The sequence below is a fragment of the Xiphias gladius genome, chromosome 1 (genome assembly GCF_016859285.1).
Source record: "Xiphias gladius isolate SHS-SW01 ecotype Sanya breed wild chromosome 1, ASM1685928v1, whole genome shotgun sequence".
In the NCBI taxonomy this organism is placed as follows: domain Eukaryota; kingdom Metazoa; phylum Chordata; class Actinopteri; order Istiophoriformes; family Xiphiidae; genus Xiphias; species Xiphias gladius.
In genome coordinates this window covers 32444453-32586000 of record NC_053400.1, presented here as the reverse complement: position 1 = coordinate 32586000, position 141548 = coordinate 32444453, and the positions used below count along the sequence as shown (strand labels likewise).

At 44.3% G+C, this 141548-nt stretch overlaps 6 protein-coding genes across 10 annotated transcripts in view; 2 read left to right on the top strand and 4 right to left on the bottom strand.

The window, feature by feature from the left end:
* Positions 1-11722, bottom strand: part of jph3a (junctophilin 3a) — a 16401-nt gene extending 4679 nt beyond the window's left edge. For all 4 annotated transcript variants that reach the window (XM_040131997.1, XM_040131988.1, XM_040132007.1 and 1 more), the window contains exons 1-2: positions 11341-11722; positions 850-1630 (exon numbers count right to left, since the gene is read on the bottom strand). In XM_040131997.1, the coding sequence (XP_039987931.1) occupies positions 850-1630; positions 11341-11722 (1163 nt within the window). The remainder of the gene's footprint in view (positions 1-849; positions 1631-11340) is intronic.
* An 8246-nt stretch (positions 11723-19968) lies between these two features.
* On the bottom strand, positions 19969-28485 carry psmd13 (proteasome 26S subunit, non-ATPase 13). The gene is made up of 13 exons (XM_040128092.1): positions 28275-28485; positions 26862-26940; positions 25740-25774; positions 25591-25646; positions 25433-25476; positions 25250-25336; positions 22952-23123; positions 22766-22845; positions 22535-22660; positions 21975-22037; positions 20972-21052; positions 20676-20792; positions 19969-20307 (listed from the first exon to the last, which is right to left on the bottom strand). The coding sequence occupies exons 1-13, from the start codon at positions 28373-28375 to the stop codon at positions 20212-20214; spliced, it is 1137 nt and encodes a 378-aa protein (XP_039984026.1). The 5' UTR covers positions 28376-28485; the 3' UTR covers positions 19969-20211.
* Positions 28486-28574: 89 nt separating this feature from the next.
* Positions 28575-34702, top strand: sirt3 (sirtuin 3). 2 transcript variants are annotated; one of them, XM_040128080.1, is made up of 8 exons: positions 28575-29449; positions 29552-29603; positions 30928-31104; positions 31190-31422; positions 31519-31619; positions 32577-32738; positions 33546-33755; positions 34419-34702. In XM_040128080.1, exons 1-8 carry the CDS (start codon positions 29350-29352, stop codon positions 34440-34442), a joined length of 1059 nt encoding a protein of 352 aa, XP_039984014.1. In that variant the 5' UTR covers positions 28575-29349; the 3' UTR covers positions 34443-34702. The 2 variants fall into 2 exon arrangements, with proteins under 2 accessions (XP_039984014.1, XP_039984005.1); XM_040128071.1 differs by having other exon boundaries at positions 29552-29702.
* Positions 34703-42949: 8247 nt separating this feature from the next.
* drd4b (dopamine receptor D4b) lies at positions 42950-56596 on the bottom strand. The gene is made up of 4 exons (XM_040131646.1): positions 56354-56596; positions 55053-55165; positions 51960-52555; positions 42950-43873 (listed from the first exon to the last, which is right to left on the bottom strand). Exons 1-4 carry the CDS (start codon positions 56594-56596, stop codon positions 43671-43673), a joined length of 1155 nt encoding a protein of 384 aa, XP_039987580.1. The 3' UTR covers positions 42950-43670.
* Positions 56597-68907: 12311 nt separating this feature from the next.
* On the top strand, positions 68908-82527 carry cdhr5a (cadherin-related family member 5a). The gene is made up of 14 exons (XM_040127539.1): positions 68908-68998; positions 71813-71985; positions 73921-73980; positions 74157-74246; positions 74320-74406; positions 76098-76202; positions 76286-76471; positions 77355-77445; positions 78544-78641; positions 78808-79014; positions 79871-79984; positions 80091-80157; positions 81177-81337; positions 81928-82527. Exons 1-14 carry the CDS (start codon positions 68908-68910, stop codon positions 82525-82527), a joined length of 2130 nt encoding a protein of 709 aa, XP_039983473.1.
* A 3403-nt stretch (positions 82528-85930) lies between these two features.
* Positions 85931-97501, bottom strand: ctsd (cathepsin D). The gene is made up of 9 exons (XM_040129463.1): positions 97289-97501; positions 94933-95089; positions 92870-92993; positions 92614-92732; positions 92313-92512; positions 89064-89186; positions 88368-88512; positions 86805-86903; positions 85931-86492 (listed from the first exon to the last, which is right to left on the bottom strand). Exons 1-9 carry the CDS (start codon positions 97348-97350, stop codon positions 86331-86333), a joined length of 1191 nt encoding a protein of 396 aa, XP_039985397.1. The 5' UTR covers positions 97351-97501; the 3' UTR covers positions 85931-86330.
* Positions 97502-141548: the final 44047 nt, after the last annotated feature.

Here is a 141548-nt window from a genome sequence, read left to right as displayed (position 1 = left end):
AAATTGAGATTTTTGCATCGCAAACATTTAAAGCGCTCATAAAATACAAGGTTGTGTTGAAAACTAAACTACAGTACCTGACAATATACAAAAGTACATCTGAAATGATTAATGGATTAGCTAATTGACAGAAAATTCATCTGCAACTATTTTGACAAGTGTTGAAGTTATTTTTCATGTAAAAGTATCCAACATTCCACGGTTCCAGTTTATCAGATGTGAGGATTTGGTGTTTTTCCTTTACAATGTTTTAATTATTTGGATCTATTTTTAACAATTATGAGGTTTGGACGACTGGTTGGACGAAACAAGCATTGTGAAGGCGTCCCTCTTTTTAAAATTTTACAAACCAATTAATCAAGAAAATGATCAGGAGACTAATCGATAAGGAAAATAATTAGTTGCAGTTTTACATGAAATAGCGTGACTGCGACTTTGTCATTTTAGCATCACACGTGTAAGACTTGTAAAGTACACAAATACTAGTACATGGAAGCAGCCACTTACCACAAGGTTTACACTCAAAACTGGGTTGGTGGGTTTGATCAGATCTGATTGAGAGTACCAGTGACATAACTAACAACACCGCAAGGGTTGTTACATTTTGTTTTAGCTGTTGCTAAATTCTGATTGGTGCACAGAAGTTTGTGACGTCACCTTTTCCTGCCCCCGGCACTGCCCACTCCAAACCGGTGAGAAAAAACAGAAATTCGGTAATCTGTCACGTGAAACAACCAAAACCTACCGTAAAGGTGGCAGAAAACGGTGAGTACATGAAGGACCTCGATGGTTGTGGCAACAAGCTGATGGAGAAACATGTTTTCAGAGCCTTTAAAGGTGATATCTCACCTTGACATGGCAATCTCTGCTTTCTGCTTGGCGATGTCTGCAGCCTTCTCAGCAGCTTCAACAGCTCGGTCCACCTTCTCTCTGATTTTACTGGCCCTCAGTGGAATCAGGTTCTTGCGTTTTCCGCTCACCAGCACATTCTGCTTGTACTTTCCTTCCTCCTTGGTGCCATCGGGGAAGGTGGTGCAGCCATATCCGTGCCTCTTGTTCCCTGCCCATTCACCTGCGTAGTGAAGGCCGTCTGAGCGCCGACTAACGCCCCAGCCGGCCCTCTGGTCGCTCCGCCACTCGCCAGCATACATTTCTGTGACAGTGGCGTCCACGGGGGCGCCCTGCTCGCTCTCACTGGCGTTGGAGTGGATGTCAGATGCAGCAGAGCTGACGGTGCTCATGCCGGCCTCGCTGCAGAAGGAGCTCTGCTTGCTGAGCTGACTGGCCAGAGAGCTTTTGGACTCGGAGCGTCGCAGCTTGAGGCCGCTCAGGATGGACTGGCGGAAACGGCCTTTTCTTTTCCTCTGACGTTCGGCTTCACTCGGAGCCGTCAGAGCGAACCCGCCTCGGCCCACCGGGCTCCCGGCCAGCCCGGCCACCACCCCGTCTGTGGGCGTGGTGATGGTGCCGTCGTCCAGCACAGCCGGAGGGCCGTGGCTGTGCTCGGAGCGGAGGGAGTTTATGGATGTTCGCAGAGGGAAGAGGATGACGGCCGCCATGCCGTACGGTACACTCTGCCGCACGCCATAGCCATGACGCATCCCACCCAGCCACTGGCCTTGGTAGGTTCCTTAAAGACAAAGAAATGTGACAGATGCTTATGGGAGTTTAATCCTTGCTTTTAACCATGCTACCTTGGTCCAGACTGAAATATCTAAAACAACTTTGGATGGATTGCCATGAAATTTTGTACAAACATTCATGGTCCCCGGAGGATGAAGCCTAAGGTCTTTGGTGATGCTCTGACCTCTCCCCTAGCGCCACCTTGAGGTTGACATTTGCATCTTTGAGTGAAATACCTCAACAGCTATTGACTTGTTAAAAGAAGGTTAAAAGGTTAAAAGAAACTTTGGTTTATGACCACATAACTTCAAAACTAATGACATTCCCATTAGCCTCAGCTGTACTTTCTGTTCAGTGCTAATTTGCGAATGTTAGCATGCTAACATGCTAAGCCAAAATGGTAAAGATGGTAAACATGCTAGCCCCCAGCCTTTTGGCATTGTCATTGATTGCACGTTAGCAGTGATGTTGGCAGTTATCTAAAACCAGACCTGTGGCCAACTCTAGCCTCAGAGAGTCACTAGCATGGCTGTAGACTAAAATGTTTCAGTTATGTTGCTAGCACCTGTTTCTACTGTTCCACTGCAGCTTGAAAGTTAAATATGTTAGAAAATAGCCCTAAGCTGCACCGCGCATAAGTAGCTCTGTTGGTCTCTCTGTCCCTAGAATTTCAAAGACGTGGTTGGACATGTGGCACGGCTGTGAAGGCTCTTTGAGCCTGGTTATTACACTGTTCTGACTGAAGCAATCAGTAAACTCCAGTTGGCACAGGGCCTAGTTTTGCCTCGCCACACCTCACGGCTTCAGATCCAGCGTGTGTCATTTTTCATCATTATTCTTATTTTTGCCTTATTTTTTTCATTAAAGCTACAAGTTACAGCCTCAAAATTGCCATAAACTTTAACACAAGTTCACCATTAAAAGCTTCACAAGGGTACGGAATGAATGCAGGGACTCTTGTATTGTACTGCATAGCTGTGTCGATGTTATATTATCACTGGCGTTTTATGTCTTAGCTCTTTAAAAATTATACTTGTGCTAATTTGTTTCCTTCTCTCGGCCTAAAAAAATTCAAACAACTGTGTGCCAAGCAACAGATGTATTTATAATTCCTGTGTGTAAAGGTTTGTGTGGTAGCTACACAGGAATAAAATCTTATTGGCGCAATGTTAAAGCTGTGAAAATAAACCAGAGAGACACTCGAAACAAACTCAGAATAACAACAGATATTTGGCATTTCCTGGATTACTGAAAAGTACCTATGTTCCTTCTAAAAACTGGCCAAGCAGTAGTGTTTATCGAGTGGATCTTTATGCCTGAGCTGTGTAAGATTTTGAAGATTAGACCGAGGGGGGGTATGTGGAAGGCAAACCAATTTACTACAGCACGGGAAGAAAGGACTCTCTGTGTGTGAGCCAATAGTTTGACAGTTTCAACATGTGTAAAACATAAAAGCAGGCTTGCAACTCTAAAATCCTCCTCGTGAATCTTCTTCAAAACTTCTGAAAATGATCAGGAATAAAACCTCGTTCTATAGACACAAATTTAAATCCGTCAACCACAGAGGTTCCCACCCTCCTCTCCATCGACACCGACGAAAAAATAAACTGCAGTCAACACCCAGACCAGGGCTCCCTGGAGAAACTTTGAAACAAAGCAGGTCTGCTGTAGGGAGATGTCGACATCTCAAGCCCTCCACCCTCTCTTCAGATCCCTTAGGTGGTCAGAACAAGGAGTAAATCAGATCTAGAGGTTCATCTTTCTGGGCAGGAAACCCGACAGCCTCCCGTTCAACCTGCGGCTTGTCAGTTTCATTTAAGGGAGAGCTCGGAGCAGACGTTCCTGCTGACGAAACCGGAGAGTTTTATTCTAACAGCTGTCTACGCTTCCTCCGTACAATCCGGTCCCGACACGACCGACTCACTCATCGAAATGCAAGGTGACTGAATGGAGGGCTCTCAGTGAATCGATTGGTTTCAAAATCGTCAGAAAACAGTGAAAAATGTCCATGAGAGTCCATTAGAGTTTAATTGCATAGTATGTCATGTTCAGACTTATAACATGCTTTTTTTCTGTGCTCAGCCCAAATTGACAGATCATCACTTTGAACTTTAATCCCTGCATGCCTTGAGTCATCATTACAACTAGGTGCCATATGTTGAAAGCCCTTCATGCTTTTGGCCTATTGGCCTATTTCCTATGGCTCCCGACAGTGTCATGGAGAGAAAAAAAACAACTCATGAGTAATTTGTGGTCTTGGATTTATAATCTGCTGTTAATGTTAACAGAACATAACATTAACAACGCTGTTAACATTAAAAGCCAAAATCCAAAGTATATTGACATAGTCAAAACAAAACTGCATTAAACTCAAGCAGCTCATTTAGGTTCGATCGTCATGCCTGACGACCCGTCTTCACTTCATGAAAGCAGCTCAAACCAATGTCTTTGGCTACGTCAGGGCAACAGAAAAATATAAATGCAGCATTTACCTTGTAAAATTATGGCGAACCTGTCAGCAAGCAATTGCTTATTTACACTTCTAGCAGTTACAGAGCAACATGCTGATTCATCTGGAGTAGTGTTTGTGATGAATCCAAGTCCAGTGCTCCCTCTCTTTTAGCTCGGGTTCTGGTCGCCACCAGGGAGGGAAACATCTGGCTCTTTAGCTGCCAAATGCTCCACTATGTTCACCCTGTGTCCTGGAAATAACATTTCTAACTAAACTGCAACGGCAAATATGCTTTGTAGAAAACGTGATTACAACCTGATTACATTTTCCACAAACGTAATGTGGATTTCTTGTTGATCTACATGTGCTGCCGTTAATAAATGTAGCTCCGGTGCAGTTGGTGCAAACTGGGGTTTTAGATCTTTTTCTGTGAAAACAGCTGCCTGGTGCTAATGTAAACTAGGCCATGAGAGCAGTGAGAGTGAACCACAACAGTAATATATTGGGCTGTGAGACCAAAACAATGAGCTAAAAGAAGCTAAAGTGCTCGGTCGAGCTGAGGGGAGCTGCAGTTGGGTGATAAGTTTGTCACTGTGACCGTTATAATTCATCGTCAGGCAAAACTCGACTTGACATATAACAACAGCAGCAGTCGACAGAATATTCTCGTCACGTTCATAAGTTCATTTAATGTCAGACCAAGCAAATATCACATGTTAAAGAGGAACGGCACTTGGCTTCTTGGTGAATGGCTCTGACAAAGCAAGAATGCTACTGTACGATAATTGATTAGCTCTAAATTAGCGCTGAACACAAATAAATCAGTTTCACAGTCGTAGATGTTTCACGTTGCCTCACCCTGCCGGGCTTTTCCTGCTGGTTTGCATTTATGCTTCACATGTGGCTAAATGCCAGTGGCATTAGTGATGTCTACAGCAGCTCTGCTCCGCTGGAGGGTCGGGAACACACGGGGCCGTAACAGTATAACTGCAGCTTTTAAAGGAATGTGGTGATTACTTTCTTGGAAGTGACGTAACGGCGGGTGTTGCCCCCGTCCAACACATTCGTGGATCGCCGACAGGCTCTGCAGTGCCGTCGGTGCATGGTTTGGCTCAGAAATGAGACGAACTTCACGCAGGTTGCAGATCAGTTTCAGGGTGAAGCAGTTTAGGACTGAGGAATGCGGTGGATACCCCTTCAGTTCAAACACTTATTCTCGGAGCGAAGCAGCTTTAGTGACACTGAGACTCGCTGCTCGGCGAGTTGCAGCTGTGAGGAGAAAACCATCTCGTTACTGGGTCAGTACAGGGGTTTGTGCCATTCGCTGCCGCAGTGAACTGACGTTCACATTGATCTTTACTTTAAGAAAGAAAGTCTCAAAATGTTGAACATTTTCAAGGCTATTCTCTGTAGTTTTTTCTATACTTGTCTTTCTGCTGGTGTAGTCGGGAAAACCAGTGGTGGAATCATTACTCAGATCTTTCACTTAAGTAAAATTAGAAAAATACCACAATGTAAAAATACTCTGTTACAAGTAAAAGTCCTGCGTTCAAAAGTAAAGGTACATAGGTATCAGCATCAAAATATACTTAAAGTGCCAAAGTACTTTAAGTACTTCTTATGCAGAATGGACCATTTCAGAATATTGTATTCTATTACGTTATTGTATGATAATTATTAATGTATCAATGTGTACGTCATGCGGAAGGATAGTTTTAATTACTTAATATCCTGCTGGGTAGCCTGTGAATTTCCCCCTGGAGGAAATAATATATAGTCTTATATTATCTTATGATAACCTATAATAATACATCATAAATTATTTGTTTATTATAGTTCATATCCTATCCGCATATCTGCAAAATAACTAGTAACTAAAGTAATTAAGTAACCGGGTGAAGTAAAAAGTACAATGTTAGCATAGAACAGAAATACACAAAAAGTACCTCAGAATTTGAGTAAATGTACTTAGTTACTTGCCACCACTGAGAATAACGGTTCCCTTAAATTCATGACAAGGGCCAAAACGACATTTCGTATTTCTGAGGTTTTGTTTTCCCGCCGCGAGCACAAGGTGAACCAAAGGCACATTTCATATATTTATTCATTTACACAGTAAACGCTGGAACTCCGACGACGGCGGTTTCTCTCGACCTCTTGCTCCTGTGTCTCTACACACGAGGGAGGCCCGTTTTCGGGCCTGTTTCCGAGTCTCGCACAGAAAATCTGCTCTCTATAATGAAGACACAAATTTAGGAAAATCGCAGATTCAAAATGCAGACGGCGCGAACCCTGGCGGGAGGCGTCGACACAGACGGATACGTCTCATTTTGTTTGTCGGCGGCTGTAAAAGAGGATCATGCTGAGCTGCACCGAGGCTAAAGGTCACGCACATCGCAGTGCGCCAAAAAAGCAGATGGCTAGAAACATTGAGAGCGATAATTGTAGGGTTTTTCATCAGTTCAAAAAAAAGGTGCATAAATGGTTTATTTGCTTAATTTCTACATTTATACGTTCACGTCACTAACTGTTTTTAGATGTACTGTTGTTTTAAGTTGAAGTGGCCTGACCCACGGAGCACCGAACCCGGATTCTAAACCCTAAACCCGCGATGTCCAGGACTTCTCTGGCTTTTTGTACAGTCCAAGTCAACACCAAGCAGTAAATCCATCATGACAGGTTAAAGCAATGCTTGGATACGTGGCTAGGTTTTTAAAGACACGCGCTAAAGTCACAGCACCGGCTCTGGCGGTTTTTGAAACCTATCGTAAAATTGATTCTGAATAAAACAGATTGTGGACAGAATCCAAAGACGATCACAAGCCCATCTATGACGTTCAGAGGGCAAGGGGGTGGTATCTTCTCTGTTACTCAAAGTATAGACCTTGGGGATTTTAAACTCCAGAAACCTTATTTTTGACTTCTCTCTGGGTTGAAGTGTTGACGGACATTAGAGTCCCACAATGTGACAACACACACGGAGGATGACATCGAACGTTTTTTTTTGCTTCCTTCCATGTTAGTTAAAAATGTAAAAGCTGATTTACTTTTTTCGCTCCAAACAACAGTTCAACCCTGAACACCAGGAGTATGTGTAGTCAATGCTGTGTATTATCAGTACGTCGAGGAGAACCGAGACACAGTCACTGTGTGCGGTCGCCCCTGGAGCCGTCCCCGGTGCTGGAACCGATCCCTATTGGTCAGGCTCAGTCTCAAAGGTGTAACCCTTTGAAAAACACACCGTCCCGCCCGTGGGATGCCTCGGCCTTGTCAGCGCTACTTCAGGTGTGTTTCGGTCTGTACCGGACCCGGTCTTCACACGACCTCGACCAATCACACGCTCCTTGGACGCTCCAAGTCGCCCGATTCTCTCCGTGCAAAGCATTTTAGGATCCTCACATCGCTGTTGACACAGGACTGGTCCAGACTCGCGGCTGTGGCTCCAAAGTGTTTTGCACACAAAAGGTTCTACAGCCTTTATTTATTCTGTAAAATAAATAAATCAATAATAGATGAGGCTAAAAGCTTTTATTTTTTAAATTTTTTTTTACCACACCATGTCTGTGCCTCTGTAGCTGCTGCTCACTATCTCTTATCCTCACTCTGACTTTTTGCTTGTAAAATTTGAAGAGTTTCCTTTCAAAGGAGACCAGGGTTATGACTATAATCAAACGCGTCGGGGAAGAGAAGCCTTTTGATTTTCGGTACATTATTTGCAGGCTTGGGCACAAACATGGCGGTGTCTATTAAGCGGTTAACACCTTTTTCCAGGATACTATCTGAACTTTTGCTAAATCTTTTTTTCTAGATGTCAGGGTGTAGGTCACCGTGTATCATCTCGCTTAGTATCTTGGCTGTTGTGTGTATTTATTGTACTTTTTTTCTGCATTTACAACCTGTCAGGAACCTTTTCAAGGCTCCGAACACCTTAAACCAGAATCCACTTGCTGTATCCCAGTTTCTTAGTCTAATTCCGTAGGCTACTGTTTTGCAGTTAGTAGACAAGAAATCATTTTATTTTTCTGGTACTAACGGGAAATGATAAAAGACTTGAAATCGATCAAAGTGACTTGAAATCAATCAGTGCCGCATCCATCAAAGTACTGATTCAATTTCACAAACAGGAAGCAATTGTTTTTTTTCAAAATACGTGTTGACTGAGATGTTCCTGGAGCTGTTTCACCACCCTCAAACCTTCTGCTTTATTTTTTATTTTTCCCAGCTGCTCCTCCATTTCCTTAGTACACAGCATTCTGGGAGACTAGTGTGACCCAACACCACACTACAAAAAAAATCAAGCGGATTTTTAAAAAAATAAAAATAAAAAGTACTAAATTTTGTCATGTTTCCAGTGTGCAGGGCTGGGCACCGACTTCACCGACATATTACCACCTTATGGAGTTGCGATGGAGGTGGCAGCTGCATTATTACCTGATCTTGTAGCCCACCTTGTGTCACATCTAGCCCTCAGTCTTTAGTCCAGATTAGACTGTGCGCCCCCAGCCCCGGTGGAGGAACTGGGTCCCGGGCGGCAGCCGTGTCCGAACTCCCCGCCACCATACCAACGCTTTCACGCGGAAAACGGGATCACGTGAAGTGACTCAGACCAGTCAGTAGGGGTTAAGCTTCATTGGCACTGGCCGTTGATTGATGTCCGTCGTTGCGCGTGTTACATCATTTCCTGTTAGACAGAAACTGGTACGGATCATTTGGTCTTCTTGTTTACTGACGGGGGAAAAACATGGAGCTGTCCGCGGTGCTGAAACCGAACCCAGTGACCAACCACACTCAAGTCTCAAATGCTTCATTTTTTCCAGGTTATTCTCTGTATTATTATAGTTATTATTTAATAAACCCACCTCTCTATGTCCTAGCCCATCGTTGTTTATTTTAATTACGGACAATTATTTTCCTCTGGGTTTCTAAGGCTCCAGAAACTCTAAGAACGGGATTTACCACAGTGGTGGAAAGTAACATAGCACATTTACTCGGGTACTGCACATAAGTACAGGTGTTGGAGTACTAGTACTTAACAAGAGCATTTCCATCTTCTGTGACTTTCTGCTTCCACTCCATTACATTTCAGAAGGAAATGCAATATTTACTTCACCCCTTTTATATGACAGCTGAGATTTGACCTAAAATAGAATACGATCGGTTTTATAAAACACAGCGCAGTGTTACAGATTAACGGTGGGTCCCAACTGTGGACGAAAAAATTATGAAGAAACAGGAACAGTCAACTTTCTCAGACGGTTTCATTTAAATAACAGCTTGAGCCCCAAAGAGGTTAAATGATCCAATGTCTCGCAAAAACAAAGATTTGAGAAACCTTTTTTTTTAAAGAAAAGAAAAAAAGAATAGAAATGTGTGCAGGAGAAAGTCGTTTTTTCTTCTCTCATTAATCATTTTATGACCCCTCAGATTTATCTTGTGACCCCGTGCAGGGGCCCGACCCTTAGGTTGGGATGCCTCTGGCCCCCGGATGCTGAGAGTCTCTCCCTGTCTCTGTGCTGCTGATCCGGTTTTCACTGTATAATGTTTGAATTGTTGGCCATTTTAATAATGACAATAACAATGATCATAAATCGGCCACAGGAGCCTTTTCTGCTCCAGAACATTTGCTTTGCTTTAGATTTTTTATTTGAATAATTCGACGATGATACTTTTGTACTTTTACTTAAGTAAGATTTTGAATACTTTTACCAGTAGTCGAGTATTGTTACGCCGTTGTACTGGTACTTGTACCTCTGGTTCACTGTTTGTGGGTCAGGAGCTGTCCGCGGTGCTGAAACAAAAACCGGGACCGTCTCGCGCTCGGCGGACCCGGCTGTAGGCGCGCGAGGCTTTACGTGGCCTATCATATGTTTTTATTAACCGTCTGTTGTCATTTTTAATGAGCACGTGCTGTGTCGACAGGCCTGTCTCGCGCGCGTGTGTGCGTGTGTTTGAGAAAACGCAGCCTCCTGCACATTTATTGGTTCGTGGAAAATGTGTCAGCTCGTGCGTGCTATATTCATCTGTCTTCCACGTGAGCGGAAGAGGGAAGCAGAGCTGTCGCGTGACGCAGTCTTTTTTTTTTTAATGTTTTCCTCTCCATCTTTTTTTTTTCTTTTTTTCTTTAAAGTCGCGTGATAGAGCAGCAGGTGTAAGGATGTAGCGTTACCGCTCGCGCCGGGAGGTAAACCACCTCAAACCTGCAGCGCAGCACCGACGCACACACCGCGCGCTCGCTCCACCCGCATCACTAGCTGACCTCGCTCTCCATCTCCATCATCCGGGTCCTGCGCGGTGCTCGGAGGCGGGCGGGCGGTGCGGCGCGTCCGTTATCAAACGGCCTAGATTACGAGGCCCCCGAAGTCATAAAAAAAAAAAACCCCGAGACTGACGGAAGCAGAGAGCCAATCAGGGAGCGGAAGAGCCGGCGAACTGGTCCCTAGTGACACGCTGACCTGCTGTCTCCCGTTACCATGGAGACCTCACAGCACAGAGGGGGAGATGCGGGGGCGGGGGATGTTTTTATAAACCCGTGTGTCTCCAAACAGGAGCGATGAGAATTCAACATGGTTTAATTTCTAATATTAGACACGCACGTCCTCCTTTCAACCCCCGCCGCCCGGGTCCGTTGTTTTCTGATAATCTAGTGGTAGTAACGGCTGGTCCGTGGGCCAGCGTGGAGGGGGCCCCTGTCCCTGTGGCAGCCCTCCCACCGCGGGCACGCGGGTCCCCCGCCGCCATCATTGGCTCCTGCTTTTCGTCCTTTTCCGTCCCCCTGCCGTCGTCTTGTGTGTCTCTCCGCGCCGCTCTGCAGGAGCCGAACGCTGGAGATGAGCAGAGGCTTTCGGACTCCTGCCACAGCGGACCCACACTCACACTCCTCTGCACACACATTACACCAAGTATTACAGCACACTGTGCAAAGAATGCCCCCCCCCCCAGGGGACCCTCTGACCCCTCAGGCCCCTGGGCCCGTGGCCCCGTAATGCAATCCATGACTGTGGATGTGACCTACATGTTATTTATGTAGCCCGCATTTATGCTGTGCTACAGTGGAAGTCAGCAGCAGGCTCAGTCAGCAAGCCGCTCCGCTGTCTGCCCGAAATTCACTTAGTGGAAAACCAGTAACGACTAAATCTGATCTCTACACTGGCGTCGGCGGGGAAGACGAAAGCACTGGGAGGATGCCGGGAGGGCACGGTGGCTCCGACAGGTGGGCTGTCCTTTTGTGAGGGGGGGGGGCAGAAAATCAGTTTTAGCAGCCTTACCTCCATCGGAGTAGGTTTCAGTGCCGTATCCATCCTGCAGACCGTTGCTCCACGTCCCCTCGTACCGGGCCCCGCTGGCCGTGCTCTCCAGCTGCCCGTAGCGGCCTTTGAACCCCTGCGTCCACTCCCCTCTGTACTCCCAGCGGCCCTTGCTCTCCACTCCGATGCCGTGCCGCTTGCCCTGCGCCCAGGTGCCCTGGTAGCTGTTCCCGCTGGGCCACGTGTACACGCCCAGGACCTCGAAGCCGTGGCTCCAGGCCCCCGCGTACTCGCCCTGACCCTGGGGACCCGTGCAGACCCCTCGGCCATGGGCCTTACCCTGCTCCCACCCCCCGCAGTACGACCCCCCGTCATCAAAGTCAAACCTGCCTCCAGTGGACATGCATGAAACAGGTTTAGGCAAATCCTTAGAACGTCAAGAAAAAGAAAAAACAAAGGCCTGGTTCACTCAGAAGGAGCAAGGAGGGAGGAGGCCTCGTTTGAATCAGGTAGCATGGAGGTGCGGGGCCTCGACTCTCCCTCTCCTGTTAGTTCAGGGGGTAAAACACTGGCTCCTCGCTTTGAAAAGCGGCAGAACGCGGCCCGAAGAGCATCACCTTACGATGGAGAAGCAATCTAAGCCTCAGCGATGGGTCTGAAGCGACGAACGCAGCCGCCGTGCACGCTGCTTCCCATGGGCAGGCAGGCTCAGAGTGCTTCTCATCCTCCTCCTCCCCTTCCTCCTCCACCTTCCTGCTCCACGCAGCCTCGCAGCCGGGGGGGAGCTCGCCGGCCCGGCGCGGCGCTCCGGACGAGCGAGGCCTAGGCTTTTCCGGCAGTCCCAGAGGCCCACAGAGCGGCGGCGGCGGCGGCGGCGGCAGCAGCAGCAGCGACCGAGCTCGGCTCAATCAGATATTACAGCATCCCCTCGTCCCTGCCGCGCCAGCAGACGGAGAGCGATGCAGGACGGGGACGCTGCTGCAATCGAACGCCATTAAAATAAAATAAAAAGAAAGAAAGGAAAAAAAAAAATCAGAGGAGCAGAGAAGTTGAAGATATTTCTCTATAGCATGGCCTGGAAACAAGCAATCCGGGCTAACGCTCAGAGACCCACACACACACACACACACACACACACACACACACACCACACACACACACACACACAACACACACCGCCTCAGCCTCGCGCACACACCTCGGCAGACATAACAGAGTGTGAATATCTCCTCGGCTCTCCTCCTTTCTTCCCTCTCTCTCTCCGCTCTGCTGTGATGTAAAGATGAGGCTCTCTCCCGGAGACGAGGGTGTGAGGAGAAAAAGGCAGAGGCGGAATTTATTCCTCTCCGTTTTCCTTTGTCCTCTCCATTTCAGCACTCGCCGGAATCCGGATTGTTGTTGTAGCCCAATTCCACCAAGTCATCTGGCCTCTCTTGTTTTTCGGCCTCTCTCTCTCTCTCTCTCTCTCTAAAATCTGCTCATTACAGGACTGTTCCACCCCATCCAATACCCCTCCCCCACACACACACACGCAGACTGAACACACACGCTCCTTCTCTGGGCTCTTAAAGAGATAGAGACGGAGGGATGGTGCGAATGGCTGCTCTCTCCCTTTGGGGATACAGCCTGCTTTTCCTAATTATCCAGCCTCGTTTCGCTCACCCCCCCCCTCCCAGACTGAAATCTGGTCTGTCAGCAGTCTCTTTTCCTGACAACTGGAGGGTTGTGAGCTCATTGGACCCCCCCCCCCACCGATGACTGTCTTTTTCACTGTTGTCTCGTAGGCAAACCCGATGGACCTCAGCTGTCATTTGAGTGAGCTCCACTGACGGCCGCGGAGACCCAGAACGACCTCTTTCAACGGCAAAGCGCCCACAAACCCACAGCTAATGACGGGACAACGCGGAGCTGCTGGATGCCTTTGCTTTCACAGTGGCCCTATGGCTCATATTTTTCCAATCAATAACGGAAGCGTGGCGGTATTGGAAATCTTTCCGTCACTGAACGCACCATCCGTTGGACCTAATGGTGTCCAGAGAGCTGACGAACACTGACCCGAGGAGATCAATCCGCGTTACTTCTCCATCAGATGGGCCGTAAACTGGAGGTTAACTGGTTTGAAAAAAAACTGTCTTTCGAAATTCCCATTTGCTGTTTCTCTAAGCAGAAAGTAATGAAACTCAAACATTCCGGAGGAGGCCTTTTCCTCGGTGACTCTAAAGGTCCAGCCTCCGTTAAACAGGTGAGAAGGGTCAGGTGAACAAATCAAGAGCAGTCGCGGAGATGAAACACACAGAAAGCAGATTACGAGGAAAAGGTGTGGCATTACAAACACACACACACACACACACAAAGGAGAAAGAAAAGTAGAAGCAGATAAATAAAAACAATTGAAAATACATATGTAGATAGATGAATAAAAAAATAATGTTGACTTTTTAAAAAATAACAATAAAATAAATCAGCATTTAAAATATTAAAAAGACAGAAGTCGTCAGTATGTTTTATATTTCAGTGACAATAATTTTCTTCTGAATTTATATATTTGAAATATTTTTAACTTTTAAAAATGTGTTTGTTTATTTATTTCGTTTAAAATTTTAAAATCATGTTTTTATTTTTTCCTGCCACACACAGTGCCAGACCTTTTCCCTCCTTGATCTTGATCCTTGCACTGGATCTGTTCACCCAACTCCTCTCACCCGTGGCTTCAGCCGAAGCCTTTGCGCCTGCGACTCTCCTGCATTGCAAAGAACGAACTTGCAGGTACGGATGATAAAATGAACGTTGGCCCGGCTTGACCTCCCGGGTCCTGGTTCGAAACGGCTCGGCTAAACCAGAACGAGCTCCGTCATCCTTCGCTGCTCTTCTCTGGCCGACATCCACCCAAGGATGAAACCACACGAGCTGACAGGTGCAGAGGAGACCACAGGTCCACGAGAGCCCAGCCCAGACCGGCACACGCCTCGGTACAGCATCTGTGTTCGGAGGAGAGGTTCAATACTGAGACCTTCAGCAGCCTTCCTACACACACACAGGGGAGGGAACCATCTTTTGTATGAGGACGTCACCAACACACTCACGGACACCAGCAGCTTAGCGGAAAGACGACGCTGCGCTTGGTTCGGGGCGGGAAGGCCGACTGACTGCACGGTCGGAAAAGGATGCGACTCAGGTGCCGTGGCCTCTCTGGGTCACCAGATCCCAACCCGACTGCAGCGTCCCCAGCACCAGATGAGGGGGCATCCCTTCGTCCGGGTCCAGAGACTGCAGGTTCTGCAGGTTCCTGGTGGATCGGCACCTCACAAAGACTTTTTATCTCGGTTTTTACTTTGGAGCAACAGTTCAGCACTTTGGGAAACTTGCTCCTTGGTACCAGTCTCACGAACCAGCAGACGGCTGACTTGGCTCAGCGCAAAGACGGTCCAAGTCTAACCCGACCTACCAATCAGCACCTCCGAAGCTCACTGATTATACCGTCAATGTTACACGGTATCTCGCCTTGTTTGATCGCCGCAAACGACCGGCCAGATGTCTTCGTTACACTCAGGCGTATTGATGAGGACGTGTGTGATTTGCTCTAGTTTGCGCTCTAATATTTCATTGACTGAATGTTTTGTGTTATTTAACGTCTTTGGACCACGTGAGAGGTAAATGTTCGCACTGTCATCTCTCTGCACGAGCACAGATTGAGTTTTCATCGTGCACCGTTTCAACTGTGATCGGCTGATCATGGTTTAACCACACGTTTACCACACAGCCGGTCGTCAGTTTACTGGGCGGGAGAATGTTAAAATAAATGAATGCATACGTAAATAAAATAAACGAAGGTTCTCTGCGTAGATAAAGGCGGGGTTTGGAGTCAGTACACCCGCAGTGAAAAACCCCATAAAACGCTGAAAAGCTACTCAGAGGTGTCATGTTCAAAAACCGCTGTCAACACGTGACATAAAACAAACAAACGTTCTCCTTTGAATGTTCTGAGACTCGATGGACGATGACACACGGTGCAACATTCATTCGTTTTCATAATAATATGTAGAAGCTACATTTGAACCAGATGTTCGCTGCTTCTTCTTCTTCTCTCTCCTGTAGTTCTGTTCTTCCTCGTCTCTCTCCTCCCTCGCTTTCTGCAGGTTCTCTGCCCCTGGAGCTGCAGAGTCTGGATCTGTGACTGCAAACCACCTACTGGACCCGTGATCCTGCTCAACACCCACTGCTTCAATTATTACGATCATCATTTCTATTATTATAGTTTTATTAGTATTATTATTCACTCTATTATCATGATCATTAGTTTCATTATTGTTACACATCTTTACGTTATACATCTACTGCGCTATGCCCCCCCCTCTCTCAACCCAGCTGGTCGGGGCAGACAGTGCCCCCCCACCATGAGGCAGGTTCAGTTTAAGGTTTCTACCTGTTAAAGGGGGAGTTTTTCCTCGCCGCTGTCGCCAGGTGCTCGCTCATGTGGGAATGTTGGGTCTCTGTAAATATAACCATAGAGAGTCCTGGTCTAGACCTGCTCTCCGTGTAGAGTGCCCCGAGATAACCTCGGTTATGATCTGAGTTCTATTTAAATAAAACTGAATTGAACTGAATTCAGTGAAGCATAATAATATAGAGAAGACACAGAAAGGTCGTCTCTAAAGTTCTTTTCTATCATCAAGCATGAGAACGAATGAGGAACCTGAAAACTACTTACCGTCAAAAAAAGGAAATGAAATGAGGCAGAAAGAAATCTCTTCAGGACATTTGATGGACCCTGCTCTGCACCACAATGTGGAGAAAAAGAAAAAAAAAAAAGACGCTGAAGAGCAGATGTTTAAATTTGTCCGATGCTGATGATGCTGTTGTCTCCACCGTCTGATCAGGGTCCAGGAAAACTAAACTACTGTTGAAACGCGTCATTTTTTCAATCCCACCCTTGTTTCCCCAACTGAATTCTTCTTAAACAATCCTTTTATCCTACGCTATACAACCTACATTGGTCCTAAATTCAGAAACATAAAAAGGAAAACTCAAGTCTCTGACACTGACAGACTCAGCGGAGGCACCGAAAGCCTCCTTCCAAATGATTTACAGACACGCCAGTTGTTTTTGAGGAGCATTTTGCGGATTTGTTTAGATTTTAAGAAAGAAAGCTGACATCGGATGTCACTCCGAGGATGGGAATATGGTGCTCGGATGTCAAACGGAGCGGAGGTGAATCAACGCCTCTGTCTGACATCTCCATCTCTGTCGAGGCGGCCAGAGCCTTCAAAAAGCGTCGCGATCCTTCAGACGGTGCGTTTCAAAACTTCACAGTCATGGAATGTCAGAGGACACGTCGAGGCGTCAGCACGCAGGGGATTGTGGCTCCGGGGCGAGCCAGACTCGGACATGGCTGTGATAACAGTGAAGGCCGCGGAGGAGATTAACGGGCCGCCGTCTGCGCGGCGCCCGTCACCGTCCCTGTTCCCGCTCACTGCTTTTCCTTTCACTGGAGGGAGTCCGAAGACTAAATGGGGACAGGTTTACCCTGAAGGACTCCCACACCACGTGGGGACAGGCGTGAATGCGCGTGACAGACAGACACACCCGGTGTTCGGATACGACCAGGGCTCCCGTTCATCGGACCAAAGTTTGAGCAGTAAGACACATTCATGAAGCCGCTTCCTCCTACCCGCGGCTCAAGTGATCACTTGATCGATCACACGTATGACCAGAGAAGGGACAGACAATCAGTGAGAGAGACTGACCCTCCATCTTCTGTATTGTCCATTCTTTAAAAAAAGAAAGACAAAAAAGAGAGTTATTCTGCAAGACCATGTATTTATGATGGATAGATACATAAATAGGGATGAAATGGTGAAATTGTCTGAAATGGAAACAAATTTCTGCTTCGCCAAGTTCTGCTGTTGGTTCGTCAGAGAAATCCCCTGATTAGGAAACTGATGATGTTGATGAGCAGACCTCTGCAGAGCGTTTAAGTCAAAAGAAGCTAAAGAGTTATAGTTCAAACATTTACATAGTTTGTGAGCAAAAGTGAAGGATTTTTACTTTTGTCTTTCACTCAAGAAGAATTTTTACTTTTTGCAGTTTGATAAATGCGGGTCCAGAGTTCCAACATCTGTGCCGTCACTTATACAAACCGTGTTTAAAAGAGACACCGTCAGTCGTTGCTCGGCTCATCTCACTCTGAGCAGCAAAGCGAGCTGGACATTTCCTTTCATCAGGGCTGCCACCTTCCGACAACCGGGGGGAGAGAGAGTTTATCATTTTTCCAGTTTTTTAAAAATGTATAACATCGGGCGAAAAGTCTTTGAGATTTCTGCCGGAACCAACGTACTTGTACTAATTTGGGTGAACTGAGCCTGAGAGGAGAGAAGCCGTGGTCCCACAACACAATAATACCCCAAATATACTACAATATGTTTTTATCATTTGAACTTATCTACTAAAGACTGAAATTCCTGTCCATGCATAATGATAGTGGATCCATCCTGATAATGGATTCAGTAGTTGTATTTATTAGTTATTTTTCAATAACTAGATTCTCCGATTCTCTGGTTCCTGCTTTTGAAATGCTGGGTTTCTTTTCCTTCTGTGACTGAACGTTGAATAAAACGAGCGCTGTGAATAAGAAATCCTTGGTTCTGGGAAATTACAGCGGGCATTCGTCACTCTTCTCAGACACCTTATAGACCAAGTGATTTATCGATTAGAAGTGAGAAAACAATCTGCCGATGAATTGATAATGAAAATAATTGTCAATTGCAGCCTTAATATAAATTGTGTGGGCTATTTTCTTAAAAACTCCATGTTGACAGCGCAATATTCTTTAGTTGTTATACATATATAATATAAATAAAACTTTGCAATAACAAAAGATATCCTGTAGTTTATTAATTTGCACTTACTGATATATATATGCCAACTTATGAAACAGTGAGTGATGAGGTCTTTAGTTGTAACTGACATCTTGACCTTTTCATGCATGTGACAGAAGAGTTAAGTAACATACGGACCTGTAGTTACTTACCATTAAAGAAAAGTGAACACAAATTTGTCTTTCTGCCACAGTCATGCGTTGTTTAAACTCCCAGAACACATTAAGACTTAATGTGGAGCCAGAGAAAACGGTCTTGGTAATTTCTTTTTCTCTGATCCATGTCACAAGCTGTTGCCCATGCACTGTGCTTTTCTACCCTGTAAGCCGATTGTAGTAAGAATCCTCCAGTGGTCTCCATGTATCACTGAGTGATTTCATATTTTATAAGCTTAACATAATGTTTCACATGTAAAATCTTATTATGCAAAGTAACCACTGACTCCAGGATCTACAGGATCGGATTATGTTCGAGGACTATAAAGAAACGTGCCCTGTGAGATGTGGTGGAGCGTAGAGTCTCACAAAGTGGAAATTTCTTAAAGGTACAAACCATGATCCAACCAGGATCTGACAGCACCCCACTAAAAGCCACATAATGTCCGAGTAGCTTTTAGATTTGCGGTTGCAGAAGTTTACTTGAAAATAAACAGACAAAAAAACATTAATGCTAACATAGTAGTCACACCAGATAAAAGGCCTAAATTAGCTTATTTTGTTGTGTTTTGCATTTGTTTCAGTTTGTCACCAGGTGAAACCAGATACAATATCTTCATTTATCAGAAATATCCCGATAAAAGTCGGCGGCTGCTCATAATTACGGCTCAAACGATACGACATAAACGCAGCATTTCTTTCCTCGGATGGACACAAACGTGACTCCAAACGAATGTCTACTCGTGCCTTTTATGTATAAACTGCTAACTTGTTAGCCTTGACTAGGCAATAATACAGTAACGTCAGGGCTGTTGGTTTGTCGGCTTGTTGTGGAGTTTTCCTGCCCCCTAGTGGCTTAAAAAAAAAAATCACTTAAATGCAGACTTTTTAACGCCTTGGTCAGGAGCTCCTATTAATATTTTAGAATTGTAGATTAACGCAGTGTAACGTCTAAAGTTAGCATCTACTACCAATTTTTTTTTGGTACATGCGCCAACATCATTCGGTCCAAGTTTGAATTCGTCCCACACTTTGGTTTAGGAGCAAACAAACGCAAAACTAATGACATTTCCATCAGCCTCAGATGTCACCGTCATTCATGCTAATTAGCACATGTTGACGTGCTAACGCAACAAACTAAAACAGTGAAGGCGGCAAACGACACACCTGCTAAACATCAGCACGTTAACATTTGGTACAAAGCACTGCCGTGCCTCGCCGCGTGACCGTAGACTGTGTCGTTAAATGTCAGTGTAGGCTTTGTGGCTCTCTTTCTTACCTTTTAAATTGTACCGGGGGTTTTCTTTTTTTTTTAATAATCGGGATGGGGATGAGAACTCAAAACATGCGGCACACGTAACCAAAACTGTCTGCGTGACCAGAGGCTAGTTGAGATGTGAGAAAGGGCGAACAGAGCCTAAAACGGAAATCTCTCCCAGATTTTAAAGTTCATCGGAGCACTTAATGCTTGCTCATGTCCCCTGAGGATCAATATTCACCTACAAAAATATATTTACCACCCCACCCTGGACATACTCCAACCTAGCAGCACATTATTAAAAATAAAATAAAAAAAAAAAAAGTATTAAGATAATAATTGGCATTGATGACTATAATTATTGTACTTTTGTGGAGATTTTATTAATGATTTAGACAATTTCTTCAGTCCATATTCTGAGGACAATGTTACAACCGAGCGTTTATTTTTAAAATACCACAGTGTAATTTAAAGGTTGGTAAGGAACAGCGACAGTAACAAAAGAATGAACAACCGGTAGAAAGAAAAAAAACAAAAACAATTCAAAACAGAAAAGTGAGGGAAGAGTTGAGGTTTCCTTCTGTGGACTGAATCGGAAACCTGTTTAGGTGAGGATGTCGTGGGCCTGCTGCTCCACCAGCATGGCCATGTTCTTCACATCGCCACACCAGAAGTCCAACCGCTCCTTCATACCTTTGATCTGAAACAGTGAACCACAGGTGAGAGTTAGACCAGCGGGTAGAAGCCGGCCTTCGTGCCTCCTCTGTGATGTTTGACTGCGACTGTTGAGCGTCGCTGTAAAACGATCTGGCAGCTCTGGCCTGTTGTTTCAGATCACAGATACATTTCAGTCTGGGATCAGTCTCCACTGTAGCTGATGGAAATATATCGATATGGTGTTTGCCTGTTGTATGTACGAGCTACATCTGGCCTGTTACCACGAGTTAAAAAAAAAAAAACAGGATGAGGATGATTCAGGCTGAGCTTAAAGAAAAATTTTAAAAAAGAAAAAGAAATACTGGTGTTAATCTGTACCCGAACAAATACAAAAACTAGACGGGTACTGACCTGCTGCAGGTCCAGCACTCTGGGCTGCACCCAGGTCATCTGCACCTTCTGGTCCACCTCATCGATGTTGCCTTTGATCAGGCCCACAGACAGAGCCTTCATCACCAGGAGCTCCACCTGCAGGAGACAGCTATGCTGAGGTTTTCCTCCAGAGCAGCTACAGCTTCACTCTGACAAAACAACTTGACTAATAAAATGTAAAAACTGCCTCGGGATCCGATCATGCTAATCACTGTCAAAAGGGTTTATTGACATTTGCTGCCGGGCCGATTCAATACACTTGGCATCCAACTGACCTCATTAACAGGGATTTTGGCACTCTGGGCGATCTCGGTGAAGGTCAGCTGTCTGTGGTTTGCAGGACGAGTGAAAGTCATCTGGAAGGGGAAGGAGACGTTTTAGGCGACTTAATATTCTTGTTCTTAAACCTTCAAAGCGTGTCTGTACCGTACCAACTGTAAAACAACTAAGCAGAAACTACAGTCTTGGTTTGTTGGTGCCGATCAACTCTGTTTGAGAAAGCTGCTGTGCCCCCGTCGGACCAGACAGTGACGCTGTGAGATTCATACAAGGGTCCTCGAAGTCTTGGCGGCGTAGAGACCGTGTGCGGGGATAGCTTGCTCGGTCGCTGACAAGCCAGCTACTAACACGGCTCATTCAAGGGACACATTTGTATAGATTCCTCTCTCACCACGTGGGTGGCTGTGATCCATGCCGCACCTCTGCCGTGGAGCAGTTTGTACTGCAGAACAGTCCTGTTGAACAGGCCTCAATAAAAAGTAGGAGATGCGACGTAGCTAATATAGTAGCTTCCTCCATTTTGGACTCAACCTTTCTGTTCTCTCGAAAAGTTCCACACTGTCGGGACGATTTGCAATTGGTCGACAGCAAAATTATCACTTAATTCCTAAAGTACAAAAAACAGCCGCACTGTTCATTCACAAGGTGGCAGTGTGGACCAACGCTAACTTACTGCCGTGTTACGCGTTTAGAAGGGTAAATAAATATTGGGTTTGGCTGATATTTTGAGGTGGATTTTTTTTTTTTTTTTACATATACACAGCAGACTGCGCTATGAGGCTCAACGTTCGTATCTGCGTCACCATCATCTGCCAAACTCGTCATACACTTACTGCAACTCTGCTGGTGAATACATGACTGTGGCGATCCCCCTGAAACGAACTTGTTTCCCGCTGAAATTTTTAAGTTCTGGCGTTATCGGGGCTTCGGCCTTACAGCTTCAGTTACCGATAAACTACAAATTGGTGCGTGGGCAGATCGGAGTTGATCGTTGCTCACCTCCATGACACACAGCAGCTGGATCTTCTGCATCAGTTTAGCTTCATGTGTTGCGAGGTCAGGCTAGGACCGAGAGAGAAAAAGAGATCAGTAACTGATTGGAGTTGATTCCACTGTTGGAGTTCATATCACGGAGCAGATTACTGATATAACTTCGCTTCTTCGTTAACATGTGGACTGGGGTTTCACTTAGTTTAGTCAGTCGTGGTTCGAGAGGTTTAAAGTTGTGCTGCGAAACCTTTCGATTAGAGCTGCTACACAGTAAACAACCAGCAACTGAGCTAAAGTAGGTTAATCTGACTGTGTGAGATACTTTCAAACTGAAAAGAAGTCAACTCAAAACCAAACTCTCTCTTTAGTTCTTTTCCCAGAGAAACAGATATTACCACCAAATTTTCTTATTTTAGACACTCATCTGCCAAACACTCCCGTATCATACAAATAGCCAATAAACTTATGACAGGGTTTGGTAAACAGTATCTTTTCAGTCCTAACTCACTGATCAGAGGTGACTCTGGCAGATCAGATCAATCTCTAATGTCCTAGTATGTGTTATTTACCTGTTGGCCCCAGGCAGACTTGAAGCCCTGGAATTTCTCCACATTGCCTCCATTGAAGGCGTAAAGTGTATCAATGAGCCACTGTTTGTCCGTGTTCCTCAGAGACTCCAGCACAGGATGCATCAGCTGCAAAGACAAACAGCAGACGTGGTCGTTAGAGCTTCAGCCGGAGGGCCGACCAGCGCCGAAAACACAACACGTGGAGGGAAATGCGTTTAGCGAGAACCCCACCAGCTCCCCGAAGTTGTAAACTCCTTCTCCCAAGAGTCCGGCCAGTCCGAGCGTGAAAGCCCTCTCCTGCTTCTCCGTTTCTGCGGAGGCAACAACAATCGGTCGCTCAGCCACTCGTATGACTGACAAAACTGCGTTTCACCAAGAAATCAAGCCCGGTGCGTCTCCCGTCACGCCTTTGCTCACCTGGAAGGTCTTTAATGTCCACACATCCGAGGTAGCGCAGGGCGTCCTTGTAGTAGGAGGCGTGGTTCCCAATGATGCGATAGTATTTGCTGGAGAGGTCGTAAAACCGTCCGTGGACTGACGTCACCCCGGGCAAGTTATTCAACATTTCCTCAACCTCCTCAATGATTTTCTGGAGGACAAAGAGGAAATAAGTGGTGAGCTGCAGCGTTTTCACACAGAGCTCCAGTGTTACGTCAGGGCGTCAAGCTGCGGATCACGCTTGTTCTATTTTAAAATGTCATTTCACATTACTCACATCTTTCAAACCCTTTCACCCTAGGGCTCGGTCTTCGCTCCCTTTTATTTATAGACTTAGGGCTGAGACATGCCGTTTGTTTTTTTTCCCCAGGATAAGTCAGGCCGCTTAAATATTTGCCCCCTGATCCTGCAGGTCAGTAGTACTATGCATGTTCTAGTACAGTTTTTATTATTAGGATGTACGGATCCTAGTTTATCTCCACCGATGCCATTTCAGATACCTAAACTCAGAGGTACCCCAAATTTAAAACGTGGCCTGTCATGAATGAACGAATGAATGAATGAATGTAACTGATGGCTCAAACATTGACACAGAAACTTTATTTAATGTGGATCAATCATATTTGGCCTGATCCAGTTAATAGTATCACCGTATTGTACGACTAGTTTGTATGACAATAAAAAATGCTCCGTGCAATTTGATTTTTTTGCCGGTATGTCCAAAGGTTTCCAACACAGGGCAAGACACTCTCCTCTACGCGAATGGATAGAGTAGAGTGTCAGTGTTCCAGATATACAAGAACCCTGTTAATGGGACATTTTGAGCCTTAGTTCTGTCAAAAACATGTATTCATAGTCACTGGTATCATTTTCTTGCCCATTTGGGGTGAATGTTTTGAGTTTTTACCACCAAGGTCCTCGTCTTGCTTTAGGAAATGGAAACTGGAAATGCAGTGTTGCCATGAAGTCGGTCACTTACCTGTGGGTTAAGTTTTTCTTCTCCACCCAACATTGTTTTGGCGAATCTGTGCGTTCACGTATTTTTATACTTTGCTACCGTTTGCACTGGTTAGATGCTAAATTTGCATTTCCTTGTTACTTATTTATTCTTTATTAAACAGGGACCGTACACAACCCGTTTATCGTGCCAGATACGGCTAAAAGCTCATTTTCATCTAAGTTGTGGTGAATTAAAACCTTACACTAAGAAAAACGGACACCATGAAACGTTGATAGGAAAATCTGAAAACAACCTAACAAAGAAAAATCCCACAACAAACAACAGAAAGACAATACTAGGTCCCGACTTGGGAGTATATCATCATTGAAAACACATATTTTATCAGTACAACTAATTTCCAATTAGGTTAAATCAGTTGTGCTGCATTTTGGGCGCCAACTAACGGCTGATTTCAATACTGATTAATTTGCCCATTGTTTTCTCAATTAATTGATTGTTCCTTAAAATGTAAGTCGGTAAGTAGATAAAAAGAAGTGAAAAATACCCATTACAATTTATGGTGGTGCTTTCACACTGCTTGTTTTATTCAACCATCAGTTCAAATCCCTAAAATATTTAGTTCACTTTTAAACAGTACAAAGAAAAGGAGCAAATCTTTGCATTTGAGAAGGCAGAACCAGATGGAATATTTGGCATTATTTAAAAAAATCAAACAAAAAAACAAAACCAATTGATTATCAGATTAATTGCTGATTGAATTTCTGTCAATTGATTCATCGACTTATTGTTTCATCTGTAGCTGCACTAGCTACAGGCAGGTCGTGTGTGCATCGTTCCCTTGGATGTACAGAAAACGACGCACTGGTTTACTTTTGACCCTGAAGGAAATATGTAAATTTGATGATTATCTGAAGGCAAATCTGAAACTAGGAGAAGTGGAGTTGCTGCACTGAAGGTCAGGAAACATGCAGCCTTTGCTCCGAGTAAATAAAAGATATGCTGAAATAAACTATTGCTTTTTGCTGCTCTGACGATTGTGGCAGAGAGAAAACGACGGCTCCGACCTTTCACACGTTATTTCACTAAGAAAAGGAACTTAACGCCAGGTGCGGGATAAAATGCACAACTGCTGTTCTGTTTAACAGCTGTTGGTTTTTGTCGCTCTGCCTCAACGACACGTAGCGCGTGACAATCGCAAGCACCTTGAAGTTTGAAACGTGCCGTCACATGCTCACACATCTGAACGAGGTGTAAAGGCGGGTTTTGCGTCAGCAGCTTGTAAAAAGCGAGAGAGCTGAGATTTCAGGAGCTCTCACCTTTGTGGCGGGAAGATCGTTGATCTCCAGTTTGAGACTGCCGATAGACGTCTTGCAGAGAATGACGGCTTCTTCGCTGCTTTTCACCTGCATCAGACACAGAGACGTGTTAAAGTTTAATCATGTAACACTTGGTAAAATTTATAATTCAGAACCTGTGATATTTGCTATCTGACAGCTTACCTTTTCCTTGGTCTTCTCGAGAAAAGTGATGGCATCTTTAGGATCTGGAAACAAACAAACAAACAAAAAAAACCAAAAACCAAAACATTTTCTTAACCACTCGGAAAAAAGGTAAATTCTGCAGAGAAGTATTCGCTACTCCATCGTGTTGTCATTACCTGGCATCTGTCTGGCAACATACAGTATAATCTCCACCAGGGACAAAGGATTGATTCTGTTAAGGGAGCGAAGATAATACAGTAGCATCAAAACCAATCTTAAATACCGAACTGGGATTTGTTACGTGGGTCAAGCGATTTTACTTCACCTGTGTTCGAAGTCGCTGAGGAAATTTTCATAGAGCTGTAAGAAAAGAAAATGAAGACAGAAATCACAAAAAACGCACAAATGTTCAATGCTCATCTTATTGTAAAAAAATCCCCTATGGCGGTCACTAACAGTATTTGGACTATGACATTATTTACTGTTCAAGCTTCACATTTGTTGTGACTATTTGCACAAAGTTCCTTGATCTTTTTAAGTGTCTGTATTGGTAGATATTTGACTGATTTCTCTGAACAGGAAAGGGATTCAAAGCAGCCTTTCTAACCAGCATGAGGCTTCATTTCGTCCCTTTACTGGATTTATCTTTTTCAGCCCCACACAAACACAACTAATGTCTTTTTTTGTAAACGTTTAGAAGTGTGAACACAAAACAACCAGTATAACGACACGAGATACAGAGATGCAGGGCAGGGGGACGATGATCTTATGTTGGCACGCTACACAATCCTGTTGCACAAATAAATGATTTTGAGAAAGCTATCACTGCACATTTAACTTAGTTATTACAGTTTGTTTGACACACAAAACAGCTTGGTCGAATGTCATTTTAACACAGTTTTTCGCTTTGAACATTTGCCACATTATGATGTGTATCAGTATCTGAAAATAGACGTATTAATAACATGTTACTAATTACTACTAATTATACTAATTCATTTGTTAAAAGTTCCTGTTTGTGGTATATTATCCAGATTCCTAACATGTAATGAAAACGTAATAATCTGGAATTAGAAACTTATGAAGACCACCTCCAGACATATTATTGCCTGTATCAGTGGAATATTTGTACAATTTACGGCACGTCGGAGAGTTTAACTGTGGATGAGTGTCTGCTTGATGCTGGTACAATGTGAACTACACAACAGGTCCTGTTTTGACTGGTGTTAGCAGAAATACAATGATGTTTTAAATTCCGCCTCAGAGTTAAATAAAGATAAGCAAGCAACCGCTTTGTGTGCGTTCATACATTACGGACATGTTACTACATGCTACGAGCCTTTGGCAACACGCATTCAAATCTGTGCATTCCTATTAAAGCTGGTCGCATCCTCGATCATCCAAAGGGGAAGAAGTAGAGAATGAAGTGTGACGGTGGTGGAGTTACCTGTATGAGGCCATCTCCTGTTTTGAAGCAGGGATCTTTGACAAAGTCTGTCAGCTTCAGAGTCAACTGATGCCACAATCTGTCGACAGAAACACAGTGTCAGCGACGGTCACCACTTCATCTGAATTACAGTGTGTCACTACAGCTGTCTGCCAGGAAAACCTACACCACGGAGACAGACAAGTGTTGCAAAGAAACGCTGTCGTTTCTGCCAGGAAATAAACTAACGTGTACTCGGAGCTTTCAGATACAAGTGAAACCGATTTAAAATCACTCGGCATTTCTTGTTTACACTTGTGTAATCGACATTGTAGCTTAAACTTATAAAAGCAGACGGTGAGTGGTGTTGACTGACAGTGAGTTGGTGAGTAAACGAGATGATTCAGATGTATGTGAACAGATCGGGATTTCTGGACCAGATTCAATTCAGAACTTTTTAAGACCTTTTCAATACCACACAGAATAGAATTCAGTTCAGTACAATTTAATTGAGTAATTATCATTGTACAAGTTACAGGTACAACGAAAATAAGGGCGCACTCTCTGCCAAAAATACATTATAAAAACAAATACGAAAGAATATCTAATAAAAAATAAAGGCTCTTCAAGTAAAGGGATTAGAAAAGTTGAACATAATAAATTAACACAATAAGACAAACGAGGAAGAACGTGTGTAAGTATATAATTGTATATACAACATACAGATGCAAATACAGATATAAGTTGCATAGATAGAACAAAAAAGTACAATTAAATATATTTAAAAAATAAATATATAACACCACCAGGTAGTGCCTGGTCTCTGTAATAAGATTAGTGCAATAATACCTTATTGTCTGTACTGAATAAGATACTGGTTTCCTATCTATCTATGGGTAAAATCTTATTTTAGGCAGTGTATATTGTGAAAGGTGTGGGTGTTAATGGGTCCAACCTGTGTGTATAGAAAACTCGGGGTCTCTGGGTTGTTTATTTAAACTTAACACAGGTATTTAGTGCCGGACATTTGTATTTCAGGGTGGAAACTTTCACGCTTGACTCTTTGTAGCGCTATGTTTTCCAGTTAACTTCAATCTCAAGAGAACATCATTTCATTAAACTGACGATGTGCGGTGACTATGAACTCGTGAACGAAGCGCTAGAAAAACTTGTCACAGGCTGATAAACTGACTTGAATATCTGGAGACTGGTTCAAAGCTTCGACACATTACACGATATAAATATATAATATTAGTAGGCAAAGCTCCAGCTCGGGTTTTAGCTTAAGCTTTAGCGTTAGCTCCATGCATGACTCAGCGGGCATTTCCAATGAATGAGCGAGCTAACGCTAGCTAGCCTAGCGGTAGCAGAGCATTTGAGCATTAGCTATCTGACTCGTACGTTTCTCTCTCTTTTTTATTTTTATTTTTTTACCTTTTGTTGTACAAATCTTCCAGATTGTGCCACTCCGCCGCCATCTCCGGCGTGGAGCTGTTACTCTGCTGCTGTTTGAGGTACCCGCTAACATCTTTCATGGTAGCGAAGTTAAATTTTATTCGGGACTGAAAAGTGTTGTTGAATTCTCAGCTAACGTCAAATAGCCAGCGGGTCTGCGCTGCTGCTAGCCGCGAAGGATGGTGGGAAATGGAGGCGGAGTTGCTGCGTTCTCGCACTGCCGGTACAATGGGAAGAACAAGAACGACACCCGTTAGTCCGACTTGTTCATCCAACTACCTTGTAGTCACACCAGATCAACGGCCTAAATTCGCTTCTTTTGTTGTGTCATATATCTGTAGCACCTTGCTACCAACTGAAATCAGATACAAGCACTGAATGGCTTGTATTAGTCTAAATATTGCATAATATTTGAATGTAAATGCCAGTAGTGGTGCATGTGTAGCTTTTCTGCCAACATTTTTTTTTGGCATGTCTGTAATTGTTGTCACCAGGTGGAAAATATCGTTGCTGTCAGAAAGATTCCCGATATCTTCGACCCGAATTACGAACAGCAGGGTTTGTTTTTCACACTCCACCGGTCGTAATTGCTGTTTAAACGTTAAGAACGTGAATGCGGCACAAGTCTTTCCGCTGTGTTGAGTCTGATGGGAAATGTAGGATGGGAAATGTAGGAAAAGCTAGCTAAGTTTTTTTTCCTCCAAGTTAAGTTGATTTCTTGGCCGCTATTGAATTCTTTTTTTTATCGCCCCGTGGATAATTTATAATCAATAAACGAGGAATAATTAAAAAAAAAAAGGCGATATTGCTAGGTAGCTAACGACCGAGAGTCGTATAGAGTATATCGTACATTACGGTACTGTCTGGTGCATGAGAAGGAGGTCAAAGGACGACAACAACACACGTTTCAGCAGACAGGCGCCCATTAGTTGCTCGTTTTATTCGATTTTAAACGGGGAAAACGTGTTGACAGCCCGTGTCCGTGTTTTGGGAACGTTGTAAAAACGGTGCCGTGCAGCGAAGGAGGCCGGCGGCTAGTTGTGTTTGCTGTGTTATGGCTCTTGCGGTGGGCTCCTCGTCGATGTCCCCTGTCCGACTTGGCTGTTTGTGTCGCAGTGTGTGCCCAGGGACAGGCAGGACGCTCCCCGCGCACGGTCAGTAGACAGACGAGTGTGTGTGTGTAACAGAGGGAGCGTGTATGGTCGTCAGGTGTGTGACGCACGCCTCGTGTTTGTCATTTCTTTTTTATTTCATAGGCTCCGGCCAGAGGCGTCTGTGTCCAGCCGAGGGCGCGGCAGCTCTGTCCAGGTACTTTGCACCGAGCCGGTCTCTGGGTTCAGGTCCACGATCGGCATCACCAGACTCGGGATGGAAAACGAGACTTTCACCACACACATCAGAGGCAGCGTAGGTTCGGGGGTCAGCTGTAACGTGGGTACAAACAAGTTGTTGGCTCTACATCTTTGCGAGAGCAGCAGTGTATTTTACAGGCAGGAGCACTGGAGGGTGGTGGGTCTCCGGGGGAACGCGGCACGTGCTTTGTGAAGTGTGCTGTCCGGTGAAAGTTTACACATACTTAGGGCTGCAACATTTGGTCGATTAGTCGATCGTCACGAAGTTAATTGGCAACTGTGTTGATAATCGATTAATCGTTAAAGTAATTTTTTTTTTTTTTTTGAAAAACAGAACTGCCGAAGTACCTGAGTAACGCTATGTCCTCAGGTAGGGCTGGACAGTGTGTTCACGTTTATCATTTGTCATGCATCACTAATGATAACGGGGACTTTTTATGTTTCATAACCCGACGCAGCAAAGTGATTACCGAGCCCGACTCCTCCCCGAAGGTTTTCTGAGAAGCCCGAGGATGTCGGTTTCAGTTCGTCTTCCCATTGTTGCTCTCTCCCGTGATAAGCATCAATAAGAACAAGAACATTTATCAAGTAGGGCTGCAACTACTGACTGTTTTCATGATAGCTTAATGTGTCGCCTATTTTCTCAGAGTGATCGATTCGTCTTTTGGTCCATGAAATGACACAAAATTTTGAAAACTTCAACATCCACCTCGTCCTCGAGGGCAAGGTGACGTCCTCAGATGTCTCGTCTCGTCCGAGCAACAGTCCAAAATCCAAAGATTCTCATGTAACAATTGTAGAGAACTAAGGAAACCATTAAACATTCACATTTGAGAATCCGGAACCAGAGAATTTTTCTTGTTGCCAGTTAATTTTTGTTTTTGTTTTTTCCAGTTGATTAATTGACTGATGGTTGCAGCTGTAACTGCAAGTGCATTAAGCATTTGTAAGTGAGTAAGTAAAGCATTAGACGTAATATAGCTTTAGTGGAGCACTGAAACGATGAGATACAGGATATACATTTGATCTCGCTTCCAAATTAGACGAGAAAAGTTTTACCAAACTTGGAAGCAACCAAAAGTGGAGTACTGCTAATGTTTGGGTGTACGTGATTAGAGTGAGGCTGTCGATCCCCTGTGTGGTCCAGGGTTGCTGCAAACTTCCAATCACGGCCCGCGATCCCACTCGAATCTCGTATTTATGTACAGCTCGGGGGAGTTAGTGCACACAGACGACCTCTTGATCGAAACCCCTTTCATCCCTGCTGTGCTTCTTCACAGACAAAGCTCTCCCCGGTGGGATGGAAAGCGAGGACTTTTCTCCCGTGGTGGCGGTGCGGCGGTCAAGCCCCAGACCCTGGAGGACATCGCCAGAAACATTAGAGAGCGGCAGCACAAGAGGGTGGTGGTGATGGCCGGAGCTGGGATCAGTACGCCCAGTGGCATCCCAGATTTCAGGTGAGAAGGTCAGACGTGCTGCGGTCATTCTACAAATGGGTGTCGGGTGAGTTCTGGGATCTGTCAGCGGATGATTCTCTCACAGGTCTCCAGGCAGCGGCCTCTACGACAACCTGCAGCAGTATGACCTGCCCTATGCCGAGGCCATATTCGAGATCGGCTTCTTCCATCGAAACCCTAAGCCCTTCTTCGCGCTGGCCAAAGAGCTGTACCCAGGAAACTACCAGCCCAATCTGACCCACTACTTTGTCCGTCTGCTTCACGAGAAGGGTCAGCTTCTCAGGATGTACACGCAGAACATCGACGGGCTGGAAAGACGTACGTATTTATACCTCTGAAATGGCTGCTCGTCACTGACACGGTCCGGTCGTTCTAAGCAAACCATTGCGTTCTTGTGCCCGCGTCTGTGTCAAGTGGCAGGGATTCCTCCCGGGATGCTGGTCGAGGCCCACGGCACGTTTGCCACCGCCACCTGCACTGCCTGCCTGAGGAAGTATGAGGGCGAGGACCTACGAGTGAGTCATAACCCACACCCTGCACATTTGGTCGTCCCCCAAACTGTGTTGTAACCTTTTTGTGTTTTTTTTTTTGTGTGTGTTTTATCGTTTCGTAACATTTTTATACCTGATTTCAGTGAGAGCGCTGCGCTGCACATCTGAACCATGGAATAAATACAGCTTTAACTTTATACACAGCACCGAGGCGTGACACGGTTTTCCCTCCATCTGAGAGTTCATTAAACCACACACACACACACACACACACACACACACACACACACACACACACACACACACACACCCTAAGTACTAAAAGTTTTTAATGTTTAATTTTATTTACATTTTTTTTTATTTTCACTTCACAGGCAAGCCTCTCTTACCCTGTGGGGGTAGTGACTGCACTCTGATTGCCTTTAGAAAAAAAAAGTCATCTGTATTTAGATTAAAACTATTTTTCATTCGTATAATTTATAATATTTGAAGCTTTGTGAGAATTTTGTACCTCACACGACCCCCTCCATGTTTCCCATTTCAGATGTGGTAGTTTGAAGGAAAGATGGAGGTGAATGGCCTCTGTGTTTGGAAAAAAGTTGCACTGAAGTGTTTTAGAAAGCAGCCAGTTTAATGCTGTAAAAAGGGAGACTGTAGTTAGCATCAGACGGTCAGTCAGTCGACAGAAAATTGTTTTTTAGTCTGACAATTAAACTCTTTGACCGTGAAGTATACTTGAAAAACATTTTTTGTTTAAAAGTTGTAAAATTTAAGTATTCTCTCACATTTTGTAACTTAATACCAATGTAAGTTGAATCCTTTTTGGATTTGTGATTAAAAGCCGGATAAAACTGGCGATATTAAGATATCAATTGACACTGGTAAGTTTAGCTGGGAGTATTTTTAGTATTTTACAAAAAGATTCATCCAAAAAATAATCAGTAGATGGAGATCTTACATCTTGTTTCCATGTCTCATCAGCCAGATGTGATGAGTGGGACGGTCCCTAAGTGTCCCACCTGTAAAGGCGTGGTAAAGCCCGACATTGTGTTTTTCGGGGAGGAGCTTCCGCGGAATTTCTTCAAGTACCTCACAGACTTCCCACTGGCAGATCTCCTGATCGTCATGGGCACTTCGCTGGAGGTGAGCACCGCCTGCCAAAAAAGCCACGTCGTGTCCCCGCGATTTGACACATTTTCAACTGAATCATGCCGTCGGGGTGAGAGTTGACACGAGGGACAGTTCAAAGCTGACTGGAGCAGAACAGACGTGACCCTGACACAAATTTTGAATTTTTTTTTTTAAACATTAAGTTTGTGGCATTTTTGCCTTTTTATTAAATAGTTTACAGTGAAGATCCTGTAAGGAAACATGATGTCACGTCCAACGCGTCTTAACCGCCAGGCCACCTCTCAAATTTTGGGTTCTTTAAAATCAGTAAATTCTAGCAGCCACCGGGACACAACAACCCTCTCTTGAGGAAGAAAAAAAAAAAAAAATTTCACGTCAATTTAAAAGTTTCAGGTGTTAAAAAAACCTGTGTTTGGGTTGTGGAATAAAATGTTCTGGCGCCACCAGGTTCAGCGTCAACTAGCCGCAACAAATATAAACCTTTTTTTCCTGCAAGAAAATGAGTGGGATTTTTCATATGAAAAGACGAGAAAATGCTAATTTACATTCACTCTCAAATGACGTGACGTGATAGTTACCTGACTGAGTGAAAATACACTCTTTTTATTGTGATATTAATAGTTTCAAGCAGCTTGATCAGGGACCGTCACCTCACACTTCAAGGTTTTTGGTTGTTGAAATGTTTGGTTGCTTCTTGGTCATTTCTGACCTAAAAACACAGTGGGTGCAACAACTGACGGACCCATGTCAGGTACAGTGCATAGAAAACAGTGCATCGATGGGATTTTAAGCTGCTGCTGTTCACTCGTTGCTCTGCAGGTGGAGCCCTTTGCCAGTCTGGCGGGAGCTGTCCGCAGCTCGGTCCCCCGTCTGCTCATCAACAGGGACTCGGTGGGGCCATTCGCCTGGAGCCGCCGGCCTCATGACGTGGTGCAGCTGGGCGACGTGGTCGGCGGTGCGCGGGCCCTGGTCGACGCCCTCGGCTGGAATCGGGAGTTGGACGCTCTGATGGCTGCCGCCGCTGAGAAAGTGAGTGTGTGTCTTGGTTTTTGTTGGCAAACTCACACGTACATTATAAATCTTCTACATCAGAAAAATGCAGTTCACAATTCCCAGTTCCAAATACGTTGGAAGCTCCACAGATGATGAATTAATACAGAAAGCCTTCAAGAAAATCAAATAACAATAGAAATAATATTTGAATAAAACCAGAAATGCACGGTTTTTATTATTTTGATTTCCTGATTGCTTTCTGCGTGATTGGATTGAACTGGTGGAACTGAATGTGCTGGTAGGGGTTGGACACAGCCAGGCTAGCTGTTTCCCCCTGTTTCAAGTCTTTATGCCAAGCTGAGCTAACTGTCTGCTGACTGTAGTGGTGTCAATTTTCTCAGCCAAGTCTTTGCAAGAAATGAAAAACTCTTCCTTTGAATCCCTGCGTGGGCAGGTTGGTGCAGAGCCTTCGTGAGGTTAGGTGTTTTCTGGTCCTCTTGCACCTCAGCGATGTACCGTGAGTGCACGGATCCCTTCAAAAGAAAAAGCCGAATTGGTGCCGCTGCAGGCGAAGTACGAAGCTGAGTGGGTTGTGGTTATAAACTCCTGATAGACTCAGTGAGCGGGAGCCGCACCGAAAACTTAACCCGCGCCACTGTGTGTGTGTGTGTGTGTGTGTGTGTGTGTGTTCACCTGCAGGCTGCAACAAGGACAGAAGAGTGACACCGCCGCACCACATCAAGCTGGAGGTTTGACTTTACTCACGTGCTCAGGACCAGACCCGGATGACTTTTTTGCACTTTGTTGTTTTACTGAGGACCGTGTACTAACTGAAGCACTGGGGTCGTTGGTTATGTCAGTGGAAACTCACCGACTTGCAAATACGGAACCGCTTGAATGGATATACAGTATAACAAATATTTCCCAGTCAGTTGTCACTATCATGCAGGTAGGTGACGTACAGTGATAATGTGATGGGGGGGGGGTCCAAACGGGTTTTGTCTCAATGAAAAGAAAGTGTCACAGATAGTTGGAGAGTTTTCATCTGGTAAGTTTTACCTACAATAGACAATCATAGACAATGTGGATCTAATAATGAAGATGTACAATAATATATTTTATTTATTTGGCTGTATTTTCTTTAAATGTTGTGTCAAAAGAGAAGAGAAACAGAGATAATGTTATTTTGGCTTTCTAGGTTTTTCAGCACAGACTCGCACGCAAAAATATCAGAGGAAGACAGGAGTTGATCAATGTTGTGTCATCAGTTTCAGCCGGGGAACACGTTCATGATCATCCAAACAAGCTCAGACTTCATGCTGAACGTCAGTGGGATTGCATTAAAAAAATGGTTGAGAAAAGTGACGTGAAAATGCCTCACAAATATGTAGTTTCAATAAAAGAAGGGTTCAGCAATTTCCTAAAACAGCTGCTCAATGTAGTTTTTTATCCAACAAACAGGAGGAAATGGTGCATTTGTTGGGGACTATTGTCAGCGGCGGATTAATCCACATTTGGTGCTTTAGTGAGTATCTGTGGCAGCAGGACGGTGTGTGTGTGTGTGTGTGTGTGTGTGTGTCTGTGTGTGTCTGTGTGTTTGTGTGTGGGACTAAGCCTAAATGAACCACAGTGTGTGTGTTCATGGTGCTGAAGGAAGACGTCATCCGGTGCAACAGTCTGACTCCCTGATGAGTTTTTAACTGATTTCACTGATTAGTTTTTGGACAACGGATGAGACACATCAGGCTTTGATGCACAGACTCAATACTTGTTAGTAGAGACATTTATTGTTGGGTTTGTTTTTGTTGTTTTTTGTTTTTTTTGTGAGATTTTTTGACCGTAAGCAAAAACACAGAATATCACCAGACCCATCTTCAAGGAAGAGTCACCAAATGGTTTCCTGGCCTCAAACTTGAAGGGGGTTGCAACCAGCAGAGGGAGCCAGAGCACAGCCGTAGGGGCTACGGTGATGATCTACACGCTGATACAAAAGTCAAAGTCTGAGTCCGCTAATGCGGAGGACACGGGCTGCCACGCCGGTCTCTTCCACTGCTGAGGAGTAAAATGGAGTAGATACAGTGGAGGCCGAGCAGCCGGGAATGTCAGTGGGCCAGATCCACCTCAGTGTCAACCGCTGAGGTGACACAGCCGACACAGGAGAGTGACAGGTTTGCTGGATGTGGAGGGTTCACGGACAAACCTGGGCCGACGCAGGTGCTCAGGAACCCGGATAGTGTTAGACTCATGTACACGGGGATGATGATGGCCAGGTTTCTCATGTTTCACATCAGCTTAATATCCCCAATATGACAGGAAAACCCGGCTAATAAGGTGCATGGAAGCACATTTAATGCCGTCAGTTCCTGTTTTTGTGAACCAACCTCCATCATACCTTCATTTCCCAGGATGTCTTCTACCTACACCGACCGAACGAGTGTGAACTTCATTCACTCGTGACTCTTTCCATTTGAGGGAAGAAAAAAAGAAAAAGTCAGCTCTCTCTCTGAGCTCAAACCGCTTTGGGTTGTTTGGGGCTTTGTGTTTTTGCAGATCCATTACAGATTTGTTCAAATTCAGTCCTCGCTTCAGCTGTTTCAACCCAGCTCTCACACCTCGCTCCAATTTTCACCTCCCCTTTCCCCCCGGTCAGGAAAAAAAAACTGTCTTTATTAGGCTGCTGCTGACGTCTCTGTAACAAGAAAAGCTCTACTTAATCATATACTGTATGAAATCATCTGCTGCGAGGGAACTGTATAGTTTTTCTTTTCATGCTCGTATCCCTTCGCTTCTTAAAGGGACTTTGAGTACCTCGGGGAAATCCTTCCCACTGGCTCACTGAGTGGGATTTTCTTTTTTAACCACATCTCACAGGATTACTACTGATGTTGGCGAGTAGACTGCAGAGCTTGTTGCTTTTGCATCTTCTGTTCTCATCGTGCTTTCAGAGGGTGTATCCTCTTTGAATTGGGTTTGACCATGAGATCCACTGGTCAAAGCAGCGTTTGTTCAAAGTTGTATTTTTAAACTCTTTTTTTTTTTTCTCTCTCTCTCTCTCTCACTGCAGCGGCGTGTGTCGATCATTGGCTTGTTTGGCCGATCTGTTGATCTGTGTGTCGTTGGGCCAGAGCGCCCAGCTGTGCCCGGCGATCAGCTGGTTAGTTATGTCAGAGTAGAACTCACTCACTGGTAGCAGCACTGCAAAGGTAAAGAGGGATAATGTGGCTGGAAAAAGCAGAATTTTGTTTTGAAAATGAAGTTAGCACATGTTGAGTAGGAGGCGAAGAGTCTTTGTGCAGACCGTAACGTCCAATTTGCACGTCTCAGTCGGGTGCCTGTTCAGGCTGTATTTTTGTTCCCGTGCTGGCGGAAAATTTCCCAGCTCCGGTTAATCCAATTTCAGTTCAAAAGCAATTTATGCTGGTTACTTACAAATGTATCTCAAAGTCTTATACTTTCCAGTTTTCTCTAATGGAGGCAGAAATCCTGCACTACATGGCTTGACGGTTACTGAACGGGCCTATGAGACACGGGTCCGGGGGCCCGTGGGTCAAAGGGCCCCTGGGGGAGGGGGCCATATTTTGTATATTGTGCATTAGTATTTGGTATAATGTCTGTGCAGAGTGGGAGTGTGTATCTACTGTGGCAGGAGGTCCTAGGCAGGAGTCAGACAGCCTCTCTTCATCCCCAGTCTGAAGGAACGTCGCTGAATCTCACAACTACACGGAAACACTAAATGACCGCAAGGAGACGAAAAACAAACCCGAAGAGACGCAGAAGAAATTCGAAGAGACGCAAAACAAACGCAAAGAGACGCAGAAGAATTCGAAGAGATGCAAAACAAACTTGAAGAGACGCAAAACAAAAAATGACGGAAAACAAACGACGCAAAAAAGACACAAAGAGACGCAACTCGCACAACAGTAGACACAAAACAGCCGCTAACACTATAGCCGTGTTGTTTGTGTCTCTTTCAGTCTAGATGTCTTTCTCCTATGTAAGTGGGGTGGGGGGGCTTTTACATGGCTCGTGCCCAGGGGCCCATTGTCTCATAATCCGTCCATGCATGAATGGGATTTTAAAATTGGCACCAAACTGTGGCTCAGTTTTTTTTTTTTTTTTTTCCCCCCCCTCAACGATTGTAATCCAAACACATCTGGGATCCAGTCCTTTTGCCCGACACGATGAGGTCTGCCACATGATGTCATCTCAGCCTACAAGATGAGATAGTTGGACCGCGCCGGCCCCAGACTGAGCCGATGAGGTTTCAGCTGAAGGCCACTGGACCGTTTGGAAAGATGACAATAATTTATTAAAAAAAAAGGTTTCCACTTCAAAACGTGGACATGGCGTACAGTAGGCACAGTCAGTAACCGAGCATACACACTGCGGGGACAGGCAGGGACGGCTTAAAGGGCAATTCCACTCAAATTTAAGCCATCCTGCAGTCAAGGATACTTTCAGTACATAAAACAAACCTTTCCACAACAGCTGACACGAGGATAATGAGTCTAATGTCACAATCTGGAAATGTTTCACGTAAATAGACTTTTCTATTTTAACAACTTAATAACATCAACATCATGCACACACTTTTGATAACAAATGGTATCTGACATTCAAAATGAATAAATGCGATGAGGTTTAGTCTGATGTTGTAGGTATCGTAGCGAGTATTTCACATAGCAGCTCGGGAATGAAATTCTCCGTGAGTTCAAACGTTGAGCAGCCCCCTTCCCGTTACAACGACACGTCTCCGCGTCATTACTAAGCACCAAACTACTCCACTTTCACAAGAATCTTTTCTCGCCTCACTACAGAATCTCTCTCCTTGCTGCATAAAATCAACAAATCTCATTAAAAGAAAAAACTTTTTCTTCTCTCGTGTTTATGGCACTGTTTTACTGCCTCCACGGACAAAAAGTATTTGCCCACTTCCTTGTTTTAACATGAGGACTTTCTCATTGTATCATGTTATAACAAAAATATTGTTCACGTTATAATGACGTCTTTTTCTCCTATTGCTACATACCACATTACTCAATCGTAACAAGAAACCTCTCTCCTTTTATTTCTCCCGACCTTTTATTACACAAAATCAATATATTTCATTAAAACAAGCAGTTGTTCTCATGACACGGTACGGTGGGGACACGTGGTGCTCGGCATTGCATGCGTGGAAACGTACTGTAACGGGTCTGCTTGGCTTCGAGGAGTGAGCCAAGTTTCTTGCTGTTAAAACCTACCAACTTACCGAGTTACAATGAGAGGAGATATTATTGAGGTCTTGTGTAACAGTGTGAAAAGGGCTGTGACATAACAGGTGTGTTGTTACATCGAGAAAAAAGCTTCTTGTTAAAACAGAGCAATTTGTCAAAGTGATCCGTAGAAAAATGTGGCATCGTGACACGGAAAACATTGTGTTGTCATGTGAAAAGGACCTTATTAAAGAGAGAATTTTCCTGGTGTAATATAAGTTGGCATCTTGTTGCAACAAGACATTTCTTGTCACGGCACCTACATTAAAAAAAAAAAAAAAAACAAACCATGCACATACACAAAACACAAATGCAGCCTAACAAACGGCACTGAAAATCTAGAAAACACAATCAAATCCTGAAAACACGAGCAAATACAGAAATGATGTGAGTTGCACAGAACGAAACTGACTGAAGTTACCAAAAGGCAGTTTTCCAGGGGACGCCGGAAGCTGATGAGCACGCCCAGCACGTTAGTTGTTGTGGTTTATGGATTTACTCATACGCCATCGTCCGGTGTGATCGGGGCTGTGCGAACTATTTGTCTTTATTCTCAGTGAGTTTCACAGCGGCGACATCCTCAAATGTCTCATTTTGTCTGACCAACAGTCCATAACCCCCAAATTACAAAGTTTTACCGTAACGTAAGAGCAGGAAGAGCGACAGGTGCTCACACCTGAGAGCCTTCAACCAGCGACTGTTCGGCATTTTGTCCTGAAAACGGCTAAAATGATCAATCGGTTGTCAAAAAGGTTGCGGATTCATTTTCCGTCGATCGAGGTGCAGGTGTTCATACAGGCTACGTCAGCCTCTACATTACATAAACTGTACATATTTGCCGTACACTCTCCGCAGCAATATCTAAATCATGCGATCGGAATGTTAAAGCTGCAAAAAACCTTTAAACTAATTGTTTAATTGCTCATTTCCCAAGAGCGCTGACCGGGAGTAAACTTCTGCTTTCTGCATCTGCAGCGTGTTTCGTTGTGCGGCTTGCCTGGTGTCCCTTTGGCGATTGCGTTGCTCAAATGTTTGTTTGCGTGCTCTCTAAAGTGCGTTGGGCCCTTGACAGCCACTGCATTGTAGACTGTTTATGTTTCAATGTACAGTATGTGGTGAGAGTTCAAAGTGAAGCGCTCAGTGCCGAGTACCACTCACGCTTTTTCTCATTTTTGACAACATATGGAAGTTTCAAATTACCAACTTATGTTACAATGAGAAACTTTTTCCTGTTTTAATGAGACACGTTTATTTTGGGCGAAAAAGAAAAGTTCTTGACATGACAAGGTAAAGGGATTTGTTGTTATGACAAGAGAAGCACAGAGTAGTTTGGTATTTAGTAATAAAAAGAAATGTTTTGATAACTGAAAAGAAACCCAGTAAAATAAATTGTTTTTTGTTATAACTCGAAACCGAGCAAATAGATATTGTGGCAGGAAAACTCTGCCGCAGTAACATAATTAGTGGGAAGCTTAAGTTCCTTCTTTCCAGAGTAGCAGAGGAGAATAATCAATACAGAAGTTCAACCGTCATGCAAAAGGTATTAAAAGGTATTTTAGTTCAACTTCAACAAACCTTTATGATCCTCTCAGCAGTAGAGTGAATCATATTCCTCAGGGGAAAAAAAAAACGAGAGAAAGCAACAAATCGGTTGTGATTTGCATAAAGTCTGGACGTCTCCACCACCTGGTCGGTGCTGACATTATGTGTGAATTACAAAGACAACATACTGAGGTTTTGAATATGTAACAGGAGAGGAAATATCTCCTTGACAAGGTAAACATGACTCTTCTGTAGATTTCCTCTGCACTTTAAAGGGTTTAAGTGCTACAGATTACACCACGATAGACGGTACGTCCTTTGACTTCGAGGCATATCGCTGCTCCGGACTGTTTGAACGTTTGTATCAACACACACGTTGAAGTGACCTCAAACGGCCACGGGGACCTGGTCTCAAGCTTTTAACTGATTGACGCACAGTTCGTAGAAGAAGCCAGTGATCCGTGATCCGCTCAAACTTCCTGATGTCGTGCTTCGGACATTTTTCTTCGATGAAACTTTTTGACACTTTCTGCCGTTTGCGCTCTCCTTCGACCGGCCTCTTCGCCTTCAACTCACGCGGAAGGACTTTCAAGTCTCGTGACTTTCGGCGTCGCCACGAGGACTCACGCGAACGTTGTGTTGCACTAAAGGAGCAGTATGGAAGTTTGAGGAAATATTTTTTGCTCTCTTTTTTAAGAGTTAGATGAAAATGTTAATACCGCTCTCGCATCTGCTCCGTTCAACACAAAGCTGCAGTTGGCGAGCTGGAATGGAGACGCCGCTTCTCTCCCGGCCGCCTGGCGAACTCAGGAAGTTGCTGTGCAGAAACAGTCACTGCCTGTGAAACTGCAAATTGTTGTTTTTACACCTTGGTCTACGTATGGATTAAACAAACAGGATATAACGTGCGCGTGAGCGAGCTTTGGAAGTGCTGGTAGGTGGATTTTGTTACCTTTGCTACCGTTTAGCGCTACCCGCTAAACGGAGATGACTCAAATCATCAGCCGAGAAGGCCCCGCGTCGAAACTCATTTTTGTGTGAACACGATAACTCTAGAACAGCACATGGTGGAAACCTCAGGGTCACAACGCGGGTAGCTCATATGGAGAAGACGACGATCTGATTAGATTTGGGTGTGCCTTGCTGCATAAATCTGTATCCTAACGAGGGAAAGCAGATTTTCGCCGGCGCTCTTGATGCCAGACTCCTAGTTCTGCGAGCAGGTGGTCTTTTGTCATGGAGATCCAATCCAAGTGCCTCTGTAACACACGATAACGGAATGGCAGGCTGTTGACTTTTACAAACTGGCTTCTGTCTCAAAGTGACGAAACTACAAAACCGTCGACTGTGACGGGAACAGATTGGCTGAACATCCTCCTCCTACACCGGTGCGACTGGCTCTTCAGATGACGGCGCTGGCGGCAGCCAGACACGAGAGACGTCCCGCGATGTGCTCGGATCCGGCAAAACCAGAAGCGCGTGACAAATTGAAACAGAGTCGTCTCTTAGTGGTCAGATTGGCCGACCACTAGCGTAACGGGAGCATAAGTGCACGTTCGCAGCTCCTTCAGATGTGACAGCAGCAGACGCTTTGTGGCTGTGCTTGAATATGACGTTTTGTTGCCTCTAACTTTCACCACGCGTCTGAAATGACAACATAGCACAGCTGTCGTCGGTAACCTGTGTTTTTGTTTACGTTGTCTGACGGCGTCGTGATCATAAAATAAGCATTGTGTCTGCAGCTCAGCAGACTTGTCATGACTGCTGGTCCCAGCATGGCATTTTTGATTCCACACTCGCCGCCTGAGAACAGAGGGAGAAAAATATGTAAAAAAGAGCAACTATGTAGTGAATTTGGCCGCATTGAAACGCAGAGAGGCTGCTCACAGAGAGCAGGAGGGGAATGAATAAGAGTTTAACGGGCTGTCGCCCTCCCGCCCCAGCTTTTCTCCCTCTCTGGCCCCCTCGCTAACTACAAACACAAGTTTTCCTGTGTGCGCGCGAAGACAAAGTCAGAAGAAAACAAATGAAAAGCGTCATTAAAATGGATGTTCAGTCAATTGCCAGTAAACCCGGGCCTTTACATGCACGGCTTCAGAGACGTGAGGCTGCTCCGGCAAAAAAATAAACCCGGCGCGCAACGATGACGGCGCTGGGGAAAAGGGCGGGCGTGCGGTGCCCCGGACTGCCGTGATGGAGCGACGCAACATGGCCAGAAGCTGCGTACACTGGCTGAGATTCCGGCACAGCCCTGCTTCAAACAGAGCCAGGTTTGCTGTTTCCCTCTTTTTCCAGTCTTTATGCTAAGCTAAGCTAACCGGCTGCTGGCTGTAGCTTCAAAAATCACCATACGGGCATAAGAGTGGTATTGATCTTCTAATCTAACTCAGGGCGAGAGAGCGTATAAGTCTTATTTCCCAAAATGTTGAACTTTTCCTTCAAGCTTATATGTGTATGTATTTATCAGTGGCTGATTTAGGGGATTATTTTAGTCATGAGGCTTTCAGTTGCTTGTCATTCTGGTCTGTTGAAGCTTATTCAGTCTTTCTGTATCCTTGGGGACGTCTTTGCCCTGAGTTGATCCTCTCAGGCAGACTTCCCTCTCATGCTCTGCGCAAATCCCACATCCTTCACTGGAACTGGCAGACCATAACCCAAACCAAGGCTGATATACAGTATGCTCTGGAAAAAGAAAGGAAAGAAAGAAAGAAGTGCTGTACGGACAAACTGAAAGCCACAATATCCTCCTTTCGGACAGCGGAGTCTGTGTCAGCCGACAGTGTGCAGCTGCTTCCTGCAGCTTTCTGCCAAAACATCATCCTTTTGTTTGGGCTGCGATCCCCAGGAATCAAAGAAGTTCACCACCAAACAAGGAAATGGACCCAGAAATGCAACGGATACCACCAGTAACTGCTTTTTCAAACATTGTTAAAGACTGACACTATCAGCCGTCTTCCACCCACTGATCGGCGTGTCCGTCTGCACCTGGCAGTCCAGGTACGAGAGACTATCCAGTCGAGAGCTGTTGGTTGCTGCTAGTCCGACCAAAGCACGCTCCTGTGTGACAGCGTGTTTTCGCAGGTCTGAGCTTCATCATCTCCCAGTTCCTTCCTTCAGTTCGCTGGGTCAGTGTCTCTGGAGGAGGAACCTGCCGTCAGCAGCAGCTGCGGAAACACTTCTTGAAGAACTTCTTGAACTCGGTGTTGAAGATGGTGTAGATGATGGGGTTGAGGGCGCTGTTGACGTAGCCCAGCCAGGTGACGGTGCTCGTCAGAGCGGGAGGGATGTCGCAGGTTAAGCACACGGCTCGTGTCGTGTGCACCACGAAGAATGGCGTCCAGCAGAACAAGAAGCAACCTGCGTGAAAACACATGGAGGGAAAACAGTCGTCATGTTTCATCTGTGCACATCTTTAAATCATTACCTCACCATGACGCCATTTCTGAACCAGACCTTGTTTTTAAAACAAAGTGACATGACAAAGTGATATTTATATACCACTTATCAAAATCAAGAATTATGAAGGGCAGGTAATAAAGTAAGAGCAGCGGAAAATTCCTACACATATTTAAAAAAAAAACCCCAAAAAACTTTTTTTGGCTTCGTGGCTTTTGTGTTTGGAAAATGTTCAGCCACCAAGTTCATGTTAATTATTCATTCGCTTATTTTTTATTTTAGTTGCATGTAGACAAGGACCAGATGTGAGCATTCAAAACCAAAAACTGTGAGGAAAAACTAAAAATCGTGGAAATGGTTAAACTTATTTGAGCGTTTATATCAAATGGAAAATCCAGCGAGGAATTTACTGCTGTCAAAGTTTGTTTGAACCCAAACTTTCTGTGTGTGTTGAGCTGTGAGCCCCGTGCCATCTATCACCACCAAACTGTGTATGATTACACTCCTAATTAACACTCCATAAATAAACTTAAAAGGCACCTGTGTTTTTTTTTCTTTTCTTTTTTCTTTTTTTCTGTCAACGTGACGATCACTCCAAGTGCGAAAAACTTTTCCTTTCAGAAGTTGTAAATAAAAATGTGTCTAAAGTTTTCATCACAAGGCGTGCAGGTGCTCAAATCTCAAATGTACAAGTCTCCAAAAGAAAAAAAAAGGATTAGGCACAAAACTCTGCTCCGCAAAATAAGTGTCATGCTGGACATGGGAATACAACTCGGCTGTTGACTTCGTGCTGCGAGTGTCGGCGGAAAAGTAAAATCTCCGACCCGTAAAACCGTCACATCGGCTATATTTGAACAGCCCCCTCCCTCCCCCTAACCGATCTGGCATTCATTTCTACTTTTCTGTGATCTGCCCGTGTGTTTTTTCTCGCCTCAGCAGCCGGCTTCGTCGGGAAATATGTCAAATTAAGGAACCAAGAGGATGTGTTTCAGTGTGACTTGACGGTGTGACTCTAAATGATTCGTGACCAGACTGAGTTCATTAGAGACAAAGCAGAAATGTATGACCGTGCTGTCTCACAATTTTAACTCGAGACGTTGCCGCTCTGTGGTGTTAAATTTTGGATTTCTTTACCCCCCCCCCCCCAAAAGAAAATCATTCATTTCAGTGCCAGAGTTAGCAAAGAGGAATAAATACACCGAAGCGGAAAAACGACCTCTGTGAACTTTACATATCAACTGACAACACACGGACAGAGAGTGGAAGTGGAATCTGCCTCTCTCTTGCCGGTTTAGAGACCTCAGTGTGAAAACATAATTCACCTTCGAGAACAAACACTGGTGAGCTTTCTGAGCTGGAAAATTACTCACCTTAATAAGTTTAGTTTACCTGATCGACGAGGACTGTGAATAACTGTCACTGAATCCGGCTGAGGCCATTTGTCTCAGGTGACGTCTCGCGTTGGTGAAAAAGCAGATCCGAGTGTTTCATTAGCTTTGTGTTGAGAGGTTGATGGATGGGATTTATGTCCTTCTTTCCAGGAGATTAAAAGACTTTGCATAATACGCCACATATCTACTGTCAGCAGGACACATGCACGCTTCTCATTCATAAGATGCATTCAGGCCAGCTCTGATAATACTGTATTAAATGTAGGGATCCACGTCAGGGATCTGTTCTGTAAATGTAGTTCTGAACAAGTATTTTTGGGCATAAAGGAATTATTTTTTATTCATTTAATTCTGCGAGGAGGTACATTAACGGTACACTTGATTCTCTCCGGAAAGTTTTTTCACTCATTATTATTGTTATCTGTGTGAAGATCCTTATCCTTAAATATGTTGGTTATTATGTTGAAACAGTTGTTGTTTTTTGGGGGGTCAGCTGAAACAAGCTGTAAATACAACATTCACATAATCACTTTAGCAGGTTGTTAAAGCGAATGTCCAGTCCGGTACCCCCCCCCCCCTTTTAGCTCTGGTTTTGGTCTCCACCAGCTCCTGAGGGAAGCATCTGGATCTATAGCTGCTAAATGCTCCACTGTGTCCACCAGCTGGTCTCTGACTGTCTCCGTCTGCTGTTTACTGCTCAGCAGGTAGTGATTATTTACAGCTGTTCCTCTGAAAACAGCTGCCGGCTGCGGTCGAAAACGACGCTATGAGATGCGGTGAGGCTGAACCAGAACAGAGAAGTCGCGGACTGTAAAAACCAAAATAATGAGCCTCGAGCATTTTTTTGAACTCAAAAGTGGATATAGCTGGTGGCCTCAAAAGCCTAAAATTGTTATTCGATTTCTCCTAGATGTAAATTACTACTGTTACTTCTGTCTACCAGCTTGCTTCCAACGCAAACATATACACACAGTATCATACTTGAGCTGTTATATAGCAGTTATACAGTAAGTTATTTCATTTTAAGTGTTGCCTGAAGATTCAACTTTTTTTTTTTTTAATGTCGTGTCAAATGACAGCTCTTACATCAGATTATGTAAAATCTATAGCCATTAATAAGTCTGAATGGTTTTACGGTCTTATACGACTACGTAACGTCATAAGTCACTAACTAAAATCTGCTGAGCACTGCACTTTGCAGGAAGATGTGGACGTAAAGCGTAGCGTTTGTGTAAATTCTGCTTTTATGTATTGGACATAAATTACAGAGTAAAACTGAGTCGTCTCTGCTGGACCGTTTGCCGAAGCAGTAAACAAATGAGAGCAGATCTCAGTCTGTGCTCCGGCCTGTGTACAGGAGAGACGGTGTGACTGTAAGATCATGTGTTGCATAATAATTGGATTGAAGGCTTTAAGCTATAATGGCGCTGCTTGTTGAGAGACGGCCAGTGACGCTTTTATCCCCGGCACTGACAGTGAAGTGCCTGAATGTCAGCAGCCTCACGACTCCCAGAGCTGCAACACCAACAGTAATTTTAAACTGTAAACACACGTGCAAAAAGCTAAATATCGCCACGCGCGGTTTCAGGCTGCACAAAGCCGAGCAAAGTAAGTTGAGCCATTTTAATTTGGTTTAAAGAAGGAGTGGCACCAATCACACACTTGTTTAACCATCACAAAGCCTGCAGCATTTTCAATAACTGCGCACATAAAGGTCCGCAGTTTGTCCCCCCTTCGTTGGATTTGAACAAAACTCGGTGTGTATGTCCAGGAGATAGTGCAGGGTTTTGAGGTACGCATCTTTGATATTAGTGGGTCGGGCTCAAAATGCTTTGGCAGACCTCTTCCCAAACACGGCCTGATGATATGTGACCAGATTTATGAGGATTGGACAGATTGTTCATGATTTTCGTCCATTTTCCTTCTAAGCCCCGCCCCTTGTCAAGTTCATTGATCAACATCTTGAAAACGAAATAATAAGATATCAACAAGCTTTATGCGACTTTTGATAAGCTTGGTCCAATGATGATCTACAGACAGCTTGGTATCAGTTGGACCTACGGTTCAGGATATGTCAAAAATGTGGTTTTCAAAAAATTCAAAATGGTGGAAAATCCATCATGGCGGACTTTTGGTCGAAGAGGCTTTCTTGTAGAGCGCATTGATTGGGACTTATGTTTCCAATTTCAAGCCAATCAGACTTACAACTTTCCAAAATTGCTTTTTTGGACCTTAATTACAGCGCCACCCTCTGGCTGATCATATTTCTTGGAAAAGCAATTTCTTATCATTTCCAGTTATTGGGCCGAGTTTCACGTTTCTGGCTCGTTCCAGCTCACGGCAAGTTGAGCTAATTCGGCAGAAAAATAATAATAATAATAATAGTAAACTGCAACAAAAACAATAGGGAGAAGAAAATTCCATTTTAACTTCCAAAATGTGCAAAACTTCTGAGAATAAGATGAAGTGCAGAGATGCTGTTGGGACTGAAAATGTGAGTAGGGGAAGTGTGTTTATAATTTACTGTCCGATCCTGTTTGATTAATGGGAACCACACACAGGCGCCTTTGGTGCAATTGCTTACAGTTGCTACAGTGTCGATTCTTAACGGGGTAGTAATTACCACATGGAACTGTTCGGCACCAAAACACCTCACCTCCTGTCAGGAGCAATTTTACCACCATTTCCTGCTTCAGCGAATAAACAGATAACTGAAATACAAAAGTGGCCAAATTAAAACGTGCCTCAGCTTTGGACTCTTTGGCACCGGGCTCCTCGACAGCAGAGGGACAACATTTTCACTTGAAAAAACTTCTATGAAGAGGGGGCAACGTCTTCTACAAGTAAACAAACGCCAAAATCCTTAAATGCGTCAATTGTTGCTCTCTGAATGGCAACTGTGCTGTTTTCTTATGGATATTTAAAGGGCAACCAACAGAGAGAATCACTTCACTAGTTTGTCTGCGTCTTTGAAATCAATTTATAGAACTAACGAAGCTCTAGAGAACAAGAGCCACTCAACCTGCCTGACGTCCCACCGCAACCACTTTCAGATAGTGAAATGAAACATTTTGGACTGATGAAGTAACCGTTCAGACCGACCTTAATCTCCGGTGAAAGATCGCAGCCCCCTCTTTCATTTCAATGACGACGTAGCGGGGTTGCCAATGCAGAGGGCGTACACCCTTCTGTTTCGACCATAAATCTCAAACTTGGATTCATCAGTAAATCTGACTTTTTTTCCGGGCATCCACTGGGAAATGCTGGTGTTTCTTAGCCAACTCCGAGCGTTTGGCCTTGTTTCTCCTCCTAAAAAGTGGTTTAGAAGCTGCTACTCGTCCCCTGGGACCACTACAAGACGGCCTTCTTTTGACAGTACTTTTGCTGATTAGAGTCTTGTGTTCTTTATTTAGCAAATTCTGTATCTGTGATGAAGTTGCTTTTCTATCTCTCGGGGGAACTAAGCGTGGTGTATTGATCTTCTGATGGTGGCGTGCCTGATCGTGCTTTGGACACGACTGATCCAGTTTCTGCAAAGCGCTTCAGAGTTCCAAGCACGGGCCCCTTCAGAAACCTGCAGTCTAGCCATGATTTGATGCTGAGAAGGCCCCTCTTTGCTTGGAGTTTGAATTCTAACACTTTCACTTAGTTCTGATGCCGTTTTATTTCCACTATCGCAATGCTGCTTATTAAGCCACGATCTGCCGGAAACTTGAGGCACAGCCTTATTTATAACAGGTGATCACTGGCTGCAAGTTGAGTCACATGAACGAGCCTCTGATGAGTAGATCAAATCCACCTGAGCGTCGTCTGAACGCATGCTTCGATGGAAGGGATACGAATAAAGGGAATCTGACCTTTCGTACAAAGGTGTGAAGTTTGTCAATGCTCCAAATTTGCTTAAATTTTATTCCTGACCTAGAAATAGTGCAGAATCTCAAAAACGTCTTTTTCAGTTTACGTGACACAACCTATCGTGTTTTCAAATGTTTCTGAATCCTGAAACTTTCTGATTTCCAGGTTTACGTGAAAATGTTGGAGATTTTCAATGTAGTCTCAGACTTTTGGACCCCACTATAAATATATAATATATATGTATATGTGTGTGTGTGTGTGTGTGTGTGTGTGTGTGTGTGTGTATATATGTGTGTGTGTGTGCGCGTGTATGTATATGTGTGTGTGTGTGTGTGTGTGTGTATATATATACACACACACATGTACGGTGTACCTGATCGGTGTATGCTACAAATATGTCATTTTTTGGTTTTTTTTATAGCAAAGTCTCTTTTCTCTTCCTTGGAAATATTTTATATTGAATATTGTAATATTTTGTGATATTTTATATATATTTATATGACTCAGCTTGAACTCGTGGTTTCCCAAATTTATACAAGTCAAATGTGATTTGGGGCGACTAGCTAGTCTCACCCGTCATATAGGGCCGCACTGGAGAGCTAGCTGATCAGCGTCGCAGCAGGAGCTGTTTGTTTGGAATTCAGTTGGCAAAAACTTTATTTACGTTTCCAAAAGAGCGTGATTATGTCTTAATTTATTCATCTCTCCCCCATCTTCCTGATCTAACAACCCAAGTGAGGGAGACGTGGGCAATGGGGAACAGTTGTCAACGACTCCATAACTCCCTCCAGCTCCACATCGCTGTGTATTTGATAAGCCATGTTTACTTTTGAGCAATCCAATGAATTCTCAATATTTGATTACAATCTGTCTCATGACAAAACGTGCCCGCGTGTTCCGTTTCATTCGGAAATAAGTCACATTACTGGAGATAAGGACTCTCTCATTCCTGTCTGACTGTAACTTTGAGGCTCATCAGTTTATAGTAGGGAGTGGTTTTAGCATCTCTGGAAAGCTATCACAGCCACACCCGTTTTATCGTTTGTCGCAGCAAGCTTGGGGTCAGTAGCGGAAATACAGCGCTATTGCCGCAAAATAATCGCCCAGGCGCTTGCACATATTTGATTGGCCAACACACCACCTCGCTGCAGGACGCCGCATTGCTGCACTGGTTCAACTCTTTTGCCGATGGCCCTGCGTTGATGTCCTCTGCTTTTGGCATCCATCGCTCCGAGTGGCCTCCCTGGATCGTATTTCCTGTCTCGCCCGTTCCTGGAAAACACGTCCCCGCCAACACAGCCCATTGCGTTTTTTTAACACCTGGCTTGTTTTTGGTCTGAACACCCCAGGTAATCATTAAAATGCGAATAAATAAATGCAGTAAGAAGCTTCAAATGACAGTCAGATCATCTCTTGTTAAAGTATGAAGCTCCCATCACATGTTGGTCTTCGGTTATTTTGTCCTTTGTGGCGATGGGACATATTGATAACTTTCCGGGCTTCTTGCCAAAAAAATCTTGGAATATTAGAGAGCTCATACTTCTGCCAAGGCTGCACAATCCTCTAAATGTCTTACGATAAAAATGTTTCAAAAATCTCCGTTTTGATCCAGGAATGCGTCCAGTTGCTCATATCATGATCATAGTAAAACACAGTCAGGGCATGCCTTCGCCCGAACTTTCTCTTTCAAGTAAGTGCACGAGGTCCTGAGGAAACGGTAGGAAAATGAACAACCGTGCCCTAACTTACAGTGTTAGGTCCTTTCAAAGAAAAAAGAAAAAACGAAAAGAATCACTGGTTCCTTGATCCACAGCGTGACTTTCCACTTCCCAGCAAATTTGGTTTAAATCCGCGAACAGACGTGAGAGTTATCCTGCTAATAACCACACAGTCAACCAGTATCAGGGTGCAGTCTCATGACGCACAAAATGTAGAAATGAGGCTACTGCGAAGAATGGGACAATCAGGAAAAATACAAAATGTCATTAATGAGACTTTGACATAGAGGATAACAATTATTTAATGTTACAAGGTAATTTCGAAGGTTGTCAGAGCTGATTTTCATGAAATAAAACAAACGGCGACCTGTGGCGGGTGCAGGGTCACAGCAGCACTTTGACTGGTCAGTTTTTGTATTTTATTTAATTTTGTTATTTTATTTCGAGATGAGCTGTGTTTTATAGTTAATTCACATTTACATGTATTCATTTGTCCTGTTATACTTCAACGCTTTCTCACGTGGGTTGTCCATTTGCTTGCCATGAGGAGACCTACTCAGCCTGTCAGATCAGTCGTACGAAGTCGTTTGTGGCGCTGGAGGAGATTTGTTGGGTTTGGGATATTTAATTAATTTCAAATGCGACTGAGTTGCATTGTTTTGTGTTTTTGGAGCTTGGAGACTAAGAGTCAGGACACCTCAGGCTCTGCTCCTTTACATTTGATTTTTTAAATCTGTGTCGTACAAGTCCCGGAATCTATGGAAGTGTAATAATAACCCCCTTCATTAATGGATCCAGACCGGATCCGGCTGAGGTGACACTCATAACTGGAAACTGTGCAAACAGACTGCGGAACCATTTTGCGGACGGGAGGTCATTTTCACCAAATTCGTCTTCTCCTCGCTCCTTTTCTGACGTTTCCTCATCAAAACAAACACCACGAGTGCAGACCCACACGCGAGCATGTGTGTGTGTCCCTGTACGACTCACAAATTGTGAGCAACAGTCACATGTGAAATGTGACACTGCCACCGAGCGACGTGACAGTTGTGGTCCTTTTAACTATGGTTATGGTCCACTCACCTACTACGACAGGCAGCACCCTCATAGCTTTCCTCTCCCTGCTGTTGATCTTGGCTCTGTTCTTCTTCTGCTGCTTTTGGTTGAACGTCACCGTGGGCACCGAGTTCTCTCTGTACTGCCGAGGATAAGGAATCTCCTGCTGAATGTATTCGTCTGTATCGTCCAGCCGAGACTGGGCCAAGTCCCTCTCGATGATCCTGGGCAGGGGCATGGGCAGGGGGCCGGGGATGGTGCCCGTCAGCGTAGGGAGGGCGGTGGCGACGGCGGCGTGCTGCAGCTTCCTGCAGGCCTCGATGCTGCTGCGCAGTTTGGCTTTGCGAGTCTCCTCCCAGCGCCGCAGCCCGCGGAAAACACCGAAGTAGAGCAGGACCATGATGGGGCAGGGGATGAAGAAGGAGCAGACGGAGGAATATACCACGTAGTTGTTGTCCTCCAGTTTGCACTCGCTGGGGTCGCGGTTAGGCACGTTGTTGATGCCAAAGATGACGGGCGAGGCCACGGCCAGGGCCAGCAGCCAGGTGGCCGACAGCAGGATGAGCTGACGATGGTCCACTTGCTTACGGTTATAATTCAGGGGTATAGACACTGCGATGAACCTGCAAAACAAAAGACGGGTAAAGGCTTTGAAGGACATGTCTACCGGAGTGCAGCAAAACATACAGTATTATTTACTTCTTAGTATCTGATGATAGCGACTACTCCTTTCTTATTTTTTCACCTACTTGGTATTTACCAGTGTTTTTAATTAATCTATTTTGTCACTAAATCTATGTTACGGCTGTGAATCATCTCTGTAATTGTAAGAGTTACTGTTAAAAGTGTGTCTAATGAGCTCCACTGGATGCTAAAGAAGTCCAAACGAGAGGACGGCTCTCTCCGAACGATGTTTTGGCTCCGCTCCATCCGTGCCAGGTCGTTCCTGTTTCGCTGAGCAGTTGAAGGAAATACGGAAATGAAGATGAAAAACAAATTACGCGAGGGCGTCGCGCTGCCACTCCAGACAGAAAGAGGGTTCCAGTCGTTGTTCATTTTTACTTTGTACAGGTTCTTCATGTTTGAAATGTAAATCGTCTGTTTTTCATGCAGAGGTGTTCTGTTACGAGCCCATTATTTTCCATTAACACTGAGTTTTTGTTGCTCTTGCAGCATCAGATGTAGAAATAATGTGGAATAATTTATTTAAATTTTTTTTTAGTTTTATGTCTATAACCAACCAACTAGCTTAGCGTACCTACTGTATTTTCCATGGGTTTTACTTTTAATGACAGAAGAATCAACAAAATGCATGATTTTAAATTTTCCTTGATTGTTCTGGTATGGGATTATTTTAAAACTACGGTTGGGTATCAAGCCTCGGTACATTTGAAATGCGTCAGTGGCACAGAGCATCGAGCGTCCTGCCTGAAAGGATGAAAGAATGCAAGAATGTCTTTTTTTATTACTGTGTCACTGCCCTATGCAACTGTGCCCGGCCCACGCCCGCTTACGGACGGCACAAATTCGTACAAGCCAGGACCAGAGGGCTGCATCTACATTTACAAACAGGAGAGGAAGTCCAAATACAGAGAAGCACTGTCAAATCTTCAGACCACCACTGTCTACGACGGAATTCGTGAATTGCTGACAAAAGCATATATAACGTAGTAGTGCAGATAAATCAGTATACCACTAGCTGAACGACCCGCCTCGCCTTAACGAAGCTGGCAAACCTAAACACATCACAATGAAACTTCCTTTCCAGTTTTTGATCATCAGCTCCATAGTCAATGGTCAATGTTCAATCAGACATTTCCTGATTTAATTCAGATTTTTAAAAATATCTAAACTGTTTATGCAAAATTCTTGTACAGCTGCTTGTGTTTAGACAAAATTTTAACCTTTTATTTTATTTCCTTCATTTTATTTTTTTTGGTCACTTCAGAATTCGGAACAAGCTGTAAACACAACACTGACAAACTGTCACTTTGGAAAAGTTTATATGGCGAACATGTTTGCAAGTGGCTCATTCAAAGTCACATTTCTGTCGACCTGAGGAATTATATTCCAGCGTTCACCCTTTCAAATCTGGCTTTTGGTCTCGCGCAGCTCCCGAGGGAAGCATCGGGCTCTTTGGCCGCTGAACGCTCCCCCATGTTCACCGGCTGCTCTCTGACTGTTTGCTTGCTGGAAGCGGACGAGGCTGACGAGAGCGAAGAAAGGGAATCAAAGCGGTGAGAACCGTGAGAGCATGTGAGAACGTTGACCTCTGTCGTTCAATGAAAAAGGTGTATTCTGTGTTATGTGTGATATGATTATGTTTATATTCCTCAAAGTAAGTAAAAGTACTGTTTAGTGACCAAAACTCAGATATTCAGATATTTTATCGGCGCTAGCATCAAAAAATTTCAAACAATTATGGGATTTTGAGTCTAAGTCTATCAAAAAAAACAAAACAAAATAGTGGAGTGGTGTGAGAAATTTTAAAAGTCGAACCAAAGATGTTGAGTTTGCATGAATCTTCCCCCCGCTGCTCCGTCTGAGACACAGTTAAAGGGCTGCTCTGCTCTGCATGTCTCCTCATCTGTTACTCAGCTTGTATAAACACCAGCTTGGAGCATTGTTTTATTTTTTATTTTTCTCTTGCTAAGAGATGGTGCAACAATGTGTTTGCGTCACACAAATGAATGAAAAGGATGGAAATCAAGTGGTTTAAAAAAAAGCTTTGGTGTGTTTAGTGCCGCCTTTGCCCTGAGTTAGTTTTGGGTTAACAAACACCTGTTCAGGGCAGGAGAAGAGGAGAAGTAAACCTGTTTGCTCTAACGTAGTAAATGCCGTGAACAGGTCACCATGTCCGTCCTACATGGGGTTTTAGATTTAAAGGTTGGGTTCACAGTAGAACGATTTACCTCAGCATCAACTGTCTGGTTCATTTTAGGATCAGGTTTGAGTCTTTTTCTTAAACTTCCTCCCTTCCCACCTCCCGTCTTCCTTGTCCCTCTCCTCCACCGGTAAGAGCAACCTGAAATTCCCCCTCGTGTGGGAGCAGAGGGATGATTTATATTTTCATGCAAACCTTGATCAGACAAACACGCACGCACACACACACACACATACCTGTCTACGCTGATGGCGCAGAGGTTGAATATGGATGCGGTGCACAGCATCACATCCATGGTCATCAGGCCATCGCACATCAGCATGTTCAAGGACCAAACTCCACCCTGAAACTGCGCACACACACACACACACACACGCACACACACACACACACACACACAGAGAAAAGAAACACACAAACACCACCTCATTAGCTGCCCCAAAGTGGAGTGTAAATATCTGTAATCCTCTGGAGCTTGCACCACCGCGGCTCCCCGTTGAGACAAACATTCCTCCTTTAAAACCCAGCTCTGTCTTTTCTTCGGGAGAACGCGGAGAGGTTTGAACTCTCGGACTGACTTTTCTAATCCAGCGAGTGAAATGCGGACAAACCGCCAGTGTGACACTCAGCAGATTAACTGGCTGCAACCACTGGCACAGGTAACAAGATCACAAGGGCAGCTAATTAAGGAGGACTTGAGGCGAAGCCTCAGCAGGGCCTCTCTGAGCCTCGGAGATATTCAGGCAGGCAGGCAGGCAGGAGGCTTTCATTTGATTTGATAAGGGCTAGATTACACCCCTTGGACCATTTTATTGCCTGGAAATATTGTGGTTTGTGGATCATACCTCTCCTAACAACCAGTATCACCCCCCCCCCCATTCATTAATCCTGACCACAGAGGTGAGAGAGACTGCAGGCCTCAGTACTGCATGGTCCTTCTTCTGTTTTGGGACTGTTTCTGCTGGGTTCAAGTGGCCCCCGGCCTCTGAGCAGATTAGTCCAAACGTTGATCCTGCTCCTCATTTTACCCAAGATGCCTTAAACATGTGCACTTAGCTGGGTCTCGTGAGAATGGACCAGCAACCCCCCCCCCCATGAACTGCTCTATCTGCACTGTGGCGTATCAGCAGGTGTCAGGTCTAATAAAGGCTACTGTCATGGATGGATTGTAAGACAACGGGCCCCGGGGCACGGACATGAATGGGGCCCCCCGCCGCTCCTACATGGGAGCAGGACGCACAGACTGGAGGAGACGGCGCAGTCGTTCTCTACTCATGTTGCATCTCTTTGCATTCGTTTTGTCATTTTGCACGTCTTTAGTTCTGTGCATCTTTGAAAACGCTGCAGCCGGACATGAGTTTTCCTTCCCTCCGGAGACGAGGGGAGGCCGCCCAGACCCCCGCTCACACTCCGTTTACGCCACAGACCACGGCGCACTCTAAAGCCACGAACCCACCGGGGCCCTCTGGCCCCCGGGTTTGTACCCCGTCTGCCCGTCTCAGTAATCCATCCAAAGCTACTTTAGGTCGGCTCTTACCTCTGCGTAAACGAAGAGCGGCAGAACCAGCACCGCCAGCAGCAGGTCTGCAAACGCCAAACTGACTATGAAGTAGTTCGTTGTGGTTTTCAAAGCCTTCTCCAGGTACACGCTCAGGCACACGAGCACGTTCCCCCCGGTGATGATCACAATCAGCAAAATCCCGAAAACGAGCGCCGGGAAATTATGATGCGTGACGGCGGCGGCCGGCAGCGTGTCGTTGAGATCTGCGGCGTCCGACATGGTCGCCGGTGTTGCGCCGCGCGCCGGAGACTGACGGGCTCCCTGTCTCCGCGGGGGAGTTTGGCATCTACGAGCCGTACCCGGCGGCCCTGAGGTGAGCAGGGGCGTTACAGGTGAAGCACGCGAGAGTCTTCCAGGTGAGGACGCTTCGCCGAGGCGCTGAGCCCCGCGCGCTCCGCTCTCCAAACGCAAAGCCGCGCAGCTCTCGCGGTGACCGGGTCCCGCTCGATCCGTCTCCAGCCCCGCGACGCGCTTTTTCTCTTTCGCATCCGCCGCCAAACCGCTGCCGCATTACGCGGATCGGTTTCGCCGCCGTCTTCCCAGCCTGCTCCTCAAGGGACAAGTTGGCAGAGTGGACGAGTCAGAAGGCAACGGCTTAAATCCATCCGCGCAAATCTGCTTAGCCCGCCGAGGCTCTGCTGCCGCTGCGGTCCCGGCAGGAGAGGGGACAGTATGGAAATCAATTAGCCGTCAAACCCGTGGACGTGTTTTAATCTGCAGCCGCGTCACGCCTCCCGCCTCGGCGCGGCTCCGTCGAGTGGCAGGTCGAGACAGAAACTGGACGGTCTCTGGGATCCAGCTGATAGTCTTTTAACCCAGCCCTCGAGCAGGCATCGATTGGTGCTACTGCCTTTTCTACCATCGATCGATCCATTTGATTTTTCTTTTTTTTTTTAACTTATGGATTATCAGACACAAACAGAAATCTAAAGGACGACGCGTTAAAAGCTGAAAAACAGCTTTTTTCGACACGGTCCCAAGATGCTAAAAGACGAAGAGACAAAAAAAAAAAAGACATTCGACAGAACAGCTAAAATCCTAAAACCCCAGAAACACGCCACCGCACGTTAAGAATAAAAAAAGAGAGCAAACTCCCACATCTGGCACTTTACGCGCCGGTTCTGTAGTTCCGCTGAGTGTGGACCGCTGTTGTCCGAGAACACAGGTACTGGCAGCAGTCCTGCCCCTTCTGAGTCCATCCCGACCCAACGCGGGTCAGGGGGGGGGACCCGATCAGTGAACACCGAATAATATCACGCTGAATCAGCTGGACTTTGCTCCCGAGTCCCGCCGTCAAAACCGGGGACAAACGCGCATGAGGGGAAACGACACCGCATCGACGAGGGCACGAGAGGTTTTCTCGGCAGAACAGCTGGACAGCCTCGTCCCGCGGAACCGGAGCTCGAGTTTGCTCAGTAGATCCACGGGAGAGGGACTGGTCCAGGCTCGTTCCTAAACACGAGACGCTTGGCGGAGCTGGGTGCAGTTCCGGCTCCGGTACAAAAGACTTTCAACTCGTTCCTTCGGCTTCCTCCTGGTTCCAAACAGGATGGACTCGGTTTTACCCAAAAGTACCGGAGGGTCGTTGACTCTGAGCCACTCTCGTAGGTTCTGTAGGTAGCTGCACGATCTCTACAGCTGTCTTGAACTGAGCTTTTTCAAACATAACCTGCCAACCCTGCAAAACAATTTGATTATCTGATGACAATCAACTCTCCGGCTTTGGAAGTAACGTGGGTTTTACTGCTGTGTAGGTACTGGTATAGTTAGCCGGACACGAAGCTCGCACTATGGCGGTCGAACGCGATTCCGGTCCTTTCTCTCTTGCTCTCGCTTCTGGTTTTCGGAAAGACCTGAATGAAAACCCGCGGACCCCCAAAACTCTTGGGAAACCGAGTATTGCTCTTTGCAAGTCCTCCGCGCACACCGCCCCGGCAGGCGGAGAAATTACGGAGGTATGAGCAACGTTGATCGGGTGCCGCCATTTTCAGTCTCAGTCTTTCCCGCCACCTTCTCCCTGGGGCCACTCAAGGGGGCCTTAACCAAAAGATATCGTCCGTCGCCGTCCCCATAGACCACTGAAAGAGGCTTTCGTAAAACTGTCGACAGGACGCCACAAAACGCAATCACGGTGAGTTATTACTTCCTGTTTGATGAATTCTGAAACCATGAAGGTTTCACACGTGTGAAAACTTACCCGGGGCCCGGAAGACCGACCGACATCATCCCAATGTAAAATCCACGGTGCGCAACGGGAACGAGCCGGCAGAAGTGGAAGCAAACCTGAAAGCTTGAGAAACCTTTTCTGGCTGATCAGCGCTCAGCAAGTCATTTTCTTTTTAAACGAACGGGCACCATCTTGGAGTCTGGTATCCAGTTGACAGGCCTGCTTGCGCCCACGGTTGCTAAGCTCCGATTGACTGATCCCTGCTTGGGGGAACGTGTTTGTGTTTCCTTCGCCGAACGTGCAACTTGATGATTTTGTATGTGATGTCGTCCGTTTCGTGTACGAACTGTTGGAAAACCACATTTAGCAAAGACGATGACACTGGATAATCTTGGGTGAAAAATCATCCCATCAACACAGTTTTTTGTTGTTGTTGTTGTTGTTGTTTATTCTTTCAACCTCATGGAGCCAAACTTCAGGGAGCAAATATTTTTATGCTTCTGAAAAACTAATCTTAGCTCTTGAATTTGCCAGCAACCGAGGGCAGAGAGCCTTTTAATCTCCCAGTTTCCACCACACACAGTTATATTCAGACATCACATATAGAAAATAGCTTACAAGTTTCCCCGCGACTGTTCCTTTTAAATCTCGGTGTAAAGGTGTTTGTGCCCTGGCAGCTCCTGTGGCATGAATATCATTAGAAGAAAAAAAAGTCAGCAGCAATTAGCTTTTCACACATCGTCACAAAGCCTCGGGAGGAGAAGGGGAACTTGAAGAATAGCAAACATGCTTTAAAAAAAACACAACGCAGATGTTCAACTCGCCCTAAATCCTTTGGGCAGAAAAGACATAAAGGGAGGGAAGATCACTGTGAAGTGTCATCCCACCGATGGAAAGAAAGGAAACCATGTGAGCTAATCTGCTTTTCCTCCACTTGGACTCGGTGATTTAAATGAGAGCAGGAGTCGGCTCCTTCGACGTACAGACTTTCCTCTTACGTGCACATTAATCGTACCGAGACAAAGCTGCAGGCTCAGTTAACAGAAGTGTGATGTTAAAGATTTCCTCGCAGGAAGCACGGTGCTATCAAAGCGATCTGTATCTGCTTGTGAGCGTGTGATGGAACCACAAGAGTCAGAAGTGAGATAAAGGTTGTAGGTTCAGATGTGTGGCCTCTGATATTGGATGCTGACGTCGTAAAGATGTGCAACACCATCACTGAAAAATTTATTTAAAGATAAAAATAAAATAAAAAAGACCCTTGAGGTTTTGATCTGTATCGCATGCAATGACAAGAGGATCGCAAGCGGTACGTAAGCGTCTCAACGTGGACGTGTTCGGAGACCAAAGGCCGGGGTACGCCTGCGAAGACGCCGGGCAGATCCATGCCTAAAGTACTGATACCACCGACACTACTTCTTGTTTTGAGCACTGATACTAGTGCCAATAGGGTCAGTGACCCAAAAAACAAAAAAAGAAGCCCCAACCGCTCGTGTGGGTTCGTAGGCTCTCTGCTGTGTTTTAACACAGACGTGATAAAGCGATTAGCAGAGAATTGTGAAATAAAAAGCCCAACGACTCAGTGGTGAATCAAAATGCAGGCAGAAGCCTGACGGTGACCATTAAACTCATGGAACACGACGGCACGTCAGCCGCTTTAAGCGGAAAGCAGCCAATGTACTCGTTTTCCCGTCAGAACCGAGTTTTGTGTTTGGCGCAAACGCGGTGTCGTCGTAAAACAAAACGTCGAGCGAGTGATGACGCGTTCACCGTTAACGAATCAACGCGCTCTGGTGTGTCTCGGGGTATTTAAGACTCAGCTAAGTTGAATTAATCAAACAATTTGTGATGTCGAATGCTACAGTGTATTGGTATTCATCATTTGTGTGTATGTATATATATGTGGGGGGGTGGTAACCTTTGTCTCTGCCATACAGCTGTCACTTGTAATATTATGTGGCACTGCAGTCTTCTTCTTCTTCTTCTTCTTCTTCTTCTTCTTCCTCTTCTTCTTCTCCTTCTTCCTCTTCTTCTTCTCTCTCTCTCTCGTGTTTAGGGCGTCAGCCTTTACATGAACACATGCTGTATCTTCTTATCACTTTTTCAGGAACAGAGTTAAAACAGACCATTTGTGGGGTTTTTTTCTTTTTTCTTTTTTACAGGGTTGAGGAATCTTTGGCAATTCTCACGATTTGAACCGATTCTCGATTCAAAAAGATTCACGATTCAATAAAAAGGAAAAGGCAGCGCTACACTGTGGCTCTCACTGCAGTGCACTGTGTGTCCAACCACTAACTGTCCTTTACCCACCGAGCGGCAAACGAAACCTAACTGACCGTTGAGCTAACTGGTCTTGATGAGGGTCCGGGTCTAACTAACAGAAAAGGCAGGACAAAGGTGTGTGAGAATATGCAGCTTTTTGATTTTTTTCCCCCTTTTTTTTAAGTTATTTCAAGTTAACTGTCTTAATTTGGAAGCATCTTACAGTGTGTAAGAAAATAATGAAATGAAAGTGTAATTTACTGACCGACATCACTGGTGTGTGTGTGTGTGTGTGTGTGTGTGTGTGTGTGTGTGTGTGTGTGCGTGTGTCCTGGAGGAAGAAAAAAGCTCAGCTCTCGGCTGTGAGTGTTCGTCCCGAGGAAAGCCGTCTTTGTCCAGAACGCAGGGCTTTAGAAATGAAACAGACTGTGGACCGAGATCTTTTCTTTGCCCCACCAGCGTTAAAGTGCTGCTGTGTGTGTGTGTGTGTGTGTGTGTGTGTTGGTCAAGCCGGTCTCGTTTCTTAGTGCTGGAATTTGGTGCTTCGCTCCATTAATGTTAGTCTGTCGGTGATGAGCTACAAAGTATTAACTGAGTACTTCCCCTTTGTCTTGCAAAGCTAATTATGAAGTCATTAAATGCTGCCCTTTTCTTAACTGAGCCGGGCATGACCTATTAAAATGCCTGTGCACAACCCTTCATCTCAAAGTGTCCGAAGAGGATTAACATCAGCCTGGGAACTCGTGCGGGTCAGGGGGCCGGATGTAAGGCGAAATAAAAACATCATACTTCCCTAGTCCCGATGGACATTTAAAAATGAATAAAACTCAAAAATTAGATCAAGATAAAATCTGACCGAGGATCTTTTTCCTACCGAAATGTCAACAAAGTCTGTTCCTCGACACATCTAGTTAACTAAAACAACAGGACAGGAGAAGAGATCACAATCTTAGTAATAGTCTGAGTTCAATTTTCTTTATTTTTTGACTCAGCAGAAATCCTGTACAACCCATCTCAAATAAAAGATGGTGACATTTCATACAGGCATAGCGAATGAGCGGCCACATGGGTCTCATGACTGTGACAGAAATGGATTTAAAACAATACCTCCCACTGTTTCTCTCCTACTAAGCTCCACTGTGTCCCCTTTAAGTGTGTCCCTGCCACTTGACAGCAGTTTTTGGAGGTCAGTCTGTCCCTGAATGAGCCTGTGGTGGCTTTGTAACCCTGCAGGTAGTGATAAGATAAAGAGAAGCCCTCTTATAGAGCAGCAATAATAAATGGCTGCTTCTCTGGATTTCACTGTAATTTTTTTTTTTTTTAATTTATTTATTTTTTTTTAAAAAGATGGGAGCTCCTCAATTCTTCCCTCGGGAGGGAAACTTTTTTTGGGGCCGGTATAAAAAATGTATAAGAAGGCGGGAGCGCTACGAGATAGAGCTGACGGATGGGATAAGGCTAATTACTGAGGGACCGTGTGTCTGCGTGTGTGTAGAGAGGAAGCCGGTGGCGGCTGGGGAGTGCTTGCCAGCCTAAAAGGGGAGAGAAACAACCTGACCACCTCATGAAGATTACTGAGCCACCGAGGCTGCAAAGAGAGAGGAGATGAAGATAAATAAAGGCAAATAGACAAAGGAAATTAATTAAGATAAAATTAGACAAAATACAAGGACCCACAGATGGAAAAGTCCAAAATAAAGACAGACAGACGAAAAAGAGCAGATAAAGACAATGGTAGTCCGGTAGAAGCAGATAAAGCCCTGATTGAAAGCAATTAAAAACAGATAGCAGCAACAAAACGGCAACTAAATGAACACTCATCTAGTTCCTCAACTGTAAACACCAAACCCGTCAAACATTTAAAACTTTAGTTGCTCATTTTTCTTCTCCGGGCGCCTCTTGACACCGGGACCCATATTTTGCCGGGCAGCGACGGCTGGGAGCTCACTGCAGATGAGATCCATCTAATTTCACTTTCATACTGTGTGACTTTATTAACGTGCTTTAAAAAAAGAAACCATAATTTATTAATGATTTCTATTTCATGACTCAGCCTTTATTTTAGGAGTCGGTTCTGTTAAGTCTGTTAAATGAAGCTAAGTACAGTTGGTCTGTTGCTAAATATATTGGTTTTCCAATGATAACAGTATTTTTAGTTTGTTTGTACCAAGGTTTTTTTTTTTAATTTTAACAACTAACAGAGGAAGAAGTATTCAAAAGTCTTAGGTCATGGAAACTTGAGCTGAAGATGCCTCCTCGAACCTGCAATAGCTGATTTAAAAAAAAAATTTTTTTATGGCTGCTTTGGAACAGCAAAAACAAGATGTGAACACATTAGCCAGGTGTCCGTCCAAATGTAGCGTAAGTTTAACGGAACTTCCTGAAAATCAGCAAAAGAAAATGTTAATTCATGTGTGTCTTCTGTCACCCTACTGTTACACAAATAGAAGAGGTTAGGTCATTGAGATAAGCAGTTGGTGGCGCTAATTCTCCGGTCGGTGCCATTAAACCGCCGCAGGGGACGAGACGTGATTAAAAAGAGCAGAAGTCAAAACCTCAAACAGTGGTGAACCATGTGGAAAACATGATGGAAATATGACGTTTCTGGTTGTCTCGTGTATTACTGTCACGAAGGTTCCAGTCTCCTCCTCGCAATTTTTATGCAGGAGTTGAAAATGTGCAGAAAAACGGGCGGATGTAAACGCTGGCTGACACGTCATCACCTTTTAAGGTGATATGGCGAACCTGTCAGCAAACAGTTGCTCATTTCCTCATCCAGCAGTTACAGAGCAACATTGTCACTCATCTAGATCTTATGTTTGTGTCCAACCTGATGAATCCAAGTCCAGTACTCCCTCCCTTTTAGCTCTGGATTTGGTCTCCACCAGCTCCTGAGGGAAACATCTGGCTCTTCAGCCGGTAAATGCTCCACCGTGTCCAGCAGCTGGCCTCTGACTGGGTGTATCTGCTTTTTGCTGTTGAGCAGGAAGTGGACAGTGGTTATTTACAGCAGTTCCCCTGAAAACATCTGACTGCTGCGGCCGAAAACGACGCTAAGAGAGCGATGAGGCTGCACCAGAGCAGAGAAGTCGTGGGTCAGACAGATAAACACTGAGCTCCATAAAACTGAGTGGAGCTGCAGATTCATCCCTACCAGAGACTCCTTTACCATTGACACATTGTTTTCGTTTTGTCAGTGTTATTTTAAATACGAATTAAAGCCACTTTAAAGAAACCTTTTAAATCGCAGCGCGTCTCAACCCAGGGCTCAGTGGGCCACGATACGAAGAGCATCGAGTCACAAACTGGCACATGCGAATGGAAAGTGACAACAGGCTGCCACCTCGTCCCGAGGCTTCGACCAACTGTTCAGTTTGTCCGGTTCAAGCCTGTTAGCTGCCCTCCGGGTCAAAGGTCAACAGCACAGCGCTGTTGTCTGAGGAGGTGCGCGTTGTGAGGCTCATCCGGTGGCTGCAGAATTTTTTGGGACTCCACTCCACAGCTGCTCTGTTTGCCAGTCACACTTGTCTCTCGTGTCATCACGCCCATGCGACAGACCTGCGTCCCATAATCCTCAGCGTGTGATGTCACAGGGTCAGCCGCAGGGCAGACCAGGTGACTTAATCCTCCATGTCAACACTAATGACACAGGTCAGTGACGAGCGAGTTGCATCATGCGTGTGTGCTCCATCAGAAATTAGCGGCTTTCACCGGTGGTGGAGGAAGCACTCAGGTCCTTTACTTGAGTAAAAGTACTAACACCACACTGTGAAAATACTGAGGTGAAAATGTTACTTACGTAAAAGTACACAAGTATTATCAGGAAAATGTACTTAAAGTATTAATAGCAAAAGTCATCGATGATGTTATACTGTATCATTTAATTATTATTATTGATGCATTAATTTGTAAGAAGCATTTCAGTGTTGTAGTTGGTTGAGGTGGAGACTGCAGCTAATGACCTTTTTTTTTCATTTTGGATTGATCAGTTGATTATTTTTCGATTTATTGATTGATTGTCTGTTTTGTAAAAATTCTGAAAATACTGAGAAACGGCGTCACAATTTTAAAAATAAATTTAAATAATTAAAGTAATGGAAAGGAAAAGCAGCAAATCCTCAAATTTGAGAATGTGGAACCACGAAATTTGTTATTTTTAAAGGAAAAATGACTTAAATGATTATTATCATAGCTGCCATTTTAATTTTCTGTCAACCGACTGATCAATTAATCGACTAATCATTTCAGCTTTACTTGTAAATACTATCACGTGGTTTAATTTATAACAAAGCATCATATTTTATGAGCAAATCATATGTTTTCTACAAAAGTCTAACTTGTAAAGTAACTACAGCTGCCAAATAAATGTAAAAAGTACCATATTTCCCTCGGGTAGAGGTAGAAAGTGGCATGTAAAATAAAATACTCAAGTAAGGTATATGTTACTGAGATTTGTGCTTGAGTAAATGTACCTGGTTACTTTTCACCACTGGCTTTAGCAGATGAAAAGCTGTAGGTTTAACTACAGCTCCTCCATTAGGCCTGTCAGTGTAGCTCACCAGACCACAGTATCCAAAAATCATCCTCTTCTCGGGCTCTAAAAAGCAGCAGTTGTGGACTTGGATATTTTGTAAATCTCTGATAATCGTGTCAGAACAACTTGAAAAATGTGTGCAAAGCTGGGACGGAGCTGTGAATCTGTGTTTCACTTCATGAATCAGACTAACTAACAAGCACGAATGCTCGTTAACAAAAACGATGAAAATGTAAATGCAGTTTTGAGGATGACTGAAAAAAAAACGAACTGAGCAAATTTTTGGCTTTAAACTTCTGGCTCAAAAGAATTTACGAGATCCACAGCAGGTTCACGTCTTCACGGGTTTGCGTTTTACATGTGGCGTTTGTAGACACCCGTCTGTTCACACTCCTGCTGTGAACAAGAAATCCGCAGATTTGAGCGATGAACTGTGTGTGAGACTTTCACACACACAAGAAAAAAATACATCACAAGCTGTAACAGCCAGGCTTCACCTCTAGCTCAAGGTGGATGCACTCAGCTTTCAGATTTGGTCTATTCTTGTGTTCGCATGTCAGAGGCAGCCATTTTAGACAGTGGTGGAAGGCAACTAAGTACATTTCCTCAAGTACGGCGCTTCAGTACCAGTCTGAGGCACTTGTACTTTGAGTGTGTTCTTTTCACGCTACTTTAACTTCTATTGCACTCCACTACATTTATCCGACAGCCGTAGTTACTAGTTACTTTACGAGTTAAGATTTTCACACAAAAGATGCGATGCAATTGTTCTCTGCAGAAATCCCCTCATTTGAGTCCACGTTAAGGGTCCTAACCCCTCGTTGCCTTAAAACAGGTGGAACAGTTCCACCGGTGCAGTCAGAATATTCCAGCCCGTTTTCAACGCAAATCAGTTTGTTTCTACCACTTTCAGTCACTTTCACGTTTTTTTTTCATAATTCTAGTGCAGCTGCATGACTCGGACTTCCTGTTTCAGGATGCGGTTATTTTATTTATTTATTTTACTTGACAGGTTCATGTGATTAAAAAAATAAATACTCTTAGTGCACTAATCTCACTTCCTTTAAGAAAATGAGGTTTTTTAGTACGAGGATAAGGCCAGAATCGTCTTGATAAGATTGGACAACTTAACGATTAATAACTAAAGTCTTTTGTTTTTCTTTATTTCAGTCATTTTAAAAGGTGATTTCCACTCTGAATCAGAGAAGCAGCATTTGCATCAGAGATCCCAATTAAAAGAAATAGTGTAAACTTCCACGCCACAGCTTTTTCTCTCTCTGCTTTAGGTGGAAGAAGAATGCCACTAAGCAGGTCCCTAATGAGATTAGCTTCCCCGCTAAACCCCACCGACCCCAAGTTACGGTTACATCACCACCGCTGCACAAATTATTATGTAAAAAGGTTCAGTCAAAAGTCCAAAGGTTTTGCTTTGCACACACACTAAACCCAGAGACGAACAAGGCTGAAGGTTTCTCGCCACAGCAGCAGAAACAAAATGGTTATGAATGGGGAAGAGAGATAACTTTCTTCTGGCATGATTAATTAGGTCAAATGTGGCACACGGCGTTTAAGGTTGTAACTCTCGGCGTGTTAAAATGCGTTCTGAGCCTTGGCCACTTTCACAGGTGTTTCTGTGGTGGTTTTGTGTCTCTCTGTTGTTGTTTGATTGACCTTCTAACCAGAAATATTAACAGATATTAAATTTAAACTGAGTTTTTTTATTATTGATTTATTATTTATTAAGACCCAGCCCTGACTCCCTGTGTTTCTGTGGAGCTCTTTACAGCACTTCACTCTGTGATTGTTTTAAAACGTGCTTTTCTGCACCACTTTTGAGTTTTGGTTTTTTTTTTCTAACCCCCAGAAATCACAGGAATGTTCGGTATACAGTCCAAACCTCTCCCAACGCGTTAAACTCGAACCAGCTGACGGCTCCTGATCTGAGGAGCTCAGGCTCCTCCCGGTGGTCGGAGGGGAAAGTGAAAAGTCCCGTGAACGGACTGAACCACTGAGAGTAGCAGTGCCTGCAGTGTTTTTCAGCATCTCCGCCTGGAAACATAACGTATGAGCTTCATGTGACATCGTGACACTGTGAGCTTGTTCTTCCCACACAGACCAGATTGGGGGGAGGGTGTGCGTGCGCGTGAGGATTGAGAGGTGGTGTGTGCACAGTGGTGCCTTGTCCACACGTGAAACCATTATGCGTCCCAGTTCGTGCCAGTGTAACTTTCTGTCATTATTACTGCATGAGGCATCAGGCAGGACGGGGAGGGAGAGGAAAACACGTCTGACCCTTGGAAACATGCTTCCCAAAAAAATGAAAAGTCTACGGTTTATTGATTTATCAGCTGATTTTTACATTGCTGACCCCCGACTTCCTACGAAACCTGATAAACCAGGCCTGAGAACAGTTCTGCTCTTTTGCCCCCTCCTGTCCGTCCATCGAGGCAGAACTCCACGCAGTGTTTCAGAATCCTCCAAAAAGGACTCCGAGAACCGGCTTCAGCTTCTCAGCCAATCACACCAGTCCCTCACCAGTCCACCAGTCCCTCACGTATACCTTCAGTCTTCAGTATATTATTCATGCATACATACAATCTCATTTTTATACATATATTCTAAATAATGAATAATTAGTCTGAATACTGAATAGTGTATGAGGATGAATATATATCAGCTACTATGCAAACATTCAAGGCACTGAAAGCAAAGTGAGGATGCTTTCACAAATAAAGCCATAGTTTCAATTTATCAGTGAACTTCACACAAACTGCAAACAAACTTAATCAGATCAGTATTTGCTGTGACCCCCCTTTTGCCTTTAAAGCAGCACTAGTCCTCCTCGGTGCACCTGCGCACAGGTTTTTTCGGGTTCTTGGCAGGTAGGTTGTTCCAAGCTTCTCGGAGAACCCGCCCCAGTTCCCCTGTGGATTTAGTCCGTCTCAGCGTCTCCCGTCTCTTCATGTGACCCCGGACTGACTCCACGATGCTGAGACCGGGCTGGGCCCGTTGCCCTGCTGCAGAATGAATACGGGACCAATCGGATGCCTCTCTGATGGCACTGCATGACGGGCATGAATCTAAAGTTCCTCAAGCTTTTGCGCAGTGCTTCACACGCGGCATGTGAGCGGCACAAAGCGAATGACGCGTGCTTGTTTGTATTTACAGCGTAAACGTACTGTGTGTCGTCACTGGTCGACTTCACGTCCACAACGGCTTTAAACAGGTCCGTCTAACCTGAAGAGGATTCAGATATGTGAGAAATGTTTTCCAGCTGCCAACATTCCTCTGCTGGATTCCTCCCAGAATGCATCAGGGCCACCAATACAGAATGCCCCGGCCGGCTAAAACAGATGCAAGTATTTTAGTGGGAGGCTGCGAGTCCTCTGCTGGCAGGCGCTTAATGCAATATGTGCCCGTAAGATGAAGTCACAAACACTGCAACTGTAGTCGACTCCCACTCGCCAGGCAGCACAGACGGGGCATTATGTGGACGAGTACCAGCTGGTACCACGGGCTCCTCATCCTCCTCGGGACTTCATTTGCTGGTGCCTCTGAAGTCAGGACATGGAACTGAAAGTGAAGAGCAAACCTGCGAACGGCCTCCTTGGATGCATTGTTGCCGTCTGCTTTTGTGCACTTTGCCCGGCTCAAAGACGTGAGTAGAGCTCTGGTTTCTGTGGAGGGGCGTCGTCCGCGGGCCGCTGAGGGCAGGAGGGGAGCTGTGGGTGTTGATGAGGCTGCAGAGTGTGTGTGAGAGGGGCAGTCAATGTTCTCAGTGCTAAGGTCCTTTTGAAGTACGGGTCCCCAACCTTTTTGTCTTGCGGCCCCTTAAAATGAAACTATGTCTACTTTTGACCCCTCATGATGAGAACTGGAGCTTTTTCTTCTTATATATATTTATTTTTATTTGAAGGATGTTTAGAGGCCTGAAGAGGTGAAAGTATCGAGTATTTCACTTGAGGAAAAAAAAAAAAAAAATTGGACATAAATGAATCCACCTCCTCAGGTCGCGACCCCCAGGCAGTGAAAACAATTCTCACTTCATCGGCGCGTTGATTTACGTTTGCTCCACATGACCAGCGTGAGTGGAATTTGTTTTCATTACGGCATTGAGGGGGGGGCAGCATTGACAGGTGTACACTCTTCACTGGGTACACCTGTCGAGTCTAAGTCAGGTCCAGTACAACTGTTGCTGCCATGAAGTCGACCTGAGCTCATAGTCAGTGATGGTGTTGTACTGGGCTACATGATATCCAGAGGTGTTTCTAATATTCTGACCCCCTCATGTGTGTAAATAGGGAGAACAAAAAATTAGAAACACCTCTGAACAGAATGTCGTCCAGTACAAACCACCTGTAACTCTGACCTCAGTAATAAACACTTGATTAGATTTACGTATTGTTGTACTGAACGGCATTAGACTGTACAGGTGTACCTAATAAAGTGGCCACCGAGCGTATGACATTTCACACAACAAATGATAAAAACAGCAGGACTTACCTGATATTGGCCTCGAGGTTCGACTTGGAACGAGGTTTGGATCAGGCCAAGTACCAAGACGAGATGTCCTCACGTCTGGAGCAGGTGCCTGGGCAGAGCTGATAACTCCCCGGGGCCCCAGACACCCAGGGGCCCTGACAGTCCCGGTTACTGCTCGTCGAGTGGTTTTGGTCGTTTGGATGATTGCAGATTCGTCTGGGAAGCCGCACGATAAAGGGACATTTTTGAGTACTTTTTTTTTTCTTTTGAGAATAAACCAGGTTCATAAGACGTGTTGTTATAGGGTTGGATCATTAGCCAGTGAGTCCTGACAGAGTCACAGCTGCTTGTGTTGCTGTTAAAGTAACTTGGCTAAAAATGACTCATACACAAATGTGTATGTTTTGCACTACGAGACTTCACAGTTTCTCCTCACTCAACCACCAGTGACCTGTTTCTGTTTTAACTGACTTAAGATACTGTGGCTTTAGATTTTTTTTTTGCCGTTTTTTAATCAGCCTGCTGTGTCAGTCAGGCTGCTACCTTTCTGTGTTTGAGACGCAAATCACTGATTCCAGTTGTTGTTACGAGGCCATGTTTGTTGGTATTTACATAAGCCTGTTATTTACACTGTAACCTGCGGGTGATTTATGAAAAACTGTGCGAAGGTGTTGATGCAAACTGTGAAAGTGGAAACTTCAGGTTTGGTTTGGAGGCCGAACTGTTTTGTTTGAGGGGCCAGATTTGGCCCGCGGGCCGCTATTTCCCTACCGCTGATCTTTTTATTCTTTACTATTTATTGCCGGCATGGACAGTTTATGAGACAGTGGGCACAGACATGTGGGAGGCCCCCCCCACCTCTCCTTCATAACATCAGGACCCCCATATTGAAAGAGACACAAATCCTTTTGTGTGTGGTCTTTTCACGTCTATTTGTACTCATTTTAATGATCTTTGATCCTTTCACATCTCTTTTAGTTTATTTATGTCTCTGCGGTCACGTTTGCTGTCACTTTGTGTCTAGTCGTATATTTTTCGTGTCTCTCTCATGTCATTTTGCATCCCTTTTGTCTCTTGTCTAGTGGATCGTTTAGTCGTTTTGCTGTAGCCATTCGGCTGACCTTCCAGTTTTTCCGTCTGCTGGTAGGCAGATGTAGTTACTGCTGGGGCAGAGCCAGGTCCTTGTGCTAAGCTAAGCTAGCAGGCTGCTGGCTGTGGCTTCATATTTACTGTGCGGGACGTGAGAGTCTTCTGATGTAAGTCTTAAGTCAGAAAGTGACTAAGCGTGTTTTTCAAAATGTTAAACTATTCTGATGTCAACTAAGACAGGTTTTGCATCATTATCAAATTTTCCGGCCCTAACTTGAGGGGCCCTTTGTTAAAGCTCTAGCTTTTAACCTTTATTATTTTAGTGTATATTGTTCTCACATGGGGAATATTCCTAAATGAAGTTACATTTAATAAAGTCACCACAAACTGACACAAAGAGAGGCTTGGAGCTGGTAGTTTTACTCCAGCACAGGAGCACTGGTTGGTCCCTGGGTCTCTGAGATACTGCGCGTAGACTCCGTGAGAGCAAGACGGTGACATAATACACACTGGGTATCACCAGGGGCCCGACGGTTAATCCAGCCGTGGATGTTCCGCGGCCGCTTTAAGCCGCAGTTTTTAAGGTCGGGCAAAATGTTTTAATGTGACAGCACGTAGCAAAGAGGCGAGGGTATAAACCCAGGCAATGCCTCAGTTTTTCCTGACACAAATCTTTGAAAATACAGAAAAAAACCAGCAGGGGTGCGTAGGAGAAAAAGAAATACCCCACACTGTCAGCACTCTTGGTAAATTTATGAAATAGCAACACTTCAGTCAAATGACTTTCATCAGATTTGATCGAGATCTCATGAAACGTCCCCTCAATGTCGCAGGCCTGATTTCTATTGACACCCTTTCACCTACAAAGTCCGATTTACCCGATGCCTCTCACCTGCCTCAGTTTGCACGGTGCCCCCTGGTCCCGTGACGGTCCCGGAAAACAACACGGCCGACGTCCAGGTGGTACAAATCAGCACCAGCAGCGATGTGACACTGACCGTCACGGTGAACCCCGAAGATCTCTTCTACCTAAAGGGGGACGCCCTGATGGTAAAGAAAGGACTGGACTATGAGGTAATTTACATTCATCACGTGTGACACAAACATTGTCCGAGCAGGAGAAATAGATATTCTCGCTCGGGCGGGGATATCTTTGAAAGAATGTGATTCACGACGGGACAATAACCGGGCACGTGCGCTCTGACATCTGCAAGGCTATCAAGCTTGGCGGACGTCACGCTTGCAAGATTGATTCAAAACGCGATTTTTGACTGGAAACCGAAAAAGAACAGATGACGCGAAACACATTGGTCGTATCAGGAATAGGATGAGGCCGTGGATTTGATTTTCAGTATAGCTGGTGAGATTTGGTTGTGGGCAGTTCAACTTAATTTTTAATTTGCACATTAATTTGTTATCAGTTGCTAAACATTAATCTGATTCTATGTGCATTGGGGGTATGACTTTTTTTTCCCCCTATGTAAAGAGAGATATGACAGATAAAAACATTTTGATAACCACTGTTGAAGACACACTGTGGCTTAGGTTTAGAATAGCATTCCTTATGATGTTTTAAACGACGTGTAATTTATATTAAAAGCGAATTTATGAAGAGTATATTCACATTTTTCTGAGAAACCTGCAGTAGCTTCTCTTATTCAAATGAGACAAATCTGTCGGTTGGAATCTTGTCATTTCAAATCCTTTTAATTGTCCTAATTAAACAGATTGTTGTGCAATTTGGTGCCAATTATATGGGATCTGGATAAAGCCTTAGTTGCTACAGTTACCAAGTAATTGATTGTTATATTAGAGTAAGAAAAAACAAAACAAACAACCAGCCTAAGAAATAATGTAGCAGGTCAGTGAAACATAGTTCATAAACTGATAATCAGTAATCAGAGTTTCCAAGACAGAAAAAAAAATTCTTATTTGTGGATTAGACAGAAAATGTTCCGCAATCAGTCACTTTATCTTTTCAGGTCACGTCTGCTGGAATTGGGCAGAAATATGTTTGTAATGAATGTAAATTTTATAGCATGGAGTGTGTTTCATTTGTTGATCATCAGCAGTTTGAAAAACACAAAACTAAGCGATTTCCAGTGCAGCTGAAAACTATTTAACCAGCATGCAGCGTAAACGTCAGCGAAATGAGCATTTACCATTCACCAAGTGCATCTATGATGTGAGGCACTTTAGGAATCAAAGGAGTGAAATTAAGAATTTGAGTTCGTCTTTCTGGGAAACTCTGGTGAATGTTGACATTTGCCCATAAGGTACTTTTCACATACCTACGTAAGTTTAAAAACTCAAATATAACGAGCGGGTACTTAATGACCGACCAGCCAGCTAACGCTTTTATCATTTCCCTTATAATTAGCACCAAACGGTGTGGGCCTTTCTTGGAAATATCCTGAATGGCAGCCAATTTTTAAAGAAGTTATCAGTAAAGTTTCCGGGATATTAGCTGGAAAACACAGGACCTGCAACATAAAACGTTACCAGTGTAACTCCTACGGAGAACCCCTCGAAAAGTCATTTATAAAATTATCGCATCTTAAAGGTGCCCTGTGGAGTTTTTTTGTAACCAAACAAAGTCATGTTTACGATACAGGTTTCTCCCAAAGACACTGTGTGCGTCATCGAGGTTTAAGAAGCATGTTGCTTGCATTTGCTCCCTCCTCTCCTTTTTTGGAGGAAACTGAAAACCTACGTCGTTCACGTCCAAGTTTGCTCGCTAGCAGCCGTCTTCTTCCCTGCCTTTGTTTGGCGCATTTTACCGCCCCCCGACTGTTGATCAGCGGAACGGCATGAAACCCTCACAGTCCGGAAACATTTGTGGTCCTGTTTCGACGACACGGGGCATGCGCGTGCATGCGGGCGACACGCTGGTGGTCAAAAACCCCACAGGGTACCTTTTAATCATCATCAGTACTGATGTTTTAAAAACCCCTGCAGCAGGACACTGCTCACGTAGCTGATGTTTTTTCTTTTCTTTTTTGTTTTTAGTCGTTGGCCAGTGCAGCTCTGGTGGTGTGGGTGCAGTGCAGCAGAGCTGGCTCCAGATCTGTGAGTAAGAGTCAAGAATTTGGATTGTAAAGGGCTGCAAGGGTCAAGATGCTGTGCAGTCCTCTTAATTCACGATGTGGCAGATCCCACAGAAAAAACAGTTGGTTTTTTATAATCTGTTCTTTTTTTAATGCAACCTGGGCTGATTGGGTCACTGCTTTTTTTTCCTCTCCAAGGTGAAAGAGTCGGTTGAAGTTCTGGTTGAAAACGTGAACGACAACCCCCCGAACTTTGCACAAAGCCACTATGTCCTGGAAGTGAATGAGGTGAGCGGCGCCGGTGCTTCACATTTGGTCTCGCTCTGGACATGATGTTGACTCTGGGCTTTGTCTCCTGCAGCTGACTCCGATCAACTCCAGCGTTGGGCTGATAGAAGCTACGGACGTTGATTCGGAGCCTCTTTACTATCGCTTAGAGTCTGCGACAGTAAGACCATTTCTGCTGTAACCATTTTCGTGACCGGACTGGTGGTTTCATTCTGTTACAGAACAGCAAGACGCAGAGATTAGTGTGATGGAAACATCAAAACGTATGTGCCGTATGTTCATTTGTGTATTTGGTAATGCTTTATAATGCAGCCTGAGATTTATAGTGTAATTTCGTTATACGAATCAGGGACCAATAAAATACTTACTGGTTCCTACTGGTACTTAAGTGTAGGTAGAGTGGAAGAACAAGACTCTGGGGAACAACTGACTCTTTTAGAGGAAAAGTAAATTATAGAGTTTAGTGTTTCTGTAAATAATGGATACCAGCAGGGTACAGTACTGAGAAAAACGACAACTGTTCTCATTGTGTAATTAAAGAGTAAAAAGGGTAGAACAGCCACAAATCATATTACAGCCCAAGTACCTTGTTATTATATTATTTTGTAATTAAAAGAATTTAAATAATATTTACTATGATCTTCGTTAAACATGAAAGATTAGCCATGTTTGATCCACTGATCCACATTGATGTGTTTCATCATTACATGACTTTTTTTGGGTTATACTTTTTCCTCCTCCAGGGCGACACGTTCCTCACCTTCACCCTATGTCCAATCATACCGTGAAGCGGGAGACGGGACAGTGAATCCCCGGAGGGGTGGTGCAAATGAGCTCCCACCTGTTTTTAAACCGTCGTTTTTTCTGCAGCGCGTTGCGATCGCGTTTGTTCACGAGTGAACTACACCGTGAAAATGAGGTACGTGGGCTGTAATGTAATGTGAGGCTTGTGCTCTCTCGCCACACGGTGAAAACAAGACTGTGGAAACCTGGTTTCCCAAAAACACTTACAACCAGTAAGAACCGGTCAGTATTTTACTGGTCCCCGATTCATACAACTAATTTACCCAGTACATTCCAAGCTGTATTATGAAGTGTTTCCATTGATTTACGCATGGCACGTCAATCTACACTGACATTTTAACAACATCTGTGTAATAATGCTGGGGTCAAGACTCTAAGCACCGGGTCCCACATCATTAGCCCAAGAAGGCTGGGAGATACGGTCAAAAGCCCCCTAATAAGCTAGTAAGAGAACTTTGAATTGAGAAGATTCTATCTGAAAATTCGGTTGAATTTTTTTCTTACTTTCTCAATTTTTTTGAACTTTTCCTGAAATACTGGGTACTCGTACCTCTCCTGGCCTCTAAAAATCCTTCAAACCCCATGATGAAGGGTCACAAGATCCCCCGGTACCAGTGTCTTCAGGTATATTCCCTCCCCCCGCTGTTACGAAGATGACACTCAGATTTACCGTCTGTCTCATTGAAAACCACCACAAAGCGGGCACTTACATCCCCGATCATGTCTCTGAGAAATCAAGTGTCAGGTGTCCCAAAACTTTCCTCCTCAAAACCTGCTCATCATTATTATTATTATTATTATTATTATTATTATTATTATTGTGGCTTGTTTTAGTCCATTTCAGTTTCTCAGTTTTAATTTGCCTGATTAAGTTGTTGTGGTGAAATCATCTTTATGCTCTCAATTAAAACACTAACTTTATTTTGAAAAGTGCTGTAATAAAATAAAGTGCATTATTATTATTATCATAATTATTATCTTTATTATTATTATCGTTATTACCATTATTACACTTTTTTTTCCTTCTCCCTCTGTATGTTAACCCAGGATAAATACTTCCGCCTGGAGAACATCAACACTCCAAAGATACTCGTAAAAAGCCTCCTCGACTACGATGTCGTACAGAAGATCTCTCTGATTCTACATGTGCAGGTACAGTGATCACGAAAAACACTGCGCAACGCCGAGGCGTGCTCCGCTTCTCTCTGACTGTCAAATGTGTCCCCCTGCTCCAGGACACGTTCAACGGTTCGGCCTCCAACGAGCCGTTCTTCACCTCGGTGGCCGCCGTCACGGTTCACGTGAGGGACGTGGATAACCGGCCCCCGTGGTTTCAGCCGTGCTTGAGGACAAACCTGGGGGCCGCCAAGCTGTGCGTGAGCCCCGGCTACAGAGGCAGAGTCAACCTCACCGAGAAAGAGGTGAGAAGCGAGCTCAAAGCTGAAGAGATACGTAGACGGGGCGCAGGCGAAAGGAGAAAGCGACTCGAAGAGTCTTAGGAAGCCGCTGCCGCGTGTTTCTGAAGATAGTAGCTCCAGGTCTGTGGCAGACCGGCTGAGCACAAGACATTTTGTCGGTGGTGCACATTTCAGGGGTCTCAGATCTGGGGACTCGATTGCACCTGCAGTTATTGTGTTTCTCCGCTCATTTACCCGAGTCTGTCCTGTGGTAGAGGCAACAATCTCCTCAATGGTGAGGAGGTAAAGACAACAACGAGTCTACGCAGGTTCTAAGAATTGATTACAGAATATTAAATGAATTAAAGTGAACAACCAGCAATAATCAGCACTGATCATCAAACAGAGACAGAGACGAGCTCTTCAGTACTATTTGGCCAAACAGGGTGGAGTCTCTCTCCACCACAGAGGTTTCGGAGACTGGACGCTGTCAATGGGAGAATCCTGTCTTTAAATACAGTTGGTTCCACGTAGGCACTGCACGAGTTTGGACAAACGGTTCAATCACCAGCAGGTTCCGGCCTGCGTCTGTCGGCCAGAATCAGTTCGTACAGTTCATTCCAACAACTTTCGCTCAAAAAGACAGAACATTGGCCTCAGTTGACGGGAAATGGGTCGACTGTTTACATAGGAAGGGGAAACACACATTAAAGGAAAAATAGAACATGATCGAATGAGAAATAAACATTTTCCCATCACAGTTTTCACCTGTCCACGTGTAAGTTACTGGTATTTGAATCAAAGATGGTTCGGTTCTGTGAGCTCACAGCTGGGAGGCCCCGGGGCGCGGAGAAAGCGTGAGTGACCACTTCTTTTTTGTTTTGTTTTTTGTTTTTTTGATCCGCAGGAGGGGCCGCTAGTGCTGGAGCCGGGCCCGGTGTTCGCGAGGGACGGAGACAAGAACCGGAGCGAGCAGATCAGCTACAGAATAGTGCGAGGTTTGGACCGAGCAACACGTTTCTGTTTCCGTCGCTTCCTCTAGTGGTCACGACCCAACACACTCACCACTGGCTCCGGGTCTCTCTCACGGCGAAGACACGAGCTCGAAAGATTGGGGTTTTTTTAAAATCATAATCATTAGTGCGAGTAGGCGCAGCAGCAGTCCGAACCACTCCGGCATCTTGTACGACAATTGGTCCATTTTAACTGAACAAACTGAAGAAACATTTTGTTGCATTGCCTTATGTTTTACCGGCGTTTGCCTCCTTAGAGCCTTTACACGCGGGGAACCGCTTTAAAAAGCTCCAGAACTTCTCGGGGCCTGAAACCCCCCCTGTTCTCAGCCAGCTTCCCGCCAGCGTCACGGGGATCCCTCAGGAACGGGAAATGTTCAGTTTGGGTTATTTTACTCGAGCGATTTCTGCGTTTCGTGTCTTCGTCTGAGATTTTTGTTTTGTTTTTTTGTTTTTTTTTCCCTCTCACTGGCTTAAAGTGAGCAGGGCTCCACTGAAATGAGGTGATGTCATTTGTTTCTCTGCACCAATCAGGATCCGGAAATAATTTAACTAAACTCTGATGGTTGCCGCTGACGTCGCTAAAAACCACTGTCAATCAAATCCGATCGGACCACAGACGCACAATCCGGAGGCAGATTAGCGGAGTTTTTAAGTGTCAACAATTTAACAAACAGGATCTAACGATGTTTTTTTTTTCCTTTCCTGATCTATGTTTGTTGCTTAATTAAGAATCCCCCCCCCCCGTTTTTTGACAAATCCAAATGTTTACTGAGGACCGATACCATTCAATTTAATTAAAGAAAGAAACAATAATAAACTCAGAAATTAAATTATTCTTACGGCTAAAGACAACTCGGTTATTTCCTTCACGAAGGGAAGACTCGTCGCAGGACTGTCGTGCTAGACTGCGTTGGCGTTAGCTGTTAGCCTAATAAACTGAGCGGCTAAAACGAGTAATTACTGAAACTTCGTTTCCGCATTGTGCTGAGCCAATGGGGGGAGAGGGGAGGGGGGGGCACGTGGTTGTGTCGCGTGCACGCTGTATCCACATGCACTGATTTCTTTTTTTTTCACCTTCAGGAAACGAGGGAAATATTTTCCAGATTGATGAAGAAACGGGAAACGTCACCATGGCCAAAGCCGCCGATATCGTCGGGCCCATAACGCTCACGGTTCTGGTAAAACAAACACTAAGTTACTTTGGCCGGTATATAGTTCTGCAGTGACTCTGAAGGGAGACGGACACGCAAATCAATGAGGCTAGCTAGTTACCGGTTTTGATTTTAGGCGGACATCAACCATGACTTCGGACTAACGCACCTTTCGATCTCTCCTGGCCACCAGGCGTCTCAGGTGACCAACAGGGATCAGTTTGCCGTGACACAAGTGACCATCGAGGTGATGAAGAAGAGCAGGAACCCTCCTCGCTTTGAGAAGGAGCGATACGAAGGATTTATCTACAGCAACTCTGTCCCGGAGAGCATGATCCTCCGAGACCGGAGCACCTACCGGCCCTTCAGGGTCCGAGCCCGGGATGAGGACTTCGCCAGTGTGAGTGCTCTGTGTTAAAACTCCACTGATACTCGGGTTTTTTTTTTTTTTTTTACATTATTCTGCAAAGAAGTTAATTCGCTCTGATGTTTTGCAGATAACTTTAGTTAATGAAAAGCCGAACCGATTAGATAAGCATCTGGTCAGGTTGTCAAAGTGTTGGGACCTGATTGGCTGGACGCTCGCAGGTAAACCTTGTTTTTTTTTTTTTTTTTACAAACGCTGCAAACCTGACAGACTGAGCAAATATATATATATATATCCCAAATTCAAATTGAATAACTCCAGAGATCAGTGACAATTAAAATCAGAATGCAACTTCCCGAGCCCTTAAAAAGTAACGACAGTCCTCAGTAACCGTAAGGAGGCTAAGTGCCTGTGGCCGCGGTGGCGGCTCTGTGAGGCTAGCAGGGCTACGGATGCTCTTAAATCTGCATTCAGATGAATGTGGGACGCGACGGGGTCGGCGCAGTGCCGTCAGTTTCTGTTCTTCTGGCTGCGCCTCACCAGTCCCATCAAATGCAAGACAGAGAGCTAAACAATCGAAGACAGCCGCTGGAGAAGAAAGTGGAACATTTTTCGCTGCTAGTGACTGAAGGCAGACGAAAACATGGCGCCAATTTAATGCTGACAGCAGCCGCGCGTGGGTGGTTTGCTAGCCCTTCGGTTAGCCAACAAATGTATGGGCTGGTAGGACATCAGCGCTGTGTTTCTACCCCCGAATCAATAGCTTCAGTAGCAGCTTCAATAGCGGCAGGGTGGACACACGCAGCCGAGATAAAACAGTGTGGAAATACCCGCAACCCTCCAGTTGTCAGTTCTTACCTGCCAATGTGTGTTTGTGTTTGTGTGTCAGGGTGTGAATCCAGATGTGAAATACGAGGTTCAGTACAGCAGCTACGTCAACGTGACCTCAGACGGGTTCATGATCCTGAAGAGAGTCGTGAAGACGGAGTCCTTCGCGCTTCAGGTGACTGAACCCCTCCCCAAAAAAAGCACATAAAAGCATGGCTGCTCACTTCTACCGACTCTTCTGGCATTTTTCCGAATTCTAAAACGGTTCTTACCGCCTGCAGCTCAGAGCGGTGGACACGACGACAGGGGAGTTCGGCACGGCGGCCCTCTCCGTTCAGGTCATACCTGGTAAGACCATCAGAGTGGATCTCGCTGACACTGACCGCTCAGTTGCGATGGCGGGAAACGTTTTCGCCTGAGAAACTGGGTATATTTAGTCCTGACGTCTTGCTGTATTGGCGGGCCATTCCCCAACCAAGACTGGTGGTGATCTATATTTTAACAAGTTCCCATGAAAATACCAAAACCAACACCGAATGTCTCCCGCTAGCAAGTACTGTCCCTGTATCAAGCCCCGATGTATCTGGTTCCCCTGAGCCGCAGAGCTCCATTGTTTCCAACAGCCATTAAAACCCATCAGCGAGTCACACTGTTGCACTGGGCGACGTGTTCCTTCACCACCATGAACACACACACTGTAGTTTATTTTGACTCAGGTTTTTTATAAAGATTTACTAATTGGAAGGAAGCGGTGGGCTTGGAGCCGAGAGCCTTAAACAGGGGAGCGAAATCAAAGTATTAAGAGACGGAATGACACATTGTTGGTGTTGGTCTTTTCATTGGATTCGTTGATAATAATAATAATAATAAACATATAGAACATTCCCAGCCTTATCCTTAACATCCTTGCTGTGTCACGTTATTATTCTGCTGATTTGTCCACATCTAAACTTAGACAAAATTATGACACTTTATCGTGTTTGCCTACGGTAAATTGAAGATGTGGTGTGTTTGCTTTTCCCTCCAAACTAAATAAAAATCTTAAACCTGGGCCAGTCAATAGGCAGGACTCACAGTCGACATACTTACCATCACGCAGAACCAAATGTTTACTGCATTACTTTGTGGGTGATGTCTAAATTTCCCGATGTATTTTATTTTCACATGCTTTAATGAACAGCCCTCAGGGAATCCAAAGGATAAATTAATGTTATCCGTGTCGTTAGAGTAACAGATGTTATCACCGTGTATCGCCTGTTGTCACTGAAAAAAGGCTGCCAGTATGGATTGGGTCTGATTTACATGAGAAGAATTTTTGAAGGATTCTGCAGAGTTCATTTTGAGTCACCGATCCGTCTTCTGTGCAGCCGTGGCCATCCCGTCTCCCTCAAACATCGGCTACCGTCCGGGCGACATGGCTCTCCTGGGTCTGGTCATGGCGGCCCTGCTGGTCCTCTGCCTCATCGTGATCGGCTTCTTGATTTCCCGCTTGTGGAAGGGAAACGCCAGTATGGACAAAATATGCGAGGTGAGTCGGTTTTCTTCTTTGAGATTTCATCCCTGTGATGATTTGAGTCGTAAAATCCAAACTTGGCTCATCACATCAGGCACGTGAATACAGCTGTGACTGCACGTGACAGCATTAAAGCACAGCAGAAGGTCGACTTTACTGTTGTAAGTAATGAAAGTGAAAAACAACCTCTGAAACTGTAAAAAGTCTTAAAGTGAAAGGAACTATTTAACATGTCCTCACATCAAAATATTTTTTTAAACGACTTTGTAAAAAAACCTTAGCTGCCAAAATTATTCAAGTGACAATAGCTTGTAAAACACGGGGAGTTCCTTTGAAACTGAATGTTGTTCGGCACAGTTTTGAAGCTTTTATTTTCACTTTGATAGAGGACACGAAGGCACCTCTAAACCGTAATAACTCAGCTGTTCCATGTCTTCATGTGCGGCGCTCCTCCTGTGTCGCTTTGATGAGCATTTATCAGCTGATAGAACAAATGAACCTGGCTCACTCTCGGGAACCACGGTGGCATGTGAACGGGGCCTCCGTATCCTCCACGCCTAGTTAAGTGCTCTATTAATAATGTGGCGCCTCTCTCCTGCCTTTAGTGCCTGGGCCCCTGTCTGAAGTCCAACCAGCCCCGGACTGGCCACAGGGACTCCCTGCAGTACACCAACGACGGTTTCCAGAACGAGGGCGACCAAGGCCGTGGGGGCGGCAGGCGCTGGAACAACGCTCTCCCCAGACGGAGCACCTTCCCCCAGGCGCGGGGCCGGGTCATTCCCTTGGAGAGACGGAGCCGCCACTGCTCCTCCTGTGGCGTCTACGCCAACCACGTCCCCAAAGGGAGTCCCTCGGTGAGACCGTCCAGGAGGGGCAGAGGAGACGGGGACGAGTACGGCATGAGGTCGATCCTGACCAAGCCGAGGAGGAGGGAGGGCCAGAAGACGGTGTGGTTCAAAGAGAGCGAGGACTCCTCGGACATCGAGGTGGAGATTATCCCAGACACTGTGGGCCGGGTGGAGGAGGAGACCGAGGAGGAGCTGGTGGGGGAGGTGGAGATGGAGGGGGTTGTCAGAGACCCGGCTGCCCCGCTGAGAGAGTACGACGGCGGGCAGGAGAGCCGGAGCACAGGGCCCAGCGCCGAGCAGGACTTTGGAGATACCGGCTCAGAAAAAGAGAAGGGAGGCCAGGAGCAGGAGGGCTGACAGCAGAGGTCAGAGGTCAAACTCAAGCCAGAGAGCACTGAGCAGAATGCTGTTTGTTTTCTTGTCACTTTTTGGAGACTACGGCCCACAGCAGAGGTCTCAGCAGTCCAGGATGACGCTTCCAACATCTCTGGAAAACTGCCAAACCTCGACAAGAGATTCAAGGACCCAAAAAGTTTTTACTTTCTGCTGTGAGTATTTTAGAATACAGTGTCTGAGGTCGTAAATTTATAGTGTTTAAAATATATATACTTGTCACTAGTGTTGGCCGAATACAGTATAAAGTATGAAATTATAGAAACTGGTCATCTGGCAGAGATTTTCCTATAACAATTACACCGAGGTGACTGTGTCTTTAAAGGATAATTCCATTTCATACAACTTGGTTTGTTAGTTCATAGTCTGGGTTATCACTTCTGTTGGTAATGAGATAGCAGTGACAAAACTTTGATAATCAGGCAGATTTTAAACAAAGCCCCAGGTCAAATGGTAAAACTATTAGCCGCTGGACGCCCGTCACAGGTTACAGTTTACTGTTGTTTTCCTTTGCAACGAGGGATTGTGACCCACATTTTGTGAGTGTGCTCAGGTTCAGTTTCGGTTGATTTCCAAGTGTAATTGTTTAAATTGTTTAAATTGTTTAAAAGGTGGTGATGACAGTCATACTCACCAGGCATACCGATGACCTGTTGTGGTTAAAAATCATGTTGTTGTTGGGGGCGTGGCAGCGAGCGCCAATTTCAAGCCTGTACTGCAAAAGTAGCTTATAACAACCTATAGTTTGGTGTATCAGCCTCGTAGCATGTGTTCCCCGGCCTGGTGCTGGCCCGGTACTGGCCCGCTGCCCAGGGACTGGGGATCACCGACTTAGATAATCTGGCCAAACTGCTGGGTTGTTTACGTCGGACTGCTTAGGTTTCTTACCCCGTCAGACTTATATGTAGCGATGTTACCGCGATGTTCATTAATGACTTCGGTGAGCACAGTTTTGTCATAACAGATAGACACAAGGGTCAAATCTACTAAAATAAGAGTCATGTTGTAACAAAGCGGCCTCTGGGCAATGTTACAAATCAGTAAGCAAGATTACTCGGTACCTCTTTCCAATAAGGCACAATTTATAAAGGGTTTATACAGTAAAATGCAACTAATGATTCTTTTCATCATCAATTAATCGAATAACTGTCTGGTGTATAAAACATCAGAAAACAGTTAAAAGTGCTCATCGCAGTTTCCTAAAGCCAAAGGTGATGTCTTCACATTCCTTGTTTTGTCCAACTAACAGTTCAAGTTCAAAACCCAAAGATATGACGTTTGTTTTAATGTAAGACAATGAAATGCACAACATTTTCTCACATCTGATCCGCCGGAGCCATCTAAGCTTCGCCATCCTTGCTTACGAAATGACCAAAAAAATGATTAATCGATTATCAAAATGGCTGCCCGTTCATTTTCTGTTGATAGACTAATTGTTGCAGCTGGAGCAAAAATCTTTCCATCTTAACCCCCTCTATCCTGTTTCATGCGGTAGGAAGTGTAAAGCCCTTTGAGGAGAATTTGTGATTTTGAGTGGATATAAATAAAACTGACTTGCCTTCCTTGGCGGTAAGTCATTAATAAAGGGTCAAAGGTTTCTCTTTCTATTAAGACTTCAGCAAAAGTTAGTGAGTCACCTGAAGTTATTTAGGTTAATAAGTTGTTAATAATGGGTTTTTATAATAAAGTCTGCAGTTATAAACGGTCAAATGACTCACTGGAGCGGTCGAGCTGATCAACTAAAGAGCTGAAAAAAGAAAACAAACACTGCAAGTGTTGCTGCTGTTAATGGCTTACAATTGATCTATAACGCATTAGTAAATACTTGTTAATCATTAATAAACCTGTTATAAATGGTGCCTTATTAGAAAGTGATTTAGTCAGATGACGTCGCGGTTTTAAAAATCAGGATTTTAGCAGAGCAGAGCAGTGGCTTGGAAATGGCTTTGGAAGTGACTGCTGGTTAACATGTTTTCTTAACGGGCCGCGCTTCAGTCGCCGTTTCATACTGGTTCCGTCGTCTGACAACAGGAACAGAAAAACATGTCAATGAGAACAGCTTTGTTGGGAACTCAGATGTATTAAAACACTGTACGTGGTGGTGCAGAGAGTAGGACGATACAGCCGACACCAGGCAGAATATGAATATGCTAATTAGCCTATTGCGACATGTAGCGACTTTTCCAGCAGGCTTTAGCCACCTTCCATTAACAGCAATTGTTTACAGCGGTTCCCCAACAGTTCTGGGGATAAAAATTGAATTGAAACGAAAATTGAAATTTTCAGCTACGTCCTCAATTTCACACATTGACCATACACAGGCCAGCCATATACTAGGCTTTGACCCAGTCATGTGGTGAGGTCCCCCTATTTGTCCTCTATTTAATTAGCTTCATTAGCCAAAAACAGACTTTCCCCATTTGGTTATGTTGTGTGTTTTATGAACGGTTTCTGGGTTGAATTTCCTGGAAATTCACTTCATCACAGGAAACAGCGCATCGGTATTGAAACACACGATTAAATATACTGTAACAGGTTTTAGCCGCATCACACACACTCCTACTCTGTCATCTCCGGTCAGATCAGCACGACGAGTCAAACCAAAAAAGGGCCAATGAGTGATGAGGGATTTGTTTGCAGCGAAGCTGGTCACTGTAGTGCTGTCAGGATTTCTGTACAAGCTTTACTAAACTGAACCCGTGTTTTCTGGATTTTACGGTGAAAAATATATTTGAAGAGAAACTTTATCTACTGAATACTAAACCGCTGAAAGGACTTTTTCTATGTGGACTTTATTTTATTGAGCATGTTCAGTAAAATAACTAGTTTATGGATAAATCTTTTGGTTAATGTATCGTTGACTTTTTGTACATTAAAGTGATGTAGAGTGCCCGTGAGGAATAATAAAGTTTTAAGGATTTGTTGAGTCTAGGGATCGGTTCACTGGTTGTAAATTCATTTTTCCTGCACAAAGTTTTAACACCCGTGGCCTAAAGGAAATTCTCATACATAACTTAGAATAGTTCAACATTCTGGGAAATGCACACTCGTTTGCGCTCTTGCCGAGAGTCGGGTGAGAAAATTAGATACGGAGCTACAGCCAGCAGCAGGCTAGCTTAGCTCTTCGCAACGACTGGAAACAGGTGGAAACGGTTAGCCTGGCTGTGTCCAAAAGGTAACTAAATCTGCCCGGTGAATCAATGAATGAAGAAGCATATTTCCCAAACTGCTGAACTTTTTCCTTAAGGCTAGTGTTCATAAGAAAACCCCGGAGGAGCAGCTACAAGCCTGGTGAAACTCACTGCTGCTTTTTAACCTAAACAAGGATTTAGCCATTATTAAAGCTTCATAACACAGTACGAGCAGATTATCTTTTAAAAAGTGTTTATTGAGGCCAATCACAATCACATACGTCAAACTCAGTAGTAGAGGACCAACTTCCTCCTAAAATGCAAATTAAAAGTGTTCAGTTTAAAACAAATCCCTGATTTAAAAAAAAAAAAAAAAAAAAATTAAAAACGTTTGAAAAGGGCAGTACCAATACAGTCAGCTGATCCCTGATCATAAAAACCCACCACACAACCAGCAACTCTCCAATCTGCTTCAGGCACGCTGCTGGAAATCAGTGCATTAAGGGTCTACACCAAATCTATTGCTAAATACCTTGTTGAATGCGAAGCAACAGAAAACGTGCAGCTCAGGTTTGTGTCACATAACTTGGATTTTTAGCTTTGCACTTGAAGGAGTTGCTCTGGTGCTGGATGTGTTTACTTGGACTTAGCAAAGCCCACCCTGTTGTTTTCTCGGTCGAAGACGGTGTAGTACTGGCCGATGAATACATCTCCCAGAATCCACAGGGGCCCAGCAGGGGCGGGGATGTCCAGACCCATGAAGCCGCTCAGACAAATGGTCTTTCCAGCCTGACTCTCCTGGATGACAGGAAGAGGAAAAAGACAGAGTCATGGCTGCTGCAAGGTTCTGACGATATAAAATATAAATAAATTGAGTCTAGTGTTGAGAGTCCGGAGGAATGAGAAAAACATACAACTACATGAATCTTGTGTTAACACGCCTCGGGCAACAAAGCAGCCTCCTCCTGGCTTTGCCAAAGGAAACAAAGCTGCACTTGTTTGGTTTTTCATGACACAACATGAGTCACAGTGTTGCATTGTTACTGCTGGGGCTGAGTCTGCGTCGCCCCCTGCTGGATAACAAACAACTTCGCCTGCACACGGCCTCACCTTGAGGACATACTGCTCTCCGGTCAGACTGTAGCTCTGTCCGCCCATGCTGAAGGTGATGACAGGCAGCGATGGGATCTTGTCGCAGCTCACCATGTACTGAAACACAACCGGCATTCACTTCAATGCACAGTTCACTTATGAACCTCGTGGTTCTAACTAGAAAAACAGACATGACTGGAAAATGAAGGTAAAAAACTAAATCCGTTTTGTGGCAGTTAAATCTGGTATATGGACGTCAAGTAACAAAAATACAGTAAATGGACACTGACACCTGCTGCCATCAGCTGAAGTTAAAACTTTGGAAAAATACAAGGCAATAAAAAGGAAACTAAAATAAATGAACTCATAACTACATGCATGCAGCCATTATTATTGCAACAAACTCACCAAGCTTGATTAAATCTTTGTGAAACGATTATTTTCTCAATTGACTGACTAATCGGTTTGGTCTATAAAAAGGTCAGAAGAAGTTAAAAAAAACATTGCCTAAGCCCCAGGTGATTTTATTAAACTGCTTGTTTTGTCTGACCAACAATTCAAAAAAGAAAAACATTTAATTTACTAATCGTCTCTGCTTGTCTTATTCTCAAAATCTTTCCTGGCAGAAAAGGTTGTGCTTATAAACTTGTGGCAACTCCAAGTTTGTGTTTGATTTCCTAGTCACTGAAATGGGGGAATAAAAAAAACAACAAAACACTTTTTCATTATTTAATAAATGTTCTGAAAAATCAGACATAAATAATAATAATAATAATAATAATAATAATAATAATAATAATAATAATAATAATAATAAGTAATTTTAGCATATAGCAACTACTATAGAGCACTTTTATGTCATTTAACCGGTTTGTTTAAGACACTGACGTGAGAATCTTTTCTTAGAGGCAACAAGATGGCGACGGTGATCAGTGTCATGGTCACATGCTCATTTGTTCTACTGATTGGTTGCCAAAGGTCAAGAAGGCGGGTCTCATCTAATGTGACCCTGTTAGACGCCAGAAGACAAAGACAGAGGAGGGGAAGGAAAAACAAATGCAAAAGCGGAGACGTGCTGTAGATAGGAGAGGTTGTGAGGGACAATAACAACACACATCCCTGAAGAATTTGTTTTTTGTTTCTATCTGCGTCAACTTAACCTAAATTTAGCGAATGCTGAGCCCAGCGCACAGTTTGACAGTGGACCAGAAGCTCAGCCCTGCCCCCCTCGATGGTGCAGGGGACAAGTGACATGAAACCGCTGGAACCAAGTGAGCCAAGTTCACCCTGGTTCAGGTAAGGCCTGCATCTTTTCCTGTTTGTTGGCATCAAGGGATTCAAGTTACGTGATGGCCTGTTAGTAGCTGGTGCAGCCATAAGGCTTAGTGGTAATTAATCCCCCTTAGACAGATCAAGAAATCATTTTCCAGAACTACCTGTGCGCTGACACCGGTGAAAATGTACTGTTAGACCAATGTGAGAAGATAACTTGAATAAGTTGTGTGTATTTGAACTTTTCCTTCTTTCTTTCAGTGCCTCTTCATCGGTGGGGCCAGGTGAGGCCTGTTGTGTTTATCTCACCTCTCCCTGGATGAGCGGAATGGCTCCGATGGCTTTCTGCAGGGCCTTGACCTCGGCGGAGGGGCCGGTGATCAGAGACGTCCCCGTGTCCACGATGGCCTCGCAGCCGCCCTTGCACAGGGTCAGCTGGCTGCCCACTACCATCCTGTTACACACACACACACACACACACGTTTCAGTATTCAAAGTACAGTAACAGCATCACTGTGTCACGTTGCCAAGGAGGTCTGGAAATTACACAGTTAGTGGAGCATGTAATTAAGGCTGCAACTAAGTTATTTTAGCAGCAATTTATGATCCGTTGATTATTTTTCCATTAATCATTTAGTCTGAATGGAAGAAAAGAGTGAAAAGCTGCCCATCCTAATTTCCGGGCACTCAAGGGGATGTTTCTAAAGTCCTTGTTTTGTCTGACTGTTTTGTCTGATCAGAAACCCAAAGTTATTCATTAACCATGATATAGAAAACAGAATAGCAGCACATCGCCACGTCTGAGAAGCTGGGACTTCTCAGACGTGCCCCCCCCCCCCCAAGAGTGTTTTTAATAAAAGTTTGATAACTACTGTTTGTTCCCCTCGTTGCTGCTGTGGGTGACCATTCAGAGGAACGATAACTAAGCCTTACTTTTTAAAATGATGATGACCTGACCTGATGACCCAATATCACGATCTGCGGGTGAAATATGTGAGCACTCACTTGTCCATGTGGATCTGCCAGTAGGCCTGGCGGGTGATGTTGACGTAGTTGAAGTCGCCGCTGTAGTATTTGGGGTCGGTTCCTCCCAGCAGCAGCTCGCCGCCGGGCGCAGTGTCTGGGTTCCTGAGAGGAGAGAAGACATGAACTCAGATCTCGCTGTCGCCACAGGAGTCAAACACCGGGATAAAACGGTGTTTAACGGTGGCGTCAAAGTGTTGGTTTACCCAAATTACCAAAAAACAAGAGCCGTGCAGATAGTTTGGTTTTTATATGGAGACACTTAGAAAAATATACATTTGTTATATTTAGGTTAAGTTTGAAAAATTCTTCAGAAACTGTCCTTATTACTCTTGATAGTCCACATACTTCTCTCTCAACCACTGCCATAGTGAGAAATAACAGCAAATAAAATCACAGCTATCATCATGGCTACATGGCACCATGTTCAGATTAAAAAAACAAAAGCAAAAAAAAATTTTTTAAGAAGCCGGTACAGGTTTTTATTTGAGCGACCATTGAATTCAGCTCCTTTAGACCGTTACCAGTTTTCACATGCTCACATTCAAAGTCCAAAACATTTCTGTTGTTAAAAAGGACCATTAGAGCAGCAGACACGGAGCAACATTAGCATTCATTTGGAGAAAAATACCGATTCCACCATCTCCTGTGAAAAACCTCTGGCCCTTCAGCTGCTGAATGTTCCGCTTTCTCCACCAGATAATCGCTAACTGTGTCTGTCTGCTGTTCGCTGCTGGGCAGGTAGGGGACAGTGGCTTTCCAGACCTTGTTTGCTGCTGCTGCTGCTGCTGGAAACACGGTTGAACTGTACAGTAAGGCTGCGCGACATGAAACCAAAATAATGAGCTAAAAGATGCTAAATTGCTACACTGAGCTCCAGAGTCGGGTGATAATTCTCTGTTGGTTGCCATGAGCGACCCATTTTACATTACACAGTCAGCTCCCCCATTGTTAACATTAAAAAATATGTTACTGTCCAGGTAAATAGACATGTATGTATGTGTGTTAAAAATTGGCCACCACCTAATCTAGAAATTTACCCAAAGAACAAATTCATAATTTTAGAAAAGCCTTTAGAGAAAAAAAAAAAAAAATTAAACAAAACCATTCAGACACTAAACTCAGATAAGTACAAGAAATGTTGTCATATGTTTTCCTACTTGGACTTTGTGTAAATCACCATGTTTGTGAGAATGATCCATCTGCACATTCTTCTTATCTGCCATTATCAGTGGCCCTCTACTGACACAAGCATCATTACCCAGCCACAGATGCTTGTACATTGTTGGTCAGAGGATTTCTGCGGTAACAACATTTGAGGGACTCAGCTCGGCTAACGTGAGCCGCGGTCAGTATTACCAGGTCAGTTTGGCCAGCATGTGCAGTCTAGTGCAGCTTCTCAACTGAATATTTGCCCTTTTCCACGGCAGGAAAGTATCAAAACGTAACATAAGTTGTAGCCGTCGGTTTCGCTTTTGTTTCCACTTTGTCCACCTGCCTACTGTTGACTACGTTTTGCCACTGATCAGAAGGTGGTGTTAAAACCAGGGGTTGCCGGCTGTGCCGCTGACTGTTACTGGTGGAGCGGATGCGCTGTCACATCACGAGGAGGACGGCTACATGCAAACACAACAACAGAAACCACCATTTTACGACTTAATCTTTAGCAACTTGGTGGTCCAGGCCCTCATTAGTTTGTGGGGAGAGGAGGCCACTCAACATGAAACACAAACCAAACAGTGCAGGAGAGAAAAAACAAGATAAAACTAGATTACAGAAAAATAAAAGGCTGACAACACAGAGTGGAGCAAACTATGAAGGGGTTTGATGCACCAGATGCCATTTTGGACCACTGACTGGCAGCAGGGACCTGGGACCACTTGTTCCATTGTGATCTGACCATCAACTGCTCATCTTACTCACTTCACTCACCTACCAAAGAGCATATAAAAATGACACGGGCTGTCCCGCTGTAGCTCTTTTAATGACGTATATTTAAAAAGGTCCCCGTTTGTCAAGTGCAATGGAAACGCTAGGAGGAACCTGGTAGCAAAGCCTGACAAGGTTCAAGTTTCACTGTAGGGAAGTCCCAGGTTACGGGTTAAGTTCCTGCAGCGGAAAGGGGCTGTAAGTGCATCATACATACCTCCTGCAGGAAAACAGGCTTTAAAACAGGAAAGACTGAGAGGGAACAACAGCAGATGATGACTGTACTGAACAAAATCCCAAAGACATATTGCTACCGGCTCTACTGGTTCTGGATTTACAAGGACAATAAAATGCTAAACACCTGTCTTAGCTCTGTGCCACTAGAGGGACTGACTAAGGTCTAGGTTTTAGGTCCTGCCTTACTTGCCCACTGTGTCTGACAAACCAGGGCGTTTTGGACAAACAACATTGAACAGGCAACACTGCTTCAGACGCCAGAACAAACATCATCATTTTTATACGCTGATGTGGTGCTGATAAACTTTTTCTTCCTTGTTTGCACAAAGTGACTTTTTAAATGTCAAGTATCATCAGGTCGAAAATTTCTTTTGCACCGTGAAGTCTCAGTCACAGGTGCATCTTGAAAGCAAAGAATCCCGCACACTGTCCATCACTTCTCCTCACTTTATTGAGTTAACCGTTTAGCTTCTGAGGGTCTGAGGACCTGCAGTAGGGTTTCGACAGAACAGACCAGCAGACAAGCTCCCTCCAGGCTGACTTGTCCCTTGGGACACGTCGGTTGGCCGGTCGGCCGGTCTCTCTCTCTCTCTCTCTTTTCTACAGTCAGAAAAACCCATCCCGCTGCTGGATTCTATCCTGATTCTATCAGAAGACTTTGGCAGTGAAGAGACTGGGGGTAGAAAACAATGAGGGAGGGAGTGGAACCTGGAAATGACAATACCCGAGCAACCCAAAAGTCACAGATAAATGTATTTAAACTAGTGATGTACTCCCCAGCGCGGTGCACGCAATTTACAGTTCAAGCAGGCGAATAAAAAGCAGGAGCACACGTGTCAGACACGGATCAGAATATCACATGTATATTGAAACAACCCTCCTTGCAGTGCTTATCTAACCACACGTCAGGCCTTATCGATTGCCATCTTTGTAATGCTTCATTCCCTCACCCTGACAGTGCCTGGAACTCGTCCCATAAGCGGGCGGAGTCCAGCGGAAACAAAAGCCGAACCTGTGACAACAGCCACACCTTTAGTTACGGGCTTTTTAGTTCTGTGGTCCCACCTGTTCAGGTAGAAGGAGAAGATGTTCTTCTCCACCTTCTTCTGGCTCATGATGTTGTCAAAGACCGGTGCCACCCCGTCCACAGAGATGCGTGGGTAGGCCATGCCGAGGATCCCATCAAACTTGGCTGCGATAAAGGCCACGCCGGGCTGCTTGATGGCTTCTCCGAAAACCTGTTTGTCCACTGATATGTCTCCAATCTAGAAACAGATATTTATATTTAAAAAAAAAAAACACAGGTTAGAGAATTTCACATGAGCACAGTTTACTGTGACAGTGCTGATGTGTGAGACGAGCTTACTGTGCACGTGTCCTGACTGAGGTAGCCCGACAAACTGCCAGATCCATACTGGATGGCAAAGGCGGTGCCGTTCTTCACGTATGTGCTGGACTTGCCAGAATTATATTTGTGGTGAAGCACTGCGGAAAGAGGTGTTGTGTTTACTGCAAATCAGAAGCTACAACATTTTACAGAGACTACGTGCACTACAGCAATATTACGTGACAGCTGACGCACTGCCACTGTATCCGTGGGGAGACGACATTGGTTAACTTACGGCATGCGATGTCTAGGAGGGAGCAGTGGACTGAGGGCACCCACAGGTTGGAGGAACCCGTGTCAAACACCACACTGAAGGTCTGAGGAGGGGTACCCAGGGCGATATCACCGTAATACTGGGCCTGGTAAAAACGAAAAGAAAAACGTGTTTATGATTATTATTAACAACCACCACCAGTGTCCTGAAAGCCTGTGGAGATTTAGCTGCTATTTCCCGGACTCCAAAGAAGAATTTGGTCTTTAAAAAACCCACCAGTACATAAATCCAACTGAGAGAACACATCATTCTGCGGCTAATCTTATGTACTCAGGAAAATACCTGCAATAATCTCTCAGGGCAGAAAACTGGTTATTTCTACCGCAGCAGAGAAACTGAGCAGGTCTGCTGATTAAAACATGGTCGCCAAAGCCTGACTGCACAAAGCAAGGCAACACCAGACCGTCCGTCCGTCCGGATCTCATTGCTGATGGGGCCTTACAGCTGTTGTGTCAGCAGCTGTCAGCGAATGTTATTAGGACGCAGGTCACATAGTTGGACTCATGTCAATCAATCAGTCGTTTTAGTTTCACAGTTGCACTGAGCGAGGCAAATGATTACTCCATAAAATTAGGAGCTGATGCAAACTTCCGTTTCGTGTGACTGAAGCCACTTGGGCCAAAACCGTCATTTCTGTCAAGTCATTTGGTCCTCGAGGTCCCCTTCCTTTTTCTAGGCAAAATGCAGAAGTTGAATATCTTTCTGATTTTTTTCTGTGATTGACTCAACCAAATTACAGAAATTATATAACACCCCCCCTCACTTACCTCCAGTGGTATCTGGCCGATTAGATCGTTTTGGTTCTGTTTACGCAGATTTTGAATGATCAGTTTTGGGATTTCTGCCTCCACATTACACTTTAAATATTAAAAAACATACAAAATGCCATTGTATTGCACTTGAGACAGAAATCTCAAAACCTGGACAAACCAAAACAAAAACTGTAAAAAAAAACAGCCAGATACCACTAGAAGAGTGCAGGCGTAAAATGACAGATATGGATCACACTCCAGTAACGATAGCTGTGATAAAAGACCTTTTTAACACCACATAGAATAAATTGTTGCACCATCATATTGAAACCAGTAGAGACAATCTGGACTGCAAGAATTTATCATTATATCACATTTTTAGTGCTTCTCAGCAGGATATAACAATTATTTCTACTGATTATTTCTACTAAATTAATTCAACCTGGACCTGGATAAGCAGCAAAGTGGATAAATGGATTAAAAAGTAGAAATAATTATTTTCAGAGCTGCCACAATTAGTCAATTAATCGTTTAGACCATCAAAACAGCAACTACTGCTGCTTATATCATTTTTCCAAAAAAAAAAAAAAAAAAGTTTTTTGACCTGCTGCTATTTTTGGTCATATTAAAAGATAAAAGAAATAACTTGGGGAAAAAAAAAAAAAAACAGCAGGCAAGAGAAAATATTTAAGACTTTTGTCCATTAAATTTAGGACTTTTTAATACCTTCTCAGGCCTTTCTTGAGGAGACTGAATTCAATGTTTTTTAGGAATTTTAAAAGCTACTGAAACCTACTGAAGAACGGCAGCTAGGAAGATGATTACCAGACTGTAATAAGAAAGTCTGTCTGACACCCTCATGCAGTCTTGAAAGGCTGACTCATGTCATTACTGAAGATAAAAAGGTAAAACCGAGAGAAAACAAACTTTCTGTCAGCTGACAAGGGCAAAGAGGCTTACAGGTCAGGAGCCAACACTGACTCAGCGGTCATTACGCAAAAGTTCCTCTTCTGGCGGTTTCAACGTGTCATCGCTTCGGAGCTGATATTAACCTACATCAGACTGAATCGGCCTTTCTAAAATCCTTTGTTTGCAGCAGATTTACTGGTCATGATAGGCAAGACCAATTTTCCAGTCAGCTGGGAGGATTTTATAAAAAAGGGCAGAGGCAGTCACAACACAAGAGGACCTTTGTTGTGGCTCTCCCGGTGCATTGGGGAAGGGGAAGACTTAAGGGGTCCACAGGTCAGTGGTTTGGAGAGTGATGCTTACGTCAAGGTAGTTCTTCAGGGTTTCTGGAGTGGGTCCATTACTGGAGGGGAAGCCATGGTTGTACTTAAGGGAGTGTTTGTCAGCCAAAAGCTCCTCTGCTCTTCTCCCCGAGTCTGTCAACTCACGTCTGATGGAACGGAATTTCTTTAAGGGAATTCTGGAGGGAAGAAACGTAAACAAAGAAAAAAAGGATTTAAGAAGAAGGTTTATTTGAGTTTGAAGAGTACAAAACGCAATGGAAATTCAGTCTGACCAACAGGTTGCTTCAAAATCTAAAATTCCAACACAGACTGTGGCGGCCTTGGAGATAATAGTTGACCCAGTTCTGCACAGCGTTATCCTTCAGAGTGTTTAGAAGTGCTATACATAATGCAGCAACGCCTGTCACCAAAATGTCACCCATCTGTCAATCAATCAATCAATCAATGCCCCCATTAAGTCAATATTTCAATATATTTCAAGCGTTTAACTGTAAGGAGTCATGAAGAGTCAACTATTTGCTTTAGGCATCAGCAACGTTTTCCCCCTGAAGAAATTAAATATTAAACTAGGAGCAAATATTCTATTAGTACTTCTATTTACGCTGTATTCATATTGCTGATACTATTAACTTCAGTGTCTGCAGAGTTTCACTGAACAAATGGCCGTTGTGGGAGACAAACACGTGACCGACTCCATTCTAGACCAGCAGGCCGCCATATCGCTTCCCTCAGGCTTTTTGAAAAGTAGAAAGCAGAGCAAAGGGGCTGCAGCTCACAATCGTTTCGTTATCAATGAATCTGCCTGACATTTTTAAGTTTATATGATGTCAAAAATCACAACGTGTGCACGTTACAAGCAGCCTAGAACCAGGTCTTAAGAATTGCTTACTCGCCTGCAACCAAAGTAATGATTCATTCATATAGCACTTTCTGGAAGGAAAGTCACAAAATATTTCTCGATAAAAGCATTTTTGGAACAATATCAAACAGGCAGGATAGTAGCCACGAAATATAATCAAAATACAAATAACACAAGAGCAAAAACAACAGCGTTGGATTTTAATAGAGCCCCGAGAAATCTGTTAATCTCTTCCAAAGTTCACAGTCTGAGACGGAAAATGCAGAGTCTGCCCTCATTGAGTCGGTCTTGAATCATCAGATAGACAACGGTTAGCGAGTGAACGAGAGACTTTAAGGACACGACAATTCTGAAATGTCCTCGGGGGGCTCCACCGTGTACTGCCTGACAGGTACCAATTCAAAACGTTTTGTCTAACTCCGGCGGCGGCTAAAAAAGGACAGAGGCCAACACTTGACGTGCCCCCTGCATTTTGTCTTTTGAAGGCTGGCTGTAGCATTTTGGACCATTTATAAAAATAAAAAAAATACAGCAAAAAGGTGGTGGAATGATTGAAATGATCATCAATAAGTAAAATACTTGCTTATTGATTAGCTGACTGACTGCGGCCGCTCTGTGATGAACTGACTGGGCACCACGAATGACAGAAAAGCCCCGGTTTCTTCCCAGCACTTACGGATGACACAGTATTTGCAGGTTAACCCAAAGCTTTTTCCAGGTAAATGGCTAAAATGGGCACATGCCATCAAAATGAGGGTCCTGGGTTTTAGGTTTGACTGGTTGTGGGAGAGCTGCAGGACCGAGGTGCCCCGGTCTGGGGCGTGAGCAAGTCTCGCCCTTTATTTTCCTGCACGATAACACAGGGATGTCTGGATTTATTAAAACTGGGCCACGGTGGCTGCGAACCAGTGGGAACCCGAAGTCTTTACACCGACCGGCCAGGCCCCTTGTTTCTTTCTGTAGCCTGCTCGACCTGTGGCAAAGGGTCATGGTGAACATTAAAGTGGGGAACGACCCGCCTGCATCGTGAACGAGCTCCTGGAGACTATTCTCCCCTCCACACTGTCCACTCTTCCTCCTCAACGCGGGGGTTTTTCCCCTCTCTGCAGATGACATGGCTCCACTCCAGCCCCCGGCTCGGACCGGTCTTCGGTCTCCAGATCATCGCTTCTTGTCTTGTCAAAACGCAGAGAGAGACCAAAGACGTGGTCTTCTCCACCGCCACCGGTGACTCCGGACCCCTCCGACCCCCACCACCGGCGTCACGAGATCGGACCGTGACAAAGGGCAGCGATCACACGCGCGGAGCAGAGTACCGGAGAGGGAAGCTAAATAGCATTTTACCTTTCTGAAGCCGAGCACGGAGCTCGCCCACGACCACCACCAGCCCGAGGCCGAGTGTTAGGTAACAAGAGTTAACACCTTGTAAGCTAGCGACGGTCCCCAACGGGCGTGTGGGTTTAAAACCCCCCTGCGGTTTTTTTTTTAAAACGCCAGCGGGTCTCCCGTCACTTACCGGACCAGCGCGTCGTTGGTCAGGGCTAATGCCGCGAAAACGACCAGGAACAAGCTCCTCATCGCGGCGGTGGTGGTGGTTGGGCCGTTAAAACAAAAAACAAAACCCCCAAGGACTCCCGGGATGACCGAGCACTTCCAGTTGTTGTTGTCGACGGCGACGAGCGACTTTTTTATCAGCTGACTCGAGCGGAGTCCGCGTCACGTGAGGCTCAGTCCGGTCGCCAGTGACGTCACTGCCGGTGCTGCGGTCACGTAACGACCGCCGTACTTACGAATTGGCTTTTTTTTAAAGTTCCTTTTTCTTAAATACATGCGTGCGTTCGTTCCTTGTCTGTGTTATTGTGTTTATTTGGTTTTTAATGTCCCAAACAAACAAATAAAAACAACCAGTGCAGCCACTGATATAACCGCGGATACTCTGGCTGTGAAGGATACAAAAAAAACAAAAAAAAAAAATTTCTAATCCCAAACCACAAGAAAGAAAAAAAAATCTCATATGAAATGTTAGGAAAGACGAAAACATTAATAAAAAAAATAATAATAAGGCTAGTCATGGAAAATCAAAATTATGTCAATATGAGACACTAGGTCAAAACTATGAGAGAGAAAGTCAAATTATGGAGTTGGTGTGTCCTAATAAATAATGACTTTTTAAGTCAGTAGATCGATATTTCAGTGAAAAGTTTTTAAAAAAATGGAAATTATCTCATAAATTTCACTTAGAAAAAAAAAAGCCATTATATCCTAATTCTGACCTAGTATTTCTCTCATTAGTTTGGTTTAAAAGATCCACACATCTGACATCAGGCTATCCCCCAATTTAGTACCAATTTCTTTCATTTATAAAGGGGTTTAGAAGCTGTAATTAATGGCTTCATTAATAGATCCTTTACTAATGCTTTATAGATCAGTTATAAGTCATTAATAAGGAACAACGTGTGGGTTGCCAGGTTGTGGAAAATCCTCCTCTCCAATGGACTATTTGACCGTTCATCTTCTGAAAAAAGGGCTGCAGAAATATCTGGACCAACATCTGTTTATAAACTATTTGTTAACATTTACAGCTGCTTTCTTACTATGGCATACCATTTATTAAATCCTACGTAGAGTCTGATCAGCTGTTGATCCGCCCACAAAACTTAAAATAGTCCAAATGTAAAGAAAACAGCTGTTTTTATGACATTTTTAAGTGAGGACGTTTCCATTCTGTTGTTTGAAGAAAGACTCTACTGCATCAGTGTGTCCTGTTTAAATCAAGTGTTTTGGTAATAACATAACTGTGTGTTTTTAATGCAATTAGAAATATTGGTAAACCATTAATACTTTCTGCGGGTTTAGCTCTTTTCCAATAATTCATCAGGTTTACACTCTAATTATTGGTATGACATTAACAAAGGCCCTTGGGTTTCTCGGTTTCTGAAGAGCCATCAAGTCCCCAGTTTGGTCCAGACGTTCCCGCAGCACCGTCTCCAGCAGATACATGGTCAAAACAGTCGCACTGGAGAGGAGGGTTTTCCACAACCTGGCAACCCAACAGTTGTTCTTATTACTGACTTGTAACTGATCAACCAAATGTTGACGTCGCCGTTGGCATTTTTATTTTTCTGTTCCGAACTTTTCATCCAAGGATTATTATCGTGCACTTTTATCACATGCCTCCCAACCCAGTCCACCATTTATATTCCTACCGTGTTGCAGGAGTCAGAGCGGCAGAGAGTGTCCGCTGCTGTTTTCTGCCTCACATTTACAGGCCAAATAAAGCAAGGAGACACTCAGCTGACACCCGATTATCAGGGTATACAGGCGACTACAGGTGCGAAGTACTTTTGTGCCAAGTACTGTACACTTGTGATAGACTGGTCTACTTGAGTACTTCCATAGTAGGAGACTTTGTACTCCCCCCAGATTATACTTTTTACTCCACTGTATATTTATCTTAAGGCGGTTTTTACGATGTGTTCAGATTTTAGAGTCAACGTGAGATGATCTTTTGCTGTTGTTTGTTAAAAATAATTTTTTCTTTTGCAGAAACTGCGACATTCTTCAGTGTGCGATAACACAGTGACCTTGTTGTCGTTGTCTGGAGAAGCTGAGACAGAATCTACTCACCCTTCAGAGGAGCATCAACTGCTGCGAAAGAAGAAACCCACACACACCTGGAGAATGCTTCACACCTACTCATCTCCAGGTTTAGAGATTAAACACTCTGACGGGTACCGTTAATCACAACGCGTAGTCTTACTGTTCGTTCCTGAGTTCATTCAAATGCTAACAGTTACAGATTTAACTCCACAAAGCCAGCGATGTCCCATTGTTACAGCGGAAGAGACCAAAGATTTCGCTCCTAATTACATCAGCAACAAACTCTTTACTTTCTCATTTTCAACTTCGGAATAAACTGGAACATTGTTTTAAAAGTCAGAGATCGCAGAAATAACACAATTCATTTAACACAATTCAATTTAATTGGATTCAATTTGTGATGAATTGCTTTCCAGCAGGCCGAGCATCCTGGGATCTTATGTAATCAGTCTTTGCGCGGGGCACTGGCAGGACCATAGGAGCCTTCATATAGATATTTTACATCTAATTTATCATTTTTTTCTTCCCTGCAAATAATTGAAACCACTGCTGCTAAATGCTGCCGGTGCTTTGGCAGGCATGCGGTTATAGTGAAGCAGCAGACGGGGTTTTTTGCTGTTGTGTAATGACGCTGGGTGAACAGCTAGTGGCTGCCTCGTCCCACAAATCAGAAATCGGCATCCAGGGTTCACCCACGGCGTGCAACGTTCAAATCTCTCTCTCATCAGACATGAGGGGGGGACGCTGTGAAGATGACTGCTAGTTGCAGCTCCATCGTCTAGTATTAGTCCCTTTATCAAACCGATTGATCTATTGGTCACTGATGGCGGGTTGATTTTACTCTACATGTGAAAGGTTTCATGCTCAGTGAGTTTCATTCAGCCCGGAATAATTAAACAAATATAATAATCTAAAGCTCTTTGATTTTCTCCCCAAGCCAGGACACGCGCTGTACGTTCGTCGGCAGCTGAAAGCCGTCTCATCAAACTTTCAGTTAGCCCTGGGTTGTCTGTAAAGACTCCGCAGGCCTTGAAGGAGTAGTTTAACGTTTTGGGAATTACGCTTATTTGCTCTCTTGTTGAGTTAGACGAGAACATGGATACTGCTGTCATATCTGTGGGTCAAGTGTGGAGCCTGGGGCAAGGAGGCAGTTAGCTCAGCATAAAGACTGGAGGCAGGGCTAAACCGCCTGGCTCTGTCAAGAACATATTCCAGTCTTTGTGGGTTTCCATATCCCAAAGGGGCGATAGTGCAAATTTAAATGCTTGAATTAACATCTTTCTTCATGCTATTGCACATTCTGAGGTAACTATCATCAGGGCTGCTAACTCAGGAGAAACATATCCCACTAATGCTGTATCTGTATTCTTTTTTTTTTCCTATTAAAAATATGAAAATTTTATAACCCAGTCAGGATTTACAGGACTGTATGTATCACATGGTAGTGCAGCGGTGGTGCCGATGAGGCGGTTTCGAAACAGTTAACCAGGCCTTTTCATGTCAGCAGTTTCACGAGTCACGTTTAGATCCGAGATTGGAACCACATCAGTGAAATCACGCAGTGACATGTGGTATCACTTCAATGCTCGACACATGCAGCAAACGCTGTTCCCATCAAACTTCAATTTTCGTCTGATAAATCCATTCAGCTGTGTCCGCAACATGAGAAGAAAATTTCTAACTGACTCGTTGAAGTCGGAGTAAAGAACGGACGGTTGAGATGTTACGCGGCTTCACTCCGCAGGACTGGTAACAGCTGTTAATGTAGAAGTTTAATAGCGTAACTGAGTTGTAAAATCACTGCATTGCTCCGCAGTAACAAACACCCTCTCTGGTGCCTAATATTTAATGGCTGTAACAGATGGCGACGCAGGTCGGCTGGCCCGTCCACCACTGTGCTACGGATTGAAATATCTCAAAAACTAACGAAAAGGGTGGCCATGAAATTTCGCGCCCCACGCATTTGTGGCGGCTGGAGGATGAGGTCTAATGGCCTTGGTGTTCCCCTGACTTGTCATTGTGATTTTAAGTGAATGTCTCCGGATGAATCGTCATAAATTTGGTGATTCCCCTGACTTTTCATTTTCTAAATTTTAATTAGTTCAACTGGGAGCCAAAGTGAACCCGGAATATGTTCTGTCTCAGTCGAGGAAAAACAAAATTCACAAGCCCATTTACATTTGTATTAAAGCAAATAACAAAAAAAATCCAGCCTTGGAACTTGACTTTACTTAACAATATGTCATACTGTTAAAAAACAATCTAATGTTATATATTATTCAATATTTATGTTTTTTAGCGGCCTTTAATGAAGCGCATTCCCCATAAACCTTAGACCAAGACGGATTAAATGTCACGGCTCGACGGAAGGGGCGAGTCCATGAGCGAGTCAAGGTTAGATCAGACACGTCTGTAATAGCAGCAGGACAGAGGGGACCGGACGAGAGAGAGCGTGGGTGAATTCCATGGATATGGAGTAAGTACGCTGCTGCAGGTAATTATCGCAAATCGAAAGCTATGATCTTTTATCACTTGAATGCAAGAGAAATATAAATACAGAATCCTTGTATTCTTCATTATATGACTATTTATGGACAAGAGGTTGACAAAGTAACATTAAAGCAATGTTAACACCTTGTGGAAAAAGACAAACTTTATCAAACTTAGTCATCATTAAAAAGCTGCAACGGATGTGAGTCATACAGTGTGAGGTCCAGCTGACGGGACACGTGTGGACGGTCATGAGGACGAACTGCAACGACAAAGAGGAACATGGGTCACAAGCTGAAACTACCCGACAATGGATGAGACTCATAATTACAGCAGTATGAGGTTGACAAACACTGATTTCGACAGTGAATGGTTTTGCCCAATCACCGATTTGTGGATGTTTTGACCAGGAAGCCCGAGTCCCTCTGCCAGCTGCTCTGTGTCCTAATAACTGATATTCAATGGACAAACTGTTCAAACCGTTTGACTCAGGCAGCAAGCAGAGGATGACTAATTTAACCACATAATTACCAAAACTCTCACCTCATACCAGAGTTGATTGTTCAGTTTTGTAACACTTTGGGTGTTTTGCAGAACATTCAAGCACAAGTATATCCAGACAACTGTGTTCTTCCAACTCTGTGGCAACAGTTTCCTGTTTTTGTAATTTAGCTTAACTGGACCCAAGTGCAGAGAACACACGTCACACATAATTTCTGACTTAAAAAAATAAAACAGGCAAAAAAAAAACAAAAACCCAAAAAACAACTGCAAAGGCCAAACCCAGACAAAAGACACTGAAATAACTAAATAACTTTCTAAAGAAGGCAGAGTTGAGTGGAATGGAGGGAGGATGGGTTCAACTACCAGGCTCTACACTCAGAAAGTACTTTATTATTAGGAACGCCACGCCAGTACTGGGTCGGGCCTCCCTTTGCTCTGAAAACAGCCTCAGTTCTTCGTGTCCTGGATTCCACAGGATGTTGGAAACTTTCCTCTGAGATTCTGCTCCATGTTGACCTGATTGCATCACGTCACTTCTGCAGATTTGTGGGCTGCACATTCATGCTGCCGGTCTCCTGTTCTACCACATCCCAAAGGTGTTCTACTGGATCCAGATCTGGTGACTGGGGGGGCCACTGAAGTACAATGAACTCATTGTCATGTTCATGAAGCCAGTTTGAGACGACTTCTGCTTTGTGACATGGAGCATTACCCTGCTGGAAGTAGCCATTAGAAGATGGTAAACATTGGCCATAAAGGGAAGCACATGGTCAGGGACAATACTCAGACAGGCTTTGGCATTCAAACCATGATTGGTTGGTATTAAGGGGCCCAAAGTGGAGCCAAGAAAACCTTCCCCAAACCATTACACCACCACCACCAGCCTGGGCTGTTGACACAAGGCAGGTTGGGTCCATGGATTCATGCTGTCTACACCAGATTCTGACCCTACCATCTGCTGCCTCAGTACAAATCCAGATCAGACCAGGCTACATTTTTCCAGTCTTCAACTGTCCCATTTTGGTGAGTCTGCGTCCACTGCAGCCTCAGGTTTCTGTTCTGGGCTGATTGGACCGGAACCCGACGTGGTCTTCTACTGTTGTAGACCATCCCTAGATTCAGAAACACTCAAACCGGCTCGTCTGGCACCAACAATCAAGCCACGGTCAAAGTCACGGAGATCACAATTTCCTCCTCATTCTGATGTTTGATGTGACCATTAGTTGAAGGTCCTGACCTGTATCTTCAGGAGTATATGCACTGAACTGCTGCCACACGACTGGCTGTGCTCTCTGAGTGTATATAGTGAGTTTGGAAGGTGAGATAAATGATGAGGCGGATTAGTGAAAATGTTATTGACCATCAGTCCCCAGAAGCAGGATTCCTGCCTGCCAGAGCAAATGTGTTCTGTGAGTGGCGACATTCAAAGGGTTTTTATAATACTTCAGTTGCTATGAGTGGGTATTGTCGTGCAAGAGTGGAAGCTGTGGGGAAAACGCATCTTCAGAGAACATTTTACCGATGGGTTCACTATCAACATTCTGAGACTTGTTCATGAACATTTCCTCAAAACAAAAACCTTTTATCAACACTGACAAGAGCAATTATTTAGAACTTTAAATTTCCCCCTCCCCTTTTTAAAATGTAATTTATTTATTTATCTATCTATAATTCTATATGTCATTTTCATTCTTTTTCATCGCTAATATCATTTCCTGTGTGTATTGTGCCGAGGTATTTTTGTGCATATTCTTTACGACATCTGGACCCTCGCCGATTGTCTGAGGAGGTCTAGCCTGTGTTACACACCTGTGTAAAATTGCTGACGTCTGCATAAATAGTGTGGATGCGTGTGAGAGCCACTGCACATTTACCCGATGAAGCGCAGAGAGAAACGAGTCGCTCTTGTCGGTGCTGGTAAAAGATCCTTGATTATATCGCGACGCGTTGAGTGTGCGGCGTCTACCGCAAACACTTGCTCCAGCTCTGAAGTACGTGCTGTGGGCAAATCTTTTTTTTTCTCTCTGTAACAGCATTTCCTCATTATGTTGATTAAAAACTTAATCCAGGCTCGTTATGTTTCATTGCTGTTGTGTGAAAGATGTAAACAAGGGAGCCCTGCCACACCAGGCCACCTGCTGCGAGAGGTGGGCATGATCGTCAAATTATCTGTCGTGTAAGTCGCAATAATTGACGGATTCAGCCCACTCCCCTTATTCTGGCAATTGAAAGGTGTGTGTGCGTGTGTGTGTTTGTGTGTGTGGGGGGGGGGTTTCAAATGATGCAACTAGCATTTTGTTTGATGCTGTAATACTCTTGCTGCTGAATGGTGTTAAATCCTGAAAGCCTGGAACTAGAAGAGTGGAGGCTGTGAGAGCAGCATCTTGATGCCCATGGTTTTGACATGACAGCCGCATGTGGGATCCTTGTAAAACTGTGAACGAGCATATTTCCCAACAAGTTACGCTGCTTTCAACGGAAATGCCGGTCTGTATTGTTCTCAGCTGTCTCTACATTTCTTTTGTTGCTATCTTTCTTTTTTTTAAACATACATTCAGCAATAATAAAAAGTGAATGAATTGTGAATAACTTCTGCTCTAGTTAAAGAACTCCATTCATAAATTATTCACGATGAGCCACAAACCTACAGACCTACAGGCAGGTGAAAAATTAAAGGAAAAACCTGAAGAAATAAGTGGAGAAACATTACGAACACAGATGCTCCCAGGCAGGTGCACTGCATGGTATAATTAAGCAGTTAACATCCAGTCACGCTCTGTGGCAGCTATAAAAAGGCTGAGCAGGCCCAGATGATTCTGATTTTGTATCAGGTCGGCAAGAGGAAAAGATCTAGGAGGCTTTGAAAGAGGGTTCATCGTCGGGGAGTGGACAGCAGGAGCTTCAGTCGCACAAGCTGCTCAACCGGCCTGTGATTCGATAGGAGCAGCGATTGAAGTGACGTCTGCATTTAGATCTGTGGGAAAGACGTCAATAAATGCAATTAGTGCGACATGCAAGGAAAACCAGAAGAGGAAACCTCTTCCTCAGGGGACTGAGAATGTCACTGCAGCACGTGATCAGACTGTCAGAGACCACAGTCCGTCGACAGTTACATGGAGAGGGATGTTATAGTAGGGTTGCGGTTCACAAACCGCTCATCACAGAAATGAAAACACATCTGGGCTCTCCGTGGGTTTCGGTGCAGAAAACCACAGGAACTGGTCAACGGAGATGTGGGGAAAAAAGTGATATGGTCAGAGGAGTCATCCTTCGCCATGTTCTCCACAAGTGGGCGAGTGCATGTGTGGCGGACACCAAGAGAACTGTATAGGCCTGAATGCTTGACCCCCACAGTGAGGGGATCCGGGGGCTCTGTTATGCTGTGGGGGGCATTTTGCTGGCATGGTTTGGGTCCACTTGTCTCCTCAGAGGGAAGGGTCACTGCAAATCAACACAAAGTGGTCCTGAGTGATCAGCTTCATCCTCTGATGGAACATCTCCATCCTGATGGGAGTGGTCTCTTCCAGGATGACAACGCCCCCACCCACAGGGCAGGAGGGGTCCCCGAAGGGTTTGATGAGAATGAAAAAGGATGTGAGTCTCAACCCAGTTGAACCCCTATGGGAGATTCTGGATTGACGTGTGAGACGGCGCTCTCCACCACCATCATCAAAACAACGAATGAGGGAGCATCTTGTGGAAGAATGCAGTCCATCCCTCCAGTGGAGTCCAGAGACCTGGAGAATCGATGCCGAGGAGCATTGAAGCAGTTCTGGCCCAAAACCTTACTGAGACACTTTGTTGTTTTTTTCCTTTAACTTGTCACCCGTCTGTAAAACTCCTGCAGAGATTTGAAGCTTGACTGCTGAATGTGCACAATACGATCAGCACTACAGTAACACCCCCCCTCCCCAATGTTGTGGTGGTTTGCCTGGGAGCAGGTGCTGAAGCAGAGTGCGTGTGGAATGAAGGGAAACAAAAACGGATGATCCAGTGAGCAGAGCCATTGATCGGGCTTCAAGCACATGATCTGAAATGAGATTCTGGCCCTTACTTATTGATGGTTTTATAGAAAATAGAAAATGGGCCGCAGACTTTGTGTCCCTTCTCCCTGGCTATAAAAAGACCACGAGCACCGGAAATAGTTCAAAGTCCTGTAAGATGTTGAGTGCCGCCGCAGTTACTGTCACTCATGCATTCAGCCTTAAAACTGACAATTGCTTTGTAGTTCAATTCTGTCATCTTGTCCGATCTGGTGAATCATAAATCGAGTACTCTTACACTCCTTTTTCTGACATATACTTCCACACTTGAGCCTCTTTAGATAGTTAAACACCCAAAACAGTGAAACTTTTAATCCGCCCAGCATATCCCCCAGATGCGCTGGTGGTAGTGACGCCATAATTTTCAGCTTCTCTGTGTCTGTCCAAAAAAAAATAAAAATAAAAAATAAAAAAAAACCTCCGAAAGTCCTTGTCAGCTCTTTAGCAGAAAACACCATTAGGAAAATAAGTAATACGTAAAAACTACCACCTATTACACTGAGTTCTTTTAAAGGCAAGGGAGCCGAGGCTGGGGGATAATTATCCTGCCAAACAGCCTCTAATGAAAAACTTGTTACGTAAGGTCGGATATCTTCATCTCGACACTGGCTTTGCTCCTTTCTGTTGCTGACTTGCACCTGTCTGTTCCAATGCACGGGCCGGGCTGTCTCTCTGTGTGGTGGAGAATTACACTCGGGAGGAGGAGGAGACCCGCTGCAGAGACGACTGACACCCCGTTCGGATTTTGACCCACGCTTAGGAGGAACATTTGGTCCTCTATATTAGGCGCCTGACTGCGTTCACCAACATTTTGAATTCATGGGCTTGTGCAGAGGGTGGATCTGTCGTTATATGAAAGTGCTCTTTCTCCCTCCGTCTTCGCTTTTCTCTCATTTTTATGTCTAACTCTTGATTTTCTCTCCCCTGCCTCGGCTCGCCCCTCGGCTCCATAAATACTTAAACTGTGACTCATTGTACTTTTCGGCTACTCTCACAGAAAGCCACAAACAGGAAACCTTAACTAAACATCGACAGAAAGCACGAGGCCCTGCCTTTTAAATCTGAAACTAAAGTTAAATGATTTTTAAACCTTTGCGGCTCAGGCACTTCATGGCTAATTCACTTTCATCAGATATTCCAAACCCATCTCAGTGCATGTAAAAGGGCTCCTTCAGAAACCACCGTCTTTGAAGGGACTCGCGTGGGTGCTTCTATTCAGGGCTTATTCACAGTTGAAAAGTTAATTTATTTTATTTGTTACATGTTATGAAACCAGCCTGTGGGTGCCTGAGGGGGTTTTTCACTGTTTTTAAATCAAGAAACCTGCATGTAAAGATTTTTAAAAAGTGGTATTTCACCAAAATGCCCGAAATCCTTAGCTCACGCTTTCCCTGGTTTACTCTGATCAACATGGTAATCTATCCCATATGTCGGTGTGCACCAGCAGACTGACTTTGCCATCCATAGAGACATGCGGCTAACATGGTGAAGAACAGCGCTGAGGACTAGAATATGAGAAGTCTCAAAAAATCCGATTAAAAGCGATTTTACAGAAAGTATAAAAAAAAAAAACAACCAAAAAAAACCCCAAAACAACCCGCAAAGGCAATGCAATCCAATCCTGTGTGTTTGCATGGAAAAACATTGTCAAAAAGAGTGTAAGAAGTGCAGCAAATGCATCTGAGTCATGAATTACAATGCCGTGGGGATTTGACGAAGCGTTGTTTACTCTGAAGTACGTAGCAAATTCTGCTGCGGCTGATTAGCAGCAGCTTGTCTCGTTTCCACTGCAGACCTCTCTAGACTCTCAATGTGAGCCCGCACTCATATCGAGAGACCGAGGGGAGACAGAGGAGAAAACTCGAAAATATCTTGCTGTGTAGCGCAAGACTGACATGAGGCAGCAAAGGCTGAGAACGTGGCCGAAAGCACCCAGGTGTAATTCATTTACAGCATGAGCGTATCCGCTGTCACCGGTCGACGTCATCATATTTCACTCCGTCCTGAGCTGCAGCTCTAGTTCCCCCTCAGGCCAGCCGGTAAGTTTTGACAGAATCATTAGAAAATGTTATGCATGACACATTGATTAGTGTTGATATAGATAGAAAAATGGATAGAAAAGTTAGAGAATGGGCCTCAAGCAAGAACATTTTCATATTCTCAAATTCTCTCTCGTCACTCTTTCTTTAAGGTTTGCTGCAAAGTCTCCGAACTGCACAAACAAGCCCGGTGAACGCTACTGATTGATGAGGGGGTCTAACCTTCACGAGATTTCCGCATCGCCCCTTCTGATTTCTCCATAAGGCTGCCCGTTACGCTCCATTTGTGGGCAGGCTTTTATTTTCATAAATCTTACCGATGAGCGAAGAGGAAGAATTTCACACGGCTTTCACAAGGGAAAAAATTATAAATTTAGTCAATAATCACCTTTGGGGACCCAGAACAATTAAGAAATGTAATAAAGTTGCTGACAGAGTGTCATCGGAGTGGTGCTGTACTGAGACGGACGTGAGGAGGGAACGGTTTGACATGAAGTTAGATGCTAAAGAAAAGCACCTCCCTGAATTACTGTGCGAGGCGGTCAAGGGGGACGGCGGTCACTGAGAGGAGAGACGGAGGGAGTAGGACGGACCACGCTGATGACGTGACGCTGCACTGTCAGGTGTCAGACCAGAGGACGATCCTGGGTAAAGACCCTGAAGCAGCGAGAGGAGCGAGAGCGTCTTTCCTCAACGACCACCGCTACGTACAAGCCTCTGTGACGAAATCCGACGATTAAATCATAAAATCTAGAACAGCTCGCCAGGACCGTGGTGATATGATGAACAAAATGTTCATTTTGCACTCTGTTTTCATTTGATACGTTTTAGTTATGTTTTAAAACCCTTTAAAACCTTATAATTCTGAAGTCAAACAAGTGCTCACCCCGACAGATTCTGCATAACTCGAGGTCTGGACCACGCGCAAATGTTGTCTGTTCCTCGGAGGAAATTCTACGCAAATCGTACGGGATCTGTTCGTGCAACTGATTCTTGCATGAGGCCCACTGTGTGCAACACACGGGGTAATGAAGTGTTAAAGGTTAAAAATGCCAGCTGAAATCCATGCGTGCATTTGGAGTTTTACAGTTCAAAGACGTGCAGATGAGAAATTTACAGCTGTAGTTTTGCGTAGAGGCGCAAACTGTACTTTGAATGTGCATGTGCATGTGTCGTAGCTCTGAGATGGGCTGACGCGTACCGTGCTTCCCATCCAGGGCTGGGACAAGCTCCAGCTCCCTGCACCCTGAGTTCAAATTGGATGGCTTACGATAGGTTTCATTAAAAATCCAATCAGGGGCGTTGGGATGATGGTACGTGACCGACCGGCAGGAGGACTCTCTGTGGCCGGTGTATGGTCCTTACCCCTGGTTTCATCACGGAGAAAGAGATCAACCAACAAAGTCGGTTTCCTCTTTCATCAGCAATTCACGAGTCAGCGGCATCGCGGAGAGGACATCGATCTCTGATTTTCTTCAAAGTTGAGAAGCTGAATATCAACCGAATAGGAAAACTTGGAACCACGGCCACACTGTGAATTTCATAAATTAAGTGCTGTTTTTCCTGCGACTGCAAAGATATGACAGCTGAGCGTGAAAAATTTAGAGCTAACTGGTTTCCATGCCAACCCCCCGGGTCCCGGGGCCCCGATAATTGACTTCACAGAGCTGACCGATTGAGACACACGCAGGCACGTACACAGCATGTTGCAGAAGTACTCCGCGAGATTGTTATGTCAATTTCAGGCGATTTCCATGTGTGTCATCTTGCATATCACTGTTTATCAGATTGAGACCTCCTTCAGCACATTAGACACACACATGGAGAAGACACAGAGTGAGTGTCAGCTGGGGGACACTGAGGGGATGAATAAAACAAATTCGGGGGCTTTTGGTTTTTTTCCCCCCTTTTTTCTTTCACTACATTTCCACCTGCTTCTGAAGTGTCAGGTTTCACCTCCGCGAGAGGTGTTGGATAACGTGCGAAAACTCTTTAGCAGTAGCGCACGCGGAGGAGCGGACGGGCGAGTGAACGGGCAGGTGGACGGGCCAGAAAGACGGACTGAAGAGCATCCCTGACTGACGGAGAGACAGACGGACGGACGGACGGACGGACGGGTGGATAAATGGAGGGACTCGCCAAAGTGCAAAGACATGAGAAGACTGAAAAGTGGCTGACAGGCAGGAAGGACAGTAACACCTACACGCAGCACTCATATACTGTACATGCAGAAACACGCATCTGCAGACGGATAGGTAGCCACTCCAAAAGCCCCATCTTGTTTCCATGGTGATCCAGTGAACAGGAATCCATGTTGAGTTCAAATCCTTTCCCCGTCCAAACCAGTCAGGTCTTCTGAAATGAACTGGTGTGTGCGTGCGTGCGTGCGCGCGTGTGTGTGTGGTGCCTTTGAAATACACCCAGATGGAACCTGCCAGGACTCCCCAACCCTCTCAGATCTACGGAGCAACTAATTCACGAGGTGGGACATAAGGACGCCTGTGCTCAGTCTGCTCATCCAACACAGCAAAACAAAACACAGACGCGTACTGGCCAGACTCCCATGAAATATGGTAGAAATATTCATGGTCCCCAGGGACTGACGTAAGCTCGTGTTGCCTTGATTCTGGGAAGAAAAAGGGACTAACGAGCTACTCAACTAATATTAGACTGAAACACTGAACTATAAGCACTTCTGTACTTAGGGACGACTCAGTGGACGACACGCCTGCAAACATGTTTACATGCATTATGGAGATATGACGTCTCCGTGAAACATTACAGTAATTAAACATTAAGTAACAATACATGTTTTATAATGATACACACACACACACATACATATATATAAATATATTTGCTTGAACTTGCACTAATCACTATTTTTTGCCTGACTTTTATTTGGTGCGTCATCAGGTTAAATTCCAATTGGCCTGGTTCACAACTCAATACTGGCAAAACGAGCGACGTTCCTACCAGCCTCATCTGAGCTCCACGGTGCACCGGAGACCTCCGCACCACGTACACAACAAGGCCGAGGCGCACGACAAAGCTGTTTTTCCACCAGAATGTCACTACGCCTTTATTGTTGTTATCATATTAACAACGACAGAAATCGCTTTGTTTTAATGTTTAACGCGTTGTTCGCAGCGACGAACCCGCGGAGAACGATCACCTGACTTCGCAGTTCCCCCCTCTTACTGCTCCTGTAGACCGTGTCCCAGTTTTCAGCAGTTTTCAGAGAAAACAGCTCCGGTGAACCCGACGTCAGCTCGCGAGCACAGTGGAGCGTTTAGCGGCTGCAGAGCCAGATGTTTCCCTCAGGAGTCGGTGGAGGACAACGCGGAACCCAAAGGAGAGTGAATGTTGGACCTGGGCCTATCAGGTGGTCAGAAACACGACTCCACATGCACGCTAATGCTGCTCTGTGGGCCGCCAACATGTTCACCACAACAGTGTCCTAAGGCAATCATGTTTTCAGCATGTTCCGCTGGGCCCCGAGTGGCTAAAGCAAATAAAATAAAATTGATTATACATCTTTAATAAACTTATCGGTATAAGTTTGATACTGGGCTTTAGAAACTGTTCACACACACTAGACGTACAACTACACTGTGCATCTGTCTGTTTATCTATCTGTAGTATTCTGGGACTGTGAAATTAGGTGGCACGCAGGTGACGGGCAAAGTGATGACGTACACATCACAGGCCACACAGGCGAGGTACTCGGCATTTAAAAAAATACCCACCGAGGACGAATGTGTGTTTTCCTCCATCAAGCCGGCGGCAAAATGGGCGAAGCCCAAAGATTTTTGGCCGTGGGCTACAGGTTCCCACACTCAACACGCCGCCAGTCATCTTTGTACTCCAGGAAAATAAACAGTATATATAGTTCCCACCGTACCTGTCTGATAGGATACTGAATATTTTACTGTTGAATTTGTGCTGAACAACTTTTGCTGTTCGTGGGCCTCCTCCTCATAATCCTCTCATGATGTTGAAAGGTAATTTCTCACGCGTTTTGCACACTGAGCGGACCGTTTGCTGTTCCGTGTTCGCAAACGTTCGAGGCACCAGGCTGAGTCTCCCTCACCCCGGCCTCGTTTTTCCTTTTCTTCCTGAACAGACAGACACGTTGGGACCGTGTGTGTGTGTGTGTGTGTGTTTATCTGATGCTCACAACATTCCCGCTCCTGCCTTATCTGCGCTGAAACAAGTGAATTTCGCTGGCGAAAAACTTGAGCACGTGGAGTTAAAAAAAGGTGCCGGGCGCGACATAAATAACTGCATTTCCTGTGGTGCAAATTAAGCATGAACAGCTGAGGCCCGTGTTTATGGGTTTCAGACAGGTATCGGTGTATGTAAGTGTATTTTTAGTCCCGGAGCTAACAGGTAATGCAGAGCTAAGCAGCCTGTAAGCCTCTTTAGCTCAGAATGGCAGCCCCGGCTCTCAGCTGCGTTACTTGTCCCACTAATGAGGTTGTTATTTCGCCGACGGCATCCATTACTGCCCTGAAAAACAGCCGTAAACTGGAAATTCCATTAGCTCCTGGCCAGCTGCCTTGATCTATGGTGAAATACGAAGCCGTGACACTGTAGCATTATGATCCCACTCCCATAAAAGTGTGTGTGTATATATATATTTATATTAACATAAATTAAGCTTGCGGGTCTTTGGACAGTGCTTTCTTACCAGTGTCCTTTCACTGTTTCGGTTGATGTTCTAGTAATCGCTGTGTGTTTGTGATGCACCGAGAGGTTTTTACGGCACAGCCATTCGAAGCCAAGTTAAATCCCCATCCATCCATTTTCTTCAACCACTTCTATTTTCACTGCTGGACGTGCGAGAGCCTTTCCCAGCACGTATCAAACGAGAGGCTACAAATGGGCTCGTCTTATAATTTTTTGATTTGGAATCAGGAACAAAACCAATATTACACTGCGGTCTCTTTACCGGCCCCTCGCCGTATGGCTGTGATTCGGGGTGCCGGCCGGTCCCAGCAGATAAATCCAGGACTGAATTTCTTTCCCAGTCCGACCGTGTAGTCTCCATCGTTGGAGAGACTCCCCGATTTTAACGCAGGTTTTTTCCCTCCTGCCTTATCAAAACCCTCCTTTTCAAGCTTATGTTCCTCAGACCTTTCATCTCTCGGGCCGCATCTCGGAATCGCCCTCTCTCTCGCTGCCGCTGCCCCCGTTGTATCCCCTTCCTCCTCCCGTGCACGGCCACGATCGCTCCCGGGTGCTGATTGGGTGGAGTCGTCGGTCCCATCTACAGAGCCGGGGCTGTGCAGGAACACCAGATTTATTTTTCAGCTCACACACAGAACGGACAGCTAGCTGACTGTTAGCAGATATTTGCTGAATTTGACCAAAAGCGTCTTACTCTACCGTTGAGTGAAGGATCTGAATAATTCTTGCATCCATTTTTGAGTTGTTGTCTTTACCAACTAGTAGTTTCCTTACTGGTCACGTGTGTTTAACTTATTCTGAAATCAAGGTGTTGCAAGGGAACAGTTCACATTCACTGTAAACCCCACATCTCCAGTTTTTATGACTGGAAGCACTGACACTGTATCAGCTTGATCAAAAACATAATATTTGTTCGCGCGTCCACAGAGCAAAGATCGGGGTCGGTGGGTGGATTACCCGTAAATTACGTGTGATGAGTCTGTCTGGGTCATCTTTTGGCCTCGCAGCTGACCGGCTCATTAGCATCGTCTCTCGCCACATCTGCACCGCACGCTCGCTGAGCCAATCAGTGTTCCGGTGAATTGGTTTTAAAAGAAAAAAAAAAAAAGACTTAATGATCTGATTTCAATGCTACCAAGCGCTGCCTCAATTAATTAGAGCGGGAGTCAACGATAATCATTCTGGTCATTACTTTATGTGGAATAATACGTGTGTGAATTCAGAGATGCCGAGGCCGGGGCGGCTGAGCAGCTGGTGATCTGCTCTGCCTCAAAATGATTTCACCTTCAGATGAAAATACGAACCTTCTGCTCACGGGGGAGGATAAGAGCTGTTAAGGGGGAGGGCGAGACCATATCAACGGTTTAGTGATCGGAGTGAAATTCAGAGCTTATTTTGTGATGAAGTGTTGTTATTTACATTTGAGTCCCTTTTCTCTGAATTTGCATCATTTACTTCCTCCTCAGTTGGGGTTTTTTCTTAATTTCCCAGAATGTCTTCGGACAACGCTTTGAAAAAAAGAGGTGCAAAAATGGGAGAAATGGAATCAGCCTTTACTTAAAGTGGCAGTTTCGAAGATTATCATTTAAATAAATGTCTGTTAAGTCGCTATCTATCGCCGAATGAGGCAACGCAACCAATGAGGTGCTCACATCGTCACATGAGGTGGCAGAGCCTATGGCCCAAAAAAAAAGGCTCTATTAAGATACTGCTAATGCAAACTGAACATTTCCTGTTGCTGCAGCTTCACATTAGGAGGATTTCAGTGAAGAAACACGAGTTGACTTTCATTACGAAAGAGTCACGGGAAATGCAACGTGTTTATCGGTGAGTTCAGCAATTGCTGCTGTCCTTCAACAAAAGTGCGTCTACAAAACAAGACAACGGTCGTTTTATGGACATGTTATGGACAGCGGATCGGTTTGAAACGTCGCAGAGAGTAACGGAAGAAGAGGGAGCAGCCGCAGCGAAGCTGTTCGATGAGGGCCTGCAGGCGACAGGCTTCAGCCGGGTAACCCGCTCCTTTCAATGTGCCCTGCTGTTCACAGCGTTCAAGCAGTTCACGGCCGCTCACAGAATGAGGGAAGAAGGCCAGTTATTCCTTGCCTTCTCCATTGAAACGCCAATAGCTTATTTTGCTGCCCCCAGAATTCTGTGACCTGTGGTATTAAACCACAGTTGCTGTTACCACCAGCAACCACAGGTGTCACTAAATCCACCAGGACTGAGATCTTCCAGACTGACACTTTAAGTAAAAGTACTAAAATCCTACTTAAGTAAAAGTACAGAAGTATTATCCGCAAAATGTACTCAAATGATCAAAAGTAAAAGTACTCATTTTGCAGTAAAATGTCCCCCGTGACTGATTTCTGATTCTGATAATATAACATCGTTAATACTGATGCATCGATGCTTCAGCAGCACAATGCTGTTGTAGCTGCTCCCGCGGTTAAAGGGTCACAGGATTAATGGGAGAGGAAAGAAGAAAAAAACAATTTCTGCCACACAAATCTTTCTGGTTGCTTTTTCCTGATGGTTGTTTTTTGAGCCTCAAAATGTTCAATGTTTAAATGGAACCATGTGAGAAGTTTAGAGGGAAAAGTGTCTCTTCGGTGGAGCCGCTGATACCGACTTGACACTAGACACCGATTTTCGTGAGAGGTCACAAGCAAAACCCCATATCAACCACTGGCTTAAACACGAGATACATAAAACGTATGATACAACTGTGAAATAACAATCGCAAAAGAACAATACACAAGCTCACGTAAAACAATGCACATCAGGTAACAGTGTAACATAAATCCGGCCCAGTCATCCCCATCGTCAGCCGCCAGTTTCGCTGCATATGGAAGCCTCTCGTCAGATGAGTCACCCCGTTGGATGTGGCCTTTGGTCCTTGGACTCTCCATCCAGAGAGGAGATGATCCAACTCTGCATTTTGAGCACTAAGAGGACACTCTAGAATCACTCTGAAATGCTCTCCTGCTGAAAACGTGAGTCAGATCAGCCCTTTTAACGCCTGGTGATCTTAGTGGCCACTTTCACTACGCGGTGCAGCCTGTCGCAGCCACTTGGCGAGAAAGTACTATATCAAGTTATAGAAGGAAAAGTTGTTCTGGTCTTGATTAAGTATTAGCAAACCTAATAATAATAATACGAAGAATAATGTGTACGTGAATGTCAAGGAGCAGCAGGTATGTGTAGTTAAATATTGAGTAAAAAAGAAAGCCTAACAAACACAGAGATAGAAATAATAATGAAATAAAATGATAAATGAATAGAATAATTGGGTCTGTTAGGAAAAAAATACATGAGAGGTTTTTAGAATATTTAAAAAAAGGGGGAAAAAAAATCATCAATTAGCTTATTAAAAAAATTATTATGTTTGATAGGAAGCGACAAATTCAGATTCAAAATAAGAGTGAAAAGGGGGGAAAGAGCAGAACATCGGTCCTCCGGCCTTCTCTTCACATAAACAATCAAACGAAGCCGGTCTTCAAACTTTGGCAGCTGCATTTACATCCCAAGGACAAAAACAGACATTGTGAAGAAAATGGATCTTTTACAACAACAACAACAACAACAGCAAAAAAACCAAAGCACGCTGGCGAGACCAGCTGAGCCTTTGGAAGAAGTAAAACCATCACCGGGCGGGAGCGGAGTGGAGGGCCTGCAGACAATCCCAGACCTGGACTGATGTCCAAAAAAAACCTCCCAGGTAACAACAGACATCACTGTCATGCCGCTTCCAGCAAAGCAGGTGTATGACTACAACTACAGGACAACAGCTGAAAAGGTGGTCCGTAGGTAACAAACACTCGTGGTTGCATTGAACTGAGGGTAGATAGATGCAGGTGGAGAGAGACCGAGAACCTTGACATGAAGTTGGTCAAGACGCACCCAGTCGTATAAATCACAGAGCTGCCATGCCTGTCACAGTCTCCGAATCAAAATCTGACCCCCACTTCAATGAACTGTGAATTCAGCGTCCGCTCCCGCCATCACCATGTGGAGCCCCGGATCGGGCTAAACACCAGGCACAAAACACCAGTCACTACCACTGAATAGTACTGTTGGATAAATCTTTAAACGTTAATGGACAAAGAAAAGGCTTCATCCTTTTCCTTCGACCTCGGCTGAGCTGGCCAACGCATTCAGCGTTTGCCTGCCAGCTAAAGTGCGCCGCTACAAGAGTTTCTACGGTGATGCTACGGTAGGATTAGCATTAGCTAGCATTAGCTGGTGTAAGTTTGAGTTTTCACAGGAAACAGAGAGATGGTTAAATATGCGCCAGGACCCAAAAACAGTGGGAAAATGGAGGAGCTGAAAAATAAAATGAGCTGGTGAAAGACAAGTCGATGAGTAAAATACATTCATTTCGAATTTATTTTATCAGCTGATTGGTGGTAAAGGGGGAAAAAGAGCTTTTCCCTTTTTCCCCAACCGATTGGATGTTAATTGAAACGTCCGAAGTTTTCTATTTCTTTTTACATTCAGTTATAATTATTTAACAAACAACACTAATTATTGATGTACTCATTTATATGTTCGACTTATCCAATAAGCTCTTGCTACATTTTGTCGGTTTCGGGGCTCCATACCATCCAACTAATCTTCCCTCGACATAATTAAAATCCTGAGGAGATTCCTGAAACAGTCACAAGAAATACAAAATGATTTTTCCCTCACACTCTAATGAGAAAATGCTTCCTGATAATGGGGCCTTTCGGAAGTAAATGACATGGCACAAGAAGCATCCACCTGGGTAATTTACCAACTTTGTACTTTTATTTAACAAAACCGCGCTGGGCACGTCTTACGACACGTTTCCAACGATTTTTAAAATCCAGGTTGGGGCCGTCGAGGCAACACTGTCATTTCCCGATTTACCCCTTCTGCGTGAAATTGATCGGCGGGATGCTTTTCCAATCAGTTTAAATGACCCCGCGGGGCAGCTTGTTGAACACAGCGTCAGAGTCACGGAGACACGATCGACACGTGTCGCTTCGGAGCTGTGGGCACTGATGATAATCATCGCTGCCTTCTACTTTCGCTTCAACATTTTCATTTTCAGCGCACTTACCTGAAGCAACTTGTCAGCTGTCAGCCTCTGACATCTCCCCACCAGAGCGTGCATGAATAAATCATCTATATTGACATGGGTAAAATTCTTTCTTTCAGATTTTTCTAGGAAATAGAGCAAAAGTGGGGAGACACCTGCCTGTTGCTGATTGCTCTACCCCCCCCCCCCCCCCTTGAACAACAGGACTGGAGCGGTGGATCCGTCTGACAGCAAGGATACGGAAGCTTTCCCATAAAGGCTCACCGACAGGCAGCGAGAAGAGACAAATTTGCGATTTTGGACTGAATTCAAGAGGTGCAACCGATTAAAGTTGATGCCTACTTGGATTTTTAAGACTTGCTGGCTGCTACTAAATGGCGTTAAGCCCAAAATATTAGGATTACTGCTCAGTGCATTGGAGGCGGCGGAGCTCGCACCTTGGCTGAACACTCCAAAGGCTTGTAACAGGACCCTTCAGGCTTAGATTATTTTGTCTCAGTATATAAACTCAGCCGGGCGGTTCATGAGGCCCACATAGCTAAAGCAGCTGCGGTCTAATACAACGGTCCTGCAGTAAGTCATCCTTCATGAAGGTTATAAAGTTTGTGCTGAGGATGTTTCAGACAGGTGTTGATCCAACTGGAGTTTCAGTTTGGAGGCTGCTGTGTTGCATTTTAAGGACGGGTGTTTCTATTATTTTTATCCACCCTGTTTATATCCATGAGAGCAGGCTAAATAACAGAAGCACCTCTCCGTATAATACAACACAGTTCAGTTATTTTTTCGCGGTGTGGTGAGACTGAACGACCCCCCGCGTTTCCGCGGTGGGGCGGTTGCCTCAGTGTTGCCAAATTAACGATTTTCTCGCCAGATTTGGCCGTAGGCGACTTTGTTTTCAAGAAAGCGACAAATCTAGTGACTTTTGATCAGGTTTTAACTGCTTCCCCTTGAGGAGAGTGACACATTCTCAGCGAATGTGCTCCGATGTGGCTGTCGCCCCCCTGGACGACGTTTAATTAAAGGTAAATTTAACTTGACTATTTTCAGCTGTATTTTTTTTTCTTTTTCTTAAAATACACAGAGTTTCGAGAATGCGTTCATTCCAGGGTTTGGATCCTCTCCAATCCCTGATACTTCCACACTCTGTACAACAGCCAACATAAGCTTTATAGAGGTCGATTTAGATGCATAGTCACGTGATGAAAAATAATAATAGCCAACGATAAAGCAAGGCAGAGCCAGTTATGTTGAGTCTGATTATGTTGGATTTATTTCATTTAAAAGGCATCACCAGGATCGGCGGATACACTCGCTGGATCGAAGGAAATCGGCACCATCCAGTTTTCTTCTACCCTCCCCTGTTGGGACTAACCGCTCCACACTATAGGCCCGGTTTTTAAAAATGTATGGAGCAGGAGACAATGGTACAGATACGTCTCGCGAATAAAAGTTTGTGAGCTGACCTTCAGCGATCTGGTTAACAAGGCCTGCTACCTGGCAGTTAGACAGGCTCTCTCCCCGACACGTCTTAACGGAGTGAAATGATGGACGCTCCCGAGAACCAAAAATGCCAGCGGGGAGTAAGCGGCACGATACAGAGAAGACACAGAGAGTTATCGTGACTGACTGATGCTCGTACCAGTTCCCATGTCGCCAAGCCTCTATGGCGCCCTGTGGCCTCTATGGCCACAGGGCGGCAACGCGCGGATGAATTTTGCTGCTTTCTGTCAGCGACCGGGTCTTTATTGAAGCGATTAAGACTCCAGTCAGTGAGTGTATGGAGGGAGAATAAATAAAGAAAACGGCACAAAAAGTCCACTGCTATTGCTGGATCACTCACTGTCGCATAAACACGCCCCCCCACACACACACACACACACACTGTAGCTAGGTGGCTACAGCTAATGACTGTACGGTGGCTGAATTGGCTGTTTGTGGCAAACGAACTCACAAACAGTCCGTCAGTCAAAGTTGTGCACCTAAAGGGGGTCAACATTTTGCTTCATGCTGAATATCCTTTGCTTCTGGTCCAGTTCAGCCTCGACAGGATCTTCAGTATCTTTGGTCTATAATTACCCCCGTGTTTAACTTCTTGCTGCACGTTTCCTTTCTTTCATTTTATTAATGGAAGCATTTCTTGATTTGAGGAGCATTTATCTCACTGTGGTTAAAATATGCAGCATGTCTGTACATGGAGCACACTTCCCCGCTGTTTGTGTTTCTTGGCTCTTGTGTGCAATTTGACTTTCAGAGTAACCACACTTAAGTCAGAGGGAGGGGGGAAAAAGTATGACAGGATAAAAATAACAACAACGGCGAGGCAGCGGTCTGCAAAAGGCAGCAAACAATAAGAGCAAGAACAAACGAGGACAAGCACATAGGGATAAAAGCAGCAAGTTTAAGGTGCTATTCTAAAGTAAAACGTTGCTCTTACACACCGATACACCGTGACAGCGTCGGCTGCAGACCGCGCCGTGAAACGTGGTGAAACGCCAGGTTTAAGCAAATGCCGATCTACAGTTTCTGCCCGGAAACAACAAAAGCGTTGTTCTCTTCTCTTTCAATTATGGACGACAGATGAAGCTGATTAATAAAGTGTTTACACTGATGGGTCATTCAACCCTATACAGGTCGGCCGTACAATGGCCCTACATACAACTGTTACCTGAGAGACTGTAGGGGACCCTGTTATCTCTGCCGTGTCATTAACTGACGCGGGCACAGATGCATCCTCACCTAAAGTCACTTTGTGGATAATTTTAAAAAAAAAAACACAGTTTTATGCAAAGGATTTAGGCACTGAAAGTAAAGTGAGGAGGCTTTCACAAAGAGAGCCATGAACAGTTTTTATTTATCAGTGAACGTCATACAAACTGCAGTAAACAGAAAAAACCCTAAATCGGATCAGTATTTGCTGTGACCCCCCTTTGCCTTTAAACCAGCACCAGGTCTCCTCGGTGCACTCACACACAGTTTTTCAGGTTCTTGGCAGGTGGGTTGTTCCAAGCGTCTCGGAGAACCCGCCCCAGTTCTCCTGTGGATGTAGTCCGTCTCAGTGTCTCCTGTCTCCTCATGCGATCCCAGACTGACTGGTATGATGCTGAGATCAGGGCTCCGTGGGGCCAGACCATCTGCTGCAGCTCTCCTTGTTCCTCTGGTCTCTGAAGACAGTATCCATATGACTCTGGTTGTCAGTGCGTTTACATGCACACTAATAGTCCACTATTATTCCGAATATGACACTGTTGAGAATATGATACGGGTCACATAAACAGCATATCCCGTCTGGATATTCCAAATGTAGCATTTTACGATCAAGACGTGTGATGTACAGATATCATTCTGGGTTTAGGAGCATTCTTTGGACGTCAATACAGCGCAATCGGAATATGTGTCTCACCTGGGGTTTTTTATTGGCAGTTTTAGCGACGCACGGCCTCTTTACGGTCAGGGCTGGATCCTGATCCTGTACACAAACCAACTAGACAACAGTTTGCAAGGCTGCGGTAGAGGTGCACACCCAAAAGAGAAGCCCGCATTTCCGCACAGAAGGACAAACACTCGGGCATCAGTCAGTCACGATAACTCTCTGTGTCTTCTCTGTATCGTGCAGCTCGCTCTCCGCCGGCATTTTTGTTCTTGGGAGCGTCCATCAAAGACTTGGATATCGACAGGTTTCTGGAAATGTGCAGATGTCACAACGCCAACCTTTTCAATGAGGTGGCTGAAGGAATGCGGAAGGGAGGCTTTGTTCGCACGGTCGAACAAGCTGGAAACTTCCTATTTTGACGCAAAAAACCAAAACGGCACCAGCGGCTCCGGCCGGGCACGTTTCACGTTAGTCGGAGTAGGCACGGCTGCATGTAAACAGGAATAATAGCCGAATAATCGTTTTCATCAGCCTTGTAGTAAGCTGAGTAGGAATATTGTCTTCTCCGGATTAAGGGGCAAAAAACGGAACATTACGAGCATGTAAACGCAGGGTGTGCGTTTGGGCTCGTCGTCAGAGTGAATCTGGGACCGATCAGACGCCTCGCTAAAGGTGTTGAGTGATGGATAAGACCCCCCCCCCCCCAGAGCAGCAGCTGTAGCCTTCTGCTTTCCGCCCTCAGAAGTAATGACTCAGCACTGTCAGGATTTCATGTCATTATATTAGTTGTAATGATGGATGGAAATGGATTTTTGCTAAGCCCTATCGAAGGGGATGAAGTCGTGCTTTAATTACAAATAACTTAAGTGGGACAGAATATATTAGAGAATGTTAAATTGTCTGTTTACGAAAGGTTTCACCCAAAATAGATTAAATAGGAGGGAGACGGATAGATAAGTTATATAGAAATGTTCCTGACATTTTTAATATTAATGAAAATACATGGTTGCATACTCAACATCTATGCTAAACCACGCATGCTATGAATGCAGTATGTGTAAAGATGTTTTGAGGACACGTTTCCATGGTAACAGAGTCAAGTGCGGACGGTGATGCTCGGCTGCCTGTTTGCATTTAGTATGTATACGGGAGCTTGTTTTAAAAAAAAAAAAAACGAAACCCCCCCCCCCAAAAAAAGGAAAAAGACACTATCTCCTTCCTCCCCGCTGTCTGCTCTTTAATCCCACTGAGCTGCTTTTCCATCCTCTTGTTTTTTTTTGTTTAGGGATTCCATCTGTCTTGCTTCAGGCAACCCCCCCCCCCCATATTCCCGAGCAGGGTGAAAGTTAGTTATAGAGCCCCCACCTCTACCTCTGACAGATGAGGAGGTAGAGGTTTAGGATGGCCGGGAGCCAGAGTTTCCCCTGGATCCATCAGCGCTGGTGGGCCGCCACAGCGCTACAAAGGTAGTATTTCTGACTCAGGACTCACAAAAGTACAGACAATGTTTAGGGTTGCACAGAGTTGTACCTACTGTACAAAAATAGAATCTTAATCTTTTCAGATTTCAAAATAACAATTACAAAGTTCTTTTACATAAAATAAAAATTCACCAATAGCAGTAAAATGCAAATAATAAAATATCCACTGATTAAAATGTCAACCGAATTAATTCTTGCTCCTGTTGGTCAGTAATGGCAGAAGGCATCCGTCCAAAAATGTTTTGATATGAATCCAGGAGAATGTTTTGTTTGTTGATCCTGGCAAAATTGCAGGACCGTTTTTGTTCCCTTCGTAATCATCAAAACAGCTCTCTGCTGGATAAGTATTATGGGAAAGTCATTATAATTGTTGTCTGGTTCAATAGTTAAAGGGATTTCAAATAACATAATGCTTTTGCACAGGGTGGGATTCTGTTGGGTAAAAGCAGAGCTGCATCAGAAATGATTTTCAGATAATGCTTTCTCCCCCCGCAGAGGTCTTAGCCTCACGTAACTTCGTGAAATAACAACCGGACATCATGTTAATATAATGCTATTTTTGAAAGGGAAAAATAGGTCTTAAAAGAAACATACACCGACCTAGTTAGGCTTCGTGAGTGATTGTTTTTTGAACGTATCTGCAAAGCCACAAAATGTCCATGCTGCGCGTACTGTATCTACAAAAACAGCCAGTGAATATGCAGTATCTGCTTGTCTCAACTAAAACATGATTAAGGTTTATATGTTTATGTTTAGAGAACTCAAATCCCTCGGTTAATCCCGGATCACGCCAGAAAGGGGCACAGCAAATCTTACCCATGTGTCTTAGAAATAGGTGTTGCCAGCTTTATCCCTGGTATAACGAAGGGAGGCCAGAAATTCTGTGTTTTGGTCCATAAGTAAGAAAACCTCATTTAAAGTCACGTCGACGTCTGTGACGCCACTAATAACCAACAACCCGTCCCGAGAACGGAGCCTTTCTCAAACGGTCCCTTGGTGAGAAGCGATGACGCGGGTATCCGGGAGTTGGAGTTGTAGTTTTTCCCTGTGCGCACAAGGTAATTGTTGTTGATCTCTGTTAAAACCACAGAGTTTAGCAACTGCCGTAGCGGATGCCGGTTTGTCCCACGCCACGTCTAAACAGGAGGCATTCAGGCACAGCACTGTGAGTGTGGGTCATGCAGCTGGTGTAGACCGATTAAAATAGAGGCGTATCTGTTCCGCCAGATGTGCGTGAGACGAACGACCCGTAAAAGCGGCGGCTGGGACGCTTTTCTGTGTTGACGCGCTGTTAGAATATGGAAAGACTCCCCTCAGAAAAGACAGAGGAAAGAAAAAGTTGAAAGAGAAATTGTATTGAGGCACAGAAGCTGGATGAACAGAGGGTAGACCGTCTCCGGTCTCTCTTCAGTGGTAGGAAAAGATCAGGGTCAGCACGGACCCTGGTCACTTGACAGGATGTGTTTACTTTCCAAAAAACGCCAAGCGTTTCGATGACCTAAACCCAACAACACCTAAACCCTGCTTCCAGGACTCGAAACCCAACAGGACTCGAACTTCAGTCTCAGGCGTCAAGGTCCTGCACATTGTACGTCCAGACCACCCACCCCCCTATGATGTCTGCGCTGGGCAAGACTGCCTGGACTGGAAAAACTACCAGTGACTCCAGTGAACATAACCCACACTGCAATTGTGTTTCCTCTCAACACGTATTTGACAACACTCTTTACTCATATGCAAATGCGAGTTTTACAGCAGGAGAGAGGGTTGGATATATTTATTCTAAAGCATTCTGAAAGCCGCGGCCATCAAGACTCTGGCAAGTTTCATTGCATGCGCTGATTTGTCGCTGCTGTGTGTCACCGGGGTGACATGATCTTGTCAGCCCCTGACATCCAGTTTATCTAAATCTGCTATGTCCACAATGGACCCGATTTCCGTATGTGACCTTGATGTGGTCGGCTGTAGTGACCGTTTGATGTTATTTTTCCACATTTTTTTTTTACAGAAGCATTTAGTTGAGAACCCTTCAGGGTGCATTTTGTGATACTTTCACTTTATTAAGCATCAGAATGCAACCACTGGTCCCTCTGACCTACTTTCTCTTTGACAGAGCTACTTTTCTTTCCGTTTTGTTGCATTTGGAGCAGCTGTCAGAAGTCAGCGTGCAAGGAACGGTCTAGTCAGAGGTGGGCTCTGATTATAGACTGCATTTTGCTTTACATTATTTCGATTTTGGTTTGTAAGATCCGAGAGGAGAGCTTACTGTAGGTGGTGCAGTTGCAGATGATACATAAAAGACAATGGCTGTGGGTGTTTGCTGTCACTCATTCCCCAGAACGGTCCCAGACAGACACAAGAAGCAGGATACTGAGGGTGCAGATTGTACCGTCAATATTTTAAAAATGGCATCACTTGAGTGAATCTTTTCTGCTGATTTGTTGGGAGATATGTGAGGAAATGGATCCTGAAAACTCTGATGCTTCAGTGCACTAACAGCCTGACACGATGATGGGAGACTGGAAAAATTGAAAGCCTCCCATCCACCGTGCTTTGTTGTGGGGGAAAAAAAAGAGGCTCGAAAATTGAAAGGCACTTTGCGCACCTCTGCTGCTGTCTGCCTGTTGATGGGTCCATCCGTGAATCAGCTCTCTGACTTGACAAGGATTTCAGAGAAAACTTTATCACTTGACATCAAAACAGCAGCTATTCTGCCTCAGCGTGCATGAACACTACTGCTCAGTAAAGATTGTTCTGGAATGACGGGGGTTAGCAGCTCGGGCGCTGATTCGACAAACTGTCTAGTTGCTGCATTGCACTGAAGATACAATTCAAAAGTGAGTGAAGTGTTACCTCCTTCGGGCATATCGTTCGGAAAAGCCGCATCTACCCTCCAAGCTGGGGCGACAAGCTGGAGGCAGTTGTGAAGTACCACGGTATGAAGATGGCAACTGATGGTTTGTTTCGTTTTTTTTAGTTTCACCATTGCTCAGGCAACTCAGCGTGGTATTGGCCATGGTGAAAGCTGTACATCAAGGGCGGAGTGGTACAGCAAAGTAAGAGCTGCCATGGTACAATTATACATGGTACAGTGGTACATGGCAATTCAGTAGGGTCTGGTATAAAAATGCAGCGACATCCATGAGGGTGTATACAGTATCATACAGTGTATTCTCAAATGAAAATATGAATCATGACTATGTTGAATTGAGGGACGCTGGTATTGATAAAGTTGTTTTTATAAGTCAATCAATCGCCGGAATTGATTTTTTTAAGCAGAGAATGACAAACGTTTCCTGGTCCCAGCTCCAGGCTTCGCTGCTTGTCTTTTTGTTATGTATCACGATGAGCGCTTCAGCTCTGGGAAATGTATACGGGAGGAGACATTGTTGACCAGTAACGCCGCTCGGGCCACTACATTAAAACCAGTTAACTGTTGTGACTGATCGGTGCACAGAGCTTGAAACCCGGTCCCGACCCGGGAAACAAAGCAAAACAACAGACAAGCGCTCCCGCTGAGAAAGGAGGGTGAGGCTGGGATGTGATCCGGGGCACATGGGTACCAGTAAGAGTTTTTAATAAGGTGCAGCAACTAACATTCCCACATGGAGCGCGTCTTCATCAGAGTAAGAAAAAGCCAGTGGTGGTGCAGATATTCTAAAATGCCAGAGCCCAGCTGTAGCTGTCTCTCGTAGGACGGACACCTTCTGGACACTGGTTACGTCGACCCCGTGCTGTAACCGTCGCAGCACAAATAAATGTACGTCATAAAAATATCACAGAACCTGGCAAACTTATTAGGAGACAATCCCGCAATTAGAAAACGCTCAGTAGATCAATATCTCAGAACGTTTGCGGAAAACAAGATGAATTCACTTCCTTATTTGATCCACGTGGTTCCCATGTGGTCAGGGTCCATCAGGAATCAGGTATCTGATGTCCACTCTTACAGCACCAAAAGCCTGCGCCAGCCATGACGGGAATTACCACCAACCACAGTTAATGAGCCCAAGCTTCACCATCTGATTACTGATAACGCGAGCACACACACACACACACTCCGGTAGATAGAACTATCCCCAGGAATTGGTAGCGAGCCTCTCAGAGATACGACACATGCATGACGTTCTTTCCCCCATCAACACACGCGGTTGCCCTGTTTAGTGGCAACTGCGCCGAGGCGTCAGCTCCCTGGCTGTAAACATTTCACACGACAGGATTGAGGATTCTTGTTTGTATAATTTACTTATTTAACGAGATATCCTGGTTTCCCTTGACCTCATTCCTAGTCATTTTTTCAGATTCTGCATCTCCCACTGGTGATAAATATGGATAGATTGATTTTTTTCCCCCCAGCTACAGAAGATAAAATATTGCATTTACAGGTAAGACTCATGTAGCCACATTTTCTGATGTGTGTTGAGCACCGGCTGCCCCACTCTGATGTAGAAATGTGCGGTGGAGGTGAAGGCCGAGTCTGTTGGTCAGCTCCAACCTGCCACACTTTTTGTTTAAAGGATTACTCTTTTTTGAGTAAAAGTACTCAGCCCATATGGACTCGGGGAGGAGGCTCTGAAGCATCTGCTGCTTGCTCCTTCAGTAGTAGCTGTCATCTTGGATGCACAGTAGGTCACGGCGGAGTCAGAGACTGACTCAGTCAAATCTGTTTGTCTCTTGGTTTCAGAAAAAAAAACGCAGTGGCATTTAAAAGCAAAGTGAGCTCTTTGTAATGATCTGCGTTTATGTATAAATTAATCTCAAAATACGCTCCCACCTTCATCTAAGTTACATGTATGAACAAACACCATCTATTTTAACTAAAAACACACAAATCGTTGTATTGTTCTTGTCCGTACTGAATACTTCATTCAAACACTCGCAGTGTCGGCTGGAAAAAGAAGCGAAGCCCTGACTGGAGCCGGGAGTTATCAAACACGGAGTCCAGACAATGAAACCAGACTGGAGGTGTGGGTTAGGGCTACTTTGACTTAGAAATAAACACTCAGACATTTTCATTTTCATATTTATTTAAAAACAGGCGTCTGCTGATGAGAACCGGGCCTCTCAGAAAAGAGATCTCAGAGTTAGGATCAAGAATCGCTGATCTGCATAAAGCGGGAAAGGTTCACGGAGTCATCGGGGAGAGTTCAGCTATTGATCTGTCCAGACTCAGACAAACTGTCTATAAAGTGGAGATGATTTAGTTCCATGGCTGCTCTCGCCGGAAGCGGGCGCCCGGCTAAGATGACACTGAGGCGCAACACAGAATGATCGATGGGGTAAAAAAAGAACCCACGAGGGAACGATCGGAGCCGGTTAACGTCTGTGTTCACGAGTCTGTCGTACACGGATCGCGGTCTTGGCGGTTGCGTTGGGCCGGTGTCCGTGGCACGATGGGACGGAGGAAGCCGCTGCACCCGCAAAAACAGGAATAAAAGAAAAAAATCACCGCGCACCTGCGGATTGTTCGGGTAGAACACGCAGCGCTACGTCTGGTGTGAGAAGTAAACTGCGTACCAGCATGAAAACATCATCCCAACGGTGAAATGCGGCCCTCAATCTTAGAGGGGAAAATGAATTCCCAAGTTTATCAAGGTATCTTGCAGGATGATGTAGGGGGGGGCGTCCGCCAGCTGAAGCTCAGAAGGAGTCGGGTGACCCAACAGGACAATGACCCTGAACATCCAAGTAAATGACTTCAGACAAAGAAAATCCACCTTCTGGACTGGCCCAGACCCCAACCCAGTAGAGAAGCTCTGGAACAAGCTCAGAGAGCCGTTCACACCGGACATGCTAAGAATATAGTTGAGCTGAAGCAGCTCTGTGAAGAAGAACGGTCCAAAATTCCTCCTGAACGTTGTGCAGGCCTGATCCACAGCTGCCAGCTCTGGTTCAACGTGTTATTAAATCCAAGGGTTCACTTACTTTTCCACCAGGACTGTGAAGGTTTAATGAGTGTGTTCAATAAAGACACGAAAGATCAGAGTTATTTTTGTGTTATTTGCTTAAGGACAAAGTGTTTGTCCATACTTGGAATTTAGATCAGATTTTATGACCAATTAATGCAGAAAACCCAAAGTATTCACATTCTCTTTCCTGGTTAAAGATTAGGCAACACAGGGCTCACCTGTCCAACTGTCCCAACAAAGCTTTTCATTATTTTCAGACTGTCCAAACAGCACTTCTCTAACACTTCCTTATAACAGCCACGATTCTTTCATTCACTGAGCCATTTATTATTGGGGAGTGTTTACAGACTGCAATACGGTTGATGTAATGGCTCATCAACAGCAAAAAAAAAAAAAAAAACACAGGGGAACAGATTTTTGCAAAACACATTTTCCCTTAAAATTCATATGCGGTTTGAAATCCAATTCATATCAAATTCCTTGAGGGCGTCCCAGTCAGAAATCATATTTCAAATTGTCCTTTAGAGAGAGACACAATACATCTCATCCAGCCGACAGCTCTGCACTTTGATTTCATACTAGAAGAAAAACACTATCATTTAGATCATACATATATATACATACATACTGAATTATACATACATAGACACACATATAAAAACACACACATATACATACATATATGTATATATACATATATGTATGTATATGTGTGGGTATATATATACATATGTATATATATATATATATATATATATATATATATACACACACACACACACACACACACACACACACATATATATATACACACATAGATATAAATATACATATATATATATATACCCTGAATCCAACCTAGTTAATGGAAATGGCTTGATTGGATTTCAGAAACTAATTTGTCTGCATATCTGAGTCGAGGACATAAACAAAGGAGGCAACAGAGAGTTGAGCTGGGAGACAAACAGAAAACAAACAACAGAGGTCCAAACGAGAAAAGGTGGAGAACAGCAGGTTAGATAATGTAATGTGAGACATAGAGAAGGCAGGGGAATATAAAGAGATAAAACTGAACAGACATGTGAGGTAGCTTCATGCATCTAATCATCATCTCATCATTATGTCTGAGCTTCCCTCCTCCCAAAAGCCCCTAATGTTTGATGCAACTTCACCCCAAAACATCTTCGATGAAATAAGTCTGTTATCGACTTTTATAACCTTAATTTATTCGTTAAAACGTTTAATAATTATTGACAATGCGGTATAATTATTTCATCGGTTTCCAAAGCATATTCAACCTTACATAAGGAAAATTGCTGTCCCCACAGGGACAATTTCATCTTGTTTAAAGAAAAAAAAGTTTGAAAAACTGAATTTGAGACTAAATTAGGTTTTAAGTAGGATTTTTTTTTTCAGAGTTATCATCAAACATACAGGAGACGAGGCTAATTATCAGCTCATTATTACTGCTGTTGCTACTACTGACGCACTGTGTGTGAGAGAGCGAGAGAGAAAGGTTTTCGCTTTAAATGACTGTTACTTAAAAAAAATACAGATTAACCCAAATTCATTAGCGCCACAGAGATATTACCACATTTAGGCAAATTATTTCAATGAGGTCGAAATAAAAAGTTCTTATGGCTGCCCTCCTTTTTTAAATGAGAAAAAAATGGCACAATTGAACGCCTCATTATGAAATGACTATGATGAAGAAGGTGTGACACTGACTGTGACATGTCGCAAACTAAACTTCATCAATGCTTTCAGTGCAAACTCTTAACTTGTGGCTTTTCTGTCCGTTCATTTAAAATATGCATTTATGTATTAAATTTCTCGCTCTTCTTCTTAAACAAAATGTATGCATGACACAAATGAGTAAGGATGGGATTCACTGGATTTTATCTGGGTACGGGGACATTCATTCTACTCTGCTCTCATGCACCGTGTCACGGTGGGAGGAACGGGGCTGCAGTCAAAACCACTTAGGGTTGAGTCCGAGACAAGTCCAAATACTGAGTCAGGACTCAGTCCGAACAGAAACTTGAAACCAGGAACAGTCCACATCAATTGGTTCTACATAATTTGACCAATTGCAAATTAGTTAGAATTTTTGTACCACTGAAGTAAAATATCAAATATGACATGCCCTCCATCCCCCGCTTCCGAAGGTGGTTCAACTGAGTACCGAGTAAAGGGTCTGAACACTTATGGTAGTTCAGTTTTTCCCTTTGAGGTAATTTGCAAAAAATTCTTAAATTCTGTTTAAACTTTGTAATTATGCGGTATTGACTGTAGACTGATGAGGAAAAAAAAGAATTTAAACGATTTTAGCTTAAGGCAGCAACATAACAAAATGTGAAAAAAGCGAAGGGGTCTGAAGACTTTCTGAGTGCACTGTGAGACTGGATGAAAGCCTGCAGCTGCTTCCTGACGGGGAATCGGCCATCAGCTCGGACTAAGTAAAGTCTTAGTCGACTGATTATTTGCCAGATCCTTGCGAATGGGTTTTTTCCGTTACCGCTGAGACTCCCTTCAACGTGTCGTTGGAATGTATTCATCACCACGAGGCAGCGTCGGGGTGAAGCGCTTGCGGCCTTCTGCTTCCTCCACAAACTGCATCTACTGTATGAACCGAGCTCCCAAAGTCTCAGCGTCGCTTCGGTTTACACAAAGCCTCTGCCGGGAAAACTGGGGCGATGATTTCCTTGATAATCTGGGTTATATGAATTTCAAAGCGGTTGTCGTCTTACCTGTCAGGAACCTGTCACCACCTTAGAATATGAGAAAATGCTCTGTGTCCTTGGGACAAAGTCAAATTATTGATTGTGTATTGCGGCAAATTTGCATTGCGAAAACCGGAAAAACAAGATACAAAGCGCCTCCTAAGTGATTGAAGTGACAGAGGGAGAATGTGTGTCATTCGCCTTGGTTTTACCTCCTTGGTCCATCTCCTTCCTTCAAATCTAAATAAATGTGGAAGGAGAGAGGAAAAGGAATGAGTAGTAAATAAGAAATGAAAGAAAGAAGAAAACAGAGCACAGGAGGCCCAAAGGATCAAAGGTGGAAAGAAAGTCAAAGAAAAAATAAGGCAGAGAATAAGAGCTAACAGACAGAACCAGGAAGAAATTCCAGCCCGTATCACACAGTCGCTATCATTCCTGGTGGGTATTAGCTATTCTCTCTCTTTGTATGTTTACGTGTCTTCTTTCTTTTTATCTTCCTCTTTCCTGCCAGTCAGACTCAAGACCCTCGAGACATCTGACGCACCAACACCAACACTAAAGTTCTGACCTTTTCTAACCTTTGCCAGCTCAAGTCTGTCTAACGAGCCGGAAACCAGTTCGGATCTTGTGTCTCCTGTTCAGACTTAACTGGAGGAGGGAACTACAAAGGACTCAAACTACGAATTGTATCGTGAATAAGGTTTTTCGGTCAAGTGCATCAACCACAACCTACTAGATTCACTTTCCAGAGGTTTGTACTGTCATGGTCAAGCTAATTATTGATCAGTAACAATAATGTTATGACCCTGAGTCATTATTTGTATTGTAGGGTGTTTCTGTTTACGCTGCCGTTCACCTGTTCTGTGTTTGCTCCTCGTACGTCGAATCGTAGGTGCCGGCCGCTGATCGGACTGAGACTGAAGCCGCCTACATTAAAACGGTACCCGACGATGTCGGCTTCACTTTGGTTTTTTTCCTGACTCCCAACCAGACCGTGCCGTGCTGTTCTGCGTAGATTTAGTGTTAGCTTGACTGATCAATCGGAGGGAACTGGTTTTTTCCTCTTTATGTTGGGGAGGCAGGTGAGATGCCTGTGTTTTATTTTGTTTTCTTTTGTTGATGAGTTGAGTTAGTGGACACTTTTTTAGATAGTTTTATTTGTTATTTTAGCCGTGCTCAACCTTAGACGAATTATTTACCATTTGATCAATAAATTGATTCTGTTTGGACAGCGGGCTGCTGTGCCACTGTTCATCCTTGGGAGTGGGGAAAAAAGGGAGCCATTTTTATGCTATGCACAGGTTTCCCCTGGACACCAATATTAACTTTATTATATAGCACCTTTCAAAAACTAAATTACAAAGTGCTTTACAAGAAAAACAGATAAAATAATCAGTTATGTAGTAATAAAAAGACTAATATGTCATTATAAAAACAAAAAATATAGTTACAACATGAGAAGGATCTCGTTCAAACAAGAACATTTTCTTAATAAAACAGGAAACGGCAATGTGCCGCAGCTGTTTTCAAAACTGAAGAAAGTTTTCATATCTGAGATTGAGAATTTTATTTTTTGCACTAAAATGTTTGCTGTTCAGCATCCAACGCCACAATCTCAGATACTTCAGTAAAAGTGAGAAGAGTTTTAATGCATACTCCCTGCTTGCATCTACGTACAGCACACTGGGTGTGATCAATAACCCATTATAAGTGTGCTAAGATCCATGGTTTTCTGGAAGGTACAAAGTCAGTCGAAAAACCTTGGGCGGGCATTAGAGCACAGTTAGTAAAACCAGTGTGGTCCACATGTTAACATAAAAAGTGATGCAATTATATTATGTGAATGCAGCTGACTGAGATTAAACGGAAGGCTGAAGCACCATAAAAGTGGAAAAGGGCTCTGTACATCTCTATGATAAACTCAGACCTGTCAGCAGCAAAGTGAAGGGTGTTTTCACTGAGCAGAGAGTTGATGTATTCAGCGGAGGCAAGGACTCACGTACCGGGTAATTTCCACATGTCAGATAACATCTAGTCTTTAGGGGAAACAAACAATTTTCATAATACACGCTGCATGTTTTATTCTTACTGTAATGTTGAATATTAGATTTTGCACCTATCTTAAAGCACACAGACACACACACGTAACCGCACACATACACACACACACACGTTCACTACAATAGGATAGATGGTAAAATGTCAAATCAACAAACCATAACAGCCTGTCATTTGCTGGGACAGGATTTCCAAGATGAGATTGAAAAAATCCATGAAACAAAGGAAAAGCCATGTTTAAATTAATGGCCTGTCACCAGTGGCCGGCACTCACCACCTGACATGACCAGAGTAATAATCCAACCAAAGTCTCAAATAGCTTCTGCCTAAAAGAGGACTGAGATCTGTTGGAAATGAGAACGGATTTAAGGGTCTGGAGCTCTGAGGTACAGACTTAAACCTGCAATAACTGATTTGTTAACACAACATTGGCTTATCATCGAATTTTAAGTGGATATGGTGAACTTGTTTGCACACAGTTGCTTATTTACAGCAGTTTCAGAGCAACATTATAATTCATTTGGAGTGGTGTTTGTGTCCTAATAAATTCAAGTCCAGTATTTCATCTCTTTCTCTTTCAGCCCTGTTTTTGGTCTCCACCAACTCCCGAGGGAAATATCTGGCTGTTTGGCTGCTGAATATGTTCACCAGCCGGTCTGTAACCGTGTCTGTCCGCTGTTTGGTGCTGAGCAGGCGATGGACGGTGGCTTTTTACAGCTCTTTCTCTGAAAACAGCTGCCCGCTGTGGCCCCGGAAACAATGCTGTGAGAGCATGCGGAGTGAACCGGCCGTCCAGACAGATAAACGACGAGCTGAAACTCACTATGAAGCTCCGTGAAGCCGAGGGGAGTTTCAGATTCAGCTTTTAATTCTCTTTTAGGTTAATCACTGCGAGCGACCACTTTCAGGTTTCCTTCACATTGTAAGATGGACAGATCCGTACCACTGTCATGTCGGTTTGGTAAAAAATACGCGAGAGCATGAGTGAGAGCGAGGGCACGGTTAGCTTAACTTATTTTAGCGCAAAGACCGGAGGCAGACGGAAACAGCGAGTCGGACTCTCTCCAAAGAGGAGGGGGAAGAAAACCCCACTCAGCAGCTCACTGATTAACACGGTATATCATGACTGCTTAATCTGTACAAAAAAAACAAAAGACAAACAAAACAAAAGAACAAAAAACATTTTTAAAAAGTTGCAGTTTTATAAGGTCGTTATGTACCTATTGACTTTCTGCCTTCGTGCCCGACGAAGACAGAGTTATGTATTTATTTTGCAAGTTCTACTCTGAATAAACAGTTTAACTATTATTCATGCAGAGTTTATTATTGCCTGGAAGCAGGGCTTTAAATTTAAATGCAACTGCTTTCCAATTGTGCTCCCCTTTCTCTTAAGTGTGTGCAGCAGTCTGCCCTCTCCCCCCCAGGCTAAATTTTCCAGCCACACTGAGCTTCGTAGCAAGGGTTTCTGGGCTCGATATCAGGGAGAGGGAGAGGAGCTCAGACATCTCTAGGGAGCTCAGGGTATAACTGTTGCGCCTACATGCTGAAAGGAACCAGCCGAGGAGATCTGAGCATCCGATGGAGATGCCCCCGGGATGTATCCCTGCGTCTAACTGGGAAGAGAAACAAAACCACACTGGAGGGATTAATGATCTCGAGTGGCCTGGGAACACCTTGGATCCTCAGGAAGAGCTGGGGGATGAAGCCGGGGAGGAGGAGGATCTGGGCTACTTCGCTTAGCCTGCTGCCACTGCCACCTGGACCCAGTTAACGGTTGGATTGTGGCTGGATTGGTGTATGAGACACATCAAAACTGTGTCATGTGGGGGGCGCAGGTGGTACGCAAGTAAAGCACATTTGAAAACGAGCATTACAAAGTGCTTCATTTACAAGAAAAGACAATACAAAACATCTGAACAAATATTTACGGTCTTGAGATTTAAAACACACTAGACCTCCAGAGAGACTGATCCATAACCTGGAGCCAGAACAGCAAACGCTTCTGTCACCACAAATCTTGAACTTTGAGCACTGATAAATTGGGAGACCATGCCCTGATGACCTGGGAAGCCTAGTGGACCAACAGCATATGGGATCACCAACCCACTGACAAATGGAGGAGCCAAACTATGGAAAGCCCGAAAAGTAATGAGAAGGTTTCGAATCAAATTCTAAACTTGACCAGACGCCCATGTACAGAAACCGGGACCAGGGTAATATGGGAACACGCTGGAGTCCTAGGGATCTAGCAGCAGGACTTTGAACCAACTGTAACTGCACTACAGCTTCTGAGCACACACAATGCCACCCTAGTGAAGTTATTTACTGACGGCTGAAAAGAAGTGGACGGCAGCAAGGAGACCACACGGACCAAAGAGCATCGGGATGTCAAGCGATCCAAATTGGCAGAAAACAGTCGTGTCAGGTCTAGCTCAGTAAAATGAACCAGCTCAGTCTCTCTCGAGCCGTGGGAGAACTGTTACTAGTGGAAGGCAGTAGTGCTGAGTAGTACATTTACTCAGTACTGTACTTAAGTATTCTTCTGAGGAACTTGTGCTTTACTTGACTATTTTACTTTTCCGATACTTTCAACTCCGCTCCATCTAAGAGAGAAGTATTGTATGTTTTACTCCACTTCATACAGAATATGACTTCTGTAGTTACTAGTTACTTTGCAGATTATGATTATGATAACTACATTTTCTCAAATACTCTTCTTAAGTAAGATTTTGATTTTGTTTAGTTGACTAATTCCACTTTACGCTATTTTATACATCTGCTCACTTTGGGGGGGGGTTATTGTACTTTTACGCCACAGCATTTGCAGTATTTGACAGCTTTAGTTACTATTTACTTTGTCAGCAAATAAATTCTGATGTATCATTATAGATTAAACTACCCAGCAGTATATAAAGTAGTTAAAAATAACCCCACCTTTACCAGCTGCAACATTAAGGCGACGCTTACACAATAATGCACACATTAATTATAATACATTAAACATAATAAGGGATGCTTATTTTCATTACTGATTAATCTGCTGTTTATTTTCTCAATTTTCCAGATCATTTTGTTGATTAATCGAGAAATATCAAATAATTGCCCACAAAATTTGTTTTTGAAAAACATTGGCTTAAACGATTAACTGATTATCAAAATAATTATAATCAACTAATCAATTATCGAGCAATCGATGCAACGTTAAATATAATGCTATTCTACTTTCGATGCCTTCATTTGATCCTGCCTCGACTACTGTAACTCACTCAACTCTGAAGCTAAAAAAAAATAACACTTGTTAAGCTACAACTAGTACAAACAGCATCTGCCAGGATTTTATCAGGTGCAAAAAACAATAGCTCATCACACCCGTTCTTGCATATTTGCGCAGATTTCCAGTTAGTTTCAGATTTTAAAATTTTACTAAATGTTTTAGAAGCCACGTTTCATGCCTGTCTGGTCTTCTTACAACAGTCTGGACTTCCTTTGATCCTTTACCATATCATCCTCAACCTGTTTTTGTCTGCCTTCGTCCCTCTAATTTTGTTCTATGGTGTATTTTGTTTTAATCTTTTCATTCTGTTTTATTTGACCTGTCCTTATTGTTTTTATTCACTCTTTTCTTTATTGGAAATAATTACTTGTCTACTTTCGTCCTCTGTAAAGCACTTTGTAAACCCTATTTAAGAAAGGTGCTCTATAAATTATATATTTATTATTTTAATTTGATGCTAATACTTACAATATGTACTTAAATTTGAATTAATGATTTTCCCTGCACTTGTTTTACACTGTAATATTGCTGTGCATACTTAGGTAAAAGAATTGAATATTTCTTCTTCTTTGTAGACACAATGTTGCTGTAGCTGAGGTGGTATGTACAAATGGGGAGAAGTTATTCTTTAAGGTTTGACTAAACGCTCATGTTTAAGGTGCAGAGCCTGACAATTTATAAACTAAAAAATGTGCTCAGTAGAGCGCAGACCTCCGACAAGGTCAATGTCAAACAACATGCACCAGACTTCAGAGGAAAAAATTCAAATTCATCGTCAATGATCCGGATCTGCCCCGAAATTTGATAGGTCCCCCCCTCGCCCGTGGTCCATCCCTCGTCCGGGTTCGGTGCGAATCGGTTCCGTACTTTTTTCGTAATCCCGCTGACAAACAAACACCGACTCCTTGTCGGAGGTGAAAACGTACCGCGAGTCAGCGCAAAACATACTGCTGTCATAAAGATTTTTGACAAAATTTGTGTGAACGTGTCAAGTCATTCTTGCCTCAAACAGACACACGGAGGCTCTTCATTCCTCGGGTCCCAAAGGTGACTTTCAACTTTCAATGCAGGTTGCTCTGAGTTGTCAAGCTCAGCAGGTTGTAATGACTTCTGTGACTGCTGAGTTTAACTGTCAGAGGAAATCACACAAATTTCACCGGCTGTGTATTCGTCTGAAAAAGGAAATGAAACCACGGTTCCTGCCTAAAACAGATGTCTGGTACCAGAACGGTCGAACAACAGTGGATCGACTGATTGACTGGCACCTTGAAATGCTTCACTTTTCGAAAACTGTCCTCCACACGTTTTCTTTGATTTGCCTTCTTAAACTAAAAGTAATAGATGTTCAAACTAATATAGTATTCATGATGATATTGGGAATGTTATAGGTGCACTGAGACCGTTTTATGAGAACCAACCCAAGTAACGAGTATTGGTCTTGGTCGGGCTGATGCAGATCAGCAATGATCGAGGTAATGTAGAGTAACGTACAACGAGTCTTCCGGCAGCAGAAAAGAAAACGCGTCAGTGAGCGAGAAATGAGTTTAAACCAAACGGCTCATTGTAAAGTCTGATGTGTTTTAGTGGAAAATCTGTAAAGATTGAAAGGAACCAGCCTTAGTGATAAACCATCAGCTAAACTGATTATAGTTAATGGATAGACTAAAGATAAACAGTCGCCTACACATCCAGCAGATACGGAGCAACGGTAGCATTTATTTGGAGTCCTGTTTTAAAAACAAATATATATATTTTTTTATTATATATTATTATTTATTATACATTGATTAACGATTAATCTCATAAAAATGGTGCATGTCAAGGTCTGAGATGTATTGTATTAGGTGGTAAGTGAATAGTTGCTTGTCGTAGCTAACGTGCAGAAATGGGTTAGGTGTGACGACCTAAACGACTTTGACAGGGGGGCCAAATCAGACGACCGGGTCCGAGCACCTCCGAAAACAGCAGGGCCCGTGGGGTTCCCCCAGTCAGCAGCGAGCGAGTGTGATAACCTACCGACAGCGGGCCGAGGAGGGACAAACCACGAACCGGCGACGGGGTGTTGGGGGGGATGTGCCGCTAACGTCTTGGTGCCAGATACCGCAGGGACCTTCGGATGTCCTGTAGAGTCGGGGCTGTTTTGGCGGCAGGCGAAGAACCAACAGCCTATTAGATGTCATGTTTTGTATGATATAATATAAATAGATGTTATCATAGTATATACTCTGCTGACTTTGCTGCGACTAAATGCACCACTATATCACTCCACTTGAGACAGTACCACACTACTGGTTTAAGTGCAACACCAGTTCTTTGCATGGACGAATGGCCATACCGGGTAAAGGCCCATTGGCCCAAGGGGTCTATTTCTATTCTTATCTGTGTTTTATACACTTCTAATTATTTGCTTCTTTTCTTTTTTTTTCTATTTATCTGTACCTCCTTGTGTCCTGTGCTGCTGCAACATCTGAATTTCCTTCCTGGAGATCAATAAAGGCCTATTTTAACTTTTATTTATTCTCTCTTTTAGCTCTGTTTTGGCCCCCATCAACTGCTGAGGAAAATATCTGGCTCCTTAGCTGCGAAATGCTAAATTTCTTTCATTTACTTCGCCTCCCTGCCTTGTCACGCTGAGCACCGGGGCTCAACTTACTTCTATGAGTGGCTGCCCACGTTTAGTAGCCCCATAATCAGATTGAAATTCTTTTTACATTCATTCAGTCTGACACTGTGTTCATGTTTGCCTATTTCTTGTTGGGATGGGTTATTCTTGTTTTTTACTACAGCAGAGGTTTTACAAACTGTGTGCATGCCAGTTGCCACACTTTACACCACAAATTGTGCTCTTTCTCCGAGTCATAACTCAGTCAAATGTGGATACACATGCACTATACAAATATTTTTAGATTCCATATGACTTACACTTACCAAGGATATCGTTATCTACGATGTCCAATCGCCAGCAAACTCCATAAATCCGCTTAGAAATCAGAAAAAAAGAGGCTCCTTATAGCTCCAGGACTTGCCTGAGAATCATCCCCGTTTTGAAGTTTTCCTCAGTTTCCAAGTAATTCAGTGATTGTTGTCTGTACATCCATGAGTACAATGCAAACAGGAACCGCTAACAGATAATTCGGCAAACTTTACCGGTGCCAATTTCCCAAAAATGTAAACAAGTACAAACTAAACAAAGAAGGCTCAAGCTGAAGGCCACAGCTAGCAGTAATTCACTGACTCCATGGCATCAAATGTCATGTGCCCCCCCACACACACACACACACACAGGATTATGGGAAGTGTAGTTCCAAAATGTAGACAGTGATATTCCCCAACATATCATGATCCCCGCAAGAGAGTAAGTGACAAAATCCAGTAATATTAACTTTTATCATGGTGTACTTTTAAAATGTTTCAACATTAATGAGAATCCCCCTGGAACATTGTATATTACAAATTAATATAATTATACATACATACTTACTGTGGTCGTATTCCGCTTTGGCATTTAAATACATGTCATCAATGTACCTCACCGTTTTGTGCTAACGGGAAATAACGAAATACGTATAGTACAGAAATGGACATCAGTCAAGCTGGAACTCTGGAACATCACTGCCAATTAAATTCCCCTTAGAGGAGGTTAAATGGTTTTCCAAAGATTTTTTTTTATTTTAACTTTGTTTTGTTTTATGGTATCTCTATTTTACCACCATCCACAATCTGTTTTAACCTCCTTAATTTCCTTTGGGATATAAATTATTGGACAATACTCTATAATGAATAGCACAATAATTATCAGTAGTAAGTCGTATGGAATAGGTACACAACTTCAGTCTTAGACACAAAAGTTTTCTCAAAATCTCACGGGAGCTTTAGTTGTGAAACGCTAGCAAAATAAACCCACTTTTCTCTAGGGGGCCTTCATATTTTAGTTTTAGCATATGGTCAGAAAACCCAAGAACGGGTTTTGGCTTTTTCAGAAGGACTGATGAAAGAACAAGGGAACAGGAGCTAATGGTCTCTAATGCGCAGGAGGCTGCAACAAGCGATAAAGTTTGGCTTAGTTTTTTTTTTTTTTTTTTTTAGTGGGAGTAACATTTCCAGGAGCCAGGGACGTGCAAAAAAGAGTAGCTTTTCCCTCTGGACCAAAGAAATCCTAACAATTAACAACAGATTACTATTGTTAGCATTGACATGAACTGAATGAATTTTATGTTTTTTAGACATCAGGTTTTGTTATACATGATTATGATACATGCAGGCTAGCACATGTAAAACTTCTTGGAATCAAAGCAAAATTATAAATAAATCCAGTTTTGGTTGTTGGACTAATTCAGTAACTCTGCAAGAGAGAGACATATAGCATGTAAAGGTGCTTGAACCAACGCCTGCTTTGTTATCGAGCCTGTTTCGTATTCAGCAGCACTGTCAGGGCCTCGTGAGCAGCACCGGAGAAATTCTTATTCTGCATCTGCATCTGTGACAAATAGGTAAAGTTTGAGTCTAAACTAAAAACACAGTCACACAG

Excerpts from the sequence above, each read along its gene's own strand:
- psmd13 (XM_040128092.1), bottom strand. The coding sequence starts at position 28,375 with ATGAAAGATGTTAGCGGGTACCTCAAACAGCAGCAGAGTAACAGCTCC. Across the intron at positions 25,477-25,590 it reads TGTTGCCAGACAGATGCCAG|ATCCTAAAGATGCCATCACT; the intron begins GTAATGACAACA and ends GTTTGTTTCCAG. Across the intron at positions 20,308-20,675 it reads GAGTGCTGGACCTGCAGCAG|ATCAAAGGTATGAAGGAGCG; the intron begins GTCAGTACCCGT and ends TCACTGTTTCAG.
- sirt3 (XM_040128071.1), top strand. The coding sequence starts at position 29,350 with ATGGCTCTTGCGGTGGGCTCCTCGTCGATGTCCCCTGTCCGACTTGGC. Across the intron at positions 31,105-31,189 it reads AGTGGCATCCCAGATTTCAG|GTCTCCAGGCAGCGGCCTCT; the intron begins GTGAGAAGGTCA and ends ATTCTCTCACAG. Across the intron at positions 31,620-32,576 it reads ATGAGGGCGAGGACCTACGA|CCAGATGTGATGAGTGGGAC; the intron begins GTGAGTCATAAC and ends ATGTCTCATCAG.
- drd4b (XM_040131646.1), bottom strand. The coding sequence starts at position 56,596 with ATGTCGGACGCCGCAGATCTCAACGACACGCTGCCGGCCGCCGCCGTC. Across the intron at positions 55,166-56,353 it reads CGCTCTTCGTTTACGCAGAG|TTTCAGGGTGGAGTTTGGTC; the intron begins GTAAGAGCCGAC and ends GTGTGTGCGCAG. Across the intron at positions 43,874-51,959 it reads GGTGCTGCCTGTCGTAGTAG|GTTGCTTCTTGTTCTGCTGG; the intron begins GTGAGTGGACCA and ends GTTTTCACGCAG.
- cdhr5a (XM_040127539.1), top strand. The coding sequence starts at position 68,908 with ATGGAACTGAAAGTGAAGAGCAAACCTGCGAACGGCCTCCTTGGATGC. Across the intron at positions 74,407-76,097 it reads ATCGCTTAGAGTCTGCGACA|GATAAATACTTCCGCCTGGA; the intron begins GTAAGACCATTT and ends ATGTTAACCCAG. Across the intron at positions 76,472-77,354 it reads TCAACCTCACCGAGAAAGAG|GAGGGGCCGCTAGTGCTGGA; the intron begins GTGAGAAGCGAG and ends TTTGATCCGCAG.
- ctsd (XM_040129463.1), bottom strand. The coding sequence starts at position 97,350 with ATGAGGAGCTTGTTCCTGGTCGTTTTCGCGGCATTAGCCCTGACCAAC. Across the intron at positions 92,733-92,869 it reads CCTCCTAGACATCGCATGCC|TGCTTCACCACAAATATAAT; the intron begins GTAAGTTAACCA and ends CTCTTTCCGCAG. Across the intron at positions 88,513-89,063 it reads TGGCAGATCCACATGGACAA|GATGGTAGTGGGCAGCCAGC; the intron begins GTGAGTGCTCAC and ends TGTGTGTAACAG.